General features: G+C 41.2%; 3 protein-coding genes across 6 annotated transcripts; 2 read left to right on the top strand and 1 right to left on the bottom strand.

Annotated features, from left to right (window-relative positions):
* Positions 1-7,652: 7,652 nt before the first annotated feature.
* Positions 7,653-49,522, top strand: RGS20 (regulator of G protein signaling 20). Of its 2 annotated transcripts, XM_064442722.1 has the most exons (6): positions 7,653-7,775; positions 10,100-10,102; positions 41,811-41,959; positions 46,085-46,171; positions 46,990-47,224; positions 48,441-49,522. In XM_064442722.1, the coding sequence occupies exons 1-6, from the start codon at positions 7,653-7,655 to the stop codon at positions 48,627-48,629; spliced, it is 786 nt and encodes a 261-aa protein (XP_064298792.1). In that variant the 3' UTR covers positions 48,630-49,522. The 2 variants fall into 2 exon arrangements, with proteins under 2 accessions (XP_064298792.1, XP_064298793.1); XM_064442723.1 differs by lacking the exons at positions 7,653-7,775; positions 10,100-10,102 and adding an exon at positions 27,118-27,216.
* A 6,350-nt stretch (positions 49,523-55,872) lies between these two features.
* Positions 55,873-103,149, bottom strand: LOC104053655 (lysophospholipase 1). Of its 3 annotated transcripts, XM_064442719.1 has the most exons (16): positions 103,003-103,149; positions 102,416-102,447; positions 99,192-99,257; positions 97,665-97,712; positions 96,763-96,833; positions 96,126-96,199; positions 95,303-95,404; positions 94,518-94,694; positions 77,572-77,634; positions 71,621-71,726; positions 63,657-63,744; positions 62,451-62,599; positions 60,536-60,592; positions 59,337-59,491; positions 57,322-57,468; positions 55,873-56,356 (listed from the first exon to the last, which is right to left on the bottom strand). In XM_064442719.1, the coding sequence occupies exons 1-16, from the start codon at positions 103,069-103,071 to the stop codon at positions 56,207-56,209; spliced, it is 1,554 nt and encodes a 517-aa protein (XP_064298789.1). In that variant the 5' UTR covers positions 103,072-103,149; the 3' UTR covers positions 55,873-56,206. The 3 variants fall into 3 exon arrangements, with proteins under 3 accessions (XP_064298789.1, XP_064298790.1, XP_064298788.1); XM_064442720.1 differs by lacking the exons at positions 94,518-94,694; positions 95,303-95,404; positions 96,126-96,199; ... (3 more) ...; positions 102,416-102,447; positions 103,003-103,149 and adding an exon at positions 83,703-83,999; XM_064442718.1 differs by lacking the exons at positions 55,873-56,356; positions 57,322-57,468; positions 59,337-59,491; ... (3 more) ...; positions 71,621-71,726; positions 77,572-77,634 and adding an exon at positions 89,423-93,049 and having other exon boundaries at positions 103,003-103,148.
* Positions 103,150-105,623: 2,474 nt separating this feature from the next.
* Positions 105,624-115,861, top strand: MRPL15 (mitochondrial ribosomal protein L15). The gene is made up of 6 exons (XM_064442716.1): positions 105,624-105,791; positions 109,260-109,417; positions 111,891-112,056; positions 112,562-112,685; positions 113,880-114,260; positions 115,726-115,861. Exons 1-5 carry the CDS (start codon positions 105,693-105,695, stop codon positions 114,215-114,217), a joined length of 885 nt encoding a protein of 294 aa, XP_064298786.1. The 5' UTR covers positions 105,624-105,692; the 3' UTR covers positions 114,218-114,260; positions 115,726-115,861.
* Positions 115,862-123,586: the final 7,725 nt, after the last annotated feature.

Raw genomic sequence — 123,586 nt, 5'->3', positions numbered from 1 at the left:
TCCTTGTCCTCTGGATTATTTTTTTTCCAGTACCAAGCATTTTCTTGCTTTCTGCCTCTCATGCCGCAATGGGGCATGTTTGCTCTTTTCTGCACCTTGAAAGCAGGCAGGTGTTCCTGAGCCCCCGCTTCTGGCAGAGAGGTCTGGCTGCCCGGCCCATGTTGCGTTGCGCTGGGTCTCGCAGCCAAGTTTCTCACACCTCTCCCTCACCTCGCGAGCTGCACCACTTTGTGCACCAGGAGCACGCCGTTTCCTTCTTCCCAAGTTGTATCTCAGTGGGAGATACGCCCTGCACAGCTTCCTCCTTTTTAAAAAATGGCCTGCATATGTTGGGCTTTGTCTCTAGAAGCAAAAGGAGCAGGAAACTTTTCAGACTAAAAGCCCAAGTATTTCAGAAACCACAGGCTTAAACTTCCATGTTTCTGAGAAAAAAATTCTGTCTTCAGTTGCTGAGTGAAGTTTTCCAGTCATACTGTGATGAAATGCATAGACATAGCACTCCTAGTCAGAAATTATCCTGAAGGGTAATTCTGCTAACATATAAGGAAAGAAAGGCAGAGGAATATAGGTCAGGATGTTTTATGTGTGAGCAGATCAAGACAGCCAATGTAGAGCTGACCTAGAGATGTCCACAGTTAGCTTTTCATTTTGCTAGTGTCTCTGTATTTTCAGTTTAGAGGATACACTGTTCTTTAAATTATACCTGGCCAGTACCTCTATTAATGTCTTTTTAACTCATGAAGAGTTTTCATTACTGTGCCACTGATTAATTATATTTCCTCCATAAGAATTTTTCCTTTAAAATGGATCTTTCTTCATACCACAATAAAACTGTTTGATTTCTTTCTGCTTTAGCAGAAGAAATCTCTCTAAGCTGTGCACATCCTCTGTGTCATCTGGTCTGTAGTAAACATATCCATTAACATGATTCTTTGGATTACCAGTACATGGGGCTTTGAAGTTTAATCTAACGCATTTGTGTTCTTGCAGGTCACCTACATACTGTGATAAGAAATGCTTACACAGCTCCTGATCTCCAGCATAGAAATTTCCACACAATCTTGAATAAAAATCTGTTACTTTGAAAGTTTATTTGAATCTGATTTTCATTTTGGGCCTGAAAGATAGAATTCGGCTTCATTATAACAAGTTCCTCCTTTATGAGTGTATGTAACTTCTGTGCCGTGGCATTCTGCATTTCCTGCTTCTGCTCTGCCTCTTTATGGCATGTCTCACCCACCACTCTTGAGTCCAGCATCAGGCACCTGGAATGAACACATTCCCCTTTTCCACAGTAATTTCAAACCACGCTACCAATGGTGATACATATGACTCTACCCATTTTATAAAGAAACCAAAGTACAAAGGGTCTACAAGAAAATATGAACAAGGGTTGAAGCTTTTTAAATGGGATTTGCAGAGTGGGGGCATCAAAGGCCTGTACAATGATCCTACAAGCCCTTATCTAAGCTGGAGGTACATCGGGCTTTCCTTCTGCAAAACTTCCTCAGTTGTTCACAATGATATTTCTGCCCAGACCCCAAACTGTCCCAGCACTGAAAACACTGACGACTTGGTGCCTTCTCTTACCCAAACCAGGTATGGTATTCTTCCACCTTCATCCTTCCAACTCAGTCCAATAGCTGTCTCAGAGTTTAAGTAAACCAATGGAAACTGGATCAGCACCTCTGAGCGTGCAGTTCCAGCTGCCAGTTTTAAGACACGAATAGTGTTGCCATCATGTGCCCCTGTGTCTAGCAGGGTGATGTCCCGAATACTTGCTTAGGCACGCAAAGCTATTTCTTCTGCTGGGGATCACCTATTTCAAGGAAATAATCCAAAACACTGGATTGTAGTCTACTTTGCATGGCCTATTTCTCCTGCCCATTTAGAACACTTCTGGCTTAACCCAAGTACCAGTACCTGAGTATTCTGGCTGACCCCGAGTACAAGTATAGGGGCATAAAGGCTGAAAGTATACATCTTCTGAATTAGAGAAAGGCAAAGAGAGAAGAAATATATGTAATAATAATTACTTTTTTTTTTTTAACAGGAGTTCCAGGGGGCATTTAAGGAACTACCAAACATGACATCTATGCCAGGCAAGTTAATAGAGTCTCTAGCAGAAGAATCAAATTACTGAACACAATATTAGAGAATGCAAATAATATATTCTTCTTGAATATACCTGTATAATAATAGACTTAATTTACATATTCTCTTATACCATCTAAGGGAATAAATGCAAAACATTAACAAAAAGTGCTACAGCTCTGTAAAGGACAGTCGTGTCTCATACCTCTGCAGGAGTTCTTCGTATGTGTAAGCAAGGCTGGTACAGGTAGAGTCCATCCACTTGGATTTGTTCCGCAGAGGTATTTAGTGATATGCATCTGCAGGTGCTCATAAAAATACCCCAGTTCTCACAGCTTAAAAGGAAAGGTCTGTGCATTGATTTATAATTCTTGAATGAGGTATATACGACAGAGCGTAGGAAGAAATTAGCAGCTTTCACGGTGCAGAAGGGTCTTCAACAGAGTGCAAGAAGCACCTGGCTGGAGTCTGTGCTGTTCAGCACTCTCAGAAATGTTTGAGAAAGGAGATAAATAATGTAGTGAAAACTTTGCCGATGATAGTGCTACTCCTTTGACAAGCACACAGTTAAACTGTGAACCACCCTGCTGGAGGATGGTGGGTATGCTGCAGATTTGCATGCACCTCTATCTGCCCTCTGTCAAACACGTGGGCTCATCTGAAAATTTTCACTCAGTGTGAGTCCCATGAGGCACTCTCTGTGTTAAGGAACTTCATTGCATTGCAAGGGTAGGCTTTGAGAAAGAAAAACATTATACAGTCATTACAGGAACCTGTCTCGTGTGCCTGTCATCCCTATGACAGCAAGAGACAATCCTCAGCCACCAGTACAAACCCATCTTGTTTCATCAGCTTTGCAGAGCACCTCATGGTGCCTTATTCATGCTAGTTCATTCTCTGAACTGAATCTTGCTAAAGGTTATTATTGGAAAAGTGCTATGCCTCTATTTTTGGTAAGCATCTATCCTTTAGGATTCAGGTGCTGCAAAACGATTCTCATTTAGCTAATTTTGGTCACAGCAGTGCTTGTCCATTAACCCCTGGCAGCACAGCTTCACTTGAAGTTGCTATATTTAGATGGATTTATCAACGTGTGAAACACAGACGGAAAAATGAAAAGCATTCAGCATGCAGGAGTAGAAGTCATCAATTGCCTGGATCACAAAGAACAAAAATATTCAGTAGTTTAATACGAGAAAAATGGATGCAGATGAGTCATCCTCAAGTAAGATTACAGGCAGGTGGATCGTGAGAGTATTTTTCTGTTCTCCTTTTCCTTCTTCTAATAAGAACAATGTATCATTGTCTCTCATATATTCTGCAAATTACAGAAGTGTCTTGCACAACTGCCGTTTAACGTTTCAGTGTTCTGTACATCACCTGGCTGTCTCCTGCATGTCCGTACAAGTTTTTAACTTTTATAGAAGAAATGGCTAAGAAAGTTTATCCAAGCAAAATATACTTAGAAGGTCAGGAAAGGTGCACACACTTCTCTAATTCACAGAATATTATTGACAAATACAGAAGTCAAAAATGGCAAAATTTGTAAAGGAGGACATTTTCAAAGTGGTACCTATACACTAGAAAAGCACAGAGACTAGCCTCACCTTTAAAAGCTACCATTCCTAAAACAAGTACTTTGTTTTACCCTAAGGTTATTCATCCAAGGATTCAGATCAGATCTTCTGAGCGCTCAAGCTTCTGCTTTTTCAAGGCTTAAAACCCATCCTCCCAGGGCAACATGGAAAGGAGCAGCATGTACATTGCATGACAGGGGATGGATGCGAGCCGTAGGCGTGCGCTACTCAGCATGACTTCTTTCAGTGTGAAGGCCCCATGGGTGCATTGCAAGAATGGGACATGTTTCTTCTATCACAGAACTAACCACCAGGTGCACTTGGTCACCAGACCCTAAATTAAACCTGTTGGTTTTTTTGGCAAAGGGGTTTCTGTAGCAGGAGAGAGGCAACAGCAGAGAAGAAGAAATAACTACAATTCAGGTCCGCTTGTGGGTTGCAAGAGGGAAACATTAGAGGGAATCTAGCTGGTTTTGTAATGTATGAAACTTGAAGCCTTTTTGAGCATCAGAGCATCAGTGGCTAAGTCCATACAACACAAATGTAAAGCAGGAAAGTCTTTGTTTTCTAGATAAACTGAGGCAGAGAAATATGAAGAAACTAGCTTAAGGTCATGCAAATGGGGAAAACCAAAGAACATATTGTAAATCTGAAGTGCTCCTTTCCCCAAAGCACTGCTCCACAGTATGGAAGAAGACAATAGTGCAAAAGAGAAGTGAACCTACAATAAGCTGTCTCTGATGAAAGATGAGAAGAAATATACCCAAATGTGTCCATCTTTGCATCTTCGAGCACCTTATCTCATACACGAATAAAATAAATAGAGCTAATTATTTAAATACTTTAATGTTCTGGGGCTTATATCTTTATTTATAATTTTAAATACATATTTCAATTACAGTCACTGACTTTCTTAGTCTTTCTGATGCATTTTTGGTAAAAAACTTCACACCCAATGTTCTCCTGTAGGCTTTTTAGTGGTACAGAACAAAAGAGCACAATGGCTTTTGAAAAATCTCATTGGACATCTAGACATGTCTTTAGGTGCCCAAATTATCTGAAGAAATGTCTAGCATGATTTGATATTGCAAGGAAGTATAAAAATTACTCCATACTGGAGCAAATCCCAGTGATTTCTGATGACTCACTGATACACGACTAACTTCTTATCCTGTAGAGAAAATGCTATGACAGTTGTAGCTTTTGAATGGACTTGATTTATTTTACAAATCTGGTTTCCCCTTATTTTCATCTCATGGGTTTCCCATTTAATCCATCTCTCCCAGCAGATTTCATGTTTGCCTCACAGGCATCAGGGAGGACCTGTGGGACAGGGGAATGGGGGACTCAAGATTCTTTTCTCTCCTGTGTAAGGGCGGAGGGAGGGTTGTCACAGAAGAGGCTTCGTTTCACGGAAATAGAAGTGACTTTTCAGTGTGGGGAGATCTGGAGCGCTTCACTGAACATTTTTCCTGAGTAATTATAGCAGGATTGGCCCACTGTGAGCAGGATTTTTACTGCTTCCTCTGTCTTTGTTTTCTCCTCTTATTTTGTCTTCATTTTAGTGTGTGTGTCATGGTGGGAGAACATTATTGTGTGAGTATTTTTTTAAACAAGTAATTCCTGCTTCCTGTAACCACTATAAACTCCTCTGACTTCTAGGACATAAAACTTGATTCATTTTTATTTTAAATCAATCAGATCCTGGCCTGAAGGATCTGGTAAAGCTAATACACCACAATTTTGCAAATGACATACCAGGCAATCTTCTGATTGCTCCACCACCTCTTTGAAATTAAGTTTTGCATGCTCAGTTAAGGAACTACACACATCTTATCCCCAGTAGAAGCAGTGTTTTCAAAAGAAAAATAAGCTAATGTTTTAATGCAATAAATACTCCTTCAATTTTTTCCCCTGGTAGAATGGAGCAAATCTATATTGTTGAAAATTGGAAGTGAAGTACTGTGCAGAAAAAGGAACATAAAGGCCAGCACAAAACTATTTATAGCTGTGAGAAATAAATGCAGCTGGGGTTAAAATAGTACAGTATGTTGTTTTAGGGAGTAGAAACAAGTGTCTCTGTCTCATGAACGTTCATTTCTCTATTGAACGCTGGAGGGTCTCAGAGTCTCCAGCCCCTCTTTGCAGCCTACAGCATCCCTCTCACCGTCAGTGCTGATTTGTGCTAACAGCTCTTTTCTGGACAAGGGGATCCACACCTGTATGTGTAGAAGGAGCACTCTTCCTTGGGAAACTGCTGCAGTACCAGATGAAATGAAGCCCACCTCTAGGTTAAAAGTAAAAACAATACAAAATGAAACAAGACAAAAAAAAAAAAACAAAAACAAAAACAAAAAAAACCAATAGATCCTCTAACTTCATCCTCTCTCACAAGAAAAGGCTAGGTCAGAGCACTAGCATCTTGGAGGGAAAAGAAAATGCTGAACTTCCCAGTGCTGCTGACAGTAAGCCTGGCTAGAGGATGGAAAAGAAGGTGATTACCTAAATCCCAGCAGTAACTCTGCCAAAGTCAGACTTATTACCGGAGCTTATGCAACAGCTTTTGTACTATATGATGACTTCTAGTGCAGTGCAGCTTGTCAGCTAAGTGCTGGAAAAAGTGTTCTTTAATTGCTCTTCATTCTTCTCCTCAGCACCTACTAGATTTCTCTGAAAAGAGACAGAGATGTGACCAAGGCACATCTTCTCACAAGAGATGCTATGGGGGCAGATGGCAGTATATCTACCTTGTATCTACAATGCTGAATTGTCAAAACTTTTTGACTCATGGCAGAAAAAAATGTTGGTTCAGCCATGCTTTTCAACTTGGAAAAAAAGCTGATGTAAACTTTCAAAACAGATGGAATACCCCATCAGACACACTTAAAATGGAAGCTCTCTTGGCTTCCCATTTATAGTAACTTCTCATTTGGAAGTTTCAGCTAACTCTAACAGAAATTCTAACTTAAAATACAAAATTATTAAAATTGGAAGTATTTTGAAATGATGACTAAGTTAACAGATTGATTCTTCTCAGTGCCCACTAACATATGTATGAGTTTGACTTTCTGCTGTCTCCAAGATAAGATGCTTTAAAAGACTCCCAAATGGTTTCTCACTATTATTTGCTTAGCTCTCATTACAACAGCATTGCTAATGACCAGAACTATAAGCAACGTTTACATAATGATTTGAATTAAAATTTCACAATAATTTAATATTCCTCCTATTTTTTCTGTGTTTCTCCCATCTGTATTTCGAAAAGCACAAAAAAAAAATAGTGAACGTTGAGAAACAGAAGGCAAAAGCTTGGCAGCCCTCTATAAAGCTAAGAGAAATAATCTATTAATAATCTACCTGGAGTCTTAGTCTGTCTCTATTCACAGACATGGCTGCTGCCTGCGTGGTGTTTTCATCGGGGCTGGAAGGATTACCAGTAGACCATCTGTTCAGTCAGTGAGAAAAAACATGATTGACAGGTGCCACTGACCTAAGACAGACATCTCCATTTGGTGCTGCCTGCAGAGTATAACTATGTGCTGAGTTGCTGCTTCCTTCAAGCTGTAAATGAAATACATTCACTCTGAGGAGATAAAATGTGTTTCATGATTGTTACAGCCTGTCTCTCTGACATGTATTCAACTGCTATATGCCTGTCTTCCTCCTTTTCAACTCACTAAAACCTACGAAGTTGCAAATCTAATCTCTAAGCTGGCACGATGCTGAGGAGATGAGGCACCATAGATATCTGAGGGCAGGTAATCCTGTTTGTCTCCAGAACTGTGGAGGCTGCAGGAAGGACTGGCAAGCTGCAAGAGGCCCTGACATTTGCCCATCGGTGTAAGGACAAGCCATCTCTATGTTATTGTCATTCAGCCCAATGTCTGGGATTTGGTTTTGTTTCATTGTTAAATAAAAGTGGTGGTTTTCCAAGAAAGGTCATTGTAAAATTGGATTCAGGAGCAACCTTTTTATTTCTCAATGTGGAGACAAGTTTTGCTCTACTTCAGGACTCGCAGCTACAATGCAGACAGCTGTCAAGCAAAGGAGACCCTCCACAATGAAGACGAAGAGGATATTAAAGCAACACAGTGGATTTTCAAGGTAAGACAAAATCCAGGGTTATCCAAATGTCCTGAAGGAGAGGGGAAACGGTGTATCTGGAAAGAAGCAGAAAGGAAGTGTTAATGTCATGTATAACAGCCATAGACTATTTATCACCAAGACATCATTATTCGTGTAGTTTTCCTTTATTCCTGAGCCTCATCCTCTGCCCTCTGTTCCTCGGTGTGTTGCAACCACAGTGACAAGGAGGTGATGATCCGCCTTCCTGTTAAGTGTCTGCTTTCAAACAACATATTAAACACATCCATCTAACTCATAAAAATGATTCATACTTCATGGAGCCAATCTGTTGGTAAAAGGGTGAGGGAAAACATGTTGTTTCATGATGTGTAGACACTGAAGAGGTCTGCATTTTTTACTGATGCTACCTCAGACTGTTTTTATTGGTAGTTAACAAAAGGAGATATCCCAAAGAAATCAAACGCATCATAATACTAAAATCTATTTGGGTGTTACAGTAAATCCCCTTTAGTGAACCTGTAAGACTGAACCATTTTCCATAACTAAAAACAACAGTCCTGTATCCCCTAGATTTTGTCAAAAGCCTTAAAGCTGCCTAAGGGGTGAACCAACATTATTTATGGTGAGCACCGTGCTCCTGTGCAGCTCAACAGAGCAAGAGAGACAGGTGCAAGAAACCGTATCTTATTAAAACTTTGGTGCAGAAGTGGTGCACCCTGCTGCACAGTAGGGAAGAGAATGTGATCACACTCTCTTGGAACCACAACATTTGGGTTTTCTTCAGACTAACAGCACCAGAGTGGAGAGGGACTGACAGCCAGTTGAGGATGTTAGCAGGGTTGGTGAAAGGCAAGGCAGGGGAAGAAGCCATTCCCCATTCCACATCTGCCCTACAGACATTCAAGGTAAAACAAGAATTTGCTTCTCCATCCCACCTCCTTAGCCAATTCACATCCATTTCCAGGAGGCCATTTCATTTGAGTTACAGGAATACACTCATCAGAAATCCTAAATTACTTTCACTGCTTTTGCTGAAAGGAAATACTCAGCCTGCTTTGCCACTATCAGGAAACTGTTTCTGATAATGAACCAAGTACACTCCTTTCAGAATTTCATGTCATTCTGTCTCATTATCTGTCCATTTAGCTCACCAGCCTGGGGACTTCTTGGCCCTCTTGAAGGCAAAGGGGGTTTTGTCACAGGTGCAATGGATCCTGAATTTAACCCTTGGTAGTCATACCTTCTGAAACCCATATACTGACTTCTTCACAGGTCATGTCCCTAGTCATTTCTCAGCCTTCCTGTTATTCATCCCAGGTGGATTGTTCCTTTCAGCATGGTGATAGCTTTTACAGTCTTGCCTGAAATCATAGTTTGTTGCCGAGTCTCTGAGAACATGGTGCACAGGACTGAGTCAGGGACCTCACAGAGGAAAACACATTATTCCTGTGCTCTGTGACAGGATTTATCTGCAGAGAGACCTAAAAGACACAAGGCTCAGGGCCACTTACTGTCCGGAGTTCCTTAAGCAACAGTGCTGCCAGCTTCTGTTCTCCCACTGGCTGGCTGTCCCGTATACTTTGTTCTGTGCTTATGTTTCTAAATGATGTGGCTCCACCAGTGTGGCTGTCATCTCTGGCAGCAGGGACAGCCTGCAGGGACAGCCCAGGAGATGCTCTTTAACCACTTCATGAGCTCAGCTGAGGTGAAATTGCTGTCATGTGGAAGCCTTTGTATGAGGTTGCATGCTCTGGGGGAACATGTCTCCAGAACTTCATAAACTACATCAGCAAATGATCCTTTCACATATGTAATATAAGCAATGTTACTAGTAGTTAATGAGTCTACAAGGACTGTGTTAGTGATAGGAAGTTAGAAAACTTACCCGTCTAGAAATGTGTACGGCCCTAAGGCTGGGGAATTAAAATTAACTGCAAGCTTTACTTCACATAGGAAAGAAATACTTTTCTTTTTAACTGATAGAGAACAAAGGCTCAGAGGATTTATATGATTTCCCAGGACTTAGAAAATCGACTTGAAGTTTGTAAGGTTCAAGACCAGTTTGTCACTTACATTCCCAGAAGAGACAAGATCACATCAAAAGCTTTTCTTCTGGTGACATTGAAGCCTGCAGAAAGTTCAGATTCTTTCTGGTACAATGTTTCTATACGTGACTTTGATCACTATAGGCAGACTATGGCCTTAGACCCATGCATTTGTTTGACTGACAAGGATTTGATCAGACTGATTCCCCAGTCCTTATTAATTCCTATGTTCCCTTCCGCCTTAGGTAAGATTTTGAATCTGATGCTTCTGAATGTGGGCAATGGCTGCTTTGAGAGCAAGTTGCTGTCTAATTCAACATGCCAAATAGAAAAAAGTTGAAATATTAAATAAATTGGGATTTAAAAAAAAGTCTTTTAACAGAACGCTTGAATTAGGTATATTTATTCTTGAACATGCTTTCAAAGAGAAACTGAATTACAAGAAAAATGTTTTTGAAAAGTGGTAGCTGGAGTTCAAAGGCCTTTTAAATTCCCTTCATGACATTTAAATTAACTCAGTGAGTTGTTTATTTCTAATGTCCATTTGCATTTCTTAAAAAGCCTTTCCCTCTGACATGTTTGCATCTTGATTTATAAAAGTGTTAAAAAGCAAAAGTGAATAAACTTTTTATGAGTCTCAACACAAAAATCCAAGAACTTACTTAGTCCAGAGTTAACACAGACATTCTCATGTGCTCTCAACGTACTTTTTGCCAGTTAACAAAATAAACATTACACTGCACAGAGAGATAGTGGGAGGTTGCAAACAGATCACAGTATTTTCCTAATGAAAAAATTTGGCCAAAGTCCCATTACTCAGAGGTCATCGCCATCACTTCCTCAGAAGAGGACGAGAATGTTCTCCACAGAGATGCCACATGTCCATGTTCATGTCCAGGTTACATATGGGTAGGACCCATTTCAATTCCATGACATAATTATGATTTCTAAACATAACAGCTCCACATTTGGTTGGGTTTACATGAATAATAGACCTACAGACCCCAAGCGACTGGGCAAGCGCATGACAACAGTGCCAGGGCACTAATAAGCCTTAATGGTCCTGACCAGCCTCACCCAAGGCCTCACACCACAACCATGGGTCCAGCAGCTCGATTTAAGCTCAGGCCTGTGAGGATAGGAGCTGTGTTGAAGGACTGCTGGCCTCTAGCTGAGTGACAGCCATGTCCCATTTGGTGATAGAGCTGCCTGGTTGAGACCTTAACCCGTACCCTGGGCTGACTGCCTGGCTTGATCTTGGCTGTCCCTTGTCAGTGTGGGCTTGCCTGGTGATTGTGGTACTTGATCTTAACCTTGATCTGGTGGGCTGTCTTCCACCCTGCAGTGAGATTGCCTTATGGTCTGGACCTTGATTGGACATGTCTGTGTCTGTCCTGTTTGCCTTGCTCAAGTTCTATGGGATGGGCTGTGGATGGTGAGGCTCCTGTCCTACTGGCTGTGGGACCCCCTTGGACCCCTGCACCTTCCCTGAGGGAGCAGCTCTGTTCTTGCTGCTCTCTGGCAAGCAGAATCCCTTCCAGATCCTACTGAGACTTGCCTTACCTATAAGGGCTTGCTTTATTCTGTTCCCCAAGGCATGGAGCAGAGAGAAAAGCATAGTGTGAAATGGGAAGTCGTGTGCCAGGAAGAGAGCAACTATCAAGCCTCCTTGAACCTGTATGCTGAGACCTAAGGAGACCCCAGTTACACCAGCATTGCCTTTCTGCTTACCAAGTCCTAACCACTTGAGTTCGGTGTAGGAGACCAAGCAGACACTGAAAAGGCCACAAGCGTGCTGTCTGGGGAACAGCCCAACTGAAGTGTGGCATCCTTTTTCCTTCATCTAGCTGATCTCAACTCTACAGAAATCCTTCGAGTTTGGAGATGTCAAACAGTATTCCATGAACTGCGTGTAAGGCAGAAGTCGCTCGTGACCATGCATAGCTCACCTAAATTATTCAGCAACTGCTATGAATCATGATTAGTTTGATAAAATAAGGATCCATTCAAAAACAACTCCAGAAAGGTCAAAAATCATAAACGGTGTTATTTACAATGGACATCAAGCCAGTTAAAAGACTGCACTGTTTGCCAAGTACTCTGGTGTCTTCAGGTGATGAGTGCTCTGAGTCAGTCCCTCTGAAGTCAGATACTGTCTTTATCTTTTATAAGAGTAGGAAAAGTCCTGATATTAGTAAATATACTTCACCCTCTTCAATCAATATAATCTCTCCCAAGTACATTTGCATGTCAGGAATGTTTATTTTTGTGGAGGCTGTTTTTCATACTTAGTCATGGTAGCATTTGTATACCTTGAAGTTTGTGATTGTGTCATAGGGTGTTAGGAACAAACCAAACAGCAACTTATACCAAGAACACATTCCTTCTGTTCTTTTGAACAGGTGTTGTGCTTAGTTTAACAGGCTGAAACATAGTTTAATAGTCACATTTTATCTAATTCTTGTGTTTCAGATGGGCAGGGGATGCAAACTGTATGGCTGTGGATTGAATCACTTGGCAGCTAACATTCTTCATCTTTGCCAAAATAGTTATTCTTACACAGCAGATGTAAAATTTGAGACATGTTTGATGCTCTGCTTTATTCAGGAGCGATGTTTCAAAGGGAGACAGAATTCTGGGAGAGAAATAGGAGGGTATTTAGGACCACCAAATTATGAGCATCTACTCTTATTGACAACTTCTTTGATAATAGAGTCTACTTTTAGGTAGGGAAAAGAGTGGGTATTTTGCTGAATAGTTATAGATTAAGATAATGAGGTAAAATCATATGTAATTGGTTTTAGAGGTATGCAGAATTATTTCTAGGACAAGCTGGAGAACTTTATCTCTCTTTGTCTTCTCTGCTGGTTAATTTTGTTTTCTTGACATGTGTCCTTTATAACAAGGGCTTGTCTTGTCCCTGAAGTGTTTTTACTAGCTAAGAAAGGGCTACTCCTGCATATTTTTACAGACTGTATCAATCCTTTTGAGACCTGCAGTGTCCAGCAAAACATTGGGGCGCATCTTGTCAGCAGACCTATCAGGAGGATTAAGGCCTGTCAGCGCCCAACCCTGCATGAGGGGTCAGGTAGAAGCTGAAAGTAGTTTTTCTTGTTTGCAAGAGAATTCCTCCAAGAAAAAGCTTGTTTCATTGATTGCTGCTTTCAGAAGCCGCAAAGTACACCTGAAGCACAGGAGGCAGTATTTCAGGGTTACTCAATACCCAGGTCTTATCAGGGTCAGGTCATCCATGCTGTGAAAAAGACTGTACTAGTCATTTGGGTAGTCAGAGTCCTCCCTTTCTTCTGGTCATCTGAAGTGGGATAACTGTTAGCTTAACTATAGTACTTGTAACTATGGTATGGACATTTCGTCTTTGAACCATTTGCATTCATCAGAGTACAAATCTGCTCATTGGGTAAAACTCCTACAGTTTTCTGACTAAACAAACCTGTAAGTTGAAAGTAAATAGTACAGGACTGGAATCCAAAATAAACTTTAATAGCTATTAAATAATTATTATCATAGCTAGAAACAGCACAATCCACTACAGGCCATGGTCACCCCAATGACCAGCATCACTGCGTGCTGCATTTAGATGCGCTGGCGTCCTCTAGAGCCCATGTGTCTGAGCTGGGGATGGGGTGTCTGCGTATGTATGAGCAGAATGGAGTATACAGGGATAGGATTCAAAAAGCCACCATTCTGGAGAGGTGGCCATCAGCAGGAACACCAAATGACATTAGAGATAGGCTTCTCCTTTCATTTGTGAATCACAGACCTGGATGCGCTCCTGTAGTTACACCTCCCTGTTCTGACACAGGACAGAAGAGTGCTTTCTCCTTTGACAGCCCAGGACTTACTGCTGTTGCCAAATTGTGGGAAGTCCGGGTTTAAAACCTTCCCCTGAGGTGACTTGAAACCATGCACATCAGAAGAATAACTAACTACTTACTGCAATGTGTCTGTGAGAAGGATATTAGGTGTCTCTTCCTCCCCTTGTGTTGAAAGCATTCCTTGTTGTGTAGTAGTTTAATATTCCTTGTATAGAGGGGGTGGTGATGCTTTACTGTGCTTAGGGCACTTGCCACACAGGGGTCTGAGATTCAATGAGAAATATGTCAATTTTCCTTTTTAACGGGTATTCAGTGAGGCCCAGAAAAAAACCCACAGGCAGGTCCCTTGCAGCTAGATGGGAAAATCATCCTCTTTCCCCTCCATCTGGTTAGCCGGGTCTAAGCCAGGGAGGGCACTTCTGAAAGCTGAGGCTGACAGTCTGCCTCCAGCAGCTAGGCCACCAGCCTGGGAGATCAACCCATGCGAATTCAGAGTGGAGGAAGGCTCTGAGCCTGTATCTCCAACAGATATGCTAACAGAAGCATTCAGACATGTAGGTCTGCGGGTGCGGGCTGGGTGGTATCTGGAGCTGTGGGTCCCAAATGAAGGGTGATGCACATACAGTGCCAAATCAGTCCCATAACTTCCTTTGACAGATGCAGCATAAATGCTATTTCCTGCGATTGGGAGCATCCTCTGTCCCCATGAGGCTGCTCCCCATGCAGTGTGTTGGCATTTTTTGGATGGAGTGTTTAGATACCAGCTCTGTCCACACAGGGTGAGGGAGCAGCTGCTGGTGCCTAATTCAGCACTATGGGTCCTGCTGGGAGCCGCGGAGGAGCACAATGTACTGTGAATAGGGCGCCCTTTAACAGGCTTAGCCCTGAAAGACATGCAACAAGCTACTGGCTTAGCTAGTATCAATGGACAGGAGTCATTTTCACCATTCACTTGGTACTCCTGGGCAGCTTTGCAGAGACCTTTCATGTTTGTTTTGGGGTTTTCTTCTCCCCATGTCTTCTCTGAATATCCTTAGTATACTAGTCTGCTGCAGGCAGCTCAAACCATTAAATATAACTCTTCTAAAAAACAAGATGCTTTAATCTTTAGCACAATACATGAATGTAAGAACAGATGAATGTGGAATTATGCAGGAATTTTCTACCAGTTTTTTGTAGTTGTTTGTTCTTTCACTGTGGGGGTGGTTGAACAGTGGAACAGGTTGCCCAGAGAGGCTGTGAAGTCTCCATCCTCAGAGGTATTCAAACCGTTCTCAGCATGGCTTTAGGAAACCCGAGGGCAGGAGGTTGGACTAGATGATCTGCTGAGGCCCCTTCCAACCTCAGCTATTCTGTGAAACAAAGAGCTCTTCACAGTGTCTTTCTTTTTCAACTGTTCTGCAATTACATGGCATAATAATATTTTTTAAATCCATAAAAGGTTTCTTCTTTTGCATCCAGAAACACTGTTCTGAGAATAGCTGACTGTCTTGCTCAGCATTGTCTATGAGCCAATAATAGCTGTGCAGACAGCAATCAGAGGGCATTCTTTTGTCAAAGTTGTCAAAATAATAATGTACTACACATTAATGGGTGGATTACTGGCATATTAATAGTGTGCAAATTTTCTAGTCCTCCGAGATAATTTGTACTAATTTGCAATCATGTGTTTTTCCAATTTAGTGATTTACATATTTTACCTTTGAAATAGCCCTAAAACTTCCTTTTTAACTGTGCACCTTTGAAATGGAAAAATGCAGGATCCTGGGCTGTTAGGATATTACTGTCAGAAATAATTTAATGAATACAAAACCCAAAAGATAAACTGTTTTTACACTAGGTAGAGAAATTTTTCAGCAAAATAATCTTAGTCTGACCTGAACTACAGAGAGTGTTTTCATTAATATAAGATTACCTTCTTTAAGTGGAACAAAATGACATGCTGGTTAATAAATAACCCACTCAGCCTAGTTCTAAATCAACTAATTTGAGATATAGATAACTTCAGACTTACAAATATATTAATTTAGGGTATCTGTCCACCAGCAAGAATCAACAGTTTAGACAAAGGATACTGGGGAAAAACAGCAACTCTTTCTCCCTGGAAGACCATGGAGACCTTCTTAAAAAGGCAACTAGTTTGGGTGAGAGTCAGGAGGAATTGACCTTTACTCCCTGATATGTCTCTCACACCCAGATTGATGAAAGCAAACGATTCCCAGTAAAATGCAAAACTAAAGTGAAGTACACCACCAGTCCCAGAATGATAAGAAATAAAACAGTTAGTGTTGCTCTGATTTATGGTTTCTCCTAGAGGCCATCATGTGGTAGAGATAACCGGAGCACAGTGTTAACATCACACTCTGTTTTATTTCCAATACACCTCATGTTCAATTGAAAGTGGAATTGTGGTGTGGGGTTTTTTGAGCTCATATTTCTCAGGGATTTCTGAGTGCCAGAGGAGTCCCTAAGTTCCAGAATAGGTGGTGCCCAGATTGCAGGTATCAGCCAGGCCACTCTACTTAGTGAATCCTTCCAGCGACCAGAAAAATGACATGGAGTGCAGTATCATCAAAGGCAGTTCTGGGTGGGAGCTTGAAAATGTCATCTGACCTTTGGTGCTAGGATCAACCACCCCCAAGTCCTTCCTGGCACGGGTTTACCCCACCTGTTCTTTAAAACCTCGGTAACACAGACTCCACGGTCTATGCAGCCTGCTCCAGTTCTTCGCCATCCTACCATTAAAAACCCATATTTAACCTAAATATCCCTGCCTGCAGTTTAAATCCATTACCCTCTGCTGTATATGTACCGAGCATGAAAAGTAATTTACTCCTTCCCCTTGCCTGTTTGTATGCAATGCACGCTACCTGATACACATTTCCCGTGAGTGGTGCAAAGACACAAAAGTCATGAATCACATACATGCTTTTTCACAGCAATTTCATTCCACAAAAAATCTGAAGACTCTAGGGGACAATAAATGTTTCTTTCAAGCCATTTAGAGCTTACTCAGTCCTACATTTTGAGGGCCCCTCCTGTGCAATAACAGGACAGCTTTTTACTCCCATCTATTTGCCTCTCTTTATAATCCAAAGTCCAAAGACTGATGCAAAAAAAGATCAGAATATCCTACCACAACTATCCTAATTTCAAAGCCCAGCTCCAGGTTGTTAGGTGACAGCTAGGTGCATCCTCCAGAAAGCAGGTCAAAGTCAAAGCCCCACCAAGCCAGGAAATGCATGGGAGAGACCACCACTCTTCTCTCAGAGACCACACAGGGAATGAAAGCATCTTGTTTATGTACAATATAAGTAACTGTATGTTTCATCACAAGCATTAAAACTTAACTCTGAGGCAGGCAGAACATCACTTTTCCATCAGCCACATCCAAAAGGTGTGCTGAAGGGTAACATGGCAATGCTCTGTGTGAACTGGTGAAGCCTGGATCACAGTGCGTCTGTGCCTGCTTACTGGCTGATGGTGATGTCTGAGGAGGCTTGGCCTTTCCCACAGCCCATCCCTGTGCTGGGCACTGACTCCTATGAGACTTCCAGGAACTTAGATGTTGAGATCTGTAACTTAACAGATCTTCTGTCTACCACCAGATGTGGTTGGAAACAGCTCAGGAGGCTAATTGTCCTCAATATTTTACTTTTAGTGTTACTCTTAAAATAAATCTAAAATACTTCATCAACTGTTAAATGTAAGAACAGACTGCAGCAATCCTAGAGCTGCCCAGTGACACCATCCAAGCAGCAGCTGACGAGCTTAAAAAATGGCAGATCCGTTTTCCAGGTTCACTGTTGCAAGCGCTTAATTACTCTCACAAGAAGGATGAAAATTATTCTCAGGAGTCCAGAGATGTCAGGTGTAGGCTGAGGAATTCATAGAGAAAAAGGGAAAGGGCACAACTTTGGTTTGTTATTCATTTGGTTCAGTTTGTAAGCACAGCCTAATTTCAGGAAGTAGCTGTGATTTTTTTCTTGTGTAATTTACTTTAGGACTCAGTAAAGAAGAAAACAGTTCTTACTGTTCCGTCCACTTCACTGTTTCATCTGAGGATAATCAAGTTAAGAGCAAAAACACTGGATAAGACTTAGACCAAGATAGGATAAAGTATTTGTTTCTTGAACTGCATAATGATTGGCATTTACTATGAGAGGCAGGAGGATTATAATATTTTAAGGTATTCATTTTCTTGCATTGCAGTGCTTGATTTTGTAAAACCTTCTCTTTTTATTACCAAACCGATTTGTTTAAACACAAGCATTCCTCTGGGAGGGATGTCTTCGGGGAAGGGAGTCTCCCTTTAGGGATTCCTTGCCCATCCTGGAGTTTAGTATCCCAAATAAGCTTTGGCACTCGCACCCTTTGTGCCTTCTAGTAGTTGGAACTTGTGCTCAGATTCGCAGGGATACTCAGACTGCACCAGGGGAGTGGCCAATTTTTTTTAATTTGCAAATTCTTCCTCCATTTACTGATCCATATTACCAAGAATTCTGCAGGTCAATAAGTGGGACATCTATAACATCTAAGTAAGAGGGTTAAAGGGTGTTTCTCAGTTTACATCCAGGTCTTCTGGACAGTTTGACATGAAATAGTTGGGTAGTTCTCCAAGGAGAAGACTGATAAATTTAGTCTCAGCCTTAAATGCCAGGGGCGTTTCTTCAAACCAGCATTTCTTTATGTTCACTGAAATTTTTGATTCTGAAAGATGGTTGCTATTTTTATGACAGACTAGCCATCCTCGCTGCACTGTTTATTCTGTTCGTACAGACCCTTTGCAGATAAATGCATGCGCTTCATTTAAGTACAACAATAGCATCTGCTTGAATGATTTACCCGACCAACAGTGGCATACTCAGACTCATAAAAAAGCTGTGTTCTCTCAAGTGTCATAGTGGGTTGTAAGCAGACACACTTCAAACAGAAAGAAAAGCCAAACTCTACTAGTTTCCTACCAGCCTTTCCAAATCATGAGGAGAAATAAGTTGGAGGAAGGATAGGCTATTGCAGGCGGGATGCTTTCAGTCCTACTTTGTCTCTTCTGTGTTCAGTCAGGAGGTAGATTTGACATGAAGTGCAGACAGGAGATTGGGAGGGATGTTTCGTCCACCCAGGAGGAGGACATGGTCTTTCAAAACAGTAGTGTAATGGAGGGAAACTGCCACAAGTGTGGTCTGTTAATGACTTGTTTTGAACAAAGGTGCGTAAAGATGGGATATAAATATAGGTTTGTTTAAATTTCTACCCATCTGGACTGTTGTTCTCCCTCTCTCAGGACACTTCTAGAACCGCAGCAAAGTGCAGTGTATTTCCAATTCCAGGGAAACATGACAGCGCCGGAGTGGCCAGAGGAGAAGGTCCAGCCTGCAGAAAGGCGCATCAGTCTCTCTGAGCATCAGACGGGGGAAATGTGGTTTCACAGGAACACATCAAGGGCCTCCCCCAAAAGCTCAGTAGCTCTGAGGTTTTTTTCCTTCTTTTTTTTTCTTCAGGTCCTTGTACCTATAACCTGTAACTCAGTAGCTGTGGTATGAAGGGAGATATGGGAACTGATACCATTTGTAAGTCTGCTCCTAAGCCTAAAGCAAGCATGACATTTAGCCAGTAATTTGTGCTGTCTGCAATCACAGTCTCTCTAATCCAGGCATGCACTCCTATATGGGTAAGATCACATAAGGCGTTGCTGAGAGAAAAATTAGTAAGAGATTCTGCAAGGCAGCCCAGGCCTTTCTGCTTACTTCCACAGGGGTATCTAAGTAGCAGGGATAACCTGACCCCTCTAAATCAGTATTTTTAGAGTTGCATTGATAACTTAGTACACCGGGGTAGATGTCACCTGAAGTTTTCCCATTTCCCAGATATGTTCACACCATCTTCTCACCATCATTCTTATCACATCAGCTCCTCTTCCCCCTATCATGATTCAAAGGTCTTTTTAAGATGCTGGGGAAATACTCCTGGTCACCACCTCAAACTAGTCTGCAATGAGACAAATACAGAGTTTGCTCTTCATGCCAGCATCTATCAGCCTAAAACATTCTAACTTCTGATACTATTCTTTTTAACCTCATACTCTTTAGAAGTCTCTTATTGCCTGCTCTTTACTCTTTTGTTCTTATTTTTCAAAGGAGTTATAGTGTATTTTAGCGCTGATGTCTTTTCATGTTCTCCACCACATCCTGTGAGTGAGTTATATTTTCTCCCATCTGCCTTTTAGGCATAATTCCCCCACTTCCTCCAGATTTTCTGAGGACCAAAATCTGATCAAAAGTCAATGGCAGAAGTCACAGTGTCTTCCTCGGGAGTCTTGTCAAGCTGGAGTATGGCTGTGCAACTGGGCTTTCAGATACACTTTGAACTACTCTCAAACCTTGAGCTGTTCAGGAACATTGGTTCCAGATTGCCCATTAATCTTGCTTTCTGAATCAGCTCTGGAATATAACTACAAACTACTTTCTATACCTAAAAATGGCAGTCCTGTCAGTTTTGGATTCATCTTTAATTTAACTATATTTATTACTTACCAAGCACCTGTCTGGTTAGGATCCTGTGTAACAATTAGGTTACGTGTGACCCCGAATAGCAGGAACATTCCTGGAGGTCGTGGTTGGATGGGTACCTGTTGAGTGACATTTATACTACGAAGATATTTTTCCTTTGCTAATCATGAAAAGAGGAACATATTTGTGTCTCCAGTTTTAGTTCATTTAATTTCCATTATGGACAGAGAAGAGGACCTCTAACAGCACAAGGAGGACTAGTGCTTTGGCACTAATCCTCCACCTTTGAGGTTCCCCATTCAAATTGTAAGCGCACAGTGACACCTTCTGGAAGTTTGTAATGAGAGTTACTGAGCAGCTCCCTTCCATCGTCGGGGGCGGGGGGGGGGGGGGGAAGATCACAATTTTTTGGATGTAGAACCTATTCTTTTTCTGGTCAACATTTTGCCCAGACGTTTGGTACAGGTTCTTTGATGTCGTCAGGACATACACTAACAGAATGTTGTCGTGATGGGAGAATTTCTTTTTCAATCAACCCAAACCTGTAGGGGTTTTTTAATGATTCCAAATAATTCAGAGCTTTCTGGGGAAAAAAAAAAAAAAAAGAATAGAATTAGAAATGTATGTTATCCTCATGATTTAAAAAAATGTAGTTGGCACTACATTTTTAACTACTAACATACATAAGGTGAGACTACTAACATACATAAGAATATAGTGAGGCTTCATTTTGCCAAACATGGCGAATGAAATGAATGACATGGTTTCTTAATGCAGACATACAATGCAAAGATTTCATTTTTTTTATGTGTCATACTGCAATTTCTAATTAGACCTTCTTTGCCCAAGCTGCCAGCTTCCTGGGTAGTCTGTCAATCTGCCAGAAACTCTGAGTCACCAAGGATTTTAAGCACATGAGTTGTGCCACAGAACTCCATCCGAGGGCTCACAAACCCCACGGTGCCTGCACGCATCAGCTGGACTGGGGCCAGAATGGGGAGCAGAGCCATCGCTGGCCTGACTCCGATGCTCTAAAACCCGGCATTCAGTCCTATTACTGGAAAACATCTCCTTATTTCTAATATTTAATTCCACCTCAAAATTTCTCTTTAAGCTTCCTCTTCCTTAGAAGTAGCAAAGATGTGATATGTAGGAGTGGAAACAGCGGAGTAGAGACTGACTGATATAAATACTGAGGCTGAGAGTTTTGGCAGAACATGTATCTGGGATTGACCAACCTGAGAAAGTACATCACCCTAGAAAATAACCTTACGGCGCTGAAATAATTAGCAAAGTACTATGCAGAGCCATCAATAGCAAACAATTCTGGCTGCACTGGCATCTAAGCCAAGTCTAAGCATTACAATAACTTTTCAAGCATTAGTCCTAACGTAATGCCATTACAGGTTTTAGCATAAGACCTCGAGGAAGATTAATCCTCCAGCAAAAGACTAAGAGAAACCCTATGCTCTACATATGTCCTACTGAATGGTCATGTTTTGACAGTGTGAATGACATGGCATCGGGAGGAACTGACTTACACATTTGGGCTCATACAAAATAAATTCTACTGGAGAATTAACACACACTATTAACATTTATGAAAAATGAAGGACTAACAGGCATCCCCACGTGTGAGATCACTTAATGCCCTGTGGAGTCCATGCAGCTCTCTGGTTAGTTTTACATGTTTGAAGACTCTGTTTTATTCTGCCTCCCATCAACATTGAACCTACCTCTTCCAGTTGAAATCAATTACTAATATATGCATTAAGAAAAGTTACTTACACCTGTATGTAACTAATGTTGAAAGAATACAAATATTTAAAAGTTCAAGAAAGCTGTTTCCCATAATATCACCGGCATTACGTTCACTTCAAAATGTCGTTACCTAAAAGGCATTTTCTGAGTATGCATATATATTTACATTTTAAGCTTTTATTAAGGACTAAGATAAAGAAAATACTAGAATACTGCTGAGATATATATATAAATCTAAGTCCAACTAAAGTCCCTGGAAACTCATTTTACTTCTGAAAATACCTCCTTTCCCAGAAAAGCCTATCAGTCTTCAAAGTGATTTGTAACAAATGCACTTTCATGTCAATGAACATAGTTAAAAATGGCTTCCTACTTTCTGTTTGAATTGCTCCCTAATTCACTATGAATCCTCTCCATTCAGTGGTCTAGAAACTCTCTAACAACTGAAGTGAGCAGGAAACACTAAAATAGACTAATACCCATAAACCGCCCTACAGATGCGTATGACCTCTCCTTGGGCAAGAAGCAGGAGTTCAGGCGTGAAGCCCAGCAATATGTCCTAACACCTTAAAGCAAAACAGGCCCCCAAAAGGCTAATATGTGCATTATGTCACTCCCTGAAGTGTGATTGCAAGAAAGTTGAAATACAATATCAAAATAGAGATACATGTTCTATATTGCCTTTCTTACAACCTGTTCTTAACATTATCAGTGAGAACAAAAAAATTACCGTACAAGTTTGTAATAGTAATAATAATAATAACAACAACAATAACGTTCTACCATTCTGTGAACAACAATAATAGGTTCCTTCTTTCCCACAAAGACAAAATGAGGAAAAGATATTAACTAGACAGATCTGCAGAAACAGAGAGGCTGGAGTCTAAGAAACATACAAAGGGACAATATTAAATAAGAAAGGCACCCTCAGATAAAGTCACTCCTTTCTGACGTAGAATAAAACTACTGCATGCCGGATAGACTTCCCTCCTAAAAGCTTATCAGTAGCTTATGTAGACTTCATGCGAAGTATTCAGGGAAGTCTAGTAATGAGATTTTTTTTTTTTCTAATGCCTTATATAGTAGTAGCTAATATAAATTTTTTTAATTGGTGATTTAATATTTGGCATGTATGTTACAAACAGGTGTTTGTATGGGATTATGAGGTAATTTTATTAAATACACAGTTCACATGTAAACACTCCATTTTCCATAACCTATTTTTTGGAACCAAGACCCAGGCCCAATACTCCCATGCCTAACTCACTTGTCAAGATGTTTCCATTTTGCTTTCTTGCTGTTGTAGCCAAGCTGAATTAACCTGTACAAAGTGGGGCAGCAGTGGGGACTAACAGTACAGTCGTAGACATGCACGTGCAGAGCAAGCTACTCTGATGACTGAGGGAATTTTCTTTCACACGTGACAAATGCATGCTCAAATTCCTTTTAGGCAGAGGAAGCGGTTCAACCTCTGTCTCTCACCTCTTAAAGTCCCTCAACTGTAAACTCCATTTCAACAAAGTCCAAGCACTTGTTTATGCAGTTCTCTTATGCAGCTGGACGTCAGCCCACATCCATTAGTCAGGGAGAAGGGAGAAGATGATGCCTGTTTTACCAATTTTCAGAGGACTTTAGGACTCCAAGATGCTCAGCAGTTTCAGGATTTAGGTAGCTGCCTACATATACAGTAACACAGATGTACCTGCCAACAAAGCCAGGTAGGGTTGCCTGCAAACACCAAGCACTGGAAGATGCTCATCTTAGGTGGCTTTGTTTATCTAACTGCATTCATGCTAGGGAGCAGGAGCACCATCAGTTTATACAATACTATGTGCTATCACTGTGCATATTAATGTTGAAAAAACTAGCCATTTTTAATATGGTGTTAGTTGATCATGATGCTCCTGAGAGAAATACTAAAGATGCAGCAAGATCATACCTTCCAAAGGGGTTACACTGTGCCAGCAGTGTAAACCTGCCCTTGCCAGAGCACTCCTGCTAAGATTTAGAAAGCCACCTGGGACCATAAGTCTAGAGGGGGCTTAGGGGAGCCACATCCACTCACTGGTCTGAGAAATGACTACCCTTCTTGGCAGAGTGACTAGGAGCTGGATTCAAAGGCCAGTGGTGTTAACAGGTGTTTTGATCTTGGTCTCAGGACACATGAAGAACCACCTTGGTACACTTACTGAGTCTTTCTTGACTTTTCTCTGCAAAGGAGTGAGGCGGTATCCTAATTGTCAAACCTGTAATACCTCCATAGGTCCTGTCTGGGCCTCGACAATTGTAAATCAGCACAGAAGTGTATTTAACATCTCGGTCATGTGCTTTGTGCCATGACCAAAAGGGCAGAGATTTGCAGAAGGGCTCCTTGCCACTGGGTAGGAGAAATATGAAGGGGTGGGGGGGGGAAGGAAATCAACCATTCTATTTTTCACTCTCTCCTGGGAACATTGCCCAGCTTCCACCCTAGTTCACCTTTCCAAACAGACCTAGGGGAACTCTCTGCTGCTAAGCAACAGCAAGCTCTCCTTATGTGCAGGAATGGCAGCTTTCCCTGCAGGTCTCAGTTCTAACAAGCACCTTCTGCTGGCACCAAGGGCACCACAGCTGCATTCGCCAAATGCTGCAGCAGTGGCTTTGGCCTTCAAGTGTGGCACCATCACGATGGGTAGGGCTTTCTTCACACTATGCAGACTTCAGTTCCTCTCTGTCTCTTTGATATCAGGAGATTGGTTGTAGGCCAGAAACGGGGAAGATGTTTTATGAAAATACAGAGCCCTGACCAGGAACAGGCAGAAATCACCACTAGAGAAAAGGGAGGCAGAGCTCGAATGGCAGCGATTTCTGTCTATTCCTATTCCGGGATCACGCCCTGGCAGGGTGGCTCCATCTCTCCAGGACCATGACAATCAGCAAGGAAGGCTAAGATCATGCTGCCCTGCCGCTTGCAGACTGGAGCGGGCTCGCTGAGCTCGGCGGGAGGCGGCCGGGGGGGAGGCGGCGGGGCGGTTCAGGACCCTGGACAGGGCCGGGACGGGGCGCGGCTCCGCGCCCTCGGAGGGGCCCCGCCCGCCGCCGCAGCTCCTGCCGCCGGCTGCCGTCGGCTTTCCGGGAGGGGTCGGGGTTTGCGTTTTTGGCGGGGGGCGGGGGCGCTCTTTGCGTGGGTTGTAAGTGGCCAGCCCCGTCCCCGCGCTCTTCTGGCACTACGTCCAGCCCTGAGCCCCAAGGGGCACTGGCTCGGTACGAGGTATCGCCTCCACTCCGCGCCTAAAGGGCCGGCTGAGAAAAATTAAAAGCAGGGAGCGTGCCTGCGGGGGGAGGGTTGGGGGGGAGGGGGCAGCCCCGAGCACCCAGAGACCGACCGGTGGGCGTTCAAGTGTGCCGCCCCCGGCATTAGCACGGTGGTTGAGGGGCTCCCCTCGGGGCTGGGCTGTGCAGGGCTCCCGCCTGCCTCCCCCGATAATGCTCATTTCGTGTTTTCTTTTTCTCTCTTTCTCTCTCCCCCCGCCCCGTCCCCCCGCTCCCACACCTCCCCCGCACGCCGCAGCCTCCGAGGCCCGCCGGGCCCCTCGCCCCGCTGTCAGCTCTGCTCTCCAGCCCTTTCCTGCGGCCGCAGCTCCCCGCCCGCCGGCCCTGCCCGCGTTTCGTCTCGGCGCCCCGTCGATACGCCCCGGGGCCCCGCTTCGGCCCCGCGGGCTCGGCGCCGCTGCCGGCCGGGAGAGGGGCGGCCGGCCGCTGCCCGCTCGCCGCCCTGCTGCAGGGCCGCTGGGCTCAGCCGCCCCCGCCGGCCCCCGCCCCGGCCCCGCCGCCGCCCAGCCGCCTCCCCCCGGAGCGCCGGAGATGCCCGGCGTGCCACGGAGCCGCGCCGCCGCAGCCCCCCGCTGCCCCCGAGCCGCCCGGCGCTGTGAGTACCGCTCGTGGGGCTGCGCCCGCCCCTTCCTCCTCCTCCTCCTCCCCGCACCGGGGAAGCCGCTGTCCGCCCACGTCCCCCCAGCCGGCACCGGCGTGGGAGTCTCGGGCGAGCTCCTCCGGCTGACAGCCCCGGGCCCCACGGGCAGAGCCCGCCGCTCCCCATTTGCCATCCCCACCGCTCCCCGGGTCCGCTGCCTCCAGCACGGCGGCTCCTACAGCCGCCGCGCTCCGCGCCCGGTGCACCGGCGGGGGGGGGGAGCAGCCCCGACGGCGGGGGTGCCCGCCAGCGCTCCCGGGAACTGGGAGCCCAGCTCCGGGAACGCGCAGGGCGTTCATGCACCGCCTCAGTCTCGGTTTCACGGGAAGACCGTGTCGCTCTGCCCGGGGACGGCGGTGACACAAGCCAATCGCAGCCGTCCCGTTAACCCTTGTCCCGCCGACGGCTGCGCCCCGTCCTGCCGGCCCCCAGGGACCGCCCGGGGCGGGGGGGTGGGGGGAAGAGGGCTGCGCGGTGTTATCGGTGAGATCGTCCCCAAAACGCGGCGGTGCTGGTACCGGGGCCGCTGAGAGGGCCGCCCCGGGGTAACGGGGGGAGCCCCGAGCTGGCGGCCCCCGCCCGCCCTCCCTCCGCCGCGGGGCCGGGCCCAGGCCCGCCTTCCCGGGGCCTCGCTGCGCGGCTGCCGCAGCCCGGTAACTGCATCGCGCCCGTTGAAACGGGGGAACGACACCGGGAGAGCCCGGCAGCGCCTCTGGAAGACGGGAGGCGGCCCGGCGGGGGAGGGAGGGAAGATGCATCCCTGCAGTTACTTAACATGCAAGCGCGGTCCAGCCCCGGGTTTATAAGCACGGCTCTCGTTTAAGGCATCCTCGAGCACTAAAGCACCAGCACGGAGCCCCGCGGCGGCATCGCCGCCCCCTCAAGCCCTTCCCACCCTCCCCTGAGCGCCCACACCCCCACCCGCACACGCACGCTCGCACGTCGGTTCCTCCGCCGTCTCTCCCCCCGCCGCCGGCCCCATGGCTCCCCCCGCGCCCTCCCCAGCCCGCTGCCGCCGTGGGGGCGCGGCGGCGGCCGCTCCCGTTGCAAAGCGCCCCTGAGCGCCGGCGGCCCCCGGTGCTCGCCTCCCCGGTGGCGGCCCGCCGCCAGCCCGCCCCGTCGCGCCGGGGCCGGGGAGGGGAGCGCGGGCTGCCGTCCTCGCTCCCCGTCCCCCCTCGCCGGGCCCCGGCCACGGCGAGCGAAGCCCACCCGCGTCCGCGGCCGGCATCGTGAGACCAGCCCGCGAGGGCCGGGCGCATGCGCGGGGCTGCCGAGCCGCCGTCCCCGGGCGCCCAGCCCGCCGCCACCGGAGGGGAAACGGGCGAGGACTCCCGGCGGAGCCCCGCCGCCGACACCGTAAGTACCGCTCGGTCCCGCCCGGCGGCCGCCGGGCACCGCGGCACCGCGCCCCGGGCAGCCGCCGGATCGTTACCGGTGGCCGCGACCTCCGCGCCGCAGCCGGGGCCGCCCCGGGACGCGACGGGGCTGGACGGGACGGGGGGTGCCAGCGTTCGGCCCCCGTGGCCGGGGAGCCGCGTCCGCCCCACCCCGGGGGGAGCCGGCGCTAAAGGTGCTTCCCGCCATCTCCCGGAGGGCCGGGAGCCGCCAGCCCCGTCCCCGCACCACCCCGTCCCGTCCTTCCCCACGGGTCCCCAGCGCAGGGCCCGGTGGTACCGGGATGACGCCCGGCCCGGGAGCGAGGGCACGACCCGCTCCCCCGCCGCCGCCCGGGGCGGGATCGCGCCCCGCTGCGCGCCGCCTCCCTCGCCCCGGTGCAGGCGACACCTGGGCTGGGCTCCCGCCGCGCTCCCACGGGCCCTTCCTCCTCTGTTCACAAGTGGGAATGAAGATAAGGCAGCGTCCCCCCCCCCGCCCCCTCGCGAAGGGAGCCCCGCAGCCCGGCCCTTCTCGGGGCCCTCGCAGAGTTGGGGAGCTGAGGGGCGGCAAACGAGTGTTTCCGTATCGACTCTTCCAGCATCAGCGGCCACTTCATGCGTCCTCGGGTGAGAGAAAGGGCTCTTCCTGAGCTCTCCCATTAGTTCACGTCAGTAGGTAAGAAAAAGCAGGTAATGAAAATTGGACACAACTGCCGAAAGTGAAATAAGATTATCGTTGTCCATGCCAGTAAGAATTACCATAATTTAATACCGATGTAATTTACTCGATGCAACCGTGCCAGTATTTCATTTTGGCTGTTGAAAAATGTAAGATCGAAACTTTTCGCGCAGTGCCGTCGGTATGACGTAACGGCGAGGAGCCTCCTCGCGCCTCTGTGCCCGCTGCCCAGCGCTCTGCGGAGCCGCGTACCGTGGTGCCCGTTACGCCGCTGCCGTACCACAGGACCAAAAACCAGTAACCGCCAACTCAACGGAACAAAGCACCGAGCTCACTGTCGGCTAGGAGAGCCGGGGCTGTGCTCAGGTCACGGTTAGGAGTGTCCTTCCAAACTAAGAGCGCGTTCAAGCCAACTGAATGTAAAACTCACACTATGTTCTATAAAATGCTTCTAAGATGAGACAACAGTTACTTTATTTGCCCCCTACTTTCTTATCTGCTCCCCACCGTCGATGCTTATTTTGATATCTGTACTCTGGGGTCCCAGAGAGTTAATCGCGGAAGCATCGCCTCGGCTGTTCAACGCCTCTGTATCCCTTGGAAAGAGCAGTGCATGTCTCTCAGCCTAAGCAGTGCTTTTTGAGGGCTCAGCTTGAAGTACCAGAAAGGAGGTGGCAGAGTATAAGGTCTGCGTGGCTCTCGGAGCCCAGGTCACAAGCTGATGAACCCGAAGCAGAGGCAGCTACCAGTCCTCAGTCGCTTGTAAAAGTTCATTCCTCTTACTGTCACTAAAAGTTATCCCAAGGGGGCAGCAGGTCTTGGAAGTACTGCGGAGATCTCCTAGCATTCAGAAGCAACGGAGTATTCTTAGCTCAAGGTTCACGGCTGTGAACTTTCTGTTTGTGGGCACGCTTCAAAATCTGTCACGGCCAGGTGAGGCAGAGTAGTCCAGAGAGTGTCACGCCCTAAATGACAGCGTGCCAAGCCAAATGCTGACCTTCCTTCAGCTTTAAATTGACCTTGGCGATCCCCCTCCTGGCTGACGCTGCTCCCTTCGGCGCCGTGGCCGAGCTCGGGAGGCAGAGGGCGGCTCCCCGGGCGCCTCCCCTGCCAGGGCAGGCAGATACCAGCGTAGTACACTCCGAAGTGAATCGCGACAATCGGAATCAATAGGAAACGGTATGTGAATCACTATTTAATGCACTCCAGGGTGAGTCATCCCGATTCAAACCAGCTTTCAGACCAGTACAATGTCAGTCAGCTCCTCGCACAGTTCGACATGAGTCAGATCTCAGCACTGAGTACAATATGAAATGAGTCACCAACTAACACAGCGCCATGTGACTCCAATACCCAGTGCGAGTTGTCAGAGCTTCTGTGTGATATGAGTCACTTCATAGTACAGTAAAACGGGCTTTCTGGAGACCATTCATAATTAAGCACGATGCAACCAAGCGCTCAGCAGGAGATGATGGGAGTGAGCAGAGCAATCTGCTATGTGCACTAGTTTCAGTGTTTGCATAGTAAAGAGGTTTGTAAGAATATTAGGCTAGAGGAAATCTTTTTATTGTGGTTTTAAAGCGAGCTGCATAAAAATAACTAGAAGCAAACCCTTCCTCTGACATTAGAGCCAGCCAAAGCAGGCCTGAAGCAGTGGTAGAACTCCCAGCACTGGAGAAGCCTGGGGTTTATTTTGTTTGGTTTTGCTTCTGAGACAGCCGATCGGGCAGCGTGAACTGACATACACCCACCGAGGCTAACTCCAGCTGCCACGGCAGACAAGGCGAGTGATGCCGACCACCCGTGCTGTGCAGAGGGGAAGGACTTGACAGTGATTTAACTTAATTGCAGTTTGCAGTGACCTGGTTTGTGAAGGGGATGGTCAGCATGGGATGAAGTTATATCCATCCTTGCATTTGTACTGCTCTATGGTCATAGCACCCACGTAAACGGCTGGACCGGAGCGACAGGTTGCAGTTGTTGCTATTTCTATGCATCTGGTGAAAAATTCTCTCATGTCTTTCCTGCATTACAGGAGAAATAATGACAGAGAGCGACCCTGCTAATCACATGTCAGAGTAATGTTTACAGTGAAGTCTCTTGTGATAAAATCCAAAGTAAAGAAATTCTTTTCAATACTACCAGAGAAAATATAGGGCATCCCTCTAAAGAAAGGAAAAAAAAAAGCACAGAAATCCCACTGAAACTGCAAGTAACTGCATTTCTTAACAAGAAAGTCAGTTTTTACTCAGAAAAATACTTTAGTGCAGGAAGCTTTTTTGCAGACAGCAGGCAGCCAAATGTGCAGCACTGAATAGCAAAAAAAAAAAAGAAGCGGCAGAGATCTAAGGGTTCACCCTTGGTAGAAAAATACATCAGTTACAGGTGACAAGATCAAGGCACCATTACCTGGTACTATGTGTGTGTGATACATGTTCAGCCATTGCTTTTGAAACGTAAAGCAATGCTTTAATCTGAATAGATGAGCCCAGCTCCTCTGAGGTGCTGCTCCTCTGGAAAAATAAATTCAATAAAACAGGTAAAGGCACTCAATTTCTGGATGTTTTACATAAAAGCATCCCAGAATTGTTATTTAAACTCATAGAAGGATACTACTTTCTCTCGCAATTTTATCCACTGAAGCCTTTGACAGACTCAGGTGCAGCAGTGACATAAGACGCTGCTTTATTCTGTGTGGCTGCCAGTCTCCTCTCTGCTAACCTCTGTCTTGCATTCGTAAACTCGCAACCATTTCAGTCGCCCCGCTACAAGATGCCAAACCTCCAATTATACAAAAAAAGAAAAACCTTCCGAGGAGCTCTTGCTCGTAGCTCACCGAGCGGGCAATCCGATAACTACGCCTAAAGCATGTGCGTATGTGTGGGTGAGCTCATTAACATATATTATAATTCTTCTCTATCTAAAATAGTACACTGCTTGATGCGGAAAGCCTGCGTGTCAAATTTGTCAATGAAGAGGAAGAAGCACGAGCATCAAGCTTCCCATTCATATTTCAGCTGACAAGAAACTGCCACAGGCTTCAGTGGGAGTACGTTGCAGCCCTAATTAATTTAGAAATCTAAATTAATAAAAAAATAGATTCAGAGATTGCCTTTGAGCTCAACCCCAGTTGCAAGCCTCTTACGACATTAGCAGAAAGGACAGAATCTCTTTCTTCCAACTCGCTGGTTATCGTTACTGGCGGGGGGGGAGGTATCCAAAGGGAGAGCGGCAATTTCGAGAGTTACCTAACCTCACCTAAAGCTCGCCGAAACCAATAGGTGGTTTTCATTGTTTTCATGGAGTTTGGATCAGGCCCAAAGTATTTACTGAAAAATAACTGGACTGTGATGATCCACATCTGTGCGCTCACACAAGCTGTCGGGTAGCCTTACAGCGCAGGCCTTCGCAGGCTGCGTGGTGACTGTGGGAGCTTCGTGCTGCGGCCGTGCAAGTCGGACCCAAGCACAAGTTAAGGCTGGCACACCTGCCTAATTGTAACGTGCGCAAGGAGTGCGCATGAGGTTTAAGTAACAATCTTTGCACTTCGAACTGTGAAAATGCCATTGTGCTTTAGCATAAAATGAGGATAAAAGTATAAAAGCTTTGACTACAACCTTCTTTTCTATGTATTGTGTTTGGGGTTTTTTTATTTGGTTGGGGTTTTGTTTTAAATTTGACATTTGTAGCTTAGAATTTAAACATTCCTCCTTTGGGAAGGCTATTTTCTTTCTTGGCAGCACACCTTTCTTTCTATCGAGAGATTAGCAAATACTATAAATGTTACAATTAAGCCAAATATCATCTGAGGGGCTTTTAACCAGGGAAATGATTTTCACTCCTGACCTTCACAGTCCTTTGCATTCATAAGGTGAGATACAGAAACGCCTCATAATCTGAATGTCAGATAGGCATGCTTTGGAGTGGAAAAGGTATGGCGCCGTACTTATTCCAGTACCTCATACATGACTTTTGAGGCATACAGTAGTTTTTCCCACTATTGTCTCAATTCACTTTTCAGATGCTTGCTTAAATCCCTGGACTTTTTTTTTTTTAATTACTTATTAGCATTGAGTAATATGAGCGTGTTCCTTTTCTATGAATCATAGATGCTACTAGTTGGATAAGAAGCAAGAGCATGTGCCATTATTTCTCCTCTATTTTTGGTTCATTGCTTTTTAGGGATATTTTTATAATAGACTAAATTTGTGATCATTATATAGAAAAGGGCCTCTCTCTCTCTGGGAGATCCAGAAACTTCACACCTAGGTATCTGCATAGATGCTATATTACATTGACTTCAAACAGAGAACCAACCAGAGACAAGCTGATAACCCAACTCCTACTCCCTTTTCTTAATTATTTAACTGGTGCTCTCCATGGACAGTTCTGTGGATTCCTCCAGGCAGCACCCACTCTGCCTAGACAAGTTTCTTTATGTTTCAATGTGCTGATTAACATTGGGAGTGGAGAACATGGCCCTTCCAGAAGACTCCAAGGCTGCAAAATGGATCCAACTCTACACAGATTGCAGGTAGTCAGAGGAGACTTGTAAGTGGCCAGTCACTTGTAAGCAGTCAGAATAAACTTCCTGCAGATGCAGATATGATCATGTAGGACAGTCTTTTGCACACCATTTAGTAGTTCGGAGATATTTTGTACATAGCTGAAAATAATCACCAGGGATGGATCAGGATCCTGTGTGGGCTGGCGTGGTCCTAAGGAGCACAGGCCAGCTGGGTGTAAGAACTGCGCACTAAAGCACAATTCAGAGAGTCCCATCAGGCCTGTCAGCCGGACCTTGGTAGCGGGGAAGATTATGGAGCGGTTCATCTTGAGTGCCATCATATGGCACATACAGAACAACCAAGTGATCAGGCCCAGCCAGCATGGGTTTATGAAAGGCAGGTCCTGCCTGACCAGCCTGAACTCCTTCTGTGACCAGGTGACCTGCCTAGTGGATGAGCAAAAGGCTGTGGTTGTCATCTACTGGGACTTTAGTAAAGCCTTTGACAGTTTTCCACAGCATTCTCTTGGAGGAACTGGCTGGTCATGGCTTGGATGGGTGTACTCTGCTGGGTAAAAAACTGGCTGGATGGCCGAGCCCAAAGAGTTGCGGTGAATGGAGTTAAATCTAGTTGGCCGCCGGTCACAAGCAGGGTTCCCCAGGGGTCAGTATTAGGGCCAGTTCTGTTTAATATCTTTATCAGTGATCTGGATGAAGGGATCGAGTGCGCCTTCAGTAAGTTTGCAGTAGACACCAAGTTGGGCAGGAGTGTTGATCTGCTTGAGGGTAGGAAGGCTCTACAGAGGGATCTGAACAGGCTGGATCAATGTGCCAAGGGCAACTGTATGAGATTCAACAAGGCCAAGTGCCGGGTCCTGCACTTTGGTCACAACAACCCCATGCAACGCTACAGGCTTGGGGAGGAGTGCCTGGAAAGCTGCCTAGCAGAGAAGGACCTGGGAATGCTGGTTGACAGCCGGCTGAACATGAGCCAGCTGTGTGCCCAGGTGGCCAAGAAGGCCAACAGCATCCTGGCTTGTATCAGGAATAGCGTGGCCAGCAGGAGTAGGGAAGAAGTGATTGTGCCCCAGTAGTCAGCACTGGTGAGGCCACACCTCAAATACTGTGTTCAGTTTTGATCCCCTCAGTACAAGGAGGACATTGAGGTGCTGGAGCGTGTCCAGACAAGGGCAATGAAGCGGGTGAAGGGTCTGGAAAGCAGGTTTTATGAGGAGAGGTTGAGGGAACTGGGGTTGTTTAATCTGGAGAAAAGGAGGCTGAAGGTAGACCTTATCGCTCTCTAGAACTACCTGAAAGGAGGCTGTAGTGAGGTGGGTGTTAGTCTCTTCTCCCAAGTTACTAGTGATAGAGTGAGAGGAAACAGCCTTCAAGCTGTGTCAGGGGAGGTTTAGATTGGATATTAGGGAAAATTTCTTTACTGAAGGAGTGGTCAGGCATTGGAACAGGCTGCCCAGAGAGGTGGGGGAGTCACCATCCCTGGAGGTATTTAAAAGCCGTGTAGACGTGGCACTTCAGGGCATGGTTTAGGAGACACGGTGGTGTTCGGTTGACAGTTGGATTTGATGATCCTAGAGGTCTTTTCCAACCTTAATGGTTCTATGATTCTATGGCTCTATGATCTGGTCCAGCCAACACCACCACTACAAGGACCTTTGCAGCACAAATTCCTGTTGCTATCTGGACACTGACTGACTGTCCTGTTCAAGGATTCAGTTCCCCCCAGTGACTTGATAGTACCAAAATCAGATCCAGTTGACTACCCACAAACCAGGAGAATAGCACCTTTAGTCCTTCCCTAACCATATTAACCAGAAAGTTGTAGTTTTTCTATTAAATTATGGCTACCCGAGCCCTCATCAAACAGGCGTAGGTGTCTCTGACAGTGCTGTCATTACTTTGGGCAATCAAACTGATATAATTGTACAGAGATAGATTTCATGTTATAGCCAGCAATTGGCTAAAACCGTACCCGGGCTGGGGTTAAACAATGGTAGAGGTTAAAGTCCTTTGGTTAAAGGTATCTCACCTCATTCCATCAGTAGTCTAAATGCACTTTTGGATTCCTTAGAAAACACGTACAAGATAGCAGTTCATCTCCAGTTTTTAAATCCCCTGTGTTTTCTTAAATCCATTTTCAAACAAGGTGCATATCTGGTCCAGACGGTGGGGACACGGAAGGCAGACCCCAGTTCTCAATGCGCAGAGAGCATCCTGCACTGAGGGTTCTCACAATTTGTTCATTCTCATAGCACCTTCTGAGGGGTCTGGAAATCTGAGAAGGTAAAGAAGGCAAAAGGGAGCACAGAGCAGTGAAATTTCCACTTTGGTGTGAGGGAGATAACCTAGAGAAAGAAAAGCAACTTTTCATCGCCTTATTCTTCCTCAGCAAGGCAAATTTTAGGGTATGGATCTCTCTTGTAGTACAGCAACCTAGTAAAGGAGTTTCAGGTAACAGGGAATTAAACAGGAGACCAGGGAGCATCCAAGGTTTTTGAAATCCAGGCGTATTAGGGGATAAACATATTACAAACTGGGTTGATGAACCCCTCTGTTAGGGCTCAGGGGGTAAATTCTCTCCCGGACCTTCCCTTCTTACCCTGAAGAAACAATATAACCTTGCCTGAGTCTTAAAGAGGGAGAAGGCACTAGAGCTCAGTGTGACTACCCAAGTGATCTGAGCTTGAACCTGTGAGATGTTGGTCTTCCTGAACTTGAAAGGCCCTCCATGAGAACAGGAGGAGAACAGCATCTCATAGGTCTGAATATTTAAGAATTTAAAGAAATATATCTAAAAATCTAAACATACTTAAGGTACCTTGGGAAAAAAAAAACATCCATCTCTAAATTTACATTATATTCAAAACAGTAAGAGTTCACTCAAAGAATAAATACAAAACTATTCAGAGGGGACATAGAGAACAATAGTTTATGCACACTGGTACACATTCACCTTCTTCATTCTCTTAGTAAGATGGAAAAAGTCATTTTCAGTGATAAGGTAAAACTCTCACTGTTTGTAACCATCTGTGTAAACGCATTCAGGAAGCAGAAGGAGGATTTTTAAACAAAACATTTATACAAATTTTGAAGAAAGGCACTTCAGACAATTCGTAACACCTCTGCTTAGCACCACCTGGCATTAAGTCCAACCCAAAATATGAAGTCACTTTTCTCTGCAGCATAAGTACAAGTACCAGATCGGGTCCTCAGCTGGTATCAGGAGCCCTTCTCGTCACTGGCCATAGCGATGTAGTTTTTCAGCAGTTGAAAATTTGATGCACACTACATGCAATCAGCATGAACACTTCAAAACTGAACATATAAGAACTAGGATGGAATTTTCTCTCATCACAATGAGATCTTGATGTTCCAAAGAACACATCCTCTTTGTTTATGGACATACTTGATCGTCCAGGGAAATAAAACAGAAAATACTTGACACTGGCCAGTAAAAACATCCATCTAAAACCAGATACTAATTGCACGCCATGCAAACTGAACACTTTAGGAAAGGAACACCTCCATCTTGTTTTTATTTCAGAGGGTCAGCTGACCAAACAAGCAACTGTCCTGGGAGGCTGGTGTGACCACAAGCGGTATTTACCAACCGCCCTTTTCAAAGTGCACACCTGGTAATAAGGAACTGAATATTTTGGCTGATAGAAGAACATTTGCACTGATTTTTACAGAAAATGCACCTAGTTTATTATTTTTTAACTGCATTATAAAATTTTTCTACGAGGACAAATTGGTCAATTGCAGGTTCTTTCCCATTTCAATGCCATATTGACTAAAAAACAGCCTCCTGTCAGATTCCAGTGATTTACCTGACAGTGCCAGGTGTAGGAGGATGGCTGTGCACCTTGTTTTCCTCAGGAATGCACCCTTTTGTTCTACAGCCAAATAATAGCTCTGAACTATCCCTCACCCTTGAACGCATTTACTTTTATACACACTTCAGCTCTCAGGGGTCCTTCAGCTCCGAAGTCTTCCAACTGATTGCTACAACTGATGTTTTCCCTGCCCAGCTCTGTACATGCATTTCTCTGTAGCATCATACTACTGGTTTAAGAAAACAGAGACCATTATTTAAGCATCGCAGTCAGGTTGTGGGGACAAGTTTAGGCCACCTCTTGTGCTGCTTGTGAAATGCAGCGGCTGGCAGGGGAGCGACACCCATGTGCCTGTCATCCTACTTCCCCACTCCAGCACCTGTGGGTCTGCTGTATGTATTCTCAGGTAGGATAGGGACAAAAAATACTTAGCTAAACATAAGCATCAACATATGTAACTGCCTTTAACAACTTTAAGGTAAGCTATTAGCTCAAAATGCTGTTCATGATTCAGATTTTTCACTATTAAAACAACTTGATCACCCACAATATCAGTCTAGAAAACAAGGAAAGCTGTCTTGCAGAATTACTTCTTGCAGAATTACTTCCACTGGTTTCATTACAGTTGGCTGAGGCTCTGCAGCCTAATACTGTTGGATAAAAAACCTGAAGAGGTCACCAATCACTGGTACCATGTACTATAGCAGTTGGATTCAGAGGTGAATAATTCTTCAACAAATACGTACTGTAGTCTCATCATTGATACAAAGAACACGGGCACTAGATACTCCAACGGTTTCACACCTACTGCATGACCCAGTCAGACCATCTGATGTTCCAAATTAACAACCATAACATTGTGTGAAGAGAAGACCTTTTTATCGGGAGATCTAAAAAGAAGTCCCTCTCCTTTTTGCCCTGAGCACCTAAAGCCTACTGAAGGCAAAAAAATAGCTGCCTCCATTCCACAGATACACAAGGCAGTCAAGCAATTGTTTAAATTGTTGCTAATGTAGGTTGCACTGTAAAGAAGCAAGGAATTTTGTAAATTCCTACAAATAATATTCACTGGAGTTGTTGATAAATCTACTGTCCCTTCCTGCACACAGCGCAACTCAAACCAGCGATTTGAGCAGTTGCCTGCGAGGGCTCATTCCACAGCTATGGTGGCTGCAGCAAGAAGCAGCAAAGTGTGATGCAGGACTTCAATGACCCATAATGAAATTCTGGATATACTAGAGGTAGCAGAAAAACAACTACAGATGTAAAATAAGGCTTTTCTGTTTGCATCCCTTAGTGGCTCTGTCATTAGCTCAATGCACGATCTCAGACAACTTGCTTCATCTCTAGTTTTTTTTCCATAACACCTTCCAAGATCATTGCACTTCCCTGCATACAGCCACACTCAGATAGTCTCAATGCTTTTCAAGGAAGTTTTCTTTGAAAAGGAATCCTTAGATGACTTGCACGAACTCCGTGTCTGTGCCTTTGCCGCTATTCCAACCAAAGAGCAGTTTATGGGAGAGCAAAAGCAGCAGGTCGGGAGCTCATGGTAAACTTTTTGTATCACCATGCACAGCTACAAAATTGCAGGGTTTGTGTTTCCCTGGTTTATTTTTTTCTTTTAATTACATCTGTTTTTAAAAAGCAATAGAATTCTAGAAAGCCAGTGTATATCCATGAATATACATATGAAATTACGACATATCCTCTAGGCAGAGCCTATGTCTTACTGTGCGTTCAGGCCTCATGCCTGGCATTAAACGGTGTCAGTACAATCACGACTGCAATATACATTTGCAACAAACTGTGCTGCAAACATGAACATTTTAGCTTTATTTTGCAATTCTAGTTAGAGGATGAACCACAAAAACCTAGACTTTTACTGCAAGACATCCATTTCTGCAGATTAATCACTCTTATGCGGCAAACGGGAGTTGGTCCAGGTAGAAAGGTATATAGAACGATGTGCTTGAGGACAGTTTGGTTTAGAGCCAGAGCTGCATTAAAACACACACAACCAAACAAAACCTCGAAACACAGAAGAATGAAGTTAGAAGAACAACGCTGGGATGGATCGCTTACTCATTCGCTTGTTCTGTGAACCTGGACCAGCCTGTTATGTTTTTGTCCTATGGGTCTTAATACTACCCGTGCCAAAGGAGTTTCTACAACTTTGTAATAACCTGCACCACTGCTCAGCTCTCTACCTTGCCATCCTATAAAATCAAGCCTAGATTTTATTTAGCCCAAGCTAGCTCATTATTTATCTCTGAAAAAAATAGAACAATAGATCATCATAACCCTTCACTGACCAGAAGTTCAACGTGCTTCTCAGTTCCCCTTTCTAGATTAAGAACCCAAACTCCTACAGTTTTTCTGTGTAAACATCTTGTCAGATGTTTAGATAGATGCTTTGTCTTTCTTGGAATGTGATACCCATGGAACTTGCCCAGAGGAGTACATTACTTCCTGTGTCTTACCACAGTATTCTTGCGAATACACTGACGAAAGTCGCATCTTAGTTCGTGATCCACTCCAAACCTCTACTGAACACAGCATATGACTATCAATTGCCACTGGAAATACATGCATGATAATCACTAAACAGCTCTGTAATTCCAAAGCCTGGGCTGTCTTTAAGCCAACAGATATATTCCAGTCCTTTTTCTCTTATTTCCCATTACTCTAATACAGCTCTGCTATCATGAAAACATGCTTTATCTGCTAAAAATAAAATCTTTCAAAACAAATCTTCATCACATAAATGACCAAAAACTACTTATTCAATGAGAAAATGTGTATACATCTGCCAGATAAAAATGAAAGTGCATCACAATCTGGAAAATTGTGTCTCAAATTTTTGTATTGCTCAATCCTTCATCTTCCATAAACTGTGTGAGAAATCATGCAACGATGAACATTCATAAAAACCTGTAGTACCAGAAAACTTCTGAGGTGTGTGATTCACAAGTGGAACAAAGAACATAATGCTGCTGGGCAGTGTTTGCCATACGGCTACCTACATACTATTCCCTTGCATTAAAGACGTCAAAGGACAATTCCAAAGAAAAATCTGAAATGGTAACAGTGGATCCAGAAAGATATTTTTAAATTAAGCCACAGTGGGATGAGATGGGGAGGATGAGTGTACTCTTCCTATTTCCACCATCCTTTACCTTTCTCCTTGGAAAAAAACCAAACAGGAGCCAGCTTTTCTACTCAGGCCACCATCAGTTCCATTGTAATATGGATTAGAGGTAAGAATGTGTGAACTAGCCACAGGAAAGATCTCAAAAGTAAGAGTGGATAGATTAGGCTCTATAAACTGCACATATCTGAATCCAAGTTACAGCTTCCTAATCAATAATAATTGTTTACTGTCCAAAGAAGCCTGAAATATTTTAGATATATTGTCATTCCATTCCAGTAATGCTTTATTTGCTAATACTCTCTAATCATCTACTCTCATAATCTAATAATCTAAAACATATGAAGATGCTTTATTTTAGGAAAAGATAGGTGTCTGGAAGGAAATCCGTACTGAGGGGTTCATTCTATTCCTATGAAGGAAAGAAACCTGAATCTACAAATGCATACTACACTTCACATTTGTTCTTCCACATTTTGAAACGAGAAAGGTTGTGGGTTTTTGGAAGCTATGGTGGTCTTCTGATTTTCTATTTCTGGGCATTTATGTATTGCGTGTCAGATTAGATCTACTGGGTTACAAAACGGGTTATAATTGCTATCTGCACTATTCTTATATTTTATTCCTGCTACAAAACAGTTGCATCTTCTGCTCAGCATGTTGTGCATTTTTCTCTTGGGAGAGTGGGTGGTTCTCAAAAAAACAAAAACTATTAAGCTCTGTAAGAGAAAAACAAATTCAGCAGAAAAAAATCCAGCACATTTAATGCTGCACTCTGCTAAAATAATCTCCTTTCTTCTCCTGACACTTCTGTGGAGTCTGTGACATCGTCTCTGCATTCTCCCCCAAGTTACAATAGTACTTCCTAAACCCAGCTAAACGTTTTAGAAAGGAAGGCAACTTTTAACCCTCCGGTATTCAGCTCAACAGATTTTTTTTTTTTAATTGATAATTTATTATCAGACTTGAAACAAAGAACTCAAAACCTGTAGCAGCTAATTTTAGTTCCGCTACAATTGTCGTGGCCTCAAAAGAAGGTTTAGCAACCTGAAAAAATCTACACACAAAGTGATCTTGTGACACAGGAGGGTGACTAGTTATGTAACAAGAAATCAAATACAATCAAAATGCAGAAAGACGTACTCCTCTTTGTACAAGCTGGCATTTCATCTGTAAAAAACATCTGTCACTGAGGTATGGCACAGCCCTCAGCATAATAGGGAGAGCTTTATAGGTGCTGTAGAGCAAGTTTAATGCTCAGAGAGACAGGTCAGAAAGGGACAGGGACTTCAAGGGGACTTGTCCTTTCATTAGCACCACTCCTCTGCACAATCTGCAGAAATCAGGCTCCAAAAAGGTTTCCTAGCCCAGTGGTAAAACCACAACTACTGCTTCCACCAAAAATTGTTTCCTGTTGTCTTCAGCTGGGGGAGGCAACCAAAAACCCTGCCTGTTAAATCTTAAAGCTGTACAATCATGTGTTCTCTCCGTAAGTAATTAATCTTCAAAGAAGCACTTGATTCCTTCTTGAGAGAAAAACATTTTAAAAAACTGTGGCAGTCAGACCTATAACAGACAGCTAAACGTTGGCCCTTCCACTTTGCTACAGGGCAACCAGCGGGTTTGGAATCCTCAACACTCACCAAAGGCCAGATTTTCAAGTGCTCAGGTGTCTCACTCAAGCATTGCTAAGCCTGCACGTTGGCTAACCAACAGGAGGGAAGCAGAGAAGGGAGGGAAGCAGAGAAGGGAGGGAAGCAGAGAAGGGAGGGAAGCAGAGAAGGGAGGGAAGCAGAGAAGGGAGGGAAGCAGAGAAGGGAGGGAAGCAGAGAAGGGAGGGAAGCAGAGAAGGGAGGGAAGCAGAGAAGGGAGGGAAGCAGAGAAGGGAGGGAAGCAGAGAAGGGAGGGAAGCAGAGAAGGGAGGGAAGCAGAGAAGGGAGGGAAGCAGAGAAGGGAGGGAAGCAGAGAAGGGGGCTCCCACTACCTCAAGTCTGTAACCTTTTCTTAGGGCTGACCTTGAAGTAAAAACCTCAGGAAACCCTTTTCAACTCCTAGGCTTACATACCACTGTCCTAAGAGCTGCAGCTCTCTGAGACCCCTCACTTCCACCTTTTGCTCTCTCCATCACTGCTCTCTTTGTATTCCTACCCATGTGCAGAATTCATTAGCCGCTTGGCTTCCATCACAGCACTTAAATAAAATGAGTGAATTTTCCAAAGGAGTCAATGCATAAGAGCTTCGGTGGGGAAAACACCAGCATTGAGCTTTTCAGTTCCTTTGGAGCTGTGGCCTTCAGCAGTTCTGGGTAAGACTTTTAAAGCAAATAAGAGGAAATAACATAAAGAGATAAATGTTTACTCCCCCTTCTCTTGCTCTCTTGCAGCCCATGGGATCGGAGCGGATGGAGATGCGCAAACGGCAGATGTCTACGACCCAGGAGACCGCCGGTGCTGCACAGGCTCAGCACAGCACAGGAAATCGAGGGTCCAATGCCTGCTGCTTTTGTTGGTGCTGTTGCTGCAGCTGCTCCTGGTAACCCCTCTCAATCATGCCTCTGGGGAACAGAATAGCAGGGGAGGGAGGAAGGTAATAGCCAGTGCATAGGACAGCATAAGCCAAACAAACCACCTGGCTAATTCTGCAAGTCTGGGACTAGAAGAGATGACTGTGCTCTAGTACTAGACACAATGCCAGTTTACTTTTTTTCCCCTGCCATTGAAATAAGATTTTAAAAAAAAAAAAATCTCTGTACAGTATCTTTGTTGTACTTTTGTCAATACTGTGTAATGGAAGGTCTGTTCCTCCTCAGCCTTGAGCTTTACCAGGGCTTCCACTAAAAACTGAAAGCAATATGAGAATACATAACAGCTCTAGATTTAGGACTGAGACATACGGCAGCCCATACTGTGTTAAACAGAGTTTGGAGAAGTGGAAAAATTTGTAGGTCAGGAAACTCATAACCAGGTGCCCAGCACTGTTCTTTTGAAGGCAACTGATCTGTTTTTGTTAATTTTCATTGCCAACTCATGGCACCTGCAATTTATATGAAGTTAATCCTTGGGATCAGAGGCTTTAAGCATTGTGGGTATTTGCTGGAGATGAGGAGTTAAGCAGAAAATAATTCAGAAAAACTCCCATTACAAGGTGTTAAGGAGGAAAATTTATCAGGGGAGCAAAGCAAAAAAGGAATAATTTGATTCCTTAAATTAATTATGTGTTCACTGTCTTGCTTACCAGCTCCTCCAGATCCAAGTGATTTTATTCGAAACTAAAGGAAAGTTTCCCATACTGAAAAGTCCTGCATCTGTTTGGGGCCAAGTGTTAATTAATGAGACCAGAAGTTGCACTGAAATAAAATAGGAACTCTTAAACAGCCATAGGAGTTCAACCAAAACAGACAGCAAGCTGAGGGCTTCTTACAAACGCACTACCCACCACACAAACACTCCAGCAAACCTGGCACTGAGGTAAAGGGAAAAAGCCGTAAATACCTTACTACAGCCCAGGCTAGGAATCTATTCCACCATTATTTTTTTTCCCCAGCAGCAGCTGGTAGCAAATGCTTTGGAGAACACCATTAGAAAGCAAGGGAAGAGCAGGCTGATCATTCCTTTGCTATCAGTACTCAGCTCACCAGAAGCCAGATACCCAATTCTGCCCTCTTTAATGCAAAACAGTGAATATTTTGCAAGGACAAAAGGCTGCCTGGATTTTTTGCAAGACGCCAAGACTCTGATCCTGCCAAGCTTTCCAGCAGGCGCTTAGAGGTGAACAAAGGTAGAGTTTAAAGAAACAGTAAGCACTGTGCCTGTACGGGATCAGAGTTTGCTAGCTTGCAGAATAGCATCTATGTTAAAGCATCCCATACAAATTTCAGTGTCGCCTGAACAGTTGTCCACTGCACTCACAAGTGGCTCAGTCTTAGAGCTGCATGTTAACACAAGCACACATCTTTCCATAAAAGGACAGAATTAGGACATTTATCTACTAAGTCAGAGTACATAAAATGTGCATTTTACTTTTTAAATCGTTGATCAAGTGCTTTTTGCCATTTTACCTGATATTTTCTAGGATGCTCATTTTCTGCACACCTCATTATTCAAACAATTCAATAGGGTGTTTGAAAATACCCAAATTTCATGATTCTTAAAATTCCTATTTGCATTTCAGAACCATCTGGGAAACCAGTACAGGCTCCAAAACAGAGCAGCTTGTTTTAGCTTTAAAATAATTTCCGATTTCTTTTGAAAACAATTGTTTTCTAGTAGCAAGGAACTCAAAACAAGCCGTAATTAAGCTATTTATATTCCCTATTCATAGGGCCTTTCCTCAAAATAGCTCAAGCACTTTGAACAGAAAAATTATGAATAGGAATAAAAATAAGTCTATGGAGTCATGCAGCTGAGTTGCTGAACGTCCACAATTCAGCATACTCTTAATAGTAGATTTAGAATGAAGAAATGGTGAAATGAGTCTCTTGGCTGGATGCTCACAGAGCCTGTGTTCATTCCTACGGCCAAAACTCAAGCCTCCAGCCTGTTACTCTTCCAGATCCTGAGAAGATGCAGTATTGCACTAGTCTTTTGGGTTTGTTTACCTGTACACATTTCTAGGAAAAGAGCCTGCTTGCGAGCCATTTTCTGAGGCATGTCATGTTCTTTTAGGGAAACTTGTTACTACTTTTGTCTTTTTCCCCTTTAATGCATTATCCTATTAAGACTGTAATCCTTTCTGTTGGATCTGTCGGTTCCCCTCAGTCCAAAAGTAACTCTGACAAGCACATCACTTCTTGTCTGTGTGTGAGGAATACATCATTTATCACTGTTCATATCTTTAAAAGGCCAGAATCACCAGTAAAAAGATTAGTAAAGGACTGAGACCTATACACTCCAAAAGAATAGCGAACTAACATTACTTTCTTTTTTTCCTGGAAAGGTGAACTGAAATAGTTCATTGGTTTGAATGTATGGTTCAGATGCTGTAGAAAAAAAACTGCGCTTGCAGGAACTGCTCTCCAGCTTAGCAACAGGAAAGCTTCCATACCGCTTCAATGCTCTGACTGCCTTGGCAAAGAGAAAAGCATCTCTATTGCCAACCTCCAGCCACTCCTCAAGGCTTAAAATGTTTCAATACTCCAATCCTCCAAGAAAGTCTCTGCAGATTATGGACTAACACTGGAAAGAGCAAGAGCAGGAGATAACCAGTAAATAGTAAGGTTGCAAATAAGACTAAGCCATGAGTTTAGAAGGAAGAAAGGGAAGAAAAATCAGCTCGTTTAATCTCATTTATCTCTAGCAAGGCTTTTTGTTAAGAATTAAGGCCACAAAACTGTTATAACATTAGTATTAAAGAAAAGTATGATACAAATCAAGAACCTGAATTTGATACTTTCCTAGAAGTTATAACTGTATTGCTTTACTTCAGCTGGAGGACCCGTTTCATATAAGTTATGGGCTATAATTCACTGGGACCTTTTCCTCTTGACAAATTTTAGGCAGCTTCACAGATACATGAATGTATGAGTGTGTATGCACATGCACACATATTTCTCACTGAACTATGACAGCCTATGAATTGGAACGTAGTCCCCTAAAAGAAAATATGCATATTCTCAAATTCTGTCTCAAAAGAAAAAGAATCATCTGCAACTACAAAAGAAATTTTTAAAAACTGGTTTAAAAAGACAGTTATTCAAACTAACATTTGAGAAAAGCAGCAAGAGCTGACAGCTACCCTGCTAGGGGGCGTGAAAAACTCTCAGTGATCACTAGTGATGGCAGCAAACATTTTTTCTTCTTGAATTTACAAACAAGCTAATACTCTTTTCCAGTCAACATACTCAAAATTATATTCAGCAATGGTTTATCTGCTCTTTTTGCCTCAGGCCTAACATTTTGAGGCATATACCAGCACCTTCTTCAAGTTGCAAACGATTACCACACAATCTGGCTATATCTACATCTGAACTCTGAAAGATGCTTACACTTCCACCATCACACAAATACGTCTAGCTTGCTTAAAACTTGTGCTGCATCTTCTGAAATCCAGCTTTCTTGTAACCTGGTATCACCATTCTAAACCAGAGTCTTGGCCCTCATCGTGCCCTATGGATATAAAAAATAGGCAAGGAGAAAAAAAAACCAAAACAAAACACGAAAACCAGAACCGAACCAACCAACCTTGAAACCTAACTCACATAAACCCAGTACATCTAGTCTAACTTAAGTAAAAACACTGCATCAAACATACACAGTGTAATAAGCATCAGTGGAAAATAGATTTGGTATGTGATAAAGGGTACTCATGTATAAATACATATCCCATATATATACACACACACCCCCTCGTGTACACATATATATTGTGAGTTGGACTCCATGGTCCTTATGGTCCCATCCAACTCGAGATAGCCTATGTATCTACTATTCCTGTACAGAAAGTCTATGTGATACAATATTGAACAGCGTTCAGCTACATTAAAGTTTGCCAGGTTAATACAACTGTAAAACTAATGTCAGAGAGTAACTGTAGGTAACGTATCTACTGTTCGTTTCTGTGATTTTAGCTGATTCTTAAAATATTGGAGGAAAAGCATTTGGTGTACATTCAGCCTTTTCCTTTATAAAGTTGACCAAAATTTTGTTTCCTACCTTGCAGTCTTACTGTTAGAAATCAAGAGGAAGAGAGAGCAAGGAGAACATCTCATGAACTCCAAGGAGAGGGTATTCCCAACTGTGAGGAAAGGTATGGTCTTTACTAAGTGTTCTATCAAGCTAGAAGGAAACAAACCCAACAAACGATACTCAATAATTAAAGTGAATTACCCAAAATGTACAAATAACTATTGTTTGGCATTTATGCTGAATTTGTAGTCATCTCTTACCTCCTAAGGAACCAGAAGTCTGATCTGTAATATTTTACCTTATTTATAAGCAGCATGTAACCACATTGCCACTTAACATGGCAGATCGAAAACAGCATTATAAACACAGTCTCCCTTTTTATTGAAATAATTTTTAAATACATCCTGTTCCCACCCAGCAACTATGTAGTGAAGCTCAGCCTTACAAAAATAATATAGAGAGGAGCTCAGGTCCTCCCAAGAGTCAGCCAACTGTCTCTTCAGAATTGCTCAGACAGGTAGGAGCACTGGTAAGACTGTAATAGATAGGAGGGTACCTTTTAAGGGGGTTGAATCATTGCTTCTTTCTACGTATTTTCATTCAATTTTAAACAATGATTCAACAAGGACTATTAGGTACAGAAAAAAACCACTTAGCTGTTGCAGAGGGACTTTGTTGCAATTACTTTCAGTAGTAAACTGCAATTTCTGCATCAAAGCACTGGCAACCATCTGCATCTAAGCTTTTGATAAGCGCGCTTTCAAAGTGCTTCTTATGAATATGTTTACTAGAGTTTGCACTTGGGTAGTTCCGGTGAGGAATTAGAGCCCCATGAACCTTGTGATTTTGTTCCATCTTGATAGCAGATGCCTCCTGCCAGCTGCAAACAACGAAGTAACAATCATTCATTTCTCTCTTGTCCTCTCCTTTCTCCTCAAGCCCTGCTCCTACTCTTGAAGAAGTAAATGCCTGGGCTCAATCATTTGACAAGTTGATGCTTACTCCAGCTGGCAGAAATGCTTTTCGTGAATTTCTACGAACAGAATTCAGTGAGGAAAACATGCTTTTCTGGATGGCCTGTGAGGAACTAAAACAAGAATCCAACAAAAGTGTCATTGAAGAAAAAGCAAGATTGATTTATGAAGATTATATTTCTATCCTTTCTCCAAAAGAGGTATATTACTTTCCCCAACACACTCTTTGATGCTGCTTTGCACAGTTACTTCTAACGTGTTTAAAGCTACAATAGTCAGGGAGAACTACTTCCCCACCACACACATTCCACCGCCGTCAAGTAGAGATTTAGGAGAAAAGGGCAGGCCCATCATTGAGGCGAGATGATCAACACTACTTTCACTGCTGTAAGAAAGCTCCTCCTATGCTACCCTGGCATGCTGATGTGAAGTCTTTAGTTTGAAGCACAAATATGCAGATGATTACTTCATTCTTGCTCAACTTAAATTTTATTTGTTGGAAAAATCAGTTTGTTTCTTCTTTGCACTAGGAAGGAGGTGTGTGCATCTCTCCAAAAGCACAGTAACCACAAATAAAGTGTTATTTGCAAAGCACAATTGCTCAAAGAGCAGCTGACAAAAGATGGCACAGAACAAACACACCAACTTCCTGAAAATTTTCAAAACTACTTGTCACTTTGCTGTTAGCAAATGTCAAGTTTCAAAGACACCTCAGTTCAGTTTGATTATAATCCTGCCAAGAATTTTAAGCCTTCCAATATCCTTGCAAAACTCAAACTTAATTGTTTGTGGTGCAAGCTATACTTACAAAAATGCTGTCTAAATCTAGTCAGTCTATTCCAGGAACACTAATAAATCCCTAGACACTAGAGCCTTGCAGAAAAACCCCATAACATTACTTGTATGTTGCATGGAATCGTTACATAGCAATACCTGTGGCTCGCATCAATTCACCCTGCTTTTTAATAGGAATTTGATTAAGCAACAGCTTCCCAGGTTACAATTTCCGTCTGCGTCATACTGCTTACTCCAAATTCAGTCTCTCTACAACAGCAGTAACTCCCAAGGAAACGAACCGTCACAGAAAATTACAAATCCTCTCTACTACGGAGCAGGAAGTTGGTCTGGAAAGAGTCCGCCGGTCTCTCAGGTTTCAGTAGTAACGGGACTGCAGGCAGCCTCGTTCAAAGTAAGGCAGCCTCAGCGAGAAAATTTCTCTATCCATGCTCAAGACATTACTACTTCCAAATTTCAACTCGGTCATTTTTTGCCTATTTAGCAGTTTTTATAGTCTTGAAGGACACCAGCTGAAACAGTTCGAGAAAGACTGCTTTTTCAACCAATAAATCAAACCTAAAAACCCCACATGTACTATTCACCACTACTAATTGTGTGACTTTCTATTTTAATATGCAGGTCAGTCTGGACTCCAGAGTGAGAGAAGTTATTAACCGAAATATGCTGGAACCCTCACAACACACCTTCGATGATGCACAGCTTCAAATTTATACTTTAATGCACAGAGACTCCTACCCACGGTTTATGAACTCTGCTATTTATAAGGACTTGCTTCGGTCCTTATCTGAAAAATCCATTGAAGCATAGGGTTTTTTTCTTAAATGTATTTATTTTAAAACAAACGGAACTCTGGGCTACACCAATCCACAGGGAATTTAGAATTAATCAGATATTTACCTGAAAATAACTCAGGCAAGTTTTACTACAGACTGAATGTTTTAAACCCGCACAAGGCTCCGACGCAATCGGCTAACTACAGCTTCTGATCAAATTCAGTGTCACTTTGCAAAAGAGAATGAAAAGAAAGTGGTGGTGTTCAAAAAATGCAGTATTTTTTTCAAACGCAGCACGCAACTCAGACGCAAACCTGTTAAATGTATGTCTGAGGTACAAATGCCAACTGAGCATGAAAACTAGATTTTAATTTTAAGCGGAGTGTTAGGATTTTCTTGAAAGTGAAACCAGTTGCCCCACTCACACTGTGACCGAAGTACAAACAGTACTATCGATATCTGGGTTATGCCAGACTAAGTTTCACATATTGTACAAATCATACCTGGCACAGAGACACTCCACTGGTCTTGGTATATTTAATGCGTATAAGAAATGTTAATGGTAATCAGTATGGCAATCTTGCGATGAAAGCTAAGAGTTGAAATAATGCTGCCTATAATAATCTTTTGCTGAAGAATTGTTATTTTACTACAAGAGTCTGCTGAAAGCATTTTTAAGTTCATATTGTTGATGTTTATAAAGTTAAATTATTTACTTAAGAGGAATAAGTCCGGGCATTTAAATTCCAAAATAAAGCACAAGAATTCTCACATGTCCTTCTCTTCCCTCGGTAGGTAGATGTCAAAACCCTTTCTCTTGTTCGCTCCTGAGAGGATGGCAGTATCAACCGTCTTGGTTTTGTACATATTAAATTCTCCCGTTACCTGACAGATCTTGTAAGGTTTCTATTACAGATACACACACGTTTCATTGACAACAGAAGGAAGGTGCAACTATTCTGTCCTGATACAGCACTATTTCAGACTGTCTGAAAGAAAAGTAACAGCTCTATCCCCAATAAACCATGCTCATTTACAGTATCCCCAAAGCATCACACTTGATTTCTGATCATATCTCAAAATCACAGGAAGTACTAGGAAGAAAGTAAGCTGAATCCGCATAATCTATTTGTAGATCTGTACAATTCCACTATATTAAACTTTGGAGTTTATAGTGGATTTCCATTGAATTTTATTTTTCCTGTACATTTAATTAAATGAACCAAATGACACATATTGGTAGGAAAAAGTACATACAGGGAATAGAAAGAAAAACACACCAGAAGGAAAGAACCAGACAGGTATCGTTCAGTGACATTTACTGTAGCCTTTCTAAAACCTATTCTTTGCTTAATTCCTGCACTATGAAAAGCACAAAATGGGGACCTTCTCTGAAAAAAGGAAATGGGAACAAGGCAGAATTTAGGAAGTCAGTGTAATTGTTTCCTCAATGCACTCGGCAGGAGACACATTCTCCCCTTACTGCATTTACATTATTAAACAAATGATGAGATTTTTCATTACAGAGCACCACAGGAAAAGACCTGATACATGGTAAGCTAACAATAGCTATGGACCAGTTTCCATCATCTCCTTCTATAAACAAAACACTATTCAACCTGTTAGCACAAAAAAGTAAACCAAAAAACTTAGAGAGACAGCAAAACAAAGTGCTTTTGCCCTCTATATAGCACAACACTGGATGACTAAGTTAAGAGGAAGCTGTTCGATACATCACTATTTGAAACACAATCCAGGTAGTGGTTACCACTGAACATAGCAACTTTTGTTATCTCAGCTGAATTTGTAGTAAAGATATCCAAAGCACTATTGATACAATCTTCAGTCTACATAGAGTAGTACATGATAGGTAGCAACTTTAACAAAGCAAACTAGATGTATCGGTAAGGCAGCATTCATGGGGAGCTTGCAGCCAAACTGACAATGCTGTCCTTGTCTTAACCAGGGCAGGTAAGAGTGCTCTAAAGCTCTAGTAAGGTGACAAAGTAAGTTTAACTAGGTCAGATTCAGCTTGCTGGAAAGATCAGAAGCACACATGAAAAAAGTTCAAAGCGTGTCATTTCATGAAATGGAGCATTTCACTTCTTTTAAGCTACCTCTCTTCCTTGCAAAGATACCTCATTAAGAGCTGGAAGACAGTCCAAACACTCGTACTTTATATCAAACAATATAGTCTATTATGCTGCAAGAAAAAGAAAATGATGCAAGGAAATTAGAAGGGAGAGAAAACTATATTGGTTTCAGCAGTTCTATGGTTAATACCAGATTATTAAAAAATGAAAATATTAATTTCTAAGCTTATTTTCCATGTGCCACAGCTTCTAAGCAATGAAAATTCTCTAGGCAATTTTCATTTTGCTTCTGTCTTACAACACATTGACATTTGCAATGCGCATCTTGCCTGAAAAATCGTATCAAATTTTAATGTTGTGTTTTAGGTTTAAGCTTACGCCTAACACCACCAGCAGAACGCTGGTCCCTAGATACCCTGAGAGTATCTCTTTTAAAACCCCAGACAAACAATTCACTCCCCTAAATATCTTGTTATTTTGAGACTGTTTAATGCTGGATTTAACTGAAGGGGGGGGGGGGTGGGGGGGGTGGGGGAGGAGGGTGCAGGAAAAAGAGGAAAACAAAAGCTGACCTGCACAGAAGACAGGTTTTTAACTACATTTCATTATTATATACTTGCTTATTAGGCACAAACTTCTCTCAAGGCACAAGTGAGCGGCACTGAAAAGGAAAAGTTACTATAGACAAGCTGTTACGTGAACAGCAGGAGAAAATAATCATATTGACACAAGATATTATTTATAATTCATCAAGTAAGAAATTATCACAAAATCAATTTATCCTAGCTTGAAAATAGTCTGTCTTGGCATTTATCTAACTGCAGGATATCATTAAGCCGTAACAACTTTCCAGTCCACTGCTATTCTTTCTTCAATGTCTGCACTTCACAAACCAGTAGCTCCCACAGAACATTCACACTGTTAAAGACTGCTCCTCTCACCAGCCTGCTACGCAGTATTAAAATTGCATGGCCTCCTTCAGCCAACATATTGTGCTTTACACTGACCTTTAAATTCCAAAGTCATTAGCACAATACAAATGAAGAAAAAATGTTTTTCTTCTTTTTTTTTTATTTTTATATATACATATATCCTGAAAGGCTCAATGTATGAAGATTAAAACTTATCTATCACAAAAACATCATGTATTTATGCACTTTCTGATTAGAAATATCTGAAAAAGAGAAAGTGATGAGAAAGACTATCACAACATGAAGTTATTTTTAAACCAATTTGCTCTACACAGTACTTAAGAACACATCTCCTTTCCTGAAAGGTATCAGTATCATTGAATGATTTCTATACTAGTGTTGTAAACAAATTAACCCCAAACCTTTTAAAATTATAATTCAAGATTAGTGATGATCTAGTGAAACAGAAGCTCATACATAACTGTAAGAAATTGTACTTACAGAGGTGAAACTTGGGTTTATTTATACAAATGACTACTAATGATCTATTTCAAAAGGCATGCGTTTGAAAGGTAACACAACCACTTTTTTCAGAATGAAGACTTCATGTTGATGAACTGAAGTTCTACCTAAGTTGGTATGGGTTATAAATTTCATTTAAAATTTGCATATGTGACGACAAGTGGAATCCTGAGCTCTGCCCTTCCTTCGCAATGCTTGGAAAGCGCAACCAGGTTTCAAAGTGGGATCCACAGAAGCCAAGATCATTGAGCAGATATTTACCTTCTGCTCAGTGCTAGTCAAAAAGAATCATTTAGTACAAGATATCTGAAAACCCACACTTTCTCCTGAGCAAATTAACAGAATTATATATGATGAAATGCCTTCCAATAAAGAAACGGGAAGCTGTGTTCTCTGAGCAGAGGAAGCCTCTAGCCTTCCTTAGAGAAGAAAGGTGGCATCCTTGAAGATCTCACGGACGCTCACTTCAAAAGAAACATGGCATCCTCTTTTTCTCTACTTGATTAGTGTAAAAACTAACTTAACTCGTAGGGCAACTACGCTGCAGTCTCTCTTTTGTCTGAGAGGATTCAAATATCCATAACGATAACAAACAAACCTGCTATTCTTGGATGGGAAAAGATTCATCACCAGTTCTACTGTCGTGTTTCACTCCATAAAATACTGGAGGAACTGTGTCAGTCGTAGCATCACTGTAGCTCAGCTGATAAGCCAGCCAGCTGGGGAAATGAAGTACGGTCCCAGCCCCACCTCTACATTCTTCTCCTATACACCCTTTGGATTTTGCATCTTCTCCACTAGAGGAGGACAACTTCAGACAACTGGGAAAACCGAAGCACCTGCTGTACAGAGGTGCACCCAAAGCTCACTGCTGGGCTGTTTTATTTTTGGATCTGGGTAACCAAAATGAAGCATGAATACAATTTAGGCAACTATGATCTTTTTTTGGATCTAGTTCTTGGACTTCATCTTTCACTGCAAGAAAAACTGTTCTTTTTACATGAGGGACAGAAGAGAGAAAGGGTGAAGGTTGTTGCCCAGCCATAAGGTAGCATTAGGTTCTTTTAACGAAGTCCAGATACAATTTGGTAAGTACAGAAAGACAATTACTATATTTTCTCAAAAGGTAATTCTCCTAAGTATCACAACCAGCCATAAAGATTAAAGGGCACGCAGCATGAAGGTGGCTATGCAAACCAAACTGTGCCTGCCCTGTATATATGCTGCAAAGTGGTGGAAATTTAGGTCTACTTGGCACCCCGTTTGCAATCATTTTTAACATAATTTTTTGGACTTGTTCCAGTACAGAGGTCTCCAAACAAGCACTGCAATTGACATTAAACATCTGTCATTAGTTTGTTGCTGTCTTAACTGGGGGGAAAGGGGTGGTGGGTGTTTAATTACGCATCTTTAAGTAACTCTCAAAAAGCAATCCTGCCAAAGGACCTACACACAGGCTAAAAATAAACCCATTCTGTTAGCAGAAAGAAGGATGTTTCCTGAATTCAGGCATTAATATCTACTATATCAAGTTTAAAATGTTTTCATATGAAGTTATGCGAGAAACTTCAAATGAACAATTTTCTGCCTAAAAAAATGTTTGTAACTAAACTTTTTCTGTTTTAATTATTTTTCCTTTAGCAGAAAAGTCCCTTCTCCTTCCTTGCACAAGCTGACTGGCAAAGCTTGCTGTATAAGTATTTACTAAACACTTCTTGTCTAGCAAAGCTCAAGTGTCATCGTACTATTTCCAACTCGTTTGTTATGATTGCCACCATCACACAAAAAATATTCAACATGGAAAATCTTGGTTTTCCTTTACAGTCAAGGAATTTATTCTCCAGGAACCGCACACACTCTCCCCATCCTTTACGCCCCCCGCCCCGGATCCTTTATACATTTCCAGGATAGGACTGCTCAGCACCAGGCGTTGATAAATTAAATAATATAAACTTAGGCGTAATGAAAGAATTTCTTCTAAAGATGTTGACATATTTTTCCTTGAAAGTGCATTTGAAAATACTTCTAAACATGTACACTGTTAAAAAGCAGGCTCTAACCAAGCAGTGTTTATCCCATTCCATATATGGAATAGACCATAACTTTAATAATTTACTCTCACCTGCAGGTCCATGATTGACATCAGATACTCTACATCTCAAAATTCAATTCATGAAGAAAATTAACATCATTTATATGAAGTGAATTTAATATTACCTCCCCAGCCAGTTTATATCGTAATGAATTGGTTAGCTGGTGTTAAGACAGCCTACAACACGATGCCTTTTCTTATTTACAAAGTCTAAAGCAAACATGGTTGTCAAGCACATTAAATAAACTTAACACTCAAATCAGATTTAACCGACAATTTTAAGACATTCCTACAAATAATATTTACTGATAGAATGTAAAATACACGCTTTGGGCAATAAAATATATTGCCTTGATCAAAGCTGGTTACATAAACAAGCTTAACCAACCACTGCAAAAGAGGTCATCATATCCACTAATAAATTTCCAAACCCCATGATCACAAATTTTGTCCTAATTCAGAAACAGTATGTACAAACTAGAGAGTTAACTAAATTGTGATTTAGTTAAGAACTCAGTTTAATGTAATCAGATGAAGTTAAATACCTTTTCTCTTTGCAAAACTAGTGAACCCAGCAGCAAGAAACAAATTCCATTCTTAAAACTGAACAAATGTGGAGAGGGAAATACATATGGGAGGAGTGTGTATGTTTCAGACCGCAAAAAAGTGCATTATTCATGTAGTTAGAAAAAAAAAAACCAAGCCAATTAGCGAAATATTTAATTGGTAAAAGTTTAATGTCAACTTACTTATAAAAATGAAAAAATATTTTAACATTCACCATACAATTGAGCAACCTGGCCCTACTGACTACCAGCTATAGGAAGGCATTTAAGGAAGTGATGGTTGTGTCAAAACAAAGGCTAACTTCAGGCATGTATGCTGCTTTGGAGAAAAAAAAAAGAAAAAAAGAACCAAAAAAACCTCTCATTTGCAGGAAGCTAGCTGCTTAGCCTAGTTTTTAAAGCTAATTACAAAATCCTCTTTCATACTGGTCCAGATGTCTTGACAATTTCTTCTTCTAACAGAACTGTCAAAAGAAAAGAATTTTTATGAGATCTTTGTACAGCTTATTTCTAAATCTTTGCAAGAAGAAACAGAAATATGACACCATACTTAGGATATGGAAATCACTAGTTTGGGCATTTGCTTATATCGTAACCATTCTTCACTCAAGCATCTTTATAAGGACACTTCTGTAACCACCACCCTACAGAAGGTTTTATGGACAAATTAACTCTTCCAGGTACTGCATCAAACAATTTCTAAGCTTTATAAATTACCTGGGTATCTTGGAGTGAACAACATTCAGTAATAAGATGTGTAAAACAAGATGCATAGAAGAATTCTTTTTTAGGCAGTAATCTTAATTTATGTTGTGCAACATGGTGCTGCAGAGCTACAGCATTCTTAACACAGAAAAATAATAGAATGAGGGTATCATGCTTCACATTGCATGCTATCACATCTGAAGTTGTATATTTTAGGGGCCTTCATTTCAGTTTCTCTCCACTTTACTGGACTGCCAGTGTTCCTCAGAAGCTTTTATAATTCCCATTTCCTGAACTTAAAAAATATATATACTTAAATTGAGTTATCACTGCCCTACACTTATCCTGACACAGGAATATGGCAGCAGTCATCTCTTTTTTTTATCCCCCCCCCCTTCTTTTCAGAGTAGCAAAAAACCCAGAAAAAAACAACAACAAAAGGTCTGAAAAGGCTTATTCCACTCATCGAAGCAGAAATTAAAAGCAGTTAGAATATCTTTGGATTAAGAAAGAGTGACTGGCTTGCCACTGCTTTGTATGGCACTAAATGCCACAAGGACTAAGTCAATGTCCTGACTTCTCTCCCCCTTTGTCACCGCCCTACTTGCGTGATCTCACACCTTCAGTCAAATATACTATTCTAACCTAAAGCTGTTTTGTACTATCAACTTGTAACAGTATTTAGGCTAAGAAATAACCAAAAGTCAACAGAAACTCATTTGTCATTTACTGTAAACCAAAATTAAGCACAGAGCCTGTCTGTCTGCTATGAAATATGCAGAGCAGTCTAACAGTCTTACCTTCCATCTGTTTCCACATTCATTACAGACAACAAACGTTGTCATGGGTTCATCAGCACTGCGGGTTTGAACCTTTGGCAAAGGCAAGAGCCAGAGCGGAAAAGGAAAATTAGTATCTCCAGTTTTCATTAGTACGTGTTCAATGTGAAGGTTTACAACCGAAGTTTAACATCAAGGAAACATGTTTGGAAGAAAATACAAGCTAACTTTCCGTATCAGTTGAAACTGTTTTTTGGTCTAGACTATAACACCATCTTAAACGTCTGTTTTGACAGATGTAATAGCACTAAAATATCAATTGCAGCATTGAAACTGTGTACATACTCCTAAGAAGAGATTCTGCAGTAAAACTACATGTTCAGTACAGCTTTACATATATTTAATGATGCAAAGGCTTAAAATTCTCGTGATTGAAAAACAGTTTTCTTCTTAAAGCATGTGATATACAATATTAAATAAATGCAGCTGATCCTATGATCAAAATGACATGCCCTGAAGCACTGCTAAACAAATTAAAGCCCTTCTTGCACATATTTCCTAATTGGAATAGAAAAATGTTGCAGAAATGATTGTAAATCAGGGTCTAGTGTTAATCAAATAGCATATTATATATTTTTTTAAAAATATATGTGTGTATATATACATATTTTCTATGTATCTGTCATTGTCTTCTGCTATTTATTCCTTCAGTAAAGTAAAATTTACACACATTACAAACAGTAAATTAGCTCTCCTCCACATAAAGCCATATTATTAAGAAGTAATAAGAAGAATTAGCAAAAACTCAGCATTGCAAAGAAACTGACATTTCACACCATACAGATACACAGCTTGGATTTGCATAAAATCTTTGGTAAATCAATACAATAAACGTTCATTATGTAAGCACACCTAAGCAGATCTATCTTCATATATTTTGTAATTTGTTAGCATTTTGTTAAAAGTTCATTTTGTCATGAAAACCTTTTTCCCTGACAATCTTTATATAGGACTTACGCTTTGAAAAAGGAAAACAAAGAGTCAAATTAACCACATACCTGGGTGTATGTACAGTTCTTCTTTTTGCACTTGCCACATGTAAACAGATCAGTTTGGGTACCTCCTGTTTTAGCCATCTGGTGCTCTCTGATAGCTTCTTTGGTCAGATTTTTGCGCATTTCTTTCAGCTCATCACTTGCCATTTCCTGTTATGGACAAAGAGCAGAGAGAGTTTACTAGAGAGCTTTTGTTTCAAACAAGTTACCACCGTGCAAGTACATACAATTTTTGATTTAGAATCCATGAACAACTCTATTGAAGGGCAAAGTAATTCTACGCATTTTTGATTTTACAAGACTTCAGTTGGGATGTCTCACAGCACAGAAGCTACAAAAACTTAAAAATGTTCTCTTTTTTCCTCTACACAGCTGGAAAAAAATCAGTAAAAATTACAATATCAAACACCCACAAACATTTCTATGCAAATGTATTTCTGAAGTTCAGAAATGTAGGAGAGACAAGGTAGAAGAGGACTTAAAAGTTCTCTAGAAAGGAAGAAAAAGATCCTCTCCCTTGGTTAGATCCTTGCAAAATTATCTCATTGACCTACAGAAGGTAAGTATAGGAAAAACGTACGCTATTTTGACTATTTCCGTATTTGTATTGAGAAAGACATTAGTGCCATAATTTACCATATGTTACCAGAAGTCATACACACTTAGTTTCAAAACACTAACTGAAGAGCTCAGATTCACCGATTTTCTTTTTCCTTTAAAACAGTTCTAGCATACAGATGTCCAGTAATCAAGTCGTTCCATTTTTCTTCAATAAAGTTTTACTCCACATCCCATGTGGACCCTGAGTGCAAATATTGTATTAATGCTGTTTCACTTTAGAAGTAATCTTAACACTAAGGGGTGTTTTAGTCACTAAAATTTTAATCCAAGACATGAATTAAAACAAAGAATCAGCACTGGACAACACAAAATGTATGTATGCCTGTGCATATGTACATGCACACATGTAGAACTCAAAATTTAGAAATTTTAGAAATCAAAATTTCTTAAAAAACCTCAAAACACGCACTGAAGATACAAGCTACTTTTCTTTACGCATTCCTTTATCAGCCTGTTTGCGCTAACCTTTACTTAAAGCTTTAGGAGAGAAAAACAACAAACAAAAACCTTTCCTCTAGAGTAAAGCTAATCATGATTTTTCATTACTTGATCATAAACATAATTTCTTTCAGTCTCCAAGATACTCCTTTATACCTCAGATTTGGGGGGATAGAATCAAACACGTACAAAGCAGAACTACAAAACTGAAATCAGATGTTAACTGTGCTTTTGTTTTTCTCTCCCAGAAAAGCTAATTTTTCATTTGACTTTCTAGATTTATTTTGATTTGTAGAGACAGTGAGCATCTAAATGGGAATTTCTATTCTAGTGTCCAAAATGTTCTTTCAATAACGTGTTTAATTTGATTTAAAGGAAAATTCTCCTAACTTCTTTCCCCTATAGTTTATGGCTTTTTCTCTTTATTGTGGAGAGTTTCCTTCAAAATCACTTGAAATATTCTGTCAAATCTGAGATAAGCTTCAAATAAATGCTGAAAATGCCAACAGGAGAGGGACTGATCTTTGAAACCACAGTGCTATACCTTGCATAGGTTAGCATCTGAAGAACAAAGACAAGCTAACACTTACATATCCAGAATGGGTAAGCAGCTTGGAGGCACTAGCCAGAAATTTACATCTTCCCAAACTTAAACTATCACTGATATATCATGTGGCCTTTTAAAAATCATACACCACACCATCTTTCAGGAAATTTACACGCAACAGCTTACCTGCCTTCTGGCTTGCAGGCAAAATCAGATATTTAGGAACCATCAAGACACACCACACTTTCATTCCCTCCGCCCCAGCACAGCCCTGTAATTCAGACTGTGCAAGCCACAAACAAGCCACAGTCTTTCAAAAGTGCAGGGAGCTTACATGAATTATATTTATGGCTAATACAGGCCAGGATGTAAGTCCAAGAGGGAAACAGTTACAGACCTATGCTTTACTCACCTCTGCTGTCATTTTGGCAAACTTGTCAGGAGGAATGTTCCCACATAACACATTTTTCCTTAGATTAGGATTCTTTGCATCCTTGAGATTCGCTATTCTACTTCGTACCCTATTTTTGTATTTCATATCAGTGTTTTTTAATTCTTGAAAAATAGGTGCTTTGGATTTAAGGAACAAAATATTAACAAGTAAAACACAGCACTATAAAGTATTCATTTTAGGGGGCAACTTTTCTAAAGCAATGTACTTCACTCTTGCTCAAGTCCTCCCCCCCACCCCAACCGACAGCTACGTTCCTGTTCAACACAGCAGGCTTAACATCCTTCCAAAGCTTAATCCTAGTTTAGCACATGGTCAGTGAAACGTGAATTTTTGGGTAGTAGGATCTCAACTGAAATTGTGAAAAGTCACCTGTAAATTTATGTCCAGTTCCTTGACCTCATTCTGAGGAGTAATTGATTTCTAAACCAAATATTTAAACACTGGCAGTTCACTAACAGAATTTTAAAACAGGTTTGCAAAAGAAACAGGAAATTCCTTAACAGGAATGGTGGCTGACTCTATTACTGAAGGACATTAGCAAGTTAGAATCATGAAGCTTAGACTATTTCTATGCTTAAGAATACAGCCACACACACACACACCCCACCCCACCCCCAAAAAAACCCCAAACAAGCCAACCCTAAAACAAAAAGAAGCCCAGGCCTCTGCTCTGTAACTATTCAAACACTGCTACCAGAACAACCCTTCTGAAAATCCCAAATTCATTTACAAAAAAACTTGTAGAAAATGAAATCAAGATATTAGAAAAAGATTAAAACCATTAACAAGAAAATATTTTTAAAATTAAAAAATAAATATAAACATAAATAATAAAATAGAAGAGCCCAGCATTTTATGTCAGAATGCTCCAGTAAGATACAATATTGCTGCTGCAAGGAAAATGTACTGAACTGAAAAAAACCCACACACACTCACCTACACACATTCCTACATGTTTTGAGGCAAATCATTTAGGTTATGCTGGTTTTTTAAACACTAAATTTCTGCACTGATGTGTTGAACACAGTTTGCTATTTTTGTTTTAAATGAAATTTTAAAATATTCAATATATAGATCAAGCTAATTAATTTTAACATTAGCAATGCTTTTACAAAATACTCTTGTTCTAGAGCACATAGATGTACAACAAAGGATATCTTCTTCAATCTGAGAACCCAGCTCTTCCTCATCAGCACCAATAGCAATGTAATCATCTGAGGAAAACAAGTATTAAAATATTAGCAACCTGACAATCTCATTAATGTTTTATATCCCCGGGAGCCCATTTGTAACTCCGAAACTCAGCAAATTATGAAACAGCTGCGGTGAATATTCCTTTTGTATAGGAAAGTTTAATTCACCGTATACTTATCCTTTCAAAACTTTGTTAACATACTACTTGGAAGAACAAAAATAAGTGAAATGAAGAGCAACAGAAGTTTAAAAAAGTAGAACAACCCTAAATCTTTCACAAAAGAAAACAAAAATTCTGACATCTAGTTGCAAACACAAGTAGTAACAAAAAAACCATTTTGCTATATAGAAAAATTTTAAATATTCTAATAGGCTTGGCAAATACCCATCTCCACAGCATATCTGTGCTTAGAATAGACTATTATGAAAAGAAAATGTTTTCTATTGTTTCATCAATTCATTCAGTCCACTCAATACAAGCATAAGCAATTGATTTTGCATGCACGCAAGAGAAAGATTATTAGAAACATAGCAATTAAGTAACAGAAACAACATTAGACATTTTTAAAAGTTGCAGAGCTGTGTCATAAAACATGTAAATTAGAAGAAACAAACCACAGCGATCTTGAAGACAACATAACACTTGACCTAAAATGTCTCAAGATAACTGTTTACCATTTCTGACCAAAAGCCTTACTCATAAAGACAGCTGCCTTTCCAAGATAGCTGAGGACAAATTAGATACAGTATGTGTTTTCCTCCTTCTCATTTTAACAAGGGTGTACTTCAGTGAGTAATCCAAACACCATTCCTCCTTCAATCTCACACAGAAGGCCATAAAACCAGAAAAAAACTTTATTTCAAGACTGGCATTCAACCCATGAGTGATCAGCTTATACGTACTGTATAAAGTAACATAGCAAAAACAGTTCTTGGAAAACAAGCTAAAATTAAAGACTACATAGAATTATGGAAACTAAGATGCTATATGCAACTTTCTGGTCACAAATTATTTTAGAAGCCTATGAACTACATATCTAGAGGACCACAAATTCATGGTCTTTAGTCAGCTTTGATTACTGTCTGTATCTGAGTTTATGTGAATTAAAAGAGAATAAACTGAAGAGGGTAAAAACGGATGACTCAGAACTCTGCTTACACTGGGTCAGGTTACACTAAGCTAAGAACAGAGGAACAGGAGCTGGGTCATAAGTTCTGGTAGAAAAGAACACCTACAAGAAAAAATTCAGGTAATTCTCAGGAGTCCAACTTAATTTGCTCCTTATCTAGCATATTATTCAATTTGTCAGTTTAAAGACACCCAAGTGTACGTGAGGGGGGAGAAAAGAAAGAAACCCAAACCAGTCAAGAAATTTAGAGATGTCCAAAAGACATGGAAACAGAGCAATGCAAGACTCTCATTGCGAGTATCTCCATGAAATTTCAAGATTAAATCAAAACAGAAAGGCAGCCTTCAGAAAACAAAATCTGAAGGCCCACAGGACCTCTGGTGTAAGAAAGGTAGGCATATATACAGGGGCACTCTCAGAGATATGACAAAACAATAGCAGCTTCCACAGAAAGATTTACATGAGGCATTAAGGAGGCATTAACCTTCCTGAAAAAAGTTCCACTGTAGGCAAGATATCAGACAAACAGAAGCCGCAAAATGCCCTGTATCATCAGCAACAAAAATGTGTTTCAATACGTTCCCATGCTGTCAAAGTTACTCATTACTTACAACCTGGATGAACTGACCTGTGGGTGCATACATACAAACAGACATAAACAGGGTTTATTCTACCCTATGGGGCAGGAGAAAAATAGGACTGAAGGGAAGAAGGAAACAGACTTGAAAATGTAGTCTACAAAGCTCACCTCCTGTTCTGAGAGCTGCAGAGAGCATTTCTCTACATTTCACTCGTACAGAATCTGAAGTGCTTGGAGCCCGGGGAAACGAAGGGATGAAAGAATTTGAGGGAGCACTACCCTCCTCCTTCCTGCTGCTGGAATTGCTACTTGAACTGCTAAAAAAAGACAAAAAGAAAAATAGTGTTAATGTTTTTTCCTCTCCTCTTCAAATAAATTTGTTCCAGGGCAAAACACAGGTCTTTTGCTTTATCCATTTCATGGTATTCCAGAAAAAGAACACAGGCCACCTTTTTAAAGCTACTTATAGGTCTAGAGTCAATGAAATTTTAAGTGTCTTTAGAATATTCACCAGGGTATTCCACGCAACAGAGAGACAGCAGGTATTTCATTCCATTATGTGACCTGTAAGTTTTAATTCTCACTTCTATACATTAACTTTAAGTCTTTTTTTTTCCCCTCCATGGAACTTTACTTAAAAAACCAGTAAGGATACATCACACTAACATCTGGACTGCAGTGAATGCATTGCATTCAGTCTGCTTACTGTAATGAAATGGTACCATGGTCGCAAACAAACAATTAATGTAGTTTTGCAAACTGTAAACCAAAAAGTTTTCAGCTTGCATCAGGACAAACTGTTGGAGGTTGAATTTCAATTTGAAAATGGCTGCCAGAAACAGAGTCATTAAAACCAGAAACGCATAGAAGAAATGGGCTTGCAGATACTATTTTGCAAATGTTCTTCAGCTCCTACAGTGTCATTAACATGGGCTCATTTTTCCAATAACATATACTTTGTTTTTACCAAAAAAAGTGCAGAGTGAGATTGTTTATTAAATGTAAAAGCTAACAGACCACAGAAGTATTCTAAACCTCTAACATATGCAATTACCACAAAGCTGTGACTGTGACTTCTTTTACAGTTCTCAAAGCTCACTGCTAGTATTAAGAGAGGAAGAACTATTTGACAGATGAGACAGATGGAACAAACAATAACTACTCTGGCCATACCTTGACCTGTGGCGTTCATCTTTTATTTAATGTCAGGAGCAGCAGGATTTAATTCCCTAACAACACACCATTGTCTTGTTTAACTCTAAGCATTTCAGAAAAGAATGTGGAAGCTGTCTCTACTCACAAATTTGAACCAAACACTTTAATGTTCATTTATACTGAGTGAGATTATTTGTATAACAATGAAGAATTAATTACCTTTCTTCTCTTGCTTCAGGGCTGTTTTGTGAGGAAGATGCAGGCTCCTTTTTCTTTTCTTCAGAATCTTTATCAGTTGAAGGTCCATCTGGAAAAAAAACCATAAACACTCTTTATCCAGAAATAGTAACTGATTTAAAGCAGTGGTAAAATATTTTTGATGATTTCTCCTGAACCAGTTGGAAATGCTATCAGCTCCCACTCTCTGCTTTGACCTTCTCTTGCAGTACAGCCTTCCACTCCCCGACACCCTCCTCAACCCAGCAAATGGAAAATATGACACTTAGGTCCTTCAAGGCCAGCATCTGCTTAAACTGGCAGTGAAGACATGATGAAAATGCAGACTTTACGATTTATTTTTGCCAACTCTTCTGCATGAGGTAGACAATAACTTCTTAAGCTACTGCATCAAGTCTCTGGAGTTTGTCTTCCATATTTTGGATATAAGCTCCTACTAAACACGTGTTGTTCTTTTTAATTATATTCACAGGCTTTCTACCAAAGGACCGAACCAAACAGAACTGTGGTGTGAAAGCTACCATTGTTGCCAAAAAATACAGAGATCATTTTCATATGCTTTTGAAAGAGTTTTCCAGACACACACAGTATTTTCTGTGATAAGCCTTGAATTATTTGCCTCAGCATTTTAAAATATTTGAATTTGCCTTTCACACACAGGGTATGTTTAATGATGATTTTATAAAGAATAAATTCAAAAGTCTTTATTAAAAAGGGCAATCACAACATTTAACTTTAGCCTAGCAAGAACATATACACCCTTCCATTGTAAAGAGGAATTCAAAGTGGCTAAATCTAGCTCCTGCTTTGATTTGCTCTCTAGAAAGGCCAACTCTCTCCACTGCCTACAGAGAAAGCCTAGCAAGATCAGCATCACTCACTGACAGTTCAGTTTTCCAAAAACCTCTCTCTAAACCCTCATAAAGCTGCCATTACGCTTCTAAATCCATACACTATATTATTGGGATAAGCATATATTGCAAAAATGACTAAAAACAGGTCAAGGAAAGGAGGGAAAATCCAATAAGGCTCAGTCTTTCCCACTAACATGTCCTGAACTAGGTATCTAAATCCTTGTTTAAGCATCTAGAAGTATCCTAATTTCCAGAAACGTCCCATCCCCATATTTCTCAGGGGCATTTGGTGGTATGGAACACAAAAAAATTCAGGTCTCTTCTCAAGCACGGACGGTTTGGGTTTTTTTTTCCCCCTAGACAATAGAAAATTATTACAGTGGCTTATTTTTAATAGGAACAATTTACATTTAAAGCTACACAGAAAAGATATTAAACTGAACAGGACTTTTATCCTTTCCCTAACTTTCAAGTTAAGGTATTAAATCAAATATCACTTTGTTAAAAACTCATCATAAAAGGAGACCACAGAGACAGTTGTAGTGGATCAGACCAAGCACCCATCTACCATCCTGTCTCCAGCTGCACCTAAAAAGAGATGCCTACAGAACAGGATAGCACACAGTGGTACTTCTCCACAATATTTCCCCATCCTTCACAATCTTAAAAGTTTAGTGATTTCCTCATCCACTATTTATTACTTTGTATTCAACGCTTGATAAATTCTTCCATTAAAGAAAAAAAAGAAAATTAAACACAGTAGATGATGTACTTCAGCTGTCTTTAATAAGCTAAAGGTGTTATTTTAAAAAATACCAATAAAGTTATAATTTCAATTATTATTTATAAAAAAGCAATTTCACTAAAAAAGCAAACGAGGCTATAAAACTGAACGGGTCACAGAAGTTCTTTGCTATAACACCTAAGTATACAGTTATCAGAGAAAGAAAACAAATCCCATTTTTTACATGCATATTCAAATGACTACTCTTTATGGTAACAAATGCTTACACAACGTAATTTTTATTAATATTCTAAATATGCATATAATTTCATTTATCCTAAGTATTTAAGTACATGATCATTTCTTTCAGAGGCTTTATGACAAACCAATAGATCAAACAGGTATCTTGGGGTACAGCTCAGGTTCTGCAAAGCAGCATAGCTGCCTTAGAGCTAAGCTCTGCTTCAGCCCATTTACTTCCATGGGGTTTTTTTGGCGCACACACTGTTAAATTCAGAGCTGGCCTCGGTATCTCCTGCTTATTTTGCATCTAATACATTGCTCTGGTATAGCTGGCACCTAGTTTTAGTTTATCGAACACTCCTATTTAGCCCAGCACCATTTCACCAGAGAAGGCAGGCACCTGAGAACATCTGCCAACACCCGGATTGCATCCTTCGCTTACGGAGGGCAGGGCATATGGGAGGCACAGGGATAGAGCAAGAGGTAAAAGCACCGCTCTTCCTACACCTGTGGACCAGTCTATGAAGAGTTTCTCAAAACAAGGTCAAACTTCAGCAGCTGAAACAACTGGACCATCTTCAGCAAAATACATCTTCAAAACTACAATTTCTTTAATCACTTAGAGAAGTTTATAGACACTTGTTTTAATCCAGTTTCAGAAACCTGAAAATAAAGTTAATATTCTCTTTGCTCAAAGTATTCTCCTAAGTGTTTAAGCCACTCACTCTACGGATCATAAATTGGAAAGCACCGAGGAGAGGAGATCCAGTGTCAAGCAGCATTTATTCTTGAACTCACACATTAATAAGGATTTATTTTATTTTAGTAAGACAAACCTTGTATTGACAAAAGAACAGAATGCAGTTAGCAGCCTGCTAGAGAGCATCTCAACTATCCTCTGGGGAAAGGAAAAAAAAAATTAGCCGTGAGAAGCTAAAAGTCCCTACTAATTGACTTATTTTACATTCAACAGCCAGGCTCTTAACGCAAAGGAAAAATGACAACTAATTGGAAGGACAACCAACCACAGAAATTCTAACAAAGTAAGATGGAAAAAATGGCCCTTCTGTCAAAGATATTCAAAAATTTCAACAAGCAAGTGATTCACATCAGGAAGTCTACAGAACATCATAAATATTTATATAATATAAATTACATGTTGTTTTAAAGAGGTACAAAATACAGAGAACAGGCTCGTAACATGAATTGACTATTAGCTATTGGAATAAGATTATCAAATTCTGACTACTGCATTGCAGTTTCTATCTGGGACTTGCAATTAATTTTAAAGATACTTCTACCTTTTCCAGTGAAATAATCTCTCCAACATAAAACATAACATTACAGTATTCTTTCTTATCAGAACAAAATTTTTAATGTAATATTATATGGCCAGAGATAACATAATTAATCTGAACGTTAGATGCCATTAATACTTCATCATAGATTCTTCTAATTATCTTACAAGTGAAACCAAGACATTTGCTAATAGCAAGAAAAAATTAGAAAATAAAAAGATGTTACTAAATTAGAAATTTAACTTTAAATTACAAAATCTTTGAAAGTAAGAATTTTCCAGAAATATTAATGAAAGATGGTTAGTTATCCCCTGGAAGCATTCAGAATTTGATTTAGTAGGTTACCTTCTGTTACTGATTCAGATATCACCACCAAAACTTGGAAAGTTTTCCAAGTATTCTGTTTAAATAAGTTAAAGACAAGAGATATGAGAACAGGTAACAGATGGCACAGCCATTAATTTAATGATGACCCTCATTTTAATAATTCTTTAGGTCCCACTTTCCAGACCCTGACCAAAATAATCCTGAGATGCACAAGCACCTACACTTTTCAGCAATTCCTCTGCAAGATGTAGTAAGACATGAAGGTAATATCAGAATAGCTTCTTCCCAGTAGTAGCATAGGGAGGAATAATATCTAAAATCTATAAATAAACAACAAAACCATGAACTGTGTCATTTTTAAAGATTTTTTTATCATAAGTGACAGAAGAGCATGACACATTAACAACTTTGCTACACGTTTTTTTTCCTCCTATGCGGTATGATGTAATTTGCATCATGTCTTATTATCTCTCCATTGATAATCCGAACAAATTATAGATCTACTAATGTACATGGAACAGTTCCAAACATACATTTGACAAGCGGCGATTTCCACGGCTTATACTTGATATGGAAATGAAACTACTAAAACTATTTCTGCACTCGGTTCTACCTGGTATCTTATAAAGACGTGTTCTTATCAATACTAAACAACACTATTAGACTGCAGTTTAGGAACTTGTTTTGTCAATAATTTTTTTGAGCAAAGCAAGTAGGTTAGTAGATGTCCTTGACCAACTTTACCTAATGACAGCATTAACATACCTGTAAGACAGCCCTAGACTGCACCAGCTTGCTCCAGTAGAATCAAACTCAGGTTCAGAGTAACAAAGGATTGTATGAATGAAGTAATCCGAGTAAAACTCTTCTGTGAGGTCTGGCTGGTGTTATCTTCTCTTGACAACATCAAGCACTTAAGCATTCTCTTAAAATAAAATTACTCAGGCATGCACTTTTTTTTGAAACAGGCATTTCAATATATTCATGGCCCCATTTTTAGTTTTTATTACTGGCAATAGATGATCACACTTGCACTTAATGTCAGAGTATTGTCCAATCATTCTGCATTTCCAGTTCAGGACATAAACTTACTGGAGTTAAGTTTACGTATTTAGAGGTTGGACATTTCTTTTTCACTGTATACTCTTGGAGTTCAGTAATTATTTGCAATGAAGAATGTTACATTCCTTAAAGAATTTTTGTGTTGTTCTTTTTCAATATAAAGGAACACTCCTCATAACCTAAATGGGTGCACATAGATTCATTATCTGCACAGCATACTCTATACACTCAGCTACTTGGCAAAACAATCTTTGTTTGCAAATCTTGTGTTATAACTGAACAGCACTTTATTCAGAGAGCAGAATTTTCTTCCTTATGTAAATTGTGACCAACCTGGCCGTGTGGTTTAACGTTCTTACAGCAACATCTGAAAGTGATCTTCCACTGTAGCTCAGTGAGTCACTTCAGACAACGCTTGCAAGCCGTCTGCTCAGCAGCTTCCGACCCCTCTGAATAAACCACTGGTAACCTGGCACAGCTCTGGTCAAGCCACACACATCTGGTGATTCACAACCTTACTTTGATTTCTTCTCATGTTTCCCATGCACTCTTAAAACGTAAGTTCCAACAGCATTCAACTTAGACAGTACATGCAGCCTGAACAGTCAACGATTCTTGCCTAAATGCAAAATGTCATTTATAAAAATAACTCACAAAGACTTCAGATCTCTGTGTACAATGCTTGGTACGATTAACAGCTGTCCGCTTCTGTTGTCATCTTTGATCCATACCATTTTACATGCACTATAAACAGCATAATCGAAACTGATTTCTCAAGCAGCTCAACATATGGTATTTCGTATTCTTCTGAGAAAGTCAAAACTAATGATAAAACAGAATAAGAGTACTTTGTAAGATTCCCACCCATACTTCACACGGCCCAGATACCCTATCTTCCACAGTCATGAGATTTTAAGTTCTAATGAATTACCGAGTGGTGAAACGAGAGGTGGAAGATTTGCCCTACTATGCTTTATTATATGGTCTACATTATGATCAAGGAAAATTTAGCTACGTATGTTTTGCATACAAGCAGTGCTGTGTTTTCAGGAAATAATTTGATTTTATATAGTAAGTGCACAACCACACTGTACTAGACCTGGCACAATAATGTACACACAATAATATCTACCTGTAACAAAAATTAGGGCATGAACACTGGTCACACACCCACTGCCTCAAGAAGGAAGTATTCAGTTCTGATTTATGTAAAATATTTGCTATTTACTTCCAAGTTCATCACGTTTGACTTCACCTGATGTAAGCAGCCTTCAGTAAAGTCTCCCAACTGTCTTAAAACAATCTGAATGTGGCAAGCCATCAAAAGGGAAAGGTCCACCTCTTTCCCCAGCTGTATGTTATACTGCAGTCCTTGTATGGAAGCAGTACTGCAAACAGGCTGGATCAAGAAACCGATACAGTTTAATCTAAGCCAGAAGAAATTAACAAAACAATTGGTTTCCAACTGGTCAGTTCCCAGCTCTGGCATTCTGGATAGCTCCCAGAGCACTACTGGTAGGAAGGAACAAGGAGGCACCTGTGCAGAAGGGAAGCCAAGACCACCCCTTTCAGCAGCCACCTACACCCAGATTGACCTGCCATGACCTTCAGGCACCACAGTCTGATTCCAAACTTCTACAGCATGAACACCCTCCGGTCCTCAGGCAGGAATAACAGTCCCCGTGTTTCACAATGTTTGAACCCTTAAAGATCAGTCAGCTATAAGTAACAAAATATTAAGACAAGTTTGACTGACTTCAGAGACAGAAGACTACTTTTACTGTCTCAACAAATAAATAGCAATTCCTTTGCTCAAAGGACAGCGATACCCAGAAGGGTTAGCCCCCCCTCAAAAAGCAGTATCTTAGGGCACTCCCAAAAGCTGAGAATTCGGGGAGGGGGGAAGAGCAGTTCCTCTACTTTCTGCCTAAACTAAGTTGCAGTATCAAAAAATTTGAACTTTACAGAAAAAAAAAAAACAAAAACCAACCAAACTGTGATAGGGCCTTTTTTTTTTTTTTTTAACTGAAATTAATATCCTGGGAGCTAGGTCACTCAATCCAGATGCTGCTTTTAGAAGTCTTTAGAGTAACTCAAGGTAATATGCAAATCCATTTCTCCACTTATGTATCTTACCACGTTGATGCTCTGGTTATAACACAGTTGGACTTCAAGTTCTAAGTGGAAATTTAAACATAAAAAGTACATTATTTCCACTATTTACCAGTGACCTCAGAAATAATTATAATTTTTGTGGTTCAAAAAGTATCTTATCACCATATCTAGTATTATCTGAATTTAATTACTAAAACTAACCTAATTAGTATAATTATATAGTATAATATAAGTATATATAACTTTCTAGAAGTAGGTTAAAAAAAAAGTCTGCTGTAGAGGTTGCTGCTTCTTACTAGAATATAAAAGTTGAGAGCTGTCACAAATTGTCCATTTCTATATACACATCCTGTCAGACTGGTACAAAGTCATTTCTACACCATTTATGAGAGTAATAAGGTATCTGATAAAATACCTCACAGTTGCTAAAAATTAGGCTGATTTCGAATGCAGGGAACTCTAACACCTGCTGGTATTTAGCATATTTTTTCCAGACAGACTGGTAAATACTTAAATCAGTAGAAAATAACGTAAACTGTATTCTATTTCAAAATTCTAAGCTTCCTAAATTGTATTTTACCTAAAATAGGACACAAAGAAATAAAAGAGTACAGCACAGGGCACGAACAAAAATATCTGGACACAGTATGAGATTTAAGTGTTTTCAAGTATATTAAGTACTACAAAATACCCTTGAATAAAACCCTGCCAACAGAAAGGTTTCATTAACTGCGTTCATTGCTTTAAGGGAAATTAAAAAGTACTAACTCACTAATTATTAAGTTGCTTAAAACTATAAAGATTTTAGAAAGTGCAGATCTATTTCTCACTACCTGTAAGTTCTAACAGATTTTTAAAGTCAATTTTTTTTTTTACCAGTTTTTCCTCTTCACAAATCACTTTATAACCAAACTTCAAAGCCTCCACACTCTCATGAGATTTTGCACAAGTTCTTCAGAATACCTGTTATATTTGACAAAGGAAATAGTCAAGAACAGGTTCGTTAGCGCTTAGTACTGCAGTACAGTCACTCTAGCTCAACAGCAGGCAAGACGACTTCAGAAATGAGTCATGTCACAGAAGCCGACTTCCTACTGCTGCCAGCCCCAATAAAAATATATTAACTTTTTCTCTGAATGCACTTTCACAGTAATGCACTAGTGATAGTCAAAGAGTAAAAAACAACTACATCACTGCAGAAAGTTTCCATACTTACACAGGAGCACAAATATATCTAAAGTAAGGCAGCGTCAAGGATTTGCACCAAGGCTGCATACAGTTAAAACATGCAAGAGCATGGGAAAAAAGTTTGTGTCACCATACCTAACAGTTTCTTCCAAGACTTGATCAGAGATTTTGCTAAAGATGTAACTTCTTCATCTGTGCTTTGCTTGCGTATCGCATTCACTGACATTCCAATTCTGGTAGACTGCAAGAGAAAAAAATATACACTATAAAAGGTGACATGAAGATAATTTAACACATAAACATGTGTAAAGTTGTACTTCAACATCATTTTTTTAAAGTATCTTTTTTTGCTTTGTTTTTGGTTTTGTGGCAAGCTTTATTAAGAATATCAGGATGAAATGCTGCAAGCCTTTACAAAACTTATTTTAGCAACATGGACATTTTAAAAAGAAATACAACAGTATTACCGTTTGTTTCCATCAGAGAAGTTTGGGGCCGGGGAGGGTGAAGGGGTGGGACAGGAGGATTAAGGGGAGTCAATCAGAAGATTTTTGCTCCCAAACAATTTCAAAAAGCTCTGCAGAACTACTTAACTACACTAAGTATGACATTCAAAATATCTAACCATGTGAAAAATCATACATACATCCTAACGCTATATAAAATTTTAGCAAAGGTTCTAGCCTCAAAACCTTATTTTTATGTGAAGCTAGGACTGCGTTTATATTTTGGCATGATCAGAAGCTTGCCAAGTACTTCAGTGACTTCATACTCTTAGAATTCCCATTTAGTGGCTGTGGAAGAAGCTGCAGTATCGGTTGGGAGCAACCACGTTTTAAATTCCTAATAATTTTGGCAATACTGAAATTCTTTAAAACGCTAAGCACAGAGAGTTCTGCTTTTAGATAGAAACGGTAAGACTAGGCAACTCTGAAAAGGCCAAGACTGTGACAGGCTTTAAACTTTTGGCACTACTGCCACCTACAGAGTGAAGAGGAGATTCATTTACAATCCACTCCTTTGAAGACACAGAAGATGAGGACATAAATCTAGCTCAGCAGCAACACAAGTTTCATTTTATAAGACTTCTGACTAACATGTTAATCCAACAAGTAGAACATTTCCATGCTTTTAGTTTCATGAGATGAGAAGTGTTTACCAATACAAATAAGTATTTTATTACCATTTCATACTTGGATGACTTTTTAAAAAATTGTTCATAAGATGCTCGGTTTTGTTGCATTTACTATTTACAGGACTCACTAAATATAAATAATTCTACTTACTTTAGCAGTAGTTCATCATAAATTTCCTTCTCCTTTAAAGGAAAATTTAAATTTTTGTGGCTCGCTAAAAATGGAAATGATTTGTTCCTGTAAATTACTCCTTACAACCCACACACCACTTTTGGGGGCACCATAGATGTGCTAAATAACTGGCAATGTATTGGAATACTCAGTAGCTATTTCAGCAAACAAAACACATCAAATAACCTCAGGTCTGAGCATCAGCTCTAAACATGTATTTTGAATTAAAGAAAACAGATGGTTACTTACCTGTAACTAAAGTGTTTCAAGATGGACTCTGCTCACTCAGACTAACAGTACTGGCCAACTCTCCTGACATGCTAAAAACATACTCTGGATATTATATTCAGACAATAAAGAATAACATGTGCTTGGAACTCCACAAAACACTCATTATAGCTGAATGAGAAAAATGTATCTACCAAAAAAAAAAAAACCCCGAAACCACCTTCCACTGATAACTGGGTCCAACCACAGCCTACTCTCATCAGCAAAAAAGGAAAGACACCAACTTAGACTAACTTAGGTAAGTAAAACTCAAACTCAAGTAAAACTCAAAATTAATTGGATAAATCAATTTCTTCCTCTGATCACACATAAGAAAGATTATGGCAACTGTCTAAACTGCCGTGTTTCTTAAGGCAGTATACAAACAGTTCATTTGTTTGCTTTTATACACCACTTGATCTGGCCTCTCCTAAGGAGAGGGGAAGGAAATATCTACCAATTTATTTGCCTGCAAACTGACACGGGTAATCACAAAAGATCAGCATTATATTCTCAAAACAACTGTGTTTTAATGACAAACCCGCCGTCAGCGTTTGATATTTCCTCAGTCTCCCAGCCTCCGGGGCTATTCTTGTGACAGCCATTTTAAGGGGCAAACTCCGGTATTTCTGCCTAGCCCAGTGTAACCAGTGCAATTGCTTTATCTTTGTGCCAATTTATAAGTGTGCAGATATATGAAAGCCTTCCTCACCCTGTGCAAAATGCATTTTTAATGGATCACTCCTCCCCACTTCAAATTCTAGAGCACTATTCATCTGCTTTCTGGGAGTAAAGAGGCTCAGAGACAGCTTAAGGCAGCTGTTTTCACCCCTGAGGTGTTCGAGTTCTAGGCCAAGCAGCCTTTGGTTGGTATGAGCAACAATTAGCATAAGCAACCTATGACTGAACCCAAAACAAAGCATATGGCGGCAGCTACTCTTCCCTAAACCAGTCCAAATGAGAAAATGTCAGGAACATAGTTGGGGAAAAGCAACCACTGAAGCAAGCAGAGCTGTTACCAGCTTTGAACTGGAAGAGAGTATGAGGACAGAGAATACGTGAGCACCTGGACCAAAGCAGAGCCAAATCAGCCTCTGAAGAATAACCATCTCCAGGTCCCAGGTCTCCCTGGCTCGCCAATGAACTGGCAAGAAGTCATTAACGAGGACTGTACCTCACAGCCTAGTTCTGCATACATGTGTGTAATTTCCAGTAAAACCTGTTTGTTAAAATAAAGACCGTCTGTCTCACTCGCTGTTTAGCTGCACACTACCCACAATTAGCAGCAGAGACACGATGCCTTTAATACTGTGTGGCTGCTAAACAGATTTGCAATTCTGACCACCAGATAAATCACGTGTGAGGAAGGCTACTGGCTCCCTGCCTAGCTGAGCAAGGATCTGCTTCCTTACATAAAACTTGTTAGATGTGACACAGTCATATTATCGTCTGTAACCACTTCAGCTTTCTGTGACAAAAATCACGCAGACACAAGACACAAGTCTAGACTACTGACACACACCTTCCTATTCCACGTACCTGTAGACTGTTCAGAGGAACTCGCCAGATCAGACTGAAGCAACAGTCATGTTACAGGAAAAACTGTCACTTCTCTTATTACACAGGAATAATGAAACTGTATCAGCTAGCAGTGCTTTTCTCAATGTAGCCAGCTTTCAAAACTGCTTAAGAATGGGTGCGGATGTACGCTTTTCACTTGTGTCCTGTGTTTCATCAGTTCAAACACATCAATAGATATCTCAGTCTACACAGAGGAAGTTCGTGCTCCTGCTTTCTCACATTCATCACCCTCCCTGACATCAGCACACCAATGATCCACTACCAGAACGATGCATATGATTACTTTGCATTTCAACTGTTTCTCTGAGTCCTCCATTGTTTAAGCAAATCTGGGAGACTGACGTAGAAAGTTTACAGCAGACTTCACACATTTATAGAACTCTCAACAAAAATAACATACATTTGAATATACACATGTCGCTAAATGCAATCTCATGCAGCGGAACTGTTTTGAATACAGAAGTGGATACTTAAGAAAAGCTTCTTAACTAAACTACAGTCAATCTGCTATGCAAGAGTACGCTAAAATACCTGATCCCTTTAGACCTACTGTAACACAGAGAAATCTTTACAAATTCATACGGTGCCTGCCCCAATACAGAAGAAAGATCTTTTACTGCAAATACTATTTCACTCTAAAAACAAGTACCTGTAATATGGATGGGAATAAACAAGCTTCTTTCAAGTACAATAGAAAACAGGGCAGAATTAATACGCAACCCTATATAAATTAAGTCAGGGTCACACAAATACCCTAAAAGGCACAGTTGAGTGAATCTGTACTTAACAAGATTAAGAGTCCTCCTCCACTGATAACATTACTAAGTTTTTCATTGCAACTAAAAAAAGAATAAATCATCTACTCGTACATTTTTCAGATCCTCATGGTTCAAGGGTAAAATTGTTCTGCTGTTCTGTGTAAACTTTACCCTTCTAGTCTCACTCTTCACACTAGGCAGAACAGGTTTGCATAGCAGCATTTACAGAATTTCTGGAGAACTCACAGAGACATTTTTTATTCCAAAGGCAAAAAACATTATTACACAAATACTACATATTAAGCCCTGCACAGAGACACTCAAAAGAATCAGGTTAACAGAGAGTTCTTCTGGGTTTTGTTGTCATTTTGTGTGGGGCTTGAGGGTTATTTTCAGCGGGGTGTTGGTTTGGATTTTTTTTTAAGGAAGGAGGCTGGACATAGTGGAGAAGGTTGCAGCATTCTATCAGCCATGCTCATTCATGCATGAAGGTGACACTTTCAAATCCCTCTTTGCTGTCACAAACAGTATTATTCTGCAAATATGTGGGGTGCATACGTCAAGAATGACATTGCTACTGACACTTGAGATTTGAACTTTATAACTAATTCCTTATCTGTGACCAACTGCAAGGTCCTGCATCTGGGGAGGAACAACCCCACGCACCAGTACAGGCTGGGGGCTGAACTACTGGAAAGCAGCTCTGTTGAGAAGGTCCTGGGAGTGGTGGTGGACAACAAACTGACCATGAGCCAGCAATGTGCCCGGGATGCATTAAAAGGAATGTGGCCAGCAGGGAGAGGGAGGTTATCCTCCCCTTCTGCTCTACCCTGGTGAGGCCACATTTGGAGTACTGTGTCCAGTTTTGGGTCCCCCAGTTTAAGGAGGACAGGGAACTGCTTGAGCAAGTCCAGCAGAGAGCTACCAAGATGATCAGGGGACTGGAGCATCTCCCTTATGAGAAAGGACTGAGAGACCTGGGTTTGCTCAGCCTGGAGAGGAGATGACTGAGGGGGGATTTCATAAATACCTATAAATACCTAAAGGCTGGGTGTCAGGACGATGGGACTAGGCTCTTTTCAATAGTGCCCAATGCCAGGACAAGGGGCCATGGGCACAAGTTGGAACACAGGAAGTTCCACCTCAATATGAGAAGAAAACTTCTTTCCTGTGAGGGTGACAGAGCAGTGGAACAGGCTGCCCAGGGAGGATGTGGAGTCTTCTTCCCTGGAGACATTCAAACCCCACCTGGACACGTTCCTGTGCCCCCTGCTCTAAATGTCCCTGCTCAAGCAGGGGGGTTGGACAAGATGATCTCCAGAGGTCCATTCTAACCCCTACCATTCTATGATTCTGTATTAATTGACACTTAGAAAAAAGTTACATTTCAGCCTCTTCCCATTTAAGTGCCTACCACAGCAAATCAGGTCTTACATTTACCTCTGCCATTTGAAAACCTTCAGAGATTGGAAATAATCTAGTCATTTTGGAAGAGTTGTTGTTAATTGATAAATTACATGACAAACTCTGAAACTTGACAAAGGAAGCTCACTGAGCTACTTTTTGAAAGAATTTATAAATTATATATAAAATACTATGTTGGAGATGTAGATATAAGCATAATTAGAGAGTATGCATGCAAGTGAGAGAGATTGTACCACACCATCACTCCTGGCCAGGGGAGTAAAAGGGGAGGAGGAGGACTATAATTACCTTAAGAAAGACACTGCTCAGAGTTATGTGGGGTAGAAAAAAAAAGGAAACTATGCTTCTCTTCACTTAAAATCCAAAACCAGAACTAACTACATAAGAAAAGTAAGTAACAGCTCTGGTTAAATTCATTCTCCTTCAGACAGAAGGAAACACATCACATTTGTGTTAGTAAGAACCCAAGGTAAATTTATAAGAAGCTCTTCCCCTTTGTCCATGACAAAATTCACTATTTTCAACTTAAACAGAAAGATAAGCTTTAAGAGCTTGCTACTGGAAGAAAACACTTAAGTGCCCCAAATCAGCATGAACTAAGACTAGTTACCCTATAATAACACTGATTCCTCCAAGGAGTTTCTACATAGGAATCTACTTTAATAGTGCTATCTTCTTCCAAACATGCTGGCTTCACCTTCATCATTATGGAGTTAATATTTGCAACGGAACAATAAGAAAATCATACCTGTAACAACTCAAGGGTCATGGGAATATTTTTAAGCTCTTTCAATAAATCAAGTGCTCCAGCCTGGGGGGGGAGAAAAAAAAAAGTCAATTCAGCAGCGATCAGGTACATTAAATATAACACCAACGACATACTCTTATCTGCCTTCACGGTCCCAGACTGCATACAAACCATCAGTTCCCAATTTATCCACAAAACAACAAAAGGACAAGGAATGTTCTGCTTCACAAACTCTAAACATTAACAAGCCTTAACTCAGAAATTGAAGTATTCACTCAAAGACCAGAGAAGTTTTATCCCACATAATTCAAATGCCAGTTAAAGCATTCTGTCAATTACTACTTAACCAACGCACATCCTCAAGAAAACAGCCTCAAGGGTACTTCACTTAACGGCATCAGAAACAAGCCAGACAACAACAGCAATTTTCAGTTCAGAACAACCTCACCTGTTTTCACACAAGAACTTGGAGTTGAGCAGCTCTGCAAAGTCCATCAATAGCACACACATATATATGCACATTTAACAATATATATAAAGTATATATAGCCAACATTCTTAACTGTATTTGCAGTGGTGTGGTGAAGCCAGAGAAGTCTACTGGTTTAAAAACTGTGATCAGAGTACACTATTTTACTAGACACAGCTGCAGTTTCCCCAACAGAAAGAGATGACTTTGTCAGTGCATCTACCAACAAATGTCCAAATAAAGCAAGCTGAGCAAGACTTGCTTTCAAGCTTTATTTTCAACTATCAAGTTTAAATATTATTTCAATGAAATACATAGATTAGGCTGCACAGATTAGTGCAGACAACACTCTGCAGCCTATACCAGGCTAGCCAAGCATCAACACGTTCCAAACTAGAAGCCGGAGCCCATCCTAATGTGCTGTAACCTCTGAGCTAATGCACTTGCCTATTATTCAGCTGTCATGGTTTTTTCTGTTTATCTTTTCCCCTAAGACCCATAAGGAAAGGTACAAACTAATACTTTTAAGCAGCAACTTTCTCAATAGATGAGTTAATTTCAGCGATTATACTGCTAGGCTTTAATAAACTCTATACATGGCTACTCTGACTAACAATTCGTATCAGTCAACAATAACATTCCTTGGCAATTTGGCCCTACTTAAAAAAAGAGTTTTCATAAATGTGAGCTCCATAATTTATTTTAATCTCTAGAACCTTCATTATTTACCAACTCTGCTTAAGCAGAGCTCTGCACATCCACTTCTTACTGTGCACACAGGTTGTCAGGCTGTAGCAACGTTCTAAGGGTTGAGATGATTTTGCTGTTATTCAAGTGCACATGGTTCTGAACCTGTGAGCTATGAACAGTAAGAAGGTAACTGCCTTTGCATATAACAGGCCACTCTGCCCAGGCTAATTCTTCCTGCCTTTTTTTTAAATTCACAAGGTCTGGAAATTAACCCCACAAAATTTCCATCTCGCCGATCTCTGGAATTTGATTCCTTTCTCTTTCCTTACCTCTCTCTCAACTCAACCCATTTTGTTCAATGTGCATTTTGCTTGCCTTTATTTTTAAATTCTCCCTAATCAACCTCTAATATGACACCTGTTGCAAGGAAACTCATGTAATCTCCTGCTGCATCTGCAGGTCTTATAATTTAACCGCTAAAGATAGCCCATAAAATAACCACCAAGAGGCTGAGAAAGATGAAAGTGGAACTTCTGTGTCCAAACAGGCACAGCTTTGGACACTTTCAAACATCTGCTACAATTGCTCTTTCAACACATATGACAGCAAAGCAGCCTCTAAAAACAAACATGTCACTATGTCCCACCTTACACAGGCCCAATTCACTTACAAAACCAAAGTTTTGCTATTCTGCCATCAGAGCAAAAAGCCTTGTTTAACTTTTATTCATGATATACAAAACTTCTCCAGTTTTAACCGTAGAATTTTAGCAGCAATGATGCAAGACTGGGAAATGTCATGCTGTTTTCAGGTGCTAAATTGAGTAAGCATACTAAACCATTTCTTTCTCTAAACAGCCATAAGCATGGTTTCTTCTGTGCAAACATAGATCCAAATAAAGCAAGTTAATTATCTTCACTGCTACAAAACAAAATAAAATTCAAGAAAACCTTCTTACCCAAAACAAATTACAAAAGTCAATGTGCCATTTTCAAAAATATAATCCAATAGCACCTAACTCCAATTAAGTTATTAGCAGCCTGAGATTTCAAAATAAACACAGGTTAGATGTAGTCTGCAACTTCGGCATAACATGATGAATATAATGCAAAGTATCACTGTCTTCACCTCACCTTAGAAATACAATCTAGTCAAAATTTCTTTGCCTCTAGAATCCCTTTCCAATTGTACATGTCAAAACAACTTTATTATTCCCAGTCTAAGCATTTTCCAAAACTAGTAACTTGATACATAGGAGGTTAACAAACCATGCAACAAGTAAAATAAAACCCAGATACTCACTACACAGATGTTACCCACATTTCAATGCTGTTTTCAGTACCAAATTACCAAAACCTCTAATGCACTAATGCTTTCTAAGCCTTCACTCTTCTCTATTCAATTATTTTAAGTGTACCAAGAATTAGATGCCTTAAAATTAGATTTGAGTTTAAACTCACAGCAACCACAAAGTTTTTCATAACCACCTTTCTTAGCATAAAGTCAAATGCCCTCTTTTCCTCAAAACCAGAGTGGAAGTTGCACACTAAAACTTGTAATTCCTATTTTTCTAATGTAACGTAAGACTCCTCAGTTTAAAAAAAACCCCAACCATTAAGAACATTATTATAAATCTTCTTTTAAAGGCTCTTCTGTAATTTTATAGAAAATGAAAGACAATGCCCTGTTCCACTAGGCTGGCTGACTTCCAGTTTACCTTGTTATTTGAAATAACAGAAGTCAGTTTCATAGAGATTTAGTAGATTACTCCTCTTAGCTTCTTTCAGTTGAACAGATCAGAACACCAGAATGATGTTCTATATTCATCCTATAAAGCTATGCTTCAGGCAATAGAAAATGGAGTATGTTTCTGAAGACAGCAGAGCTATCCAGTTATAATTCTGTTCTACTTCAGGGAGCAAACATTTAATAACACGGACAATTTCATGTTTTCTTCTCAAACTTACTCAGCTGTTCTTGATTTTTTTAATCCATGGATGCAACTTTATTTTTCATACCTATTCATTACAGCAGCTTCTTTAAAGAAAGGGGTACATACGTACAACAAAAAGCTATAAAGGAAGGCACTAGATGTGTTTTAATCCAATTGCAGTTATTCTGAAGGAGAAGTAATATCTATTTCAAACATGAAACCCATATTTGAAGTAACAGCAGAAATATGAATTTCACTGTGTATTAAATACACCATTGCATTATTATTTTGTCCTTCAAAACAGAAGAACTGCATGTATCACTTCACTAAAATAGTTATGAAATGTGCACAGGTACAATTAAATCCTTAGGCAAGACAAATCACCAAGAGACTGACTCATGAAGGGTGTCTGCATGGCCTGCCTTTTCAACTCATCAAAAGAAATGCCACAAGCCACAGAGTCACCTTTTGCACAAGAGATGAAGCATCTCTTGCCATCTGAGTCTTGACAACTTCAAAGTGAAAAGGTATCAAGGCTTTTTTTTTCTTTTATTGATGGATTTTATCAAATTATTCTCATTCGAAGACATACAGCAAATACCTGCTCTTGTTGAGTAAAAATAGAGAAAGGAATACAAGGGGTTGTCAGGAGCATAACTATCCACCAGGTACTTATATAATAATGCATTTCTCAATTCAGCTTCATCTTCATGAAACAATGAAGTACCTCTTCATAGAAAGTATCTTAATAAGTTTGCTAAAGTTCGCATTTTAACTGCACAGCAGAATTACGTAGGAAATCACACTGTGCAATTAAAGAAGAAATACCTTATAAATGACAAAGTCTAGTACGAAAAACAGAGACATCTACTGGGTTAAATATGGCTGTACTTCCTCTCCTATCATACAGCTAAGGGGTTTTATCATGGTACACACACATGCTTCGGATCAACTGTCAGATCTCCACTATCCAGCTCAAGCCTCAGCCTTAGAAGGTTTTTGAGACAGCATCAAACTAACAACAGAGCCACTTGTGTGCAGGAACGAGCTGGACTGAATGAGCTCTGTTCCAACAAAGTACAGAAGCACAACTGCTTCTGGTGCTGCCCCCGCTCTCGCTCCCGGGACAGGGGCGAAGATGAAGACCCAGCTGCTGGCTCCAGCCAGGCACAGCCTGGCCCAGCTGCGCACGCTGCAGTTTGCCCACACCAGACCCGTGCTGACCCCAGCAAAGACAATGCACCACTCCCTAGAGCTTTGAAAGGTAATTAGCTCACACATGCTAGAGTGTGAATACATGTCCCCAGCTGCTGTTAGGAATTGCATCCAAACTCCTAGGCCTCCCACATCGCTGAAAAATATACCAGGGCCACCAGGAACATCTCTGGTATTGCTGCAGCAATGCTTACCAGCGTCAACAGTAGCTCCCATATTATCTGGGACTTAGCATTTTCTTTCTACTGTGAGAAGTTCTTCCAAATAAAACTCAATTAATGGCACTTTATCATTCTCACTGCCAAAATACTGAAATGTTTCATAGTTGGTATGTTTTCGTCTTTTCAACACCTCATAGGAAAGAGCCACTACTCCAATTTTAGAGTCAGGAAAGCGAGACCAAATTCTTTTTGTTGAAAAATCATGAGGAATACAAATAAAAAGAATACGGGAGGAGACAAAAAGGAAAAAAATAATCAAGTGAACAAATATTAGTTGTAAAAAGTTCTTTCCACTAGATGGGACTCCTGTTTCCATATTGTATCATCAGAGAGTTCGAGCGTATCAGAGCTAAACCATACTCTGCTACAGAACATCAAGAATTTTGAAACACAACAAAGCATGGCCTGTACGTACTTGCAGTGAATTTGTTTGGATTCTGAACCAAACAAATTTCATTGGTTTAATGAAATCAGGGTATTCTATAAATATGCAAATCTTATTTAATACTGTTATTTGTAATTTCCATTACCTTAAATAGCAAAAAAAAAAAAAAAAATCACTGCTGCATCCATTAAGACTTCTATAAACTGAAATCCCACAGAGCTCGGTTCTGAACTGTCATTAATATTGAGCATTTAATGCACTAACATAACAGATAGAAAAGTTTTCTATACTAAAATAATAGTTTGTGAGACAAACAGCAATCACAAATATACAAGTTACAAAAAAACAACAATATGCCTACACAGTAAAGAAGTGGCAAACGAAGTTTGTAATTTACCTGTATGCTACTTTACGTGTAATCATAATCAGGTATTTGACTGTTGCTGCACACACGGATTTTACTTATTTTGACATTTTGTAGGGATAGTACAGACGTTATACGTTGTCTAAGCCAGCCCTATATGGAGGGCATACATGGAATAACACGTGAACTAACCCAACCGAATCCTACTCGATTAAGTTCTACCTCCGTTCCGAGGCAGAATTACTTGAATTAACAAACACGGCAGGAGTTACACTCATACTCTGTTTCAGGTTTAAAACCAAACCCAAACAGAAGCGCTCGCAGGCCCCGCCTGCTCCAGCGGTTTGCCCGCGCAGCCCCGGCCGCCCCGCCGAAGCAGGACCAGGGGTTCCCAATCGCATTTTTAGTTTGCGCACCCCATCTAAAACACCAGCTTTCGTGCTTGAGGGCAAACCCAGCCCAGCTGGGAGCAGGGAGACCACCTCCGCCGCCGTCCCGCTCCGACTGGCCGGGCTTGTTCCCGCACCGCCCCGGCTGCGACCCCCGAGGGAGGCCGGTGCCCCGGCGGGGCGCGGCGAGAAGCGCCGTGTGGGGCCGGGGCCTGGCACGGACCTCTCTCCCGGGCCGGACGCCGCGCCGGAGCCGGGCGGGGGGAGGCTCTGCTCCGCCGCCGGGGGCTCCGCGTCCTCCCGGGGCGGCGACGGGGGCGCCCGGGCCGCAGGGCGGGAAAACGGAGGCGGGTGAAGGGGGCCCGGGCGCCGCCCGGTGGGAAAGGGGTGGAAGGGGGGGAGCGCGGGACTCCGCACCGCCGAGCCGAGCCGAGCCGCCTCCCGCCCCGTCCCGCCCCCGCTCACCGCGTTTTTCTTCTGCACCATCTTGTCCATCTTCTTGGCGATGCGGATGATCTCGTCCTCCGTGGTCATGGCTGCGGCGGCCCACGCGGGGCCTGGGCGCTGGAGCCGGCGGAGCAGAGCCCCTCGCCTCGCCTCGCCTCACCTCACCTCACCTCGCCTCGCCTCCTCCCCTCGTGTCGCGGGACTCGGGTGGCGGCGGGGCCGCCGCCGAGCTCTGCGGGCAGGAGCGGAGCCAGGCCGCGGCGCAGCGCCCCGACCCAGCAGCCAGAGCGGCGGCGGCGGCGCCAGGCAGCGCGAGTCGAGCACCGGCCGCAGGAGCCAGGCAGCGCTGCCGCAGGCCGAGTCCATGAGCGCGCCGGCGGGCGGGGCCCCACGGGGGTGGGGGGGGGAAGAGCTGCGTAGGGGGGCGACTCTCTCCCCCTGCCCCCCAAAGCAGTATCATTAAATGCTCCGAACTCGTACAAGGCCTCGCTTCTGGAGCCCCCAACGCCAGCTGCGGGCCGCGAGCGCTGCCAGCCGGCCTCGGCGCGCCGCCCTGGTCGCCCAAGTGCAAAACGCGCCATCAGGAACTCGCTGCCCTTGTTCGTGCTTTTCTTCAGCTGCCAGAGGGCTCGGAATTACAGCAGGCATTTGATTTCGTCAGCTTCAAATGGATGGAAAATCCCCTCTACCCTGTAATGGAAGAGGTTTCTTGAAGTCCATCCCTAAAGAGATATTTTTGTATGAAATGGAGTGAGGATTTCAAAATGCAATTTTAGAGTAAGTTGGAGATTTACAAGTTCAGAGTCGGTACAACAGTTGGAGATAAACTTTTGCGTTGGCCAAGTAACACACTGTGATGTGCTACAGTGCTTCCAAGACTTAAAAATAGTCTAAATCTTTTATATGTTCCAATCATAGAATCATTAAGGTTGGAAAGACCTCTAGGATCATCAAGTCCAGCCACCAACCCAACACCACCATGTCTCCTAAACCATGTCTTGAAGTGCCACCTCTACACACTTTCTGAACACCTCCAGGGCTGGGGACTCCCTCATCTCTCTGGGCAGCCTGTTCCAATGCCTGACCACTCCTTCAGTAAAGAAATTTTCCTAATATCCAATCTAAACCTCCCATGATGCCACTTGAGGCCATTCCCTCTCATCCTATCGCTAGTTACTTGGGAAGAGACATATCGCATTTATAAAGTTTGACAAATTTATATTATGTATCATCAATGAATCCTGTCCATCAATTGAGTGATATGCCTTGTTACCATGATTTGTTGTTGAAAAGAACAGCATCATTAAACCATTTTCACTGTAAAATAGAAGTGTTTACTGTAAGAAAATGGTAAGTGTTGCTGAAGATTATGTACAGAAAGATTAGCCCCTACTAAGATCCAGGAGGGTGCTTATACATGCTGCTCAAATCTATTATTAGTAAGCAGTCAAATACCGTCAATGCCTCAGTTGTAAACCAAGGGCTGTAAAATATGTACATTTTGGAGAGGAGGTAAGCTAAGCCTTTTCCTTGAAATGACATTCAGGGAAGCCATTACTGCAAGAACTGCTGCTGCCCTTGTGTGCCATGTACAGTGCAGCAAGGCTGGCTTGTGTTTTGAAGCCACATAGAGTCAGGGCGGTTACAGGCACTTCTACATCATGCTCAATGCACACACCGGTTGCAGCATCTGCCAGCTGAAAGGCCTGCACGTACACAGACTTATTAAAAGCAGTTAAAACTATTTGGGAGCTAGATAGGATCTTCCCACAGGTTAGATCTGGGCCATGAACTGGACAAGCAGACAGAACCTTTGTTTGCACTTTTTTGTTTGTTCTGCCCAAGGCGGTTAAAAAACCAACAAAGGAATGATTCCTTAGGGAAAAGAGCACCTTTTCTTTCAGGGACAGATTTTGGGAAGGGAAGAAAAAATAGCAGTGCTCACCACAACATTTAAGGCATTGTGCCAGTTCAGGTTTAATTCCATTTTGTCTAGATGCAGTAACCTAGTACCTGTAATAATCAGCTCAGGCTAAATAAGATGCTAACCTCAAATGAAATTTATCATTATTTTTCCCACAACCACATCAATGATAAACACAGTACGCGACGTGTTTGCAGCTGAGGGCTATTGCTATGCTATATGGTAAACAAGATTGTACGTGTTCTACAGTAGGTGCAAGTTAGGTCAGGGATAACACTACCAGAAAACTATAAATCTCACATCAGTCATGAATCATAGAATGGTTTGGGTTGGAAGAGACCTTTAGAGGTCATCTAGTCCAACCCCCCCCACAGTGAGCAGGGACATCTTTAACTAGGTCAGTCAGTATGGTTAGTTCGAACGTTTAAGTTCTGGAATGAATTCTTGCAGTAGTAATTTCTTTAAAAAATATAATTCAACACAGTCTTCATTGGAAATGCATGGAAAGAGTTAAAAAATGCAGATTAAATCTATTAAAATCCAAAGCGTATCAGGTAAGTAAATAATTGTAAATTAAATGCTATATAGGACTTACAAAAGGCCTGCTGCATGTCAATAAGGGGAAGGCAGGTCACGCTTGTTTAACATCAAAGCTAATAAAAGTAGCATCAGAGAAATATTTCAGCAAGGAAATAAAAAGACTAACCAGATTGAAATGCATATCCTCTTTTGCAAATTGATGCAATAAAGGAAAACAAAATACAGCTCGCATTATTCGTACTGCATGCTACAATATCAGAATGATACTTAATTAACTGAACCAGTACTAACCAGATTCTTTATATTAGCTGCTCTGCCATCCTCGGAACAGCAGTTCTTTATTGCAAAGAAATACACAGTGCTCTCCACGGTTGTTCTCTTTTAGCTGGTTCTAAACCAAGCAGCTTTATACAGCATCAATCTCTCCTATCACATGCCACTCTAAGTCCAAAGAACAGTAGGAGCGGGGAAAAAAGACCAAACAGAAGTTAAACTGAGCTGTAGCAAATGGAAGGCCCGATTCCTTTTAATGGCAAGATTTTCCTCAAAAATTTCTGAAACAGAAACATGCACCTTGATTAGTTGTTTCTGTTGTTCTTCAACAGATAGGGGTTTTTTATTTCCTTGGACCAGCTCTAGATTATAACGCTTCTAACTGAAGTGAGATGAAGTATCATTTTCAAATTCTGGTGTTTGCAGTATGTTATTAAGTTCATTTTCAAAATGTCTTCACTTCTTTTTTCAACTTAGAAGCAGTAACTGCAGGCAGTTCAACATAAAAAAATAAATATCTCACAAAATGTTTTTAAGGTCATATTATTAGACTGTCACTTAGATAAGCCCTGTTCTCTATTCTGGGGCAACCCCTACGTACCTTTTGCACCTAGACTGAAAATATTTAAGCCTTTTAAAGGTCCCCCAAAATAATTTTAAATACCATGACACAGCTAGAAAATGATTTCAGGTAGAAGCAAGTTGAAGAGTTTGCTCATATTCACAACCAGGGAACATTTAAACTCCAACTTTTAGACTCCATCTGCTTCATCTGCTAATGCAGGCAAGTAACCTTTTAAAAAAAGAACCTGAGGGAAGTCTACCTTCTCCACACGGAAAAGCTAAACCTCCCACTGATACGCCTGAAGCAAGGTTACCACACCTCAAACTGGCTAAAAGTTTTAAGTTTTACAAGTTTTGCAGAGAAAAAGGAGGCAATGGGTTACTCTTTCCCAGTAGCTGGAACTAAGAGAAAACCATTATCTACTGATCCACTTTGTGGATGTCCATTAAATTATGTAAGTACTTCGTTTAAATTGGCTTTAATCAGCTACATCAAAGGCACTTGTTTCACACAAAGAGAATAAACCTGTTATCCCAAAGGCAAATGGTGAGAGCGGTGAGCAACAAAAACAAAAGGAAAAAGAAGGAAAAAAAGAATATGTTCTACAGCTACTATTCTTTGCAGAATCCCATTTCCAAGTTAACCAACAGACGTTCTGAAAACTTCTTGAGAGTCACCTTCACTTGCATCAGTCGTCTCATACAGTATCTGATTAATACAACAGTACCTTGTAATTTTTTACTACACCAATTCCAGGCAATGTTTCTCGTCACAGTTATCTTCTCAGGGATACCAGGGCTGAAAGTCAATAGAAACTGAAGATGACTCAAAAAATTTATCATAAAATATAAACTGACAAATTACTCTGTATAGTATTGCACCTTTATTGTTACTAGCTATTCTTACACTCTTGAAGTTGCCACATGCAGCACTGCATCTGATGTGCATTTCCACACATTTATGAACTTCCTAACTGTACTCCACACTGACTTTTGGACATCAGTCTATGGAGACAAGCAGCCTGCTAGTTGCTTTAAACTGCTTGAGGGGGAAGGGCCACTACCTTTACTACCTGTACACCTCATTCCCTCTCAAGTTTCTTCAGCACCTCTTCCCAGATATTCCCAGGTTTTCTCTAGAGTGCCCCCATCTACCTGTACCACTGATCAGATTCAAGTCTTACAGGTAACCTAAGGAGCACATGTAACTCCGACCTGCAAACTGCTTCTTTAATAAATGTGTTACATGGTACGTAGGCTATGCCTAATAGAACTTCAGAGGCTCCCCAACACTGCAGAAGAAGGTGCAGCAGTACACAGCGAGAAGACGAGAAGACTTTGGCTCTTTAGGATAATAGAAAATGTTTTAGTTTCCTCTACCTTTAAAAATTACACCAAATTTCAAGACAAGATGTTAAAATAAAATTAACCCAGACTATTGTCCTGGTTTCAGCTGGGATAGCATTAATTTTCTTCCCAGTAGCTAGTATGGGGCTATGTTTTGGATTTGTGCTGGAAACAGCATTGATAATGTGGAGATGTTTTAGTTGTTACTATGTAGCGCTTACACTGGTCAAGGACTGTTTCAGCTCCCCATGCTCTGCCGGGTACACAAGAAGCCGGGAGGGGACACAGCTGGGACAGCTGACCCCAGCTGACCAACGGGATATCCCACACCATATGATGTCATGCTCAGTATATAAAGCTGGGGGAAGAAGAGGGAAGAGGGGGGATGTTGAGAGTAATGGTGTTTGTCCTCCCAATTAACCGTTACGCGTGATGGAGCCCTGCTTTCCTGGAGGTAGCTGAACACCTGCCTGCCCATGGGGAGTAGTGAATGAATTCCTTGTTTTGCTTCGCTTGTGCGCACAGCTTTTGCTTCGCCTATTAAACTGTCTTTATCTCAACCGACGAGTTTCCTCAGTTTCACACTTTCGATTCTCTCCCCCATCCCACCATGGGGGAGTGAGTGGGCGGCTAAGTGGGGCTGAATTGCCAGCTGGGGCTAAACCATGACAATGTGAAAACAAACAAAAAAACATCAAATCATACTTAGCATTCTCTCAACAAGGTAGAAAAACATAAATTGGTGGGGTTTTTTTCTTGGCAGTAACTACAACTCATTGTTCTTTCGTATTATAGTATCTTGCATACGTTACCATGCAATGCATTTGCAAGAAGCCTCTAAAGTGACTGTTCCACAGCACATGAAAGCTTGACTTTTTTCAGGTAAGTATGGAAAAAGTCTTTAGTACTTTCCCAAACACTGATTGAAATTTATTTCACAATGATAAAAATGGAAAGATTTTACATTTTCCCTAATACAGAAGTAACTTCCAAAGTTAAGACTTCTTACCATAAATAAAATGAGTAAATGAAATTACATCTTAGATGTTTATAATAAATATAAATGGCTTATACTTCATAACACAAAGAGTAAGTGTTCAGTATTTCTTTATCAAATTTAAGATACACAGGCCTTGTACATATGGCTTCATTAGCATCTTACACTGTTCTCAGTCACGTCCGTCAACACAAATAGCACCTCTACATAAAAGATGCATCCTAATGATTTCAATGAAGTGCAGTATACTCCATTAGAGAGAACATGTTTTAATTAACAGTTCCAATACCAGTTACAGTGTACAGTACTTTTACCAATCTACTGTGTTGTAATTATACAAGATAGGAAGAGACCAAATTATACAGCCCTCACCACAGTACAGACCCCAGTACAGTTTTACTTCAAGAATGGCTGGAAGATTTGGCTTACAATACACATTCAACATGTTTGTTAACAGGTGGGCAACGTATTTCAACAAGAAGCCAGACTTCTGACTGCACAAAGCTGCAGGCAAATTTAAGTACCATTTTGAAATTAAAAACACACTAAGGAGTTAGATACTCATTGAAACAAACTGATCTGCAAGCAAGGTATTTTTGTATCGATGCTTTTGTAGGTTTGACAGACCTTTCGGGGGAAAGTCTCACATTACAAAAATTAAACTTAATTATTGGACAGTTTCAAATTGTAGTTTATGAGGATAGGACAATCACATTTAGAACACTGACAGTCCAACTTCTCCATTTTAATAGAATATTATTAAATCCCCCACACCAGGCTGAACTATCATTCAGCCTAAAAATATATGCAATTATGACAATCCCAGTATCAAATCACTTCAGGTAGTGAAGAAGTTCAGCTATAAGATTATACACGCAGCTTTCCAAGTAGCTGTGAAGTTACAAGAGACAGGAGCTCAAGATATATGCTGTAATCTGGGAGGAGACACATAGGCTTCAAATACATCCTTCAAGTTTCCTCTAGCTTCTGGGCTTTTTAACAACCTCCAACTACAATGTACTCCTATACCCCTGCAAAAAAAAACAACCCGAGGGGAAGAGTTCTTCCTAGAATACAGAAACTCAGAGTAAGTCACAACGTTTACTTTGGTAACACAGCTCTTTGCAGATAAAGCAAGCCAGCAAAACAACAGTGTGAAGAAAATCTTGTTATAACAACTGAATATTTGAAGAAAGTTAGCACAAAGTATTTCTAGAAAAACATCTGAAAGCGTCATGGAGACAACAGTTGAAGCTGACTTGGGTTAAAATACTTAAGTACTAGAAACTGACCACAATCTGTGAACAGAGATTCTTCACCAAACGAAGAAAGTAACATACAATAAAGCTAGGACTAATCTCATTTTAACACCTTAGAAATATTCTTTATACTCATTCCAACAGAAGAAAGAATATATGAAATGAGCACATAGTCAATTAGAAGTTGAACAAAACAGCTGAACAGGATTATCTAAAGTTTACAAACAGAGCAGGAAAACAAAGGAAAAATTAGCAGCTTGTGCAGAACTTTGGCAACACGCCAATATTCAGGGGATTATTTAGACACCAGGGGAATGAGGATAAATCTAAAAACTAGGAAAAATAACGTACAGTCTGCTTACCAAGTTTGCAATTCAGCAGGACTGCAAAATCAGCTAATGCAATTTGGGAACGACTCCAAGCCAGGGCATAGTGGTTTCTCAATAGAACTTTGGCACAACTACAATAAGAATATTATGGTTTCTTCTGTGAACTAAATTAACTGAAAGACAAATTGGCAGACCTATAGAACAGAGTGACTGAGGGAAAAGACTAATTAAACTTCAAAGTTAATAGACATGCCCTCTAAAACACACAGATGGAGTATCTAGAAGTGTTTCAACATCATTTAGAAAAAAAACCCCTCCTTTTCAGTTTTACATATTAAGAGGTGTTTAATAACCCAGAGAAACTGGATTAGAAAAGAAAAACAGCTTTCAAAAAATGAAGTGCAATACATATCAAAAAATGCACTGAAAACTGAGGACTCACACTATGTGAACAAGTCAGATTTCTGGCAGCAGCCATGTTAAAGAAGGGACATAAAGGCGTAATTCCCCATTTATGCATTTGTACTGGCAGATGCCTCGGACACAAATCCATATACACCTTAAGAGGATTAAGCTGGGAGAGGAGAAAGTACCTTAAATGCAGGTATAAAGCACAGTGCTGACACAACAGACGCATCCAAAATAGGAATATTCTTTGCTTGCCAACATATTATTAGTATTGAACATCGTTACGCAGCATATTTTTTAAACATTCCTAGTGTGGTGACGGCATCTGAACTCTACAGAACAGCAGCTGTTTCCAGAAGTAAATTATGGCTCTTAACTGCAAAAAGCTCTTGAGTGTGCATCAAGTTCTGTAACCCAGTGCGTTCTAGAATTTTAAGCTTCTGAAAGAAGATACATTCTGTATCTTTTAGATTGACTTTTTCCCCCCCCATAGCAGGCTTTCATATTCCTAGGCTATACTGATCTAGGGAAATGGAGAATGATGTATTTGGAAATAAAATTCTTTGTTCTTTTTCAGAAAAAAATCAAGTCTCAACATGCAATAAAAGAAAGTATTAGATGCTATCAATTTAAAGGTTAAGCTATATCCCAACTGCCCTTTTATTTCTATTAAAATAATTCAAATTAGTCAATGTCGGTGTTACAGATGAGACTTACAATACACAAAACTACACAGCTGCATTGTTTTCAGTTAGTTACTCCAAAGCAGACAGAAAAAATCAAAACTACATGCTGGAATTGCTTGTGTGAAATATATCAACATTTCTACAACAATGAAAGCTACAGAGACTAAGGCACAAGAATATTCAGTACGAAAACATTTTAAAATGAAACTCAAATTAATCCTATGTGCTTCTTCAGAATCCTGTTCCAAGTCAGCATTTGATGTGAGTTTACAGTCATCAAAAAAAAAAAAAAGGACAATAAGCAACAAATGATGTTCTAACAAGGAATGAGTCCCTTTAGAATTTCCACAATATCTACCTATATGAAAACAGTTAAAAATTGAAGTGGTTTAAATATAAGAAATACCTTCGATCTTTGCTGACTTCTAGCCATTCTAGAACAACCTTCCTTACCTGGAGTAACAATTAACATTTAATATTAAAGCTTTGTCCTTGGTAACATTTATTATACCATCATATGCCCACTATGTTACATATTGCATACTTTATTTACCCATTACACAAAATAAATGTTTTAATATGTTTTCAATGAGTATTAAGAACAAATCATGTCTCAAGTATAACTAAACCGGTCACATTTATGTTGCGTGCTTCAACTGAGCTTTTAATTACTTGTACAAATAGTTTAAAACTCTGCAATCAAAAAAAAAATCAGACATCTTAAAACATTATGCTTAGGTTACATTCTGTCATTGTCACCTAGCTGCCTTATTCAGATAGTTCCACCAGTGGATGATTAACACTAAAAAGATTATAATTTATTGTACATGTGTATTATTTAATCCCCATCCTAAGTATAAATTTGCAACACAGTAATAACACTGCAGGTATAGAAGTAATGTTCCTGTCAGGCCTATGAGAAGATTAACGCTCTACCACAGTTGATGCTGGTGTATTTATATAGAAGGCTTCTCACATATCATTTCAGTCTACAGGAGGTAGGTGTTTGTCGATGAACTGTTTTACATCCATCATCTCCTGTTTAAAGATAAAAGTATGTGTTAGTTGAAGTTACTTATTAATACATATTCAGCTACATGAAATCACGTTTCAGCATTTTAGTTATAATGAGCAGCTGCACTAGAAATATTGAGTAATTAGTTACTTGATAAAATCATACCACTTTGCACACAAGTCAAGGCTGATAACTCTTCAAGGCGCTATGCACTCAGAAGAGGCTAAAATACACGAAAAATCCAAGACTGCTTTTTCTCTCTCTCTATGAAGTTGAGCTGGCAAGCTACATATCAATCAAGTGCCCTGAACACCACCAGGCTGAGCATGGATAGGATTTGAACACAGCTAAGGCCATAGCTTCATGTGTACTTTACACTTTTCCAAGTTTTCATACAAGCAGTGTGAAAATCCAGCAGATCCTGCTACTAACCATTCAGTTTCACCTTAATGATGCTTCCTTCTTTAAGTAAAAGCAATACAGCAAACTAGACTGGGAAAACAATCCATGTTGAGAATAATTTAAATTTTTTAACTGAGTCAACGTTGTAAGAAAGAGCACATTATTAATATATTTGTATGACAGCTCAATACTATTACTGCCTAAATGCAATACAACTGTGTAAGCATCCCAAAGAGGTTATCCAAGGGTACAGTTCCCACAAGATGCAGCAATCCAAATTAACAAAGCTACCGCTGCTGACAAATGGCAGACTTGTTCCTTGCCTCCTCTTTTGTTTCTTACTCCTACCATTTACTTTGTGAGAGTTGTGATGTTTCAACTCACTACAGCTGCAAATACTGCAGCCAGCAACTTTTGCCATATTAGCAAGTTCAAATGGTTCAAAGAAGTTCCTGATCAGCTCCAGAGCTGGTGCAAGAAGGAAGAGAGGGCCACGACGTCAAAAGCAGAGGGAACTAATCCACGCCTTTCTGGCAGCATCAAGCCATTACATCAGCTCAGCTGCCTGCTGAGCCAGAACCATAAATACAGGTCGTTAGACAGCCTCTTCCATAGCGTCAACCCTCCCTCTCCACTCCTTCGATGTCTCCATCCACCAAACTAACAAGATTTCTCTCCCAGCTGGATTTATGCTGTGAGAATCTGCCTTCTAATTCAGCAATGTTTTTTAGTAAGCAAATAATAATAATTAGGGGGAAGGTGGAGAGAAGAAAAAGGGGGAAAAAAAAAAAAGAGAAGGGTATTTCATAGACCAACTAGCCTAGTGCCAAAAATACAATCTTATGGGGAAACTCCCACTAGTCATATGAACTTCTGCCTTGGATGCTTTTTCAGCCAGGCATTAAGTTACTCTCTAAAGTAAGTCAGTAGCATCAAACACTTGTTATTGAACAAACACACACACACACACACACAAAAACCCACTCAAAACACAGTCCCAAAACCCCCCCCACCCAATACATTTTTGTTCTGAGGGGAATAAAAAACCAACCATACCCAAACTAAAACAGTGTATATTAAGAAAATTACCTCAATACATGAGCTATGCATCATGCCAGAGTAAGTTCTGAAGGTTACATTGGCTGGGTTTATCATACTCTTTAGCTTCTCAACAGTGAGAGAACCAAACATTAAAGGCACCAGTGGGTCACAGTCCCCATGGCACTGAAGAACAGCAATCTCCTTGTTGACACCACTGAGAGGGCCCTGTTAGGGGAGGGGGGGATTAGAGGGGAGAAGAGAAGAAAGAGACAGTAAGTGGAGGTAAGGCTAACATCACTGAGACAAAATAACCCCATGGTACTATGCCCTTGTGGCATAACAAATAAGTTGAATTCTGAAGGAAAAAACCACAATGTATAGTCTGCAAGTTCCTTATGAAGTAAGCTCTGTGCCTGACAAAACATTAAGTTCAAAAACCTGCAAATAAAATTTTGGCACTAATTTCACAATGGAAGAATATGATTTCTGGCCAAGGAAAAAGCCTGACACTGTTTAAATCCCTAGTCTCTAATAAGATAGTGCCTTGCAAATGGAACAAATGGCAAATAAAAATTAATCTTCAAGGCAAGTTTGCTGTATGCTTTAAGTTTCCTAGAAATGTTGTTTTAGGCAGAGATAGCTACTGAGTATTTCCTCATTTTTCCTACTTGCCAAACCCTAAAACTCCAGGGCTCTATTTTAAAAACTTCTGAGTTATTGAACAATTGCCAATATTCATTAATAATGATGGCCGCTAATTCCTGCACAACATAAAATCTTCAGATACGCTCGGTCCCCAAGTGCAAATTAGGTCAGGAAAGAAACATAAATACCTGAGGAAAAGAAGACCGTAGAGGAAGCCAACAGCTGAGGGCTACAACACCTGCTAATTTTTGCTGTGTTGTAAGAGCTGTATACAATGATAAAGCACCTCCCTAAGATAAAGAGATATAAGTATTAGAAAGGTGATGGTAATGTTCCTTTTAATGCTTGTTTCAACATCTCTGGTTTCTCCTTTAAAGATCTTTTTCTATTCTGATCTATTCTTCCTTAGAACCAACACTAAGGCCAGTATTCCCGTACATTTATTTTGCTTCCCACCCACCCCGCCCTTCAAGTCCATGTGATCAATTCAGAAGTAAAACAGTAAATTTACTATAACTAACAGCTGGGGAAAAAACCTAAATAAACCGTGAAATAAAGCACTATCACTCATGACAGTATTATCACTACTTAATATTTTAATTTACTTGCATACGAGCTGGGGAGTTGGCGTAATCTATTAACCTACCTACCATAGATGTTTGACAAGTATGAAGGGAAGAATTTCCCAAATCCAGACCATCAAATATCTACCAAATTGAAGTTCAATTAAACATACTAGCAAGATTTTCAAGCAAACCTAGGTAAGTTACATGCATGAAGACTTTAAGCAGACTATTAAGTTTAGTAGCTTTTTTCCACATGCATGTTCATTTTCCAGTGAAAAGTAATTATTTGCATAAAACTAAAAAAACCTCATTTGTTAAAGCAAAGGAAAACTGACACCTTAAAATTTTAGATGCTCTTTTCAATTCAAGTGTCTGGATTTCCCACGTAAGGAAAGCTAGGTTACCTCCCTAGAAAAAGACACAGTTTTTTCCAACCATACCTTACCTGAGAAAAGCCTCCCAGAATAATTCTATTAGAAGGAATTCCATTCTTTACTTCTTGATCTATCAGTGCTTTAACTGCAACATAAATAGAGGCCCATAGTTAAAAAACACTCCATTCATAGAAAGTCTGGAAGAGGAAAGAGACCACTTCCTTGATGTCAGCAGAAAGCTAGCGGAAGGAAAATCTAGTCTGCTATACATTAAAAAGTGTCAAAAGATCTAGAGCATGATCAGAAATTTCAGTGCCACTGCACCATTTCCAAAGAGAAAGACATGAAAAAAAGTCTCATGAAAGCCCCATTGCCAGGAAGACGGCATCCTCTTCTAACTATCCAGCATCAACAACAACTGAATGCTCGTACAGCTCTAGCCTGCAAGTCCACTGGTTCCCATGTACTTTTCATATTTAAGAGTATGAAGTGTTTGTACTGGTGAATTACTCTACCTACTCATGAAGTTTAAAAAAACCCACAAACCAAACCATGCACTTAGCTAAACTTTGATCAGCAATAATACAATATATACATATTACTTTCCCTAACAGTTTTGCTTTTGGAAAAATCTGTTTCAGACTGATAATGCATTTTTAAGAATACACGGAAGTACTTTTAAGCCATAAAAGGTATTCCTAAGCATACCATTCTCCGCTGCCTGCTTGATCCCAACTTCATCTTCCTGTGAATCTGGAGAAAGTCCAATGATATCAAACCTTACAAAAATATCAACAAAAGAATTACTCATTAGAGCATCCATTCCACTTCCTTAAAACCCAAGTAATAAAATTCGGATGTTTTCCAGACAAAAATGTTAGCTGACTTATTAGTTAGTACCAACCACCCATAGTTTACAAGAAATAGTGGGCAATCTGTGAATGCAGCTAAAAGGCTAAATCTAGTCAAAGCAGCTTTTCTGAGTTTTGCTATCTTATGTAATTTACTGCAGATTAAGGAGCTCAGGTTTGTTATTTGTCCAAAAACATCAGCAGGAATTTCAGTTTATCAGTCACATGTACAAAATCAAAATACCATTTGAAGAAATATAGGAAAAACAAATGCAAGTTACTTGAGAAAAAAAAAAAAAAAAGAAGAGGACTGGTTTAAGACCTCTGAAATCTACCATATTTTTCTTGCTTCCTATTCAGAATGGATATTTTAACGAATAGTTTCTTGATATCCTACTGACCCATCAAGTATTACTTACTAGTAGCAGTAACGTTTCCACTGCAAGTCTCTACTATTACCAACCACGCATTCACACAGACTACAGACTATATTTGTAAAATAAAGTGGGTTTTTTTTTTTTAAGACATACATACAGATTAGCCCTGAGGAATAACCATTACCATAGGTACACAAGGAATTAGAACGTGCTCATGAGAGCCCTTTTATAAGAACAGAACTAAGGCAAAAAGCTTTGTATACTTACACCTCATTAAAACTAGCCATTCAGGTTGTTCATGCTTTTTAATTAAGAACAGTCAGTTCAAACCCCTAGATATCTTTGATTAGAATCGTCTGCAATTGTCTGAACAAATACTTACCATGACGGCATAGCCATGTTCATGTTCAAAGAAACTGGCATAACTGGCCTAGAAGTGAAAATGGACAACACCGACATAAGATATATGAAATTTAATAATGCAGATGCAGTTATGTCATGAAACTACATATCCCTAATTCTGTCTTACTTTTAAACCATAATTAACATTGGCTACTTTGTAGCATCTCTTCAAGAAATCTCTCTTGAAACCTGCCAGCCCAAACATTTAATATTCAGAGCTGAATTACCACTCTCCATGGAGAGCAAGCAAAATGTAATGGGCTGCTTTATATAAATACGTGCATGCATATATATATATATATGAGATAATATGTGTGTTTTTTATATCTATATATATATGTACCTCATTTAGTTATTTCTAAGTAACAGTTAGTTACCACAGTTCCATACACATGCTCAGTGGATGAAGACACCTCACACAGCAGCACCAGCAAACCTAATGAAGCAGCCAAACGCAGCATAGTGCCGGATACGAGTCTGGCCACACATGCTTCTCTCAACAGCATAACCTGCTTAAGCAGTGCCTGCCTTCATTCCAGGACACATTCCCACCCTTACACTGCTGTATGGCATCTTTTCAGACATAGCATGACAACTTCAATGGACCATGCCACGGATCAAATCTGGCTATAGTTTTAATCTACTGAAATTGAGGAACAAAAGTTCTGTGGGGAAAGACTGAAAGAAGTCAAAGGGCACACAAAAAGAACAGCAGATTTGCTAAGCTCTTTCTGAACAGCTCAGCAAAGCACGGCCATGTGATAAAATAAGTAAATCACAGCCAGTAATCAGTAACACGCCAAAACATTGATTACTTATCTCCCTACCATCCCTGCTCCACACCTCCCAAGACTGCTGGAGCAAAAGACAATCTGAATTTTGTGTTAGAATAAATTAAGGTTATACTTAATTAGTTTTTCTATCATTAAGTAAATACTAGATAGTTCTTAATGCTTTATTTACTGACTCCTGACCCTGCTCAGAAGTATTTCACTTCTCAAATTGCACAAAGACAGCTCAAAACCCAAAGCATTCTATGATTCTGTGAAATTGCGTTATTTGCTGGAAATATGAATCTTTGAAACTTGCTGTAGGTAACAGGGAAATTTCACCTACTATACATGCACCTAATACAAAGTATATTTAATGGTCAGTAAAACACAAAAAATTACTCTTGGGGGGAAAAAAGCAACAAACAGTGAAAAAAAAAACTTAGTGAAAACTAAGTCAAAACAATCTAACTTTGCACATAAAACTTTCCAGATATTTTCAGTCTGAATTAATAACAAAAACATTGTAGGAATAAAAACGCAGTTTTGCCGTGAAGTAAATCACACAGCAGTTCCTAAAAATAACAAAAGATTTAATAACATCGAAATTATTTGAGTTTTTTATATAAAAACGAAATGCAGAGCCATCCAAATCCCATTTGACTTCATCATCTGTGCAAGTGTCTTAATAAGTAACTCTACAGAAAATTGTAAAACAAGAAAAGTTACAAACTTACGCGTGTGGGCAAATGTATTTCACATGGGGGCTTTTGATACCTGCAAGCGCTTCTGACCATCCATGCCTGTTAACAAAAAAAAAAAATTTAAATGGCATTTATGTTTTGGCTTAGCTCTTATTTCTGTGGTTATGCAACAGCATGGACCAAGTACAAAATATGCTGAATTAGATCAATATAAACACATTTCTAGAAAATTTTTATATCAACCGCAGTATGCTATGAATATAGTATTAACCTTAAATGGTTTGTTCTGCCTCTGAATATTTGCTGCATATATACAGCCAGGGACACTTTACCTAATTTGACTATCACAGTTGCAGCACAGCTGCAGAAATACCACTGTGGCCCTAAGCAAAGCCTGCTCTGTAACTGGGTGGGTTTATTGACTTGGGTGCTACAACATAAGAACACAGGTATCCTGCTTCCAAAGCAGCTCTAGCCCAGAGGCTGCTTTGCTGCTTCTGTAGACTTAAAGCAGCTTCTTTCACAGCAGACTCCACTTTTTCTGCACCAAATTCCTTGACACGGGAGAGAAGCAAACTGACATCTAAACTAACTCCAGATGGAGCCAACCTAATCAATCAGACCTATTAACTTTGGCTCAGCTTGAATGCTCTCAGATTCAGGCAGTCCTGAACAACACTCCCAATTGCAGGTAGTTTTTTAATCTCAAGCACATGCTGTATGAATGCACAGAACAACATAAGATCTGCACAGCACATCAGTTAAGCTTCCTACAAACCAGAAAACTGGAAAGCATAATTTAAATGAACAGCTCCGAAAGACTCACTCCAGAGCTCATCTGGGCATGAACCAAACCGGACCCAAATCTGAACCTGTGCAGAACCACTGCCTGTGCCTGCACTTTGCTTTCCAGAACACTCAATAGTGCCTGGATGTCCTGATTTTTCTCACTATTCAGTATTCCTAACTCACCCACTAAACTAGATACTGGGAAGTTGGTTCTAAGCAGAAAACACCTGTAACAAATTCATTGGTGACACAGCGGAACTAATCAGACCAACAGCAGACATGCCATAAAAGCATGTTTGGTTTAGTCTTAATTATAATATCATCTGAAAAGTTAACATATGCTCCCTAAAGTTAAAGACGTTTCAAACACACGGACAGCACAGATATCTGAAACACCAGCTGTATATCTCAGCCCACTTCCTACTGATACTTTTATATACACCATTAACAAATCACAGGTGATATTACTTGCATAATACTTGCAGTATCACAGAAGGCCAAATAAGAATCTAAAGGGGAAATACAACTGAGGAAAAACTAGTTAGATTAAGAGTTTGGGGACTTTTTTTAGCCAACTATAAAGATTAATTTGACAAATCTGGAAAGCAACATTGTATGCACATTTACGCAGACTCTTTCTAACAATCCTCCACGTTGTACCTTTTGTTCAGATTTTGACAAGTATGTACCAATCATTAAGTGCCATTTATATAGGAACTAAGAGAGAAAAAGAACATAACCTCTATTAGATGCTTCTCAGAGTAAGAAAAACACAGCTGGTAATCGGAAGTGAGCAATTTAAAAATTCACGTGAAGTAGGACAGGTCAGTTTAAACAGTGGGAAGTTATAAAATTGTTAATTAGTTCTCTTCAGCCAATTCTTTTTTAGGTCACTACTACAGCTTTTTTGGAAATAAAATGGCAGCATGTCAAAGGCAGTTTCACTTAATGTGATCTGCTGTGGACTAGAGGAACAAATACAGCTAAATGACTGTATTTCCACAGAGTTGTTAGGACTTGCTAATGCATACATTCCAGGATGCTCAGAACATTTGCAAGCTTGAGGGTGGGTGTTAGCTTTGTCACCAAAATGGAATCACCACATTTGTGTAAGGAATACAATTTATGTTAAAGAGCAAATCTCTTGTGGTTTTTTTTCCCCTTGCCAAAACCAACATCAACCCGATTTGCAAGAACTCAAACCCCAAAGACTCAAAAGATCCTGCAATCACTTGCTGGACATTTGGTGCCAAGATGCAGGAAGCACTGCTGCCTCAGCTGCCTCCTACCAGCAGAAAGGAAGAGCGGTAATGCAAACAGGGTGGTGTGTCAGCACAAAAAATGCAAGCAGACATCTCCACTTGTAGAATACTGCCAAGTGCATGGACTTGGCTCTTTTTAACTTATTAAGTGTCCAGGTTACGCAAGTTTCAATTTTGAGAGCTGACTTTTTTTTTTAAGTTCTTTAGAAAAAGTTTATATCTTAAACATTGCAAGTTTCAACCTAGAGGCATCATTCAGTCTACAGGTAACAAAAACAGAGTTTTTAAAACAAACGAACAAAGAAAAACCTATGTAATTTTGCCCATAAGGGAGCACAATAAACAAAGCATTCATGCTACTCATTTTCAGTATCTAAATGCCAATTCCTTTAAAGTCTTCTACCAAAAAAAAAGGGTTTCAACACACTCCTAAAATGTTAATTCAGTAGCTTTAATGGATGTATGTTTATATCTCAACACACACAAGCTTCAAACAAAAACATTACAGAACACCTCCCAGAAATTCCCTACTCCTTCCATTTCTATTTGAACATGGAAATAACAGTAACAAGGCAAAGAGTGTATTTCACAGCTTGTTTGGCTTTTTTTTTTTCTGAGTCTGAAGACCATATTTCAGTTAGAGAAATCTGTAGACATTAGGTGACTGCTTAGGAGTTTGCTTAGATAAATCAAGTAAGCCTGGATTTTAAGGTGTGACATACTGAAGAGGAAACCATGGCCTAACTGCACCTACTAGCAAACCAGCAATCCACAAGGCTGGGGAAAGAGGAAAGGGGGGGAAAAAAAAAAAAAAAAAAAAAAGAGAGAACTCTGAAAGAGAACTCTAAATTCAGACAAGCACAAGAATAACCAGGAACCCGCTCTCGGGAAAGCCAAAGATCAGAAACCCATAGGCTTCTTTTACCACGTTTGACTCAAGAAAAAAGAGGGCTCACATTCAGACCAAATTAGGTAAGTGATTGAAAAGAGAGAAGCGTTTGATGACTTATGCTGGGAAGTTTTAAGTGAACAGTTGTCACCACCATTCCAGCATACATGAAGTTTCCTCTGTTGTTAGCCTCTGCAGTCGATTATGGGCAAAATAAGAAGCTTAAGTAACTTTTAACTGCTCACGTCTTTAAAACATGGAGGCTTGTATTTGAAGCTACGATAACTGTTAAGCACGTAAAAGGTCAGAATACACACCCGGTATCTCCCAATCCATGAAGAAAAATGACCTAAAGGAAAAATAAATTAAAAACAAAACACCATAGCGGTATCAGATCAGCGAACTGGAAACGCAGCTAACCCACGCGCTACGGAGGCCCACGCAGCACCACGCACGGCGCGGGGCACGGCACGACTTTCTCGGAAGAAAGCCCCGCGCCGCTGCTGCCGCCCCAGCCCGGCTCCCTCGGGCCGGCTGCCGCTCCCGCCCGCCCCGCCGCCATCAGCGGGCGCACCCCGCCCCCGCCCGCCCCACGCCGCCGCCGGGCCCTCCCCGACACGAGACCCGTGACCTTCCGCTGCCCGTCGCCGCGGGAGCGGGACCCCGCTCCCCAGCCAGCCCCTGCTCTGACAGGAAACAAACTAACGGGAGAGACCCGCCGGCCCGCCCGGGCCGCCCCGTCGTACCCCCTCGCACCGGGCAGGCGCCCCCCGCTCAGCCGGGCCGGGCCTGACGGCGGCGGCGCCCCCCGCCCGGGGCTGAGGCCGCAGCAAAGAACAAAGCGGGGCTGGGGGACCCTGGCCGCCGGCGCCTCCCCGCGGCTCGCCCCACCTCCCGCACTCACGGCAGCCGTCGCTTTCCTGGCGGCCGGGACGATGGCGGGGAGCGGCGCCGACATGTTGTTGCCGCACATACACCGGGGCTGCGGGGCGGCCAGCGGGACACCGGCCAGCAGCGGGGAGGCGGGGCGGGCGGCCGGCCAGGAGGGCGGGGTGGGGGGAACGGGCCTGGCGCCCACAGCCCCTCCGCCTCGCCCCGCCCCTCTCGAGGCCGTCCCCTCACCCGATTGGCTGCCGCCGGGGCGGCGGGAGCGGTGGCCCCCGGGTCGCGCGGCTGAGGGGAGGCGGTGGCGGTCGGCGAGGCCGCCCCTGGGCGGGAGAGTACCGTGTCCTGAGCCGAACCGGGGCCGCCCCCCTCGGTTCCCCCCGCTGGCCCTTGAGCCGGCCTTCCCGGGCCGGCCTGCTGCCTCTGAGGGGCGCGGATGGCCTGTGGGTGCTGCAGAGCTCTGGGGCGCGCCGGTGGCGGCTGGGGTGTCCCGGTGTCTCTGGCAGGGACACCCCTCGGGGGAAGCCTGGCTGAAGCCTGCTGTACCGAGAAGTCTGCGTACGCTGGTTAAAAGTAAAGCTCCGCAAAGTTGCTTCTGTCTTTGGGTTTCCAGTGGTTTCAGAGAGTTTGAACTGTCTTTCACCTCTAAAACTGCCTTTCAAACAGCCAGATACAGCTGCCAGATGATGCTGCACTCTTACAGTACAGTTCGTACCTGTCTATGGTTTGAGTGTTTCCTGTAAAAATAATTTTTATGCTGTATTATAAGGCTTAGGAAAAAAGGGAATTTAGGGTATTCTTCAATAGGTAAATATGCTAAGTCATGGGAAACAGGAAAACCAGCAAACAGCATTGTTAGACAGAGCTCGTTTGTCCCTGTTGGATCAGATGCCTTCATCACCAAATTAAATCTCTTGGCTGACAGCCAAAGAATCAACGATTCTTATTCATCTTGATATATATCGGGCTATTCAGGCACTCCATATTGAAATTACTGGATCATTCCAGTCCATTCCGGATACTTGGACCAACTCTGAATAAGTATGGCAAACACATTTCTATCAAAATGAAATGCTTTGTTCTTTGTCTTCTATTCCATACATCTTTGTCAGATATTTCCTCCCAGAAAGTCAATCTACTCATTGTATTTGCCAGCTGGTATCTGGCTAACATTGGAGCTTTTTTGGCAGCTCAAACAGCAGCTGAGAGCATGCTATGCTTCTTTCACATCCTTCCCACTGGCATGTTCCATACCAGGCAGGGAGGTTTTTTCAGAAAGCTTTTGCTCAACAGTGTTAATATTTTTATCGGCATGGCTGCATAAAACATTTTAGAGAAACCTTTGCACCAGATGTGTAACTTTAAACATGCCACCTCCTTTGCCATGGTTGTTGGGCTGCTTTGATACCTACTGTTTATGCCAGGAGATCCCTGTTATTGGTAAAATTGGGTTATTTTCACAGGTCGCTTTTCGTGGTTTGATTTATGTCTGCTTTAGTGTGTGTTCTTGCCTCATGCACTGTACCCGATCCAAATCTGTTAAGAAAATACAACTTATGCATAAAAGATTCTGAAAAGATTAAGAGCTTCACATTATCTCAGGTGCTTATCAAGTACGCCGAACCTGCCCCTTGCTTTAGAGCATCCTTCTGGGACAAGAACAAAACTCTGTCTTCCCTCTCCACCGTGCTATTCGCCACATAAACGTAACTCCCGCAGGGTGGCCTGCTGGCGAGCCTCCAGCCTAGGTCATTGGTCTGCTCAGAATTAGACCTCGCTTTTAATCTTTTAATCCATGCAGCTGGAATGATCTTACCTGAATTCCCATTTGCTGCTAGCATGGCTCAGGGTCGCCAGAGAGATGCGAGCCCTGCCTGGGTCGGGCACTGGCCAGCCTCAGGTAGCGGGGTGGCCTCCGCGGGCACGGGGCAGCCTGCCGGCTGCAGGCAAATGCTGAAGGAACAGAGCTCCTGAAATCCTGAAGGAATGGCTGAAAGCATCTGAGTGATGAACCTTTCAAAGACTTTGAGTTGGCTGTCTCTTTACAGTGAGATACCTGTCATATGAATGACACTTTTCTACCTGATTTTAAGTTTTTGATTGAAGTAGAGTTTTGCAAGGCAAAGCGTGCTCTGAACTATGTATTTTTTGCTCTGCAAGTGGCTGAAATGGACGTAGGTGAGATGGTTGTCCATACCATTGTTATAATTTTTATTCATTTTTTTGAAGGGGGTGAGAAGCTATACAGATTCCGTACTGAAAGTCACTGATTTCCGCCACGCCATTCCCGTTGCACCCTCCTCCGCTCCCAGAACAGGCAGGGCTGTTGCCCGACCCCCTCCCCAGGGCGCCGCCCGCAGCAGACCACCAACATGGAGGCAGGTTTTGCGCATACAGAGGTTTCAGGGCTGAAGGCGGGACATGAACACGGCCAAGCGCCGGCTGACTTTCACAACGGGAACCGGCCTTGCGGCAGATCACCTAATTCAGTTCTCTGGGTCCGGGTGAACCCACCCCCGCGCCGTGGAATGACCCCCCTCCTCGCGTTCCCCGGTGCTGCTGTGTGGGCGGCGGCCCCGGGACCCGCCCCGCCGGCGGGGGAGGCTGCGCGACACTGTCGGGAAGGGGCGGGAAGCGCGGTTTACGGTCCTGCCGTAAAGCGGCTCGCTTCAATCGAGGGTGGCGGCTGCCCTTGGGAGGTGAGGGGACATGAGCGGGAATGGCGGCGCCAAGGCTCTGGAGTTGCTCCGGTCCCTGCCCAGGGTCAGTCTGGCCAACCTAAGGCCCAGCCCCGGCTCCAAAAAGCGGGTGAGTTCCTGCAGCTTGTCGGGTGGCTCGGCAGCGCGCTTTCCCCCCCGGTGGCGGGCGCGTCCGGCCCCGCTGGCGTTTGCCCCGGGGGCTGTTGGAAAGCCCTTGGGGAGCCTGTGGCGGGCCCAGGAGAGCGGTCTGGCTGGAATAGGAGTGGGGTGGCAGAGGAGGGGGTGGTAGTGTTGTGTGTGCGTGTGTGTTGGCCCTGTGCTTTCCGTTCGCGTGTCCTGTAGCCGGTGTGTGAGGCGAGCTCCGCAGAAAACTGGCTGGTGAGCGGCCCTAGCTAAACCTAAGGGCCATCGCTGGGGGACCTGTGGAAGCGTTAAAAAAGTACGGAATACCAAGTGTTTTTGGGAGGGGGTGACATGTTTGTGAAGGGAAGGTTAAAAGGCTTAAAAATAAAAGGAATGTGATGCAAGCCAGTGTTTCCTGTTACTGTTGATTTCTCAAAAACAACCTAAATGTTATCTTCTCTGTCTCATTGTAAGTGATAGAGGAGTAAAGAAAAGAAACCAGGAAGAAACCCACCTGGTCTGGGGGACATATCAGTGAACAGGGGGATAAGGTTCAAGGGCTAAAGGTACGGGAACAGAGAACTGACAGGGAGCACCAAATCGCACTGCCCTGTCAGTGCTCAAGGCTCTCTAGGGATGCCTGCAGAGCTGGCAAGTGCTGCATAGTTGTAACCCCTTAGACGCGTGACAAGGCAGGAGAATGGAAATTCTTCCCCCCTGCAGCTGTTGGGGTTCCCCGTCAAGCTACTTCACTTGGGGCTACGAACACCCAGCTTGGCCAGGGTCAAATGGAGCTGAAAGGAGCAGCCCTGTACAGCACTGGAGTGGTGATTCGTAAGGGTTTCCAAACTAATCCAGGCTCTCAAACAGTATTTTCAGGCTTAGCATCCAGAAGTTGTGAGATAGTCTGAATTTGAAGCTTACTAGAACTAATGCTTTCCTACCAGTCTTCGGTCTCAGGACTTTTTCTTTCTCAAGGTAGCTGTTGGGTTTAGAAAAATGCCTTTTTTTTCTTTATTTTGTTTTTTTAAACCTTGAAAGTAAAGATTTTTGTACACTCACTAGGTCTTTAGCCAGCAACTTGCAACTCCATATAAGAAATGAGCGGTTTTTTTCTCCATGGTACTTCTGTTTGCTTTCACTTAAAGTTTGTACAAGTGACCTCAGCTCTGTTTCTCTGGTATTTTTCTCTTGGTGTCTGATAACCTTATTTCATGATCAGTGAAGTTCTCAAATAAGAACATTGAAGAACATTTCACTTCACAAACAGAAGTTGCAGCAAAAAAAAAAATATTTTTGATTGGCTCCTCTGACAGTCTAAAATCTGGTCAATGTACTGATTACACTCTGTGACCAGATATTGTCGGTGTGTTTGTATTAACCAAAGTCACTGTGTAATCTGGTGTCCACAGGGGCAACTGCCAGAAAGCGTGGGCCACCTGTGTCCTCTCTTTGCCTCCAGCTGCTCATACCCGCTGTGTACTTTGTACTGCTGCTAGAGGTTGTGGGGTGAACCAGAGCAGGGAATTAAACCAGCTGAAAACTAGTTAGGCAAAAATCAGTTTTCATCTAGTTTAATTCCCTGACCTGTCCAACATGGAGCCCCACAACCACTTGTGGCAGCACAAGAGGCCCTGTGAATAAAGCATAATGTGTGAGCTGGAGACAAGTCATCTTCCTCTGGTGGCAGGGGTAGTCTAGTCTAGCATAAAACTGCAGTTAAACTCTGTGCTGTTTAGCATTAATACAAGTAAGCCGTGCATCTTAGGTCAGCTGAAGCTTCAAATAGGGTAATGCTTTTTTTCTGATGTATGTCCGTACTGACTTTTTACTAATATTTCAGTACACATTAAGTGCTCCATAACTTTGGAAAACTTACAGACACATTAAAGAGCATAAAACATGAATTTTTATGTCTCTATGGTGTTAGGCTAATAATCAAGTACTGTGACGTAATGAGCAGTTTTCAGACCTGAGTTTTACTCAATATTCTGTGCTGCAGTCTAACCACATAGAGCAATTTGTAGGATTAAGGGTGCTTGAAGCTTGGCTGTCTGAGTGTTGAATACAAAAAATGGGAAATTGAGGAGGCTTACTGTAGCCTCTTTAGTAATGAATTATTTGTTATTATTGATCCAGCAGTGACTGTGCGGTGACTTAACCAAAATTAGCGTATAAGCAGTATAAATGCTGTTTAGAATGTGTTGCTTTATATGTTTCCCAGCCTGACTGATTCACATTGAGGAACACAATGGAAAATAGCAAATGTGTGGATTGTGTTGTGCAGGTATGAGACTGGTTAGCAGCATGGCATTGCTCTTTCCATATGTGTTCACACTCCAGTGAATGTTCACTTAAATGGGAAAAATTTTGTAAGATAAAATGGATCCATCGAAGCAATGCACAGATGTGATTGTGCCTCTTGGGGGTGAACAGTGAAATCTACCCTGTGCAGCATGGCATTGAGATTCTGAAGCTTGTGGCTCTGTTTTAGCTCTGACAAAACATGAAAAAAAGTTGAAGTGAGCCTTAGTGCTGCAAATTCTTCAGTGTATGAATTAAATGAAGTCACCTTATGCAGGAAATTTTGTCACTCCCAGCTGCTCATTTCCACCCTTGCTCACTGATGGTTTTATAATCCTATAGAGATATTTGCATACCCATGAATTGTACTGAATGGTGCGACTGACCTGGATTTTAAATAAAAAAAAAAAAAAGTTTTACGTTCACTTATCCCTTTGATCCTGTTCACCATTTAGCTGTGCAGGTGCTTCTGCTGGCACAAACAAGAGGTGAGCACAAGAACACAAGAAGATTGCTGAACTGCTACGTATGGCTCTAAGGCTAATTTAAAGTGCTTGGGGAACTAATAGCTTAGTATCACAGCCTTAATTTAAAAAATAATAAAGGTTTAAAATACAATCTTCTCTTTTGATTTGTTGCAGTTACTACTGACTACAGTTGCAGACTCTTTTAGAAAGTCTGTGTCCATGAAAATAATTGTTTGTGTGCATAGCATATATAAACTGCGTCCCTGCCCCATGAGGTAGATTTTTTCTTTTTTTTTTTTTTTATTTCTTTTTTCACTGTCAGTGTTCAGAAACTTCTGAGCACTGATCACCTCTCTTAGGAAATAGGAGGAAGTATCAATAGTTAATTCAGGAAAATTCTCTAACTTGGAGAGTGTATGGTGTAAGAGGTAGGATTAAATACTAGTATTCCATTTATCACAATATGTGTTCATATAAACATTGTGGTGCCTGCCTTAAGCTGTGCTGTGCAAAAATCACTTTAACTGCTTTTCTGACTATTTTTCCTCTTAGAGAAGAGCGATCTCTTAATTTTTCCTCAAGAATCAGCATTTTGCTCAGTCGTTTATATTTCTGAAATCTTATGTTTTATACATACTTATCTCCAAAGTAGTTGACTAAACGTATCATGGATTGTTTTCAAGGAGAGAAGACGTGGCCGTGGAAGATACCGTGGTAGGAAGTGTGGTCGAGGTCACAAAGGAGAAAGACAAAGAGGAAATCGCCCCCGATTAGGCTTTGAGGGTGGTCAAACTCCATTTTACTTGGCCATACCAAAATATGGATTTAATGAGGGACATAGGTAAGTTTCTTGACATTACTCAGAAATTAATCATTGTCTGCTTTTCTTGGTCTTTCCCCTAAAGCCAGAAGTTAATATGCCAAAACAGGCCTAACTGACAGTGAGGCATTCCTCTCAGACTGTTAGCTTCCCTCATGAGCAGAATCTCCCATTTTTTGTGAGATCATTTTTTAACGATTTCTTTTTATTATTCTTTAATTTCTCTCTGTCGTTTTACAGCTCTGCTTATTTGCCCTTTTCTTTGCATAATCCCTCGTATGTAGCAGGTTACCCTTCTGCCCACAGCTGAGTGCGTTTCTCCTCGGACCACTCCTCCATACACTGTTGTTTCTCCCTCTGCCTGTCTGCGCAACAGATAACCTGTTGAACTGACTGGGAACAGTCTGCTTGACATGAGCGAGGATGTTAGGCATGGAAGTGTAACCCAAAGCCTTCCTTTGTTATTTCTCTTTGCTTTTTTCACCTGAAGCTCTGATCTGCTGCTAGCCAAACAATTCCACTTCTCTTCATGATGCTTTTTTTTTCAGTCCTGCAACACTGCAGTCTTTGTCTGTCTGCACTCCATCTTTTCCACATAGGATCTTAACAAGACCTTTAATATCAGATCTATTGGATGAAGCCATTAAGTCATCTTTCACAATTGTTCTCCTCAGAGACATTCTGCCTTGTTTGACAGTTGTTCTGTCCCCTTTTCACATTGTGCTTGTTTATGCCATGTCCTTCTTTCTGCTTCTTAACTTTTAAAATTATTCTTCTAACCAGTCACTGTTCTTAGCTGGAGATCTGTTTGCCAGCGTGTTATTAATGTCCTTCACTACACTGAAAATTAAAAATTTTTGTTTAGTTGGTTTTTGTTGTTGTTTAAAGCTGTTCTTGTTTCCTAAGAAGGTACCTATGTTACCTTGGTCACTAACCATTTTGTTGCTTTTAGGTATGGTCATTAAAGCATTGTATGGATACAGAAATTATTATAGGCAGTAGTATCAACAGTGTGCCAAACCTAGCAGACAGTTTAAGAATCAAAGGACTTACGTGAATTTATTTGTGAATTGTTAAACTTACAATTTGATTTTAGGTTTCATTTGCTGTTATAACTTCATGAAATAGCTGTGTATTTTTATGTTTCTATTCTTTATGCATGCAGTATGACTTACAGACCTGTCCTGATTATCAGAGGTTTTCTGTCAGTCTTGCTTGTTTTGAAGTGTGATTCAAACTATATTTCCAAGTACTGTGATTTCCTCCTGTTTGCTTAACCTGTTGTAAGAATAAGTGGGCAGCACTTCTGATAGCTGAAGGCAGTAGATCCACAGTCCCACAAGGGAAATGCTGCAGAATGCAGACACTGAGCATTTTATGTTAACGGTGGTCGCGAGCACACGAATAACCAACAGCAAAAATCCAAGTTTCTGCAGTGACAAGAAATTAATACGGTCTTGCTGTTTTTAACTGCATCTGACAGCATGTGAAACAAAGTACTCTGTAATTTCTTCTCAGTGTTGTTGGCAAAATTTCAATACCAGGCTATTGTAAATAGTTTTCTAGTGAACATTTTAAGTGCACTTGAGAGAGACTGTTGTGGCAGGATGGGAGCACGCTGAGCAACGTCTCTGCTGGTTTATCTTCACCTTGCTCTTTCTTCTGTCTGCAGTGGTGTTCCTCCACTTTTTGAACTTTTGCTCTGTTAGGATCTGTCTGATGGTGCAAATTCGGTTGCTTGTCTTGTCGTACTTAGCTTGCCAATAACAAAGATAAGCTGCTCAGTTTTTCTGCTACCACTCACAGGTTTCCAGTAATGATTTAAACTGATTGTATTTTGAGCATCAGCGTAAATGGTATGCAGGAGCACGCACAGGGTTTGGCTGATAGTCTTTGACTAAATTTATATGGGAGGGGAGGATATATTTGGTTTTGACTGTGTATTTTTTGCTCAGATTTTCTGAATGTGTCAGTGAAGCAACCAACTGGATTCACTTTGAAGATGGTTATATATAGTTACAGAATATATACATACCTATATATATATAAAATGTATATACTATAGAAATATATAGTTATAAAAGATGCTAATATATAGTTATTTAGAATCTTGTTGTCTTATGAAGAAATGCTGACACCTTAATTTCTTCATCTTTTTTTTCTTCCTTAAACCAGTCAGCTGGTAGAGAGGTATTCTGGAGTGAATTGAGCTTGGCAACAGCAAAAAGATTAGTATCATATTAGAGGTGGGGATGTGTGAGCAAACCTGAAGGCATAATAGAGTTCAGGACTGTAACTAGGGCTTGCACTTGCATTAAATTAAACTTAAAATTTTGGCTTATGGATGGGTGTGTTTTAAACAATTACTTGGTAGTTTTAGGAGTAGGTAGAAAATGGAATACAGTGTGGTGTATCTGAGTTGACCAGTTCCTATTAGAGCTTCAGTTTTGCAAATTTCTCATTCTTTGGTTTTGTTTTGTTTTCTTCTCCCCAGCCTCAGACGTCAGTATCAACCACTCAGTCTTCAGAGGCTGCAGTACCTGATTGATTTGGGTAGAGTTGACCCGACACAACCGATCGACTTAACGCAGCTCACTAATGCGAGAGGTGTAACAGTGCAACCTCTCAAAAGGGATTATGGTGTCCAGCTGGTGGAGGAGGTATGCATACAAGGCACTTATTACTTCAGGCAGTATAAAGCCCTGGGTTTTCAGTTTTGCCGTGCCAGGCTGTCAGACTGTCCCTCCCGTGTTTTGGAAGCATCTTTGCTTTTCTAGATTCGTTTGGTGTGGAATTTTTGTGGTAATACATCCACTAGAGGGCACTGTGTGTAAGCAAAATAAAAAAACCCCTCCAACCCCAGGGTGGTATTTTAAGACCTGAGAGGCTACAAAAACAATAGTTAAGGAGCACATAACAAGAGGTTGAACTAGAATTTTAGAACAGAAGACTAGAATGTATGACTACTTTGGACTGGCAAATGTTTTTCATGCAATCCAGGTGACTTGAGTGAGAGCAATTTGGTTACCTGTCTTGGTGTAGGGAACAGATAAATCATACTATTTTGCAGGATTTAATGTTTTTTACAACTTTTCAGAGAAGAAAAAAATGTACGTCCTAAAATAGTAATTTTAATGTCAGTCTAATATGTTTTGAAATTTACAGGGTGCTGACATCTTTTCAGCAAAAGTAAATATTGAAGTGCAGAGGGCATCTGAACTAGCAATTGCAGCCATAGAAAAAAATGGAGGTGTTGTAACAACATCATTCTATGATCCAAGGAGTTTGGGTAAGAATTACTTTTCATTTCTGACTGTTCCCCCTCCCCCCGCCCGCCCCCCGAATGATCTAAATCAAAGTTTCAAACATAGTTCTTACTGGAAAATCACTAACTCCTTCTATTCTAAAAGCTTCAGTAACACAGTGTTAGACAAAGGTTGAACTGTAATGCATCCACAGTTCTGCTTTTTTAAAATGTTCGCCTGTTTAGCCCTGCCAGTGTTAGTAGCTACTTACGAATCATCCAGTTAAAGAAATCGAAGTAGCTTTGGAAATAGAGGAACTAATAAAAGATTGTTTCTTTGAATTTTTGTCTTCTAACTTCTTAGGGTTTAATAATCCTAAGAAAATTCAAGGAAAAAAATATTTTAAAACCCCTGTGGATGTTTATTTTTAATTTAAAAATACTTTGTGGTTAAAGTGAGGAAATAACCAAGTTACAGAAGCTCAGAATCGTTCCAGTCAAAATGGCTATTGTTTTCAGAGCACTTTCACTGGAGAATGAGGCTTTGCTTTGCTTGAGGCTGCATCCTGCCTAATATTCATTCATGCACTTTTTATTGACAATAATGGAGCTTTCATCTGTGAATGAGGCTGAGAACAAGAGGAATAGGCATTTTTAGTGTGCAAAATATGTTACCCTGGAATGCTAAGTGATTTTTTTTCCAATTCAGAAAATAATCAAAATATTAAGGTTAAAAGGATCTGGAGTGTAATTTGCCAAATTCAGTAAAAATTGAGGAGAAGATAGTCTCACAAATGACTGTAGAGGTGCACACGGCGTTGATTCTTTATTTAAAATACTTACAGAAACACTAAATTTGACACTTGTCGTACACTGCATAATAGCCATGCAAATGTATTGCTTCTAACCTGGAAGTCAATCCTTTATATAAATAGCATCTTCTAGCTGAGTTATTGTGTCTTTCCAAAGTAGGCATTCTGTATGTATGAGAAGTAATGATTCATCCAGATTGTAACCATAAATATCAGTTAAAACAGAGTTGTTCGTTTGGTTAAGTGAAACTTGTTAAAGACTATCTTATTCTGAACAAGAATATTCTTAATATTTGTTTCTTTGCTTGATCCTTTTTAATAAGAGTTTAATAATTAGCACAGAATTTTAAATAAAAGTGTCATTTAATGTCTTTAAATATGTATTGTAAAGCATAGTATCTAATTTTTCTCTCACGTTTGCCCACAGAAATTCTGTGTAAGCCAGTAGTATTTTTCCTGCGTGGCCAGCCTATTCCAAAGCGAATGCTTCCACCTGAAGATCTAGTCCGTTACTACACAGATGCTGGGAATCGTGGGTACCTGGCAGATCCATCTAAGGTTGCAGAAGCCAGGCTTGAACTTGCCAAGAAATATGGTTATGTCTTACCAGACATAACTAAGGATGAGCTCTTCAAAATGTTAAGCACACGCAAGGATCCTAGACAGATATTTTTTGGTCTTGCTCCAGGATGGATCGTAAACATGGCAGACAAGAAAGTTCTGAAACCAACTGATGAGCGGCTGTTAAAATACTATAGCTCATGAATTTGGGACTGGAGACAACTGCAGGTGTACAGGAAACATCTGGGTATGAAATAATGGATACGAAGTGGTGTTTGTTTTTTTTAAGACTCCTGTTATGCTAGACAAAACATAAATTTTTTGTTTATGCAATCTTCTGGTGTAGCTCTCAACTTTTTCATTGTCATAATACAGTGTATGAAAAGTCTTAACATTTGGAAACAGTGTGGAGTCTGACATAAAAGCGTGTGTTCAGGCACTTTCTCTTGCGATGATTTGCCAGTTATTTTTTCAGACAAATTTTTTTTTATGTTGCATTTATTTCTGAGGATGATTCCAAAGCGTAACTGGACCTAATAATTAATTTATTCTTTTCTTTCCCCCTCGATTTAAAATCAGAAACATGGCTGTACAAAGCTAATATTACTTTATAATTACATTACATAGCATTGGATTTTATGTTTTGGAAAATGGTGCCATGACTACCTCTAAGAGGTAGGCCATCTAATTTTTTGACAGGGAAAATGAAGAACAACCAGAAATAACAAAGTACAGAAGAACTCATTGACCTTTTCAATTCCATAGCAATGTTTTGGATTTGGCACTGCCATTGATACCACTAGAGCTTGGGAGGTCTTGATTTTTATCTTATTCCTTCAGGTGGAATTGAGGGAGACAGGGTATGCTGTTTAAAAGAACTTTATATCTAATTTTTTTTTTTTAAAAAAAAGATAGCTACCTTAAATCAATGGCTTTTATTATTCAAACAGAGTTTAAAACAGACATAAAAGTAATGTCATTAATAAAAATGCACAGCAGAATCCAGAAACAATGAATATTAGACAGTGGCAGTAGGTTGTGTATGTTGGGGTTGTAAGGGACAAAGTTCGCGATTAGGATTCAGTTTTCAGCTTGATCACAGATGGCGTATGTGACAGTGGGCAAATGAATTTAGATGTTGTGAGAAGTGAGGGACAAATAATTTTTATGGGAGACAGTATTTTAATCACACCAACTTGATAAAATCTTGAAAAATATTTTCCAACAGATGTTTGTTTCATCAGTCTCTCCGGAATCCTATCCTATTACTAAGCAAGTGTATTCTAGGTTTCATACGGAAGTTTAGGATTGGGCATTTAGGATGATGAACCAAGCGGTAAATTGAAAGGTGAGAGAGGAGACTAAGTTAATCTATCAGAGCTTGATCTGACCCCTCAGAAGTTAATGAGGTGCTTCATAATTATATGAGCTTTAATGGAAGCTGAATTTGGCTTTAAAATAGGGATAACTTGGTTATTAGGAAACCGTCTGGAAGACCAGAACACAAGAATAAGTCTTGCTTTCCAATTTTCATGTGCCTTTGGAAGTGCTACTTACAGTTTCCTGTAGCTGCCAAACCATCCCATCTCCTAGGGAAAGCCCTCTGAGTGCCAGAATCTCCTGTTTCTCCTGTGTAACACCTGTATTTCGCTTGTGTGCTGGGGAGGGGGGGGAGAAGAAAAAATATCTAAAATATCTTCTTTTTCTTTCAGAGAATAACAAGAAGCGAATTAATTTTTTTGTTGGTGTTTGTCAACCAGCCCAGATTTTTGCTTCACTCAACAAACTGCCTTGTCAATTAATCTGAGCAGCTGTAATCACAGAACAAAATAAAACAAGTCTTCTGTCCTCATGCTGATTATTTAATCTGAAATTCAGAGGTTAACAATGGAAGGTCACTAATTTTTACAGCTTACTCCTCAGCTGCTATTGTCAGTTGTTACTGATAGCATCCAACACGTTAAAGGTTCTTCTCCTGATCCATGGTTTAAGTATAGGTGAAACATAGCAAAACAACACCTATATAAAATTGTGTTGTGAATAGCAGGAATTTGTTCTTAGTGGTGTTAACGTTCATATTTTATAAGGTGCACAAGACTTTTTTTGGCACATTAAGAATAATACCGTGTGCCAAAAAAAGTATAGCTGGTGTTAACTTGAATGTGAAGTAAATAACTTTCTCACTTTAGATGTATCCTGTTCTGCATCCTGATGATTGTTGGTTTGGAAACTTAAATGACAATCAATAGTTTTTGGGTTTTTTTTTTTACCTTTTTTTTTTTTTCTTCTTTTTGTTATTACAATACTACTGCCTCCGTTTGGGAAGGAGTTGGAGGCGGGGGAAGAGTATTTATTGCCTTCCCTTATTTGTGCCATAATGTTTCTGTTTTTATGAATCAATTCACAATTGTATTTTGTGGAGGTGGTGGTACTCAACAGGAAAGCTACTTAACTGGAAGCGAAGAAGGAAGTTAGTCATATTAGTGAAGACCAGGAGACAAAAGTGTTTATGTATCATTGTGTATTTTTGGGAGAAAGGGGGGGGGGAAGGCAACTTTGTTTCCACTTGTGCTCTTTGTATTAAAATGAACAAATTGCTCTCAGCAGTTTTTTTTTTCCTAAATCAATTTCTTTGATATACACATGCGTGCACGCGCTGGTTTCTGTAGGCTTCTAAATGGTTTTCAGGTGAAAGGGTAACTTGGATAAAATGATAACAGTGAAAGAAAGAATGAAAACAGGAAACAGATGTCTGGTGACGTTGAGGGATTGGATAGCACTTATTCAGTGAGCGACATCTTAGTCACAAGGCAGCTGTATCCTGGCTCTGATACTATAACGCTACAAATACCTTGGAGCCAAAACAGCCACGTTCCACAAAATCCGGTCATTCTACTTTATAAAGGTGATCTTTTATCATCTTATAATTGGAGAGGGCAAAAAGGGCCATATGTTGCTTTATTTAAAACGTGCAATGCTTGTCTTTTCTTCTCTCTTCTGTTTACAGTAGCCTGTATTTCTTAAGGGTTGTTCTGATTTTTATTTACTAGTGAAAAAAGTGACAAGGCTATAGAGGATTTCCTGTTCATTTTATCTCGTCAGGAACACGAGTCTCCTGGCAATGGAATACAGAATTATCAAAAGCAGAAGTAAGTTATTGACAAGGCTTCTAATAAATCTGTAATAAACAGCCTCCCACTGGACTGTTGTTTATATGAGGGTCAGGCTTGCTGATGCAAGACTCTGGCCTCAGATGCCAGTGCTGGGTTTTTCTCTTTACTTAGGAATGTGCACCATGTTTTTCATGTTCATAAGGTAAATGATTGCCTTGGATATCCTGTTTTGATAGGGGTTTTCATACGCAACAATGTCTTGCACAGTAAGAAGCACCCAATCTGCTGTAACCGGAAAAGCACTATCAAGTAGCCGAGGAAAAGAAACGTCATTTGTGCCATAAAATACTGAAAGCCAAGTCAGTTTTTATCAACAACATCATACTTTTTTGATGAAACTGATTACATATGTGCGACTGAAATAAAAATAAAGGCCTCTGAACGAGTACGTACTTCGTTATACCTTGATAATTAGAAATCACCTATTTCTTATGAGGGAGAGACTACCACCAGCAGGCAGTCAATACTTAGAGGTGGCTGACTGCAGCCTTGAAATGAAGCAAATTAAAATAAATGCATTTTCCCTTTTATTTGTGCTGGATTTTCATTTCTTATTCTTCACAGTATAATGTTCGTGTTTAACAACCGATAGGTGACTGCATCACCCACTGATTTCCAAAAAGGAATAAATGAATAAATCAGTGGCCCTGACCCGAATCTTCGCTGGCAGCGTGCCAACATTGTTTTGACATACAAGCATAATTGATGTTAGTCCTCCAGGAAGTCATATAAAAGTGATCAATTATGAAGATAGCTTCCCATTGCTATTTTATTTTCTATTTTATTGCTTAAGTTCAGAATGCTAATGCAAAGCTAATTTTGCACTGTTGAATGCTCACGACTTCTGTATGAATTTGTCTCTGGCTTGAAATTGTTGCACAAGTTTTGTGTTTTATGTACTTCAGTGTTATGTTTACATACATCTGAAATAAGAAGGACTCTGTGTCTGTCCTAAATGGCCAATTTAATATTCCATATGCAGATTTATTTCTTAAAATTTCTTGATCGGTGATACGGACAGGAATAGTTTTACCTAACTCACTGTCTGTACTTCAGTTTATTGTGTTATGGTTTAGTCTATGAAAAGGTGTAGTTAGAAGTCCTGGTGTGACAGAATTCTTACCCATTAGAGGAACATTATGGACTTTTTAAGCTCCTCCATCTCCTAGCCCAGGTGGCCCAGCTTGGTCTTTTATAGCAGAAATATATGGCATTGTCTGAAGGATTATTGGATTCTCAGTGGAAGCAAACTATCCTCAGCTCTCTTCTGTCTCCTTCGGTTAATATTCCCTCTGTCGCATCTACATCTTTCCAAGGTCTCTTCTCACTTCTCCCCTTGTAGTGGTGGGAACTAAAGGGCTCAATCATTCTCACAGTGTCATCCTGTCTGGCCCACTCTGGGTTTGAAAATCTGGTTGTTTTATGTGCCTCTGGAGCAGGAAAAGTGTTGATCATTCCTGCATCTGTTTATACGAGGGGCTTTTTCATGGCTTGAGTTTCCTGGCCTGGTGTTGCTTTTGTTGTTAAAAATGTCAACAGCAATGTTGTTTACTTGTTAACCTTGTAGATTCCAAGGCACGCCCCAACCGAGTTGGAGGGGCCTTTGAGCAATGGATTCAGAGTTTATTCAGAGTCAAGGAACACTCCTAGAAGGGTGTCTGTGCAATTAACTCAGAATTACATGCGCTAGGTACGAGTCTCAATGGATAGGTAGTTTTGCACTCGGTGCATCAGTGCCCAAATCAGACTCTCCTTGCGTTTTTGGAAACCCAGCCTCTGTAAGGTTCGTTATAGGTTCATGACAGGTTTGTCCTGTCTGCTCTCTAACCTATAAATAAGGGCAAGTTAGCCTGAAAGTCTGCCATGTCTTGGTGATTATATTTTTATTGTTATTCTTTGGGCAGGTAATGACAGCTGGAGGTTTGCGTACATAGAGCAGTCTATGAAAAAATAATGTGCAAATTTACAATAAACTAGTTCTCTGTGGAATTTTTGTGATACTAGCGTAGTTTGCCTTGCTCCTGGTGTGCAGTACCTTAAATTAGAGTACCTTAAATTAAGGTACCTTAAATAAATTCACTCTTAATATCTGACACGGGAGATGTGTTCTTTGTTGAATGTGGCTGCGGTTCAGAGCTTCAAAAATTGGGAGTCCAAGTTCCCTATAAATTTAGTATAGTGAGATATTGTCTTAATTTCAAAATTAATGCAAGTCTAAATTTACGTTGCTCACATGTAGACAATTGTTTAAGCTTATTTCATAGTCAGTAGAAATGTGATCGATCCAGTCAGCAGAGCTTGGAGAATTACTGCGTTCAGCCCGAGGCAGACGTCTGAGAAACTAAATTGCGCTCTAAGGCTCCACTGACTGTGACAGTACTTTTAACGTACAGTGCACCTGTATACACCTAAAATGTAAGTATCTGGCACTGAATCCCACTCTGAGTTTTCAGTAACCCAAGATGCTTCAAGTTAATGGTGGGAAGATCTTGTGGATCACAAGCCACCAGTGTGGATTGCCGAGCTCAGCATTGGGAACTTCTGAAGTTTGATATGCTAGGTTGTGTTTGGCTTTGAAAATATGCGTGCTGATTTAATAAAAAACAAGTCAGAGGATGTCTTGGTGCTGCGAGAGGTGAAATGCTGGCAAATAGGTCATCTGCGTTTTACAACTGTTGGAGAGCACAGCTTTTCCAAGATACAGGAGTCGGTGACATCCTCACCTAGAAGTCTCTGACTCTTTCAAGGCGGTGATTCCCAGTTCACAGCTCTGCACTGGTATTGCCATTCAAACTTTTGTCTACCTTCCTTGGCCTTTGTGTAACACGTTGATGATGTTTGTGCTAACTCTAATGTATGCATTTCCTCTCTAAGCAAAGCATGGAAATTAAAGTCCATTAGAGTCCTCCTCTACAATTAAAGGAGAGGAAGATAGTGTCCCTCTGAGGTGTCTCCTTCAGCAGGTGGTGCTTGTAGTGGCCAGGAAAGGGGACTGAGATACTTAAATTGAGAAACTAAAATGTTGTTTCGCTGCTCTCTGGGAACACGCAGTCCAGTGTGTCTCTTTGGGTCCCGCCTACAGCTGCTGTGATGAATTGTGGCGTGTGTGTAAGAGACGAATTAGGGACTGATCCTTCTACAGATCTTGACTTGCCATTTCTCCTGTTTCCAGTGATTTCTGGGACCCTGAAACCTCATAGAGGCATTTGGTTTTTAGTGCACAGGCAATCATTTGTCCCTTCTCCTCTGTTTTGATTTTGTTTTTTTGGCAGAGCAATTGCACTAGTCACCACAGCAGGCAGTCTGGGCATGGGCCATGTACTAGGCTTGAGGCTGTTCCAGTCAAAATATTATTCTACTGGTTTTATGTTGGGCTTGGCTGGCTTGACATTGCTGCTGCCCTGACTTCTAGGACTAGTGAAATGTCTGGGGTAATTGTGACTTTGCTGTTGGGTTTTGTTGTTATTGTTGTTGTTGGAAGGCTCCAACCCTTCCAGGTTCATTATCGAAGACAGGTGTTTACTGTGGAATGGTCATGAAATGAATTACCATAGTGAAGATGTGAACGTGTTGAGAAATTCTACCTGGGTCATTTTTTCTGCGCTCATTTGTATGTACCTGAGGGAATTGAAGCACTGGGATGGTATGATTTTGTCTGTCTTTATTGTGGAAAAGCTTATCTGTCCATTAAGAGAACCTAAGAAGAAAATGGAGGGTAAAAACCTGTCAAATCATTTTTGCTGCATCTTGTGAAAAGTCCATGTTTTCCCTGTTCGAACTGTTGCTCTCAGCTGAGCTGGATGTCTTTGCCTGCAGCATATCAGGAAACTGCAATGGCAGCAGGCCACTGTGGGCAATGACGTGCAGCTGCGGTACTTCGGTGGCCCTAGCGAAATAAGAGATAATTTACGCAGACTTGGGAAGATGAGAATCAAGATAGGAAAGGCTCCATCTGAAGAGATTCCAAAATCAGAAACATACAAGTATTCTGCAGAACACCACTGAAGCTCTGCTGCATGTTTAATTACTCTTTGTTTTTGCTGACTGTGCTGTTATGAACTATAAGTATTCAAGAAATCATTTAAAGAATACATTTTAGTTTTTCTTTGTTGTCCTCAGAGTTTTAAGCCCTGCAGGGATCTTGTTTCCAAGCATTGTTCCTGTATCCAGCGAGGCAAGAAGCATATTTAAGAAGTGGGAGCCAGCATTTTCAAGTGATGGCATTATTCCAGGAACTGGTGCTTTAGGATAAACAGTAAATATTATGAGGCTTGCAAAACAGTTACTGATTCATTGCTTACACCCTGCTGATTTATTCATTATGTGAGGGCTTAACTCCTCTGCTGTCTCTGCAGTCACATCTCCTCAGCATGAAAGAAGCATGCTGTTGTTTCCAGCACCTAAACCTGTGTGTAACAGATATTATATTACCAGGTACATAAACATCCCACACAAACAACATCATCCTCTGCTCCTTCCCCCAAATAACAAGACTGCTACGGTCATCTGTAGTGCTGAGAGCTGCATCTGCTTGCTGGGACAGGGAGATGGTCCGGTGGCCTTCTGGTACAGGCAAGGCTGACACCTAGTGACCAGACGCATTTATTCCTATGGGAATTCACTGAAGTCTGGTTCAGTGGCTATTCAATCTTCTTTCTAAGTCTGGAAGGCTTAGACTTCAAAGTGAATATTTCATTTATTTCATCATCACTTTTGGCCTTTCTCTTCAGTGGTTCTAGCGTACTTTTCTAAAGATGAACTTAAGGTAACTTGAAAGCTTGTTCAAGCTTAATATTGGAGCCGTGAAGGTACTGTGTGTAGTCTCCTGGGAGCTGCACGTTGCAGCTGCTCCGAGCAAACTGTGAGATGGCGGATGGCAGTTCAGAATATGATCCTTTTGTGGTTTTTCCTTAATAAAATCATGGCTGACCTCGCTGTTTACGTTCTCTTTGCTCATACTGTTTTAAAGAATCCAAAATCAAACATAATGGGATATTCTCTGAGTTGCAGAGTTTTCTGTCTACTGATGTCTGCTGACCAGGGGTGGGCATCTTAAAATGACGCTGCCGCCTGGAAAGCACTACCTGCTCCATCATAACTGAAGATCCTGCTGGAAATACTTTGAGTTCTGTGCCTTAGTGAACCGCATATTAAAGCGGAAGAGTAAAACCTAGGTAAAAGACTCTTCCAGAATGCTTCTGATTTTTCATTGTTTATCTAGATTTAAGATTTTAAGAGTATAACATATGGCTGAGAATTGTGTGTGACCTTTACTGAAAGGACTAGCTGTATAAATTTGGGGAAAATGTTCCCCCACTGTGAACCAAAGCAGTCGTCTTGTAAGAATAATCACTGACTCCAAAAGCAGACTGCAGAGGTTCTCAGTGGTTCCCCCCATTAATGGGTTTCACATGAAACCCTACACTGAAGCCCTAAAGAAGCCTTCTTGGAGCAGCCCTTGGGACTGGAGCAATTTTTTTTTGTCTTGTAACTGTCTTTTTTCATTTAAATTTTTCTTGAAATATTGGAAATAAACATTTTGGTTGATTCAGCATGACTCTTTGCTACTAGCAGTGTGTTTGGCTACACAGAGAGTCAGAGCTCAATGTTTTTCTGTGGCTGAAAGGAAACTTTGATTCTTCCTGAATGAAATAACTAGGAACTTGCACAAGCCCTGTGTTGTTGAACGGAAAAGGCAGGCTTTTTTTCCTTCAGATAATCTTTTATATCTGGCTCAGAACTTTACATATGGCTCAGGTTCTGTATCTGTGGCATGTTTCTAATTAAGCCATGAAAAAATAAAGGTTCTGTATTCCAAACTCCACTGATTTTTCATCTGCAAAGTGTCTCTGATAGGTTGTGCCCCTGGACAGTTGGCTAACAAATTCACGAGGCAAAAAAATATCTGTCAAAGGCAGCAGATTCCAGTCTCTGAGCAATATGAGCCTCCAAATAGCCATCGTCTTTCTGTAAGTCTGGGATTCAGGTGCTCTGACATTGTGTACACAATGTTATTTTTTCTATTATTTATTTATATTTTTAATGCAGAGTAGTCCATATTATCGTGGCCTATTTTTTTTTCCATCATCACACCTTTCACAGTTTTGTGCCAGGGCTGCAAGGGCACCACCAAGCCTGACCATGCCTGCCTGACCCACCAGCCAGTGTCCTGTTCCCATCCTGAGGGAGATGCCCGATGCCCACGGCTGGGGCTGCCCCAATGCCCCCCCAGATGCCCCACTACTGGATGGGGCAGTGGGACAGGACAGGGCAGGCTGCCAGCCCCTGCCCTGCTGTCGCCTCATGGTGCCATCGCACTAGGAATGAGAATAGCAAAACTGCCCACACACATAGAATCATAGAATCATTAAGGTTGGAAAAGACCTCTAGGATCATCAAG

Source organism: Phalacrocorax carbo, chromosome 2, assembly GCF_963921805.1.
Source record: "Phalacrocorax carbo chromosome 2, bPhaCar2.1, whole genome shotgun sequence".
Taxonomy (NCBI): Eukaryota; Metazoa; Chordata; class Aves; order Suliformes; family Phalacrocoracidae; genus Phalacrocorax; species Phalacrocorax carbo.
This window is presented reverse-complemented; position numbering and strand designations above follow the sequence as displayed.

What these genes read in the sequence shown, in the direction of transcription:
- RGS20 (XM_064442722.1), top strand. Translation starts at nt 7,653, where the DNA reads ATGTGGAGACAAGTTTTGCTCTACTTCAGGACTCGCAGCTACAATGCA. An exon ending in TGTTGCTGCAGCTGCTCCTG is followed by an intron (nt 41,960 to 46,084) that starts GTAACCCCTCTC and finishes CCTACCTTGCAG; the next exon opens with TCTTACTGTTAGAAATCAAG. An exon ending in CTATCCTTTCTCCAAAAGAG is followed by an intron (nt 47,225 to 48,440) that starts GTATATTACTTT and finishes TTTAATATGCAG; the next exon opens with GTCAGTCTGGACTCCAGAGT.
- LOC104053655 (XM_064442719.1), bottom strand. Translation starts at nt 103,071, where the DNA reads ATGTGCGGCAACAACATGTCGGCGCCGCTCCCCGCCATCGTCCCGGCC. An exon ending in CCAGGAAAGCGACGGCTGCC is followed by an intron (nt 102,448 to 103,002) that starts GTGAGTGCGGGA and finishes TTTTTCCTTTAG; the next exon opens with GTCATTTTTCTTCATGGATT. An exon ending in TTCTGGGAGGCTTTTCTCAG is followed by an intron (nt 95,405 to 96,125) that starts GTAAGGTATGGT and finishes TCTTTATCTTAG; the next exon opens with GGAGGTGCTTTATCATTGTA.
- MRPL15 (XM_064442716.1), top strand. Translation starts at nt 105,693, where the DNA reads ATGAGCGGGAATGGCGGCGCCAAGGCTCTGGAGTTGCTCCGGTCCCTG. An exon ending in GGATTTAATGAGGGACATAG is followed by an intron (nt 109,418 to 111,890) that starts GTAAGTTTCTTG and finishes TCTTCTCCCCAG; the next exon opens with CCTCAGACGTCAGTATCAAC. An exon ending in GTGTCCAGCTGGTGGAGGAG is followed by an intron (nt 112,057 to 112,561) that starts GTATGCATACAA and finishes TGAAATTTACAG; the next exon opens with GGTGCTGACATCTTTTCAGC.